The sequence below is a fragment of the Denticeps clupeoides genome, chromosome 6 (assembly GCF_900700375.1).
Source record: "Denticeps clupeoides chromosome 6, fDenClu1.1, whole genome shotgun sequence".
Lineage (NCBI taxonomy): Eukaryota > Metazoa > Chordata > Actinopteri > Clupeiformes > Denticipitidae > Denticeps > Denticeps clupeoides.
In genome coordinates, this window is record NC_041712.1 from 15,441,360 (window position 1) to 15,585,538 (window position 144,179).

The 144,179-nt window shown below is 42.2% G+C and overlaps 8 protein-coding genes across 10 annotated transcripts in view; 2 read left to right on the top strand and 6 right to left on the bottom strand.

Annotated features, from left to right (window-relative positions):
- Window positions 1-3,496: 3,496 nt before the first annotated feature.
- Window positions 3,497-13,858, bottom strand: LOC114793048 (uncharacterized). Its single transcript, XM_028984654.1, has 11 exons — window positions 13,301-13,858; window positions 12,721-12,841; window positions 12,238-12,336; window positions 12,008-12,044; window positions 10,144-11,912; window positions 10,018-10,048; window positions 8,156-9,921; window positions 8,019-8,067; window positions 5,913-7,708; window positions 5,746-5,782; window positions 3,497-5,650 (listed from the first exon to the last, which is right to left on the bottom strand). Exons 1-11 carry the CDS (start codon window positions 13,387-13,389, stop codon window positions 4,143-4,145), a joined length of 7,302 nt encoding a protein of 2,433 aa, XP_028840487.1. The 5' UTR covers window positions 13,390-13,858; the 3' UTR covers window positions 3,497-4,142.
- Window positions 13,859-14,067: 209 nt separating this feature from the next.
- Window positions 14,068-18,616, bottom strand: thap12a (THAP domain containing 12a). 2 transcript variants are annotated; one of them, XM_028983739.1, is made up of 6 exons: window positions 18,570-18,615; window positions 18,331-18,463; window positions 17,529-17,649; window positions 17,333-17,440; window positions 16,413-16,449; window positions 14,068-16,221 (listed from the first exon to the last, which is right to left on the bottom strand). In XM_028983739.1, exons 2-6 carry the CDS (start codon window positions 18,417-18,419, stop codon window positions 14,354-14,356), a joined length of 2,223 nt encoding a protein of 740 aa, XP_028839572.1. In that variant the 5' UTR covers window positions 18,420-18,463; window positions 18,570-18,615; the 3' UTR covers window positions 14,068-14,353. The 2 variants fall into 2 exon arrangements, with proteins under 2 accessions (XP_028839572.1, XP_028839571.1); XM_028983738.1 differs by having other exon boundaries at window positions 18,331-18,616.
- A 239-nt stretch (window positions 18,617-18,855) lies between these two features.
- On the bottom strand, window positions 18,856-22,183 carry LOC114792870 (cytoskeleton-associated protein 2). The gene is made up of 7 exons (XM_028984363.1): window positions 22,090-22,183; window positions 21,646-21,727; window positions 20,758-21,560; window positions 20,406-20,682; window positions 20,244-20,301; window positions 19,892-20,150; window positions 18,856-19,717 (listed from the first exon to the last, which is right to left on the bottom strand). The coding sequence occupies exons 2-7, from the start codon at window positions 21,661-21,663 to the stop codon at window positions 19,438-19,440; spliced, it is 1,695 nt and encodes a 564-aa protein (XP_028840196.1). The 5' UTR covers window positions 21,664-21,727; window positions 22,090-22,183; the 3' UTR covers window positions 18,856-19,437.
- Window positions 22,184-25,805: 3,622 nt separating this feature from the next.
- Window positions 25,806-49,390, bottom strand: lhfpl6 (LHFPL tetraspan subfamily member 6). Of its 2 annotated transcripts, none has more exons than XM_028984037.1 (4): window positions 49,143-49,390; window positions 48,202-48,712; window positions 26,531-26,629; window positions 25,806-26,433 (listed from the first exon to the last, which is right to left on the bottom strand). In XM_028984037.1, the coding sequence occupies exons 2-4, from the start codon at window positions 48,584-48,586 to the stop codon at window positions 26,315-26,317; spliced, it is 603 nt and encodes a 200-aa protein (XP_028839870.1). In that variant the 5' UTR covers window positions 48,587-48,712; window positions 49,143-49,390; the 3' UTR covers window positions 25,806-26,314. The 2 variants fall into 2 exon arrangements, with proteins under 2 accessions (XP_028839870.1, XP_028839871.1); XM_028984038.1 differs by having other exon boundaries at window positions 49,117-49,390.
- A 24,311-nt stretch (window positions 49,391-73,701) lies between these two features.
- On the bottom strand, window positions 73,702-97,511 carry foxo1b (forkhead box O1 b). Its single transcript, XM_028983092.1, has 3 exons — window positions 96,705-97,511; window positions 76,484-76,675; window positions 73,702-75,676 (listed from the first exon to the last, which is right to left on the bottom strand). Exons 1-3 carry the CDS (start codon window positions 97,236-97,238, stop codon window positions 74,477-74,479), a joined length of 1,926 nt encoding a protein of 641 aa, XP_028838925.1. The 5' UTR covers window positions 97,239-97,511; the 3' UTR covers window positions 73,702-74,476.
- Window positions 97,512-100,148: 2,637 nt separating this feature from the next.
- vps26bl (vacuolar protein sorting 26 homolog B, like) lies at window positions 100,149-104,291 on the top strand. The gene is made up of 6 exons (XM_028983093.1): window positions 100,149-100,371; window positions 100,770-100,926; window positions 101,046-101,210; window positions 101,758-101,933; window positions 102,028-102,170; window positions 102,377-104,291. The coding sequence occupies exons 1-6, from the start codon at window positions 100,149-100,151 to the stop codon at window positions 102,509-102,511; spliced, it is 999 nt and encodes a 332-aa protein (XP_028838926.1). The 3' UTR covers window positions 102,512-104,291.
- A 5,138-nt stretch (window positions 104,292-109,429) lies between these two features.
- Window positions 109,430-118,413, top strand: fez1 (fasciculation and elongation protein zeta 1 (zygin I)). Its single transcript, XM_028984712.1, has 10 exons — window positions 109,430-109,785; window positions 111,174-111,512; window positions 112,643-112,742; window positions 114,176-114,262; window positions 114,545-114,710; window positions 115,303-115,577; window positions 116,387-116,467; window positions 117,136-117,211; window positions 117,310-117,375; window positions 117,463-118,413. Exons 2-10 carry the CDS (start codon window positions 111,202-111,204, stop codon window positions 117,477-117,479), a joined length of 1,179 nt encoding a protein of 392 aa, XP_028840545.1. The 5' UTR covers window positions 109,430-109,785; window positions 111,174-111,201; the 3' UTR covers window positions 117,480-118,413.
- Window positions 118,414-120,824: 2,411 nt separating this feature from the next.
- esama (endothelial cell adhesion molecule a) overlaps window positions 120,825-144,179 on the bottom strand; it is a 32,162-nt gene continuing 8,807 nt past the window's right edge. The window contains exons 2-7 of the mRNA XM_028983886.1: window positions 125,295-125,443; window positions 124,995-125,193; window positions 124,059-124,214; window positions 123,784-123,906; window positions 123,269-123,398; window positions 120,825-123,187 (exon numbers count right to left, since the gene is read on the bottom strand). Coding sequence (XP_028839719.1) covers window positions 122,737-123,187; window positions 123,269-123,398; window positions 123,784-123,906; window positions 124,059-124,214; window positions 124,995-125,193; window positions 125,295-125,443 — 1,208 coding nt within the window. The 3' untranslated portion in view covers window positions 120,825-122,736. The remainder of the gene's footprint in view (window positions 123,188-123,268; window positions 123,399-123,783; window positions 123,907-124,058; window positions 124,215-124,994; window positions 125,194-125,294; window positions 125,444-144,179) is intronic.

A 144,179-nucleotide genomic window follows, 5' to 3' on the forward strand; every position in this document is an offset into this window, starting at 1 on the left:
TTCATTGGAATACGCGTCCATTCGTTTTACTGCTGTTTACTGTAGTCGGAGGGGAGAATGCAGGGCGCTTTTCTTCCCCCGTCTCCATTCGCATTTCTGCAATTCCCGCAACGTGCGCATTCTCAGGCCGCGGCCGTTCCCTTCCGAAGAAAGGACCCCGCCACTGCAGACTGGACGCCATTTGTCTCTGCGAGGAGTCCAGGTCCCTTTCATGTACCAGATGGGAGGTGCTTTTAAATAAACATGTCATGTGGTCTTCGGTGGACGCAGTAGAAACTATTGTTGGGCCATTACTGGTCCTTTTGAGTCACTGGTGATGCACTCCAGAGGCCTTGGCTAAACACAGAACAAATGCTGTCAGCTAGACTATTATCCTAATAAAAACACTGGGATTCGTTCAAATATATTTACTTCGACGTGGCTGGAACGTTAATGTAAATTTCGTCTGTGCTGCACTTATGTAATATGCAGTAAAAAAAAGAGAAGATATGAAGGCAGTCGGTGGTTTGTGCGTTTCATCTCTGCACTCTCCACAAAGAGGGCCTGTTCCGAGGCCAGTGCGAAACACAGGAGAAGAATCGAGAGCCCCGCCCGCGCCTCCACAGTCCGGACCCAGAACCGTCCTTATCCACTTCTGGGAAGCACTTGAGACGACTTTTTTCTCTCTTTTTTCCTCCCGCTAAAGAATAAAGATCAAAGTCACTGTTGATCCTCGAGCGAGACGGGAGCAAGTTAACCGTACAAATGAGAGCAGATGCTCCCGCCGCACCGACTCTGAGGCGGCGCCCTGATTAAAACCGAAAACGTTGCTTCGGGGGGTGACGGTGGACGGTGGCTGGAGAAAAGCTTGATCAGGTACGGCCTGCTCATGATTTAGGATCTGGGGGGAGATCATCAGAGTTGCAGCCACCAGGAAGCAGGTTGCTCACTGCAGGCCTACGTTTTATAGGAGCCCGGCCGTGCTCTCAATAATTAAGACAGATTCGAAGCAGGCTTGGATAACTGCATTCACCACCTGGCTCTGAGAGCATAAATGGATAAAAGGCCGGAATGCTGGAATCTCACCGTACACGAGCTTGAGTACATAAGAACTCAGTAGTGTTTCCGGGTATGATCGGCATTCCTGACGTCGTGGTAAGTAAAACCAAATGCTCTATTTGTTGGTGGTTCTGAATCCTGGCTGGGACCTGGCTGTTTTTTTCTTCCCCCCTGAATAGGAACCTTGAAATAAAATCCAGTTAAGCCCCTCCGCCTTTCCCTCAAGAGTGTAGTTAAACCCTGGCCGTGTATGGAGGTGATTACAGAGTGCCACGGGTCTTACATCAGTGCCGAACCCTGACTTCTCGCAGGAAATCAGCCCAAAAGTTCAATTAGGGCGGTTCATAGCCTTGCCAAGGGGACGGACGGACTCAGAGTGCAGCCAATTCACTGTCCCTAGAAAGACAGGGACAGCAAAGGCAAGGCCCTCAGAAACAAGAGACCATAAATACTCTATTATACTCTGACAGAAAGGATCCGGGCGATAAAAGCAACAAAGTGAGTATTGTACGTTTGGCATGATGGGGCAGTAACTGCAGAATTGATCATTGACTCCTGCACTTGTGTGAACCATTTGCAAGAATACAGCTGTGACGGTGTTCTATTCCCCAGCAGCTTCGGTTACTCTTGCCTTTTTTTAAAAATGATTTTTAATGATTTATTAATATTTCTAGAAGATGTTGCACAATATAGGTGGGATTTAAATGCACCATGTCACGGTTCAGGAGAAACCGCCGGTCTCCGGCAGTAATTCCATCTGCGAACAATCCCACTGTCAGGCCCATGTTGCAGACGGACCTGTTAGCTCAGGGCAGGACGGAGACGTGGTGATGCGCCTTTCACACCAAGCTGAACAACAACAATCCCACTCTTGTTCACGGCAAGGGAAAGCTGCGGTGCTTCGTCTCTCAGGGAGAATACGCGTTCCCAGGAACAGGTGAGATCATGGATTTGGGAGACAAGCTTGCTTCCCATCATGGGACTGGCGGCTCCTCCAGGATCGAGAGGTGCTCTAATCCCAATTAAATACACACAACACAATGGTTTAATAACCAGTGATGTCAGGGGAAAAAAAAAAAACACTTTTATAATATGAACAGAAAATCTGTGAAGTACCAAAAGAAAATGTCAAATAAATGTCACTATTACATTGCTGTAAAAATCTCTCTCTATATATAAATAAAAATATATGTGTGTGTGTGTGTATATATAAATAATACACATTTGTCCACGTTGCCGTAAGACTCTGTAAAATCTTTTCTAAAGGGGGGGATGACTGCATTACTTGAACTGGTCTGGCAGAGGCTGTGAACTTTAGTCCCAAAAAGCAGTTAGAAGCTGTGTCTGAATGTGAACACATGTTAAAGGATTTCACTAAAATGGAGCTCCCCTTAATCCTTTACACTAAGAAAAATGGAGTCAAGAAAGGTCTGGCCTGGAGCAGATGCATGGAACAGTAATTTATTGCTTGTGAAAAATGCATCCAGACTCAGCAGATATGGCTCTCGCAGCTCTCGAGAGCTGGACCAAAAAACGTGACACACACTGAACGATGACACGGGGGCCCGGGGATTGGCCTGAATCTGAAGAATCGTTCACCACCAGAACTGCAAAACACTCAAGCAAAACATTCAAGATGACAATCCACTGTCATTTCTTTAAAGGCCCCATTGGGACAACTTAATAATAAAAAAAACTTTTATGGTTATGCAAGTCTCCATTTGTCCTGTGATTTGTGTTGTGTAAGGCTTCCTCACTTTATGAAGATAATAATGCATATTTATTAGTAGACTGTTTAATTGCGCTTTACAAACGCAGAATTGACTGATTTGCGGCCAGTCATGAAATAAAAGTAACTGTTTTTTTACTGCCTCTTACAACAAATGAAGCCTTTTCAGTGCAAAGGTCAAGGCCCTAAACCCATTAGGGGTCCAAGGTTACAAAGAAGACAGAAGGCCACCATTCCTGAAGATCAGTGGATCTGAAAACAATATTCAGCAATATCCACACCATGGAATTATTTTTTTTTTGCCATCAAATAAACAGGAAAGAGGAGGTGATAAGACCAAGGTGATCTACTGAAAACATAACATAAAAAAAACCTGCAGCCCATGGACGTGCAGTGAACGGTCTTCTTCGAAGTGGCATCCAGGTGCTACAGACTGTAAAAGAAACGCTAATATCAGAAGAATCACCAACCTGTGAGTATACCATTATGTTTGGAAACTTGACAATGTTACAAAATGCATGATAAAAAATATTTAATAAGTGCTGTGAAACCTAACATAGCATAATAAAAAAACATAAAAAAATTCTAAACCTGAATATCAAAGTAGACGGAATGAACGGTCTTCGTGTTCTGCTTGCTGATTATAAAAAAAAAAAAAAAGAAAAAAAAAAAGAAAAAAGGTGGACAGCGCCCTCTAGCGTATTTCCGAAAAAAAGAATAAATACAAAATAATTCTTAACATCATTTATTTTTGACAAATATATGTTTACTTATTGAGGAGGTTTTGTTTATGTTCTTGATAGGTTTCCAGAAAACAAACCCCCCTAAATAAAACAATAAACCTATGATAAATCACACACCTACATGGTTGAACTAAAGCATTGAAACTTTGGGCCATGGGAGACAATTCTACAAAAGTATGATACAGCCTGCTCAGTTGGACAAAGTTGATGCATGTGAACCTAAGGAAATTTAACTCTGGGTAATACATTACAGTAACAAAACTTTTACAAAGTCCTGATAATGTTGGAGGAAAAAAACTGACAGCCATCCATCACCCAAGGGCTGGAGTAGGGATTTGCATAAAGGCACACAATCATTTATAGCCCTTGGAGGGCATTTTCATTATTTTGTTTAACTTCATTTTTGGCAATTTATTGGTCCTATTAGTCAGTTTATCCAATGGCATTAACAAAGCAAACAAAAATAGGGGGGGAAAAAAGTTGATGGAATTTAAAGTTTATAAGAGTTGAAGTTAAAAAGCAAATATCCAGCTGTGGGTGGAACGAAGAGTAAAGTACATCGCTGGGGTCATCAGGACAACTGTGTGTGTCTCCCTAATGCAAACCCAGCCATATGTGGAGGCAACTCAGACCTACAGATGGTGCAGCTCAGAACTTTTTGGCTGTTGCAGGAATTCCTCCAGGCTCCTCTTTCCTGGCCTGAAGCTGCTCTCTTTTCGTGAGAATGGCAGAACCACAAGGAGCCTGAGAAGCATCTCAATGTTGCAAAAGGACCTGATGTCTGATGCCTTCAGTGTGTCCAACACGGTGGCGGGGTGGTACATAGCGGTCATGGAATCCGCCCACTTTTTCCTCCAGTTCTCCATCTCAGAGGGAAGTGAGTCGATGTCTGGAATGTCGTCCTTGTACAGGCTGACCAGACCCACGTCCGTGCAGCTGATCTCGGTTTTGGACAAAACGTAAGGCACAACCTCCAGGCAGCGCATCGAATCAAGGACCCGGTCAGAAAAAAGCTCCATTATCTCAGAGGTGGCATGATCCAAAAGCACTCCGCTGACCACATCCCTGTAGTATTCGCTTAGAGAAGCCTGTAGCGCTGAGTGCAGCAATCGGACTTGGAGTCTGGATGAAAGTGCAACAGCCTCGTTGAACCACGCCCGGTGACAGGAGTCCAGGTCTCTTTTCATTTCGTTCAGTGCATTCAGCACAGTTGGAAGGCTGTTCACTGCATGGAGAACATCTATAGGCTTACCCTGAAGGCCCTCACTTAGGTTCTTGGTGACGCTTAAAATGTTCTTCATGGCGACAACTGAAAAGATGAACTCAAAATTTTGCAGTGTGCTGAAAAAATTAGTAGATTCTGAGCAACACTTCTGGTTTCTCCTCATCTCACTAAGACACAGAGTGAGGCTCTCCAGGATGTCCACCATCAGACCCAGCATGTCATGACTTCGCTCCCAGTGGCTACTGCTGAGCTGGTCTCGCAGGTCATTGGCCTTACCCTCATCTTGTCTGAAGACAAAAACAATGGTGTCTTCGAGCAAGGTCTGGCGCTGCATGTCCGAGCTGAAAAACAACAGCATCTTCTCCACCAGAGCGCAGCCGCTGGCCACAGCGGCCACGGGACAGGACCGGGCCAACCACATGTTCAGGGAGACCGCTGAGCTGAGAGAACGCAGGGCGCAGGGGTACTTCTGACAAATCAGCGCGGCCACCGCCCTCATCTGGATTCCCGCCGCACCCACGCTCAGCAGCGCCTGACCGCGACAGCGCCCCATGTTCAAGCCCCACTTCTCGGACACTGCTGTTTCCATGGCATCTGCAAAAACCTTAGACTCGCTGCCCAGGGGGATGAATGCTATGGTCTCTTCGCACTGCGTGTCCTGCTTGTCCAGGTACTTGATGCAGACAGGAATGTAGAGCTCGGACCCAATTTTCACCGCCTTCTCTGTGATGATGGTGAAGAACTGCGAATCCTGGAGTTCTTTCATCATTTCCTCTCGCTCCGTTGCACTATAGAAGGTGCTGGAACTTCCTAGACTTGTGCTCCCATCAGGACATTCTGACTTCAGTCCTGCATAGTCATCTTCATCATCTTCTCCTTGTTTACAGGAACCGTTGATTTGTCTAGGACAAATATCTGCAATAACACAAGGTAAATATAAAAAATACATTTACTGTTCACATTTGAAACACCACCGTTTAATAGTTTTTATAACATTCCCAACTACTTACCATTTTCTAGCTTAAGACTGTCAACTCTTTCTTTGACCTAATACAGAAGAAAAATAATTCATATTAGCTTGTATATATAAATAAATGTGTGTGTGTGTGTGTGTGTAATATATATATCTATATATATATATATATATAAAAATAAAAACTTCTCTCAAAGCTCTTACTTGAGTAAGAAATATTAAGCTTTCAGGATCACTGGCAATGCACTTCTCAATCACTTCATCCAATCTGTGGAGCATCTGCCTGTGGATGAGGAGCATCACAGTGGCTGTTCTACTGCCGCGGGATACGGTCATTCCGAGAAGTGCTCTCAGGGAACTCTTCATCAGGTCACACTCCATGCTCACACTTGGCAGAACCGCCACCAGCTTCAGCAGTGTGGTCACGTTGGGATTACTCCTGGACTCGGCGTGAAGCAATGTCTCGGAAATAGAGGCTGGGGGAGAGACGTCCTGATACTTCTCCCTCCAAGCAGTTGCCCAGGTATTCAGGTCCTGCTCAGCAGTGTCTGGTTCAGGCAGATCCCCCAGGAAGATGCTGTGGAGCTGATCAGGCGAGTCAGCGAGAACTGGCTGGGGATTGCAGGTGGGAAGAAGAGAGAGCACCTTCAAAGCATTCAAGTGGCCTTCAGAGAAGTAGTATCTCATTTCCTCAATCAGGCCTTTCAAAACCGGAACAGTGATTCCATCTCTGTAGTAAACTTCAGGTGATTCATGAAGGGCAACCGCATCAGGATAAACAACGGTGTCAGACACTTTGGAGATGAGCTGTGTCGCTTGCTCGAACCAAGGCGAGTGCAAGGCATTGACGTTCTCCAGCATGTTACTGAGGGACTCTATGATAGGTGTGATCTTCTCGAGCTCATCTATAATATCGGCTGGGTTACCACACCGAAAGACAGTGCTGCAGTTCTTGAGCGGGGCACAAGCGTTTTTCAGTATAACGAGCGCGACCACGAAATCGGCTCCGCTAATGGCTGCTGAAAGGAGCTGAGCATGCAGCACCGTGCTTGCGTTCCACATACCGCTGGCGTTCCTGCAAACCGACCGCAGGCAACCAAGGAGGCCCTCCAATGTGTCGGCCAAAATATCAAAAAAGTCCTCCCTCTTCTTCCATCTAGAGCAGAAGGTCTCTGGTATTTCTTCTAAGGCCTCTCGAGGGGTGTTCAGCAACCCATCCACAACCTCAGCAAGCTCACTTTCCAGCTTTGGCGACTGCTCAAAGAAGTGCACCAGGTCCTCGACAATGCCCAGCAGCGCAGAAACGCCCTCACACTTCAAGCAACCAGCCATCCACTGGGCCAGTCCACAGGTCTCGCTAGGTGTGTTTACTGCCAAGGGATAGGTCTCCAAGAAGTCCAGAGACATTCTCCTCAAGCTTTCACTCTCTGCGCCAACACGCATATATGCCTGGCCGCGGCAACTGCCCATCTGAAGGCCCCAGTCTTCTGTCAGCGTCTTTGAGAATGCCCTGGCTTGAGAATCAGTGTCACAGCTTTCACTGGAAGGCAGAAAACCTAGGAGTTCTACCTTTGGAGCACAATCCCTCACATACCTAGCAAAGACAGGTAGGTATCGTTTGCCAGCGAGTATGACCGCTTTGTCTATGATGACTGAGAAAAACGGGGACTCCTGGATCTCTGTGAGGATGGAGTCACGGATGGACATCGCAATAATGTCGATTAACGCCTCGTCGGTTATGCTAAATGAGCTTTTCCCATCTCCTTGAGCCCAATGGCATAAGCTCAGCTCCTCAGTAAGATGATCTTGGTCGTCTTTGGACAGTTCAGACAACGGACAGTTCTTCCTGGCCAGCCACACTGCCTGTCGGAAAACCCTCTCAGCACTCAGACGATTGTCTCCAGAGTGACCATTCTCATCTACAGGTCTCATGACATCTTCCTCCTTTACTTCTAAGCATGGCCGAGCGTCCAGATCCTCTCCATCCTCTTTGAAGTCAACTGCAAATGTAGTTGGATGAAATGGAAAATTATATTTAAATTTGCAAGGTAATGTGACTGTTTTGCAACGAGTTATAGTCACTTTCCTACAATATAGACCTGATATGTCTGAACGATTTCATAATGATTTTTTTTTTTAACTTGCAACAACCTTTACTAACACTTACATATTTAGAGCATAGCCGCCATATACCCACCACACCATTGTAGTTACATATTTTTTCTAAATACACAGTGATGGGAAAAGACTGAACAACAACAATATATATGTATTGTTGACTGGACAGACATGCAAGTCATACAGGTTTACCTTCCATACTGGTTTCAGAATTCTTCATTATACTTTTGGCTTCTTTGTCCTGCGGAAACACGCATTGAGAAAAAAAAAGTATAAAGAAAGCACGTTGGATTTACATCATTTAAAGCAAACGCCAAAACTCCTCTTACCAGACACAGACCCTCTAGAGCCTTAGGAGTAACAGTCAAGCACTTGGCAACCATTCTGTCCAGATCCCTTTTGAAGTTGGTCCCCACTTGCAGCATCGCCAAACAGGAGGACCGGTCCTTGGCAGGGGTGTTTCTCAGGTATTCCTGGAACGTCTGGTGGCATTTCGTCTCACCACAGAATTCCAATGCGGTGCTGGGCAACACACACATGATTCTCAGCAGGGTGCTGATGTTCCCAAAATATTGCATGAGTGGTAGGCGCAAGGTCTGGAAAATTGTGTTTGGTATGTTGATAGAAGCCACTTTGGTCTTCCACTTCACCCTCCAGCAGCAAAGCTCTGTGAAGAAGTTGTCTGGATCGGGAAGGTCACTACTGTATAGCGGAGGCTTCGATTTCAGGGTCTCAAACATGTAGCTCACGGTCACAGAGCATGGCACGAGGGACAGGAAGTTTAGTGCCTCCTTGTGGTCATCTGAAAAGTAATCTTTTACGGCATTAATCAGGTTGTCCACCAGGGGGTTGCTGAGCGTGTCTTTGTAGTAGGCGGCTGGCTTCACCATGCCGTCTCTGGCCGCGGCAGCGGCATCGTCTGGGAGTTTGATGGGTACTTTCAGAGACTGTGCAAATGCACACGCCTCATCAAACCAATTCTGGTGGAAGAGCTTAATGTTGGTTTTGACTCTGTTGAGGGTGGCCACTATGCCGCTTATCTGGCAAAGCTGAGAGGCAGCACTAAAGTGGTCTTTCTGCAGCCCGGCGCTCAGCTCCTTGGTAAACGAAGAAACATTCTTCAAGGCAACCATGGACACGATGAAGTCAAAGTCACAAATCAATTGCAAGACGGCACTAGCTCTGGTAGACACCGTTGTGCTCCACCTCTGTGGTTTGTTGCTCTGGATTTTCTCCAAACACTCGACCAAGGGCTCCAACATCTGCACAAAGACGTCGTAAGAGTCATGCTTCTCCAGCCAGGAGGAGCAGTATGTTCCCTGCAGTTCATGGATCTTCTCGAAGCTCTCTCTCAAGCCTATGCCAATAACCTGGTCAAGCTGCCTTTCCAAGGCAGGACTGCTGCTAAAAAACAAAATGACCTGTTCAAAAGTGTCAAGTGCTCTAGTTATTGACGGCACAGGGATGGACTTTGACCACCACACGTTGAAAGAATAGCAGGAGCTGTGGGTGCATATTGCAAGTGGATACTTTTCCTGGATTTTGCATGCAAATGCTTTGAGTTTATATGTGACGTCGCCAGATCCCAAGTAAGCCTGTCCCCTGCAGTAGCTCAAGTCAAGCTGCCACTCTTTAGTGATTATTTCAAAAAGCCGCTCACACAAGGATTCACAGTCCAGAGTGGTCTCCACAAAGCCCATCAGCTCCAATCTCATGACGTCAAAACTGTCCACAAACCTGAGAAACAGGGGAAGGTAGTCCTCCTCCCCCAACTGGACAACTCGATCAATGAAGAGGGAGAAGAAAGAGTTCCCGATCTCAGCCAGAATACCTTCCCTCACCGCATCTTCACACACCCTGAGGACTTCCTGCATCTCGGACTTGGACACGTACTCCACTTCAGTCTCCTCTCTAACTTGACTGTTGTGGCTGTTGCAGGCGGAAGTAACTGCTGCCTGTAGGGCCGACTTCAGAGCCTCTCTGTTAGTCTCTGCACACTCAGCTTGACTTTTCTTATCAACGTCCATCTCTAAAAGCACCGGCTGCTTTTCGTCCTCTTCCTCCTTTGCGTGGTGGTTTTCGTCATTTTCCACAGCTGTAAATTAGGTTGATAAAAAGAAAGGTTGAAGGACAGACGAATGAAAGACGACCCATAACACAGCAGCAGCAGAAATAAGGATTTAATGCCTACCCATGGCTTGAATATCCTTTACGTCCTCCTCCTGCAAAAGACAAACCATTTCAAAAGGTCTAATTTACGAACAGATGCTAGAGGTAAAAAATGTGAATAAAGAACATAAAAAACCAGGGTATTTACCATAGGCAACAACTGTAATATATCAGGATGTTTCTCCACATACGACTCCACCATATCTTCAACAGAGAAGTGGACGTCTTGATTGACATAGACAAAGGCCATGTTGCAGCGTCTCTGCTCTGCTGTTGTCTCTTTCAAGTAGTTATGATAGCGGTCCAGCACCATGTCATACTGCCCATACACATCGGCTTCAGCATTTACGCATGGAATGGTGCCCAGGACCCTGAGCAGGCTCTGAACGTTGGGGTAGAACCCGATGTCCGGGATTTTCAGCGTGGCGAAGACAGTGGTGGGCAGGATCCGGCGCTTGCTGGCGTGTTTCCATTTCACCTCCCAACATCCCAACTCGTCATAGAACGAGTCCGGCCGGGACAAGTTGTTCAAGTTGGCATCAGCCACTTTGTCTCGGCGGATGCTGAAGTTGTGGTCAGCCATGTAAGATGGCACCAGCGACAACCACCGCAATATTCTCACCATCTCGGTGCTGAAGACCCTTTTGACCTCGTCGACAAGGTACAGCAAGATGCTCCTGCTCAGTGTCTCTCGGTAGTAATCTTCGGGGGTCGCATGACCCATTTCAGACGCATCCTCCGGCAGAGTGACCCCGACTCCCAGCTTTACCGCGCGGGACAGCGCATCGCTGAACCACTTCCTGTGGAAGATGGCTACCTCTTGCAAATACTTGTGGAGCAATTTTAAGGCATTGGAGATGGTGTATTGCAAGGTGCTGCTGATGCTGATTGTTCCCCTGAGGCTAGGATTGAGGATGCTCACACAACACAGTGTGTTCTTCAACACAACTAAAATGATGATGAAATTAAAATCCTTCAGTGTCAGTTTGAGCTTGTTCAGCTGCTCTAAGGTGTCGGGGTCCAGCAGTGTCTGACTGCTCATGTTCAATTCTGCAATGCAGGCCAGGAGTGGCTCCAGGATATCCAGCATGGTCTGGAATGCATCTAAGCCATATTCCCAGTGTAGCTGACAGGCCTCCTTGACCCTTTCCACCTCTCCCTTGATGTTGCTGTATGAAACTGAAATCTGCCATTCCAGCTTTTCCCACAAGGCTGGAACCCGCCTCAGAAGGCCTGCGATCTCCTCGAGTGTGTTTATCACGTTCTGGATGGACAGCATAGGCATGGAGCGAATAAGCCACATGTTAAATGCATACGGGTCACTTGGTGCTAAAACCACCTGAGGGAAGTCCCTAAGCATTCTGCTGGAGAGCTCTTTCATTTTTTGGCAGATGGCCCCAGTTGTCAGGTACGTCAGGCCACGGCAGTGCTCCATCCGCAGACCCCACCTGTTGCGAATCTCAGACAGGAGCATGAAGAACAGGCTCTCAGAGTCTGCATCGCAGGGTAGAAACCCAATCAGGTGCTTCTGGGGAAACCCGGCACCGGTCACGGAACGGACAAAAATGGGGATCTGCTCCTTGCCATCGATGTTGGTCACATCCTGGAGGAGGATTGAGAAGAAACGCGCTGCCCGGATGCTGTTACGGATCTCCTCGCGCATAACATCCTCACTGAACTTCAGAACCTCTTTCTTATCAATCTTCTCAGCACAGACAGGATTTGCCGCACCCATCGGACTGGCAGCAGAGAGAGCAGCGCTGTTGCCAATGCTGAAACCAATGAAAGCTAATGTCTCCTTGAAATAGACCTTCAGGATCTCTTTAGCTTTGGAATGGGAAGAATTCTGTTTCTCCGGATCATCCTCTGGTGGGTCGATGGCTAAGCTCATTTCTCCAGGCTCAGGTGTCTGATCATCTACGTGAGGGGAAAAAAGGTCTCGTCAGCACTAAAGAAAAACACAACTTTCAATACAAATAAAGATGTTGTGGTAAAAAATGAAAAGTACTCACCTTTAGTTCGTTTCACTTCACCCGACTCTTCGTTGTTCTGCAAAAGAGCAATAAAAAATGTAACATTTCTCTAAATAATCTGCAACGACACACTATATAATTTGAAACCAGAGAGGCGGTTAATTGAAAAATTCACAGATCATACGAGAGGCAGCACATTAATTAATAAACAGCACTGCAATAATTTATTTTTATTTTTTTACTCTATAACGCTGCTCACGGATACTCACAGATTCCCCTGTGCGCTTTCTGCTCTGAGGGGCCTGCATATTGGTGAAGTCAAAAATTGTAGGAACCGCTCCATCCTTCAAAACGGTCTTCACAGCACCCTAAAATAAGAGGGAGTAGGTTTTAGACACAAACATGGTGCTTAACATCAAATCCTCGGAGGCCGATGCCTTTGTTCATAGACGCACATTTAATTTTCAACTCAAGATCCCCATCAAAAGTCTAAAAGTTGTACTTCACGGTGAACCCGATTCCAGCACAGTGAAAACAACCCCCTATTTTCCAGGAGTTTCCTCCAGACACAAATTTCATGAAACTCACACGCAATCAACATTACCAGAGCGTTTAAAGGAGTAAAGAACACTCTCGGCACAGTTGTGCAGCATATATCCAGAGGTTTGACTTGCTTACGTCAAACTACGGTCATCTGAAAACCTCCGGGAAGGAGGGAGTCACTTCTCAAGGAGAAAACAGAAAATACTCACGTCCTGGCATATCAGCGAGCCATCGAAGTGCTTTGCACAAAGCTTGTAGTCGTTGTGTAACTGCTCCGCAGTTTTGGTCTGGAGATCCGGCCTGTCACAGTTACTCAGCCACTGTTTACACCTGGCAAATCGCGGAGACACAACAGACGGGGAAGTCAAACCGCGATATCACGCTTTACTTCCATTTCTCCTTCCTTTCCTGCGAATGAATGGGCGGCGAACAACAAAGGTGGCAAAACGTTTAAAATGACAGGAATTAAACAAAACAAAAAAAAGTGCAGCCTTGCAACAGACTGATAATTCACGATGGGGGAAAATAAACCAAGACGACGATTTGAATTTGATCGGATAATCCGCGGCCAAACGAGGGTGCTCCACGCAGCTAGCGAACTAGCATTGCCGTCAAGTAGCCGCAGGCGGCTAGCACGCGGCTAGCTAGCGCCGCTCCACAGAAGCGGAGAGCGGTGCCAACTTTCGCCGAACTGGAAAAAGTATAGGGCGGCTCACCGCCGGGGAAATTGGTTCTTTAAAAAAAATATATATATATATATATATAAAATCCCCGCACGTTTTTACTTACCGTTCGGGGTCGAGGGGGAAACTGAAAAAGAGGACGCCGGACTGGTCCGGTTTCTGGTCACAGTTCGCTGCGGCACAGCAGTCGGGCATTTTGGACCTGCATGCGCTCACTGACACAGAAGGAAGGTTAGCATCGCGGTCGGTCGGTCGGTCGGTCGGTCTGACTGCCTGGGCGGCTCTGCTGCGGGCCCGGCTCGTTTTACGCGCGGCGCGCTGGAGAAGCTACTTGCGGCCGAGTTCCGGCCGCGGCGCTCATCCTGCGAAACTTGTTCTCCCTGCGAGACCTGGCTAGTTCCCTCGCAGCCCAGCGTCCATAACCAGGAAGGACACCGATACGGAGCGGAAATAGATCTTCTCGGCCCGCGCGGCAGGGGGGGGGAGCGGAGAGCCCGACTTCCCCGACTCTCCTCTCCGTCCGTCAGTCCGTCCGTGCGACGCGAGGTTCTCGGTGCCTCTCGATCCAGCCGCGTACTACGAGACGTCGCGCTGCAGACGACGTAAAGCGCGGCTCGCGAGCGTTTCGCGGACGACCACGAGGCAGGTCGGAGTGGGCTCCGCCAGTCACGTGGCCTGCTATGGACACGCCCACTACGTTTTTTCTCTCTCTCTGTTGTTGCAACGCACGGAACGGGTCCCTTCGATTCGTTTATAGAAATATAGTCGGCATTTCTTAAACGCTATATGAAATATTGCGGCAGAAAAAAAAAACACAACTGCGCATCTATTTGAGTTCACCATTTATTAAAAGCGGCAGCTGTTCCACAGCCGGCAAAAAAAAAACGAACAATCCTTTATTTGATCAAAATACAACCTTAAAAGTTTCTTAATCACGCTGCAATATGTGTACAAAATGTCAATAATCCGTTCACTGTAGGTCTAACACAACATCGCTGATACCGATCATATTTATTGAAGAAAGGAAACACATACGTACAAAATCAAGTTCAACTTACATTCTAGGACAGGTTTGAAATACACATTTCAACAAAAGTGTTGTTTTTATTGTTTCATATTTACAGACAGAACTTCCAAGTGTATTGTACTACAAAGTCCCTCAGCAACTTTCCGGATAAAGTTTCACATACATCTCAGCCATCTGGTCTAAATCGTGCCGTATGTCATTGTTAATGTTGAACAGCGCCAGGCTTTTGCACCTGGAATTCACAGGAGTGTCCTCCAGGTAGGCCCTCAGGCGTTTCCGTGCAGCCTTGCATTTGCCATCCTCCGGCGTCAGGACTGGCAAGGTGCAGAGCACCTTTAAGAACGCGTTGACGTTCGGAAAGAACTTGACGTCCGACAGCTGCAGAGTTTCGTACATGCTGACAGGAAGGGGGACTTCTTTGCTGCGATGCTTCCACTTGACCCTCCAGCAGTGGAGTTCCGCTGCAAGGATGTCTGGGTTTGGTAAGTCATCTTTGTAAATGTCGGCATTGGTCTCCTCGGCAGTGTTGAACTTCAGCTGCCCCATGACTGAAGGTACGAGCGACAAAGATTTCAGCGCTTTCAAGTGATTTTCTGAGAACAAGTCGTTTAGCTCGTCGATGACGTGTCTCACCACAGGGACGGTTAAATGCTCCTTGAAGTATGTTTCAGGTTGGATTTCAACGCCCAATTCTGGCCGCTGCTTTCTGAAGAAAAGCCTGGGGACCTTTACTGGGATCTCCAGGGCTGCAGCCATGTTTACTGCCTCCTCAAACCAGAATTCATGGTAGACTTCAATGTTATCCATGACTTCATTCAGCGAGTGCAAGACTGCCGTCAGACTGGTGGCGGCAAAGAAGACATCTATTATCCGGCCCTGGATGTTCTTGCCAAACGCCCTTGTGAAAGAGAGCGTGTTCTTCAGAACCACTAACGTCACCACAAATTCAAAGTCGGCCAGCGCTTCAGATATAACAAAGGCGTCTTGGGTGATCTGGTCGTTCCACTTCAAGTCCTCGTTGTCGTGAACACTGTCCATGCACAGCAGTAAGGATTCTAGAAAGTCCACGGCCAGTTCGAACGAGTCGTGCCGCTCCGTCCAGTTGGTGCAACATAATTCTTTGAGGTCATTCGCCTTCTCCTCGTTGCCTTGGTAGTAGATTGAAATCGCGTGTGTCAGCTCAGAGACGAGTGGGGGGGAATTGCTGAAGAACGCCTCAATCTTTTTTAAGGTTGTCATGACTAGCTGCGTTCCAGTCAGACCCATGCTGTTTGCCAAGAAAATGTTCAGAGGGGCGTTGGAACAGGGCGTGTGCACGGCTAACGGGTACTTCTCCACCAAACAGGTCGCGATGGCCTTGATTTTTCTTGCGTAAACTCCCGAGCTCAAGTAGGACTGTCCGCGGCAGTTTCCCATGTCCAGGCCCCACTTCTCACTGACTGTCGTGAGCAGCCTTTCTGTTACGGTTTCCTCGCTTCCATCAAACGAAAGGAAGCCCACGAACTCCTCCCGTGGGTTGTTCTCCTGGTCCACAAACCGGACGAGCAGAGGGAGATAGCTCTCTGTGCAAATTTGCACTACATCGTCAGCAATCAGCGAGAACAGGCGGCAATCTTTAACCTCCTGCAGGAGTTCCTCGCAGACGTACGCCTCACACACGTCTAGCATCTGGCCCAGCTGGGTCGTCGAGCAGTACTCGCTGTTAACGGCCGACCCGTCAAACTTCTTCCGCAGGATCTCGTCTCCTGTGTTAATTCGATACTCTAGCAACGCTTGGAAGTTACTTGGTATGAATGGCCCGTTGCCTTCCTCCTCGTCTGAGTGCCCATTCAGCGGTATGTTTTGTCTGCCCATCATAGTGAGTATTTCAAACAAGGATTTCAGGTATTCTCTGTGTTCCTTCTCTTCTTCGCTTAGCTCAGGGATGGGGGGTTCTGCATCTTCTTGATTCTCAATGATCTCTTCATCTTTGTTTTTTTTGCTTAGGTCAGAGGCCTCCACTGAAGAGGAAACAAAACAATCAATGTAATGTTTAAAAATTTTCAATGACAAGCACAAGAGGAACCAGAATCAACACTAGTAATGACTTATCAGCAGATCAAGTCCTCATATTATTTTGACTTATAATTTACATTTTTAACTAATACAAATTCACATTCTGAATGCATTTAGCAATGTGTGTGTAACTTACACCTCCGTTCTTTGATGTCCCTCACCTCTTCTTCTGTCTGTTGAAATGACAACATTGCAGAATTTTACATATGAAGTTAAAAACTATAACAGTCTAATATGTGAAAGTGAAGTGATTGTCATTGTAATACACAGCACAGCACACAGTAACACCAAAATGTGTCCTCTGCTTTTAACCACCGCCCTTAGTGAGCAGTGGGCAGCCATGTCAGGCCCCCGGGGACGGTGCTTTGCTCAGTGGCACCTTGGCGGATCTGGATTCGAACCGGCAACCTTCTGATTACCGCATCTTTAACCGCTATGCCACCACTGCACCAACATTAGCATCCCTTGTGTTTATATTCACATTACTTTTAAATGGAATCACACGACTGCCAGACATCCCAAGTCTACTGCACACTGATAGCAGCTCCCTGATGGCCACAAGAAGACAAGAGCACGTGAGATAGAACTTGAGAGAAGTGTGAACACGATGGAATGTCGTGTGCACATAACAAATTTCAGTGCCGACTGACTTTAATTTATCAAGGACAGAGTGTTATGATGTTATGAAGGCAGCGAAAAGTCACATGTTAAAAAACTGTTAATAAACTAATTATCTTTAGTTTCAATCTGGCAATTGATCTAAAAAAAATCTAATTTTTCAATATGGAAAAGTATTCAGAAAACAAATAGTCTTTAAAAAAAAAAAATTTCATATCACCCACCCCTAACTCACTTTTGCATCAATTGTTTTTCACTATTTCTACATATATTATTTAGATTTTTATTAGACTTGTTTTATTTTATATTGTTCTTATGTCCATGTGTCTTACGTCTCTGTGGCTTTGTGTGTTGAGGCAGTCATTACATAAGCAAGATCAGTTTTCTGATAAGAATTTAGCAAATTATGCATAAATGAAAAGGAACTGACTATCATACCAAAACTTTCACCCTCTTCCGATGCCTGGTAGGTGGGTTCTTGAGGTGACTGGTGAAGTCAAATATAGTTGGGATGGCATTTTCCCTCAGGACTGTCCTATACGGACTCTGGAAATCAGTACACAATACAAATATTGTCTTTACAGAAACGAAACAGCAGGTACATTGAGCCAAATCACCGGTAGGACGCACTTACGGTTTTACATATCATGCTGGGCTCGAAGTGGTTAGCACACAGTCGGTAATGCTTATTCAACTGGTCCGGAGTTTTGTCCACCAGATCTGCCCGGCGACAGTTTTCCACCCATATGTTGCATCTGTGGACCAAGGACAAAATGAATGGGCATGTAATCAACCTTCCCAATCCCGTTCCCGGAGAATCCCTGACCGGACTTTCATTCCGACCGTCGTTTTATTAGGATCGGGCGGTTGTGGTGTGAGGCGAACTGAGAGCACGGGACGATAAATGGAAAAACTCACTACGGACGTGCACACATTCATACATTTCAAACGTGGCTGGCTTCTTAAGGATATAAGGACATGCTACGAATCGGACGCATGTAAACATCGCATCCTGCGACAGCCCAGCAGGAGTAGTGGTCACATCGGCCACTTCACATGACGCTACAGTGCTAACAGCTAACCTGCCTGTCAGCAGCCCGCCATCGCAGTCACGCAAAAAGGAGGGAAATATAATTTCGAGGTCCCAACCAAACCTGCTCTGTTGGTTCTACTTTATATAATATTCGGGTTCGGCGTTGTTGTTTTTTTTTATTTTTCGCCTTTTTGAGGCGGGCAGAGTCTTTGGACACCATTAAGACCCAAAATTGACCACACGCTGCCCCCAACGCTAGCGCTGGCTAGCGGGCTTGCCGAAACCTACCCTGCTACGCGCTAAGCTAACAGGCAAGCGACGCGCGGAGGCCCCGAGTTCTAATTTTTAAAGAACTTTATTCGGGTGTTCACGTTCCACTGACGTGCGCTCAACGCCGTGCTACCTTTCAGTGTCCCGGGGAAACCTGAAAAAAGCCAGGTCAGACTGGGTGCTTCTCCGGGTGCAGTTCGGTGCAATACAAAAATTTGGCATCTTCGGAGGGCTGGCTGGAGAAGGACCGGTTTGTAAACGACCATCTGTGTAAAAAAAAAAAAAAAACCCGCTAGAATCTACATTAAAGCGCGTATGTTTTTAATTCGCACCGCTCGGTAATAATAATTAAGAAAAAAAAAGCGGCGCTACACTGCTTTGTGTGGCCTGGAGGAAACAACGCGCTCGGTCGCTCTCTCTCTCTCCCACAATGCCTTGCTGCAGCGCAACACCGTCTCGACCAATCAGAATTGGTCATGGCGGAATTTGGAAGATTAAATTCATATCCCGGATACAATACAGGGTCGATAAATACTATACACCACCTACTTCAAGAACAAATTTCTATATTTTTTTAAATAGCATTCTACTTTGCCACAAGCTTTTCTGTATAAGGATTTTTCATAAAATTAATAAAGGCGAAAAGGCATTTGGCACAATCGTTTAAAATATTAAGAATTTATTTAAATCAACATACCCATTACAAGTATTTGTGTGCTATCTAGTACAAGGATGCAGGTGATACATGCATGCAAGTACAAATGAATAAAATACATTCAGACTAGACAAGAATTTTTTTTAGTGGCTATTCGTTTTGGTCCACAGTGGATGCTGTGGACAACCATTAACATTTGGGGGTTCCAAAGAAGTGGTTTAGATGCAAACGTGAGAAGCTGACTACAAACGCTAAACTTACCAACAGAACACCTCATGGATTTCACCTTGCTGAGAGAATATATGCATGGGGTTGTTCAATTTGGAGTTAACTTGCTACAGTTTGTAAAACTACACACTTGGAATACCACCCTAAATTAGTGTATTTTACATGAACAATGAGCATTGCATATATATTTTTTTATTGGTAGAAGCTGACAGACCCAATCTGATGAGCAGAAAAAAGAAAACTCATCCGTATGGCTTTACCAGATTAATACCACGTCTATTCATAAAAGCAAAGTTACATAGAAAGTGACCTTTGATGTACATCCCATGTACATCAAATCTAAAATGCAAGCTGAACTCATAACCTTTCCAAGTCTCTGGGCTGGTCGGGCAGATCATCAAGCAAGGCAGGGTTCTTTCTATAGATATAGGCATTGGCTTCTTCATCCAGCTGCACCAGCTCAGCTAGTGAGGAGATGCAGGGATCATGGTCTGTCAGCATGTCGGGCAGGCGTGACAATTTGCGTTGGATGCGAGAAGAGCGTCTCACAGGTGTCAGGAACTTCAGATCCTTGATTGAGCTCTTGCGTCTTGAACCACTGCCTAGACCAACCTCACCCTCAATTCTTTTCTTTACACTGGTTTAAAAAAAAAAAAAAAAAAACATGAATATACTTTTCAACAGTACTAGAGTCTGTAAAGGGTATGCAACAAGCTTAAAATAACAAAAATGTGTGAACTAAAATTGTGACATTCATTCTTGAACTAGACCACTAATACCTGTGTAAGTGCACGTTTCTCTGTTAATTTACCTCTGGAGAAATGGAGTTGTCTTCACACTGTATTTCACCACTGAAGCACCTGCCCCTTCTACTGGTGAATGGCACATTTCATCAGCATAGTCACTTTCGTCTTCACTTTGCGTGTGGTCATCAAATTCAGTTTTGTTATTTTCATCAGCATCAGTCTCTGATTCAGAACACTCCTTTGGACCGTTTTCCATCTTTGTCATATCATCTTGACGGTAATCTTTATTTGCGGAATCCTCTTCTTCCTCACATATTGCTTGATCTTAAACATCAAATAGTTATTGTAAAACCAAAATTAGTTTCTTTATAAAGATCATATTTAACATATAAGCACACGTCAGATGTAAAAACCTACTGTTACAAGTTGAAGGAATCTCCATGGCTTCTAGTGCATTGCATAGATTCCGAACCACCTGTTTAAAAAAAAAAAAAAAAAAAAAAACTAATGAAGCCTTGCTTTCATAACCCTCAGAGACAGACACACACACACGCATCATATAATAAAGAAGTCTCTTACATCTTCCATTTCGTCTGACTCATCGTCGTGGCTAGTAGCCAAACTGGGTGTATGATTCGGACATGACAATTTCTCTCCCAAGGCCTGGTCATTTTCAGGCCGTCCTTCGGGTACATGCTGCACATCAGCACCATGAGCTGCAGTAGTCTTGGGAACTGATGCATGGTCTTGGTTAACTCTGGACTTCATGCTGCTTCTTTGGGTTGGGAGTTGTTCAGAAATTGGTGGTCTTTTCAGAACCTTACCCTTTGCTGCCAACCACTCTGCAAGCTTAGCTCTGTGGAGAAAAATAAATTATTAGACAAATAAATGAATCATTTGTGAAATGCATAAAAACTAAGATGTTCCATACCTTCTTTCATCAGCACTTTCCACAGAAACCCTGTATTGACTCTGGATGCTTGTAATAGGTTTAACTGACTTTTTCTCTCTTGCAGGGACAATTGGTTTTGGTTTGTTTCCATGAGTTGGCTCCTTGGTCCTTGCAGGAGCAGGAATTTTTCTGGTTATGGGACGAGCCACCGGTCCCATTTTGGGTTTAGAAAGTGGAGCTGAGGAGGTGGCTGAAAGCTGAAAGGTTACTGAATGCTTAACAGTCTTGGAACCACCTTGCTGAACGGTCTGGCCATGGACAGTCCTGATTGTATGACAAGGTGTTTCACTGACTGACTTGGGTCTATGTCCTTGATTCCTAGAAGGAACGTTTGAAGATTTAAAAGTTAAATCTGACATAGACTTGGACTTGTTAACATTATTCTTCAGGTTAGGTGGATTGGTGTTTATTTGAGTCATCAGAACGTCACTGGGCTTCCAGCAGCAGGCTATTTTGGACTGTATGATCCTACCCTTGTATGTGCCAGGAAGAGGTTTGGGGGGTGCTGTGGAAGTGGGCTTTGGAGCCTCTGCAACCAGCTTTGCATGCCTGGTGGATTGTTGGGTCCGGAAAGCTTGGGTTAACGTTTTACGCTCCTTGGGGACAACTTCCACACCTGGTCTTGCCACTTCCTGGCCACTTGGTTTCTTCTTTGGCAGGTCTGACTGCTTCTGCCCATTCTTTGGCTGCAACAGGTCAGTTTGAAGCCCATCTTTCTTTTTCCTCATCACACTGCTGACATTTTTTGGACCCGTTTTAGGGCATTTATTCTCTTTGTTGCCCTGCAAATGAAAAAGAAAACATGATCAGGGAACACAGACATATTACATGTTGCAAAAAAATTAACCAGAAAAATAGTAGTATTACCCTTTTTAAAGTATCCATTGATTGTTGTTGCAATACCTCTGGCACAAGAAACAGTGGTCTGGTGTTATTCACTGTCTGTACACTGGACAGAACAGAAAAGTCTTTATTGTCACTGTGGCAGGAGGGATGAAAACAGCTCTTCTTCACGGCAGCACGAGGTTATAATGCAGCTAAACGACGACAAACAGGGGAACACTTGAAAGGCAACTCGTTTCACCCAAACAGCAAGGATGGTTAGCGAAATAGCATTTTACACGACTGTCTGACTTAAAGACCAAATTTACGACCAACAGATTCATGACTATGCCGGCTCTAAATAACGTGCATTAACAAAACGGGACGCATGGCAACACCGCCAACTGCTAACACAAATAATCACGACGAACTACCAGCCAGTATGTCTTAAACTCATTTAAACACATTCTCTCAGTTCGTTTTACGTACCGACAAACAACTGGTCAACCGGCGAGCACGACGCAACCCGCAGCCGCAACCGAAAGCCCCTCAGCCCGTATTTTGACTTTGGCGCTACAGAAATTCAACGGAAAGGCCGCCGCCCATCGCTTGAACCGGCCAATCACAGGTGGCGACGGGCGACCACGTGATACACGGCCGCGTCGTGGAATAATGAGGCACTGTGACCGTCGAAAAATAATAAAATTCCAGACACCCCCCACCCCCCCCCACCACACACACACACACTCACACTCACAAACGTTTAAAAAAAATACATACGAGCTAGTGTGAACATTTTATATAAACATACTGTAAAAGATAGAACCGAAATCAGTAGGAACTTTAAATACTTTGGTAAATATTACATTATTTACAAGATTGGTATTGGCATGCTTTCCATTAGTGTGATAAAAGAAGTGCACATTTTCTCATCATGTATGGAATATGCATTTCATGCTTAGCTTGGCTAGATTTGCAACATACATCTGAACCTTCTAACAGTATTACCTCGTATTCGCCACAAGATGACGCACAAAAACTTTTTTTTTGTGGTAGGGTGGTAGGGTGGTGGCCTTACTCACACTTCCCCCCACACACACTCGCACTGTGGACTAATTTATATTTTGTATCTTATTTATTTATATATTGTATTTCATGTGACGCATCTGTTTTTTGTTGTCTACTTTAATGTTGCACTGTGTAAACTGGAGCCACGTCTTCTCGTCTCTCTGTATATCTGCACAATACATAGAAGAGATGACAATAAAGTTTACTTGAACTTGAACTAGTGGGTAACACACTCGCCTATGAACCAGAAGACCCAGGTTCAAACCCCACTTACTACCATTGTGTCCCTGAGCAAGACACCTAACCCTAAGTTGCTCCAGGGGGTACTGTCCCTATGGATAAGGGCATCTGATAAATGCTGTAAATGTAAATTTTAATCCAAGCACACACTAGACATCAGAAAAACCCTGATAGCATTCATACAGGTTCAAAAGTTTTGTACAAGATCACATGAAAATCATTTTATATGATATGCAAAAGCATGTATACTTTATTGTTGTCTGATGTATTTAGACGGTTATTATATTTATTATTATATTTGCATGAAGGTTCCTGTTTTGTGGGGGGTGTGGGGGTTATATTTAACTAAATGGTGTCCATTAGCAAAAGGTTGTAAAAATCTCTTTCAGTCCTTCAAATCTTCAATTTAGAGTGAGTGAACCGTTACTGTACCTTTTAAAGTATGAAGTGAATAATTTAAAGCACTGCTGCGCACAGTATCCCTTTTCTATCATTTCTCAAAACAGATTTAATTTTTTTCTTGTTGAGTCTCGCAGAATCTCTTGTACTGCACCAGATCCTTCAAAATAATAGATACAGAGCAGGAGGAAAATATTTTTTTTTATCAATTTGATCCTTATACTATTCAGTAAGTGATTAAATATTTTATTAATGAAGACTGTGTGATAATCTTTATTTCTGCTGGTTAATCACAATATACATTAAGCTGCCTAAAAAAACAAGAAGCATCTACACCCTCATTAAAACACAGTCTCTCTCTTGCTCACTCTCTTTCTCAACATTTACATTTACAGTATTTATCATCCCTTATCCAGAGCAACTTACAATCAGTAGTTACAGGGACAGTCCCCCCTGGAGCAATTTAGGGTTAAGTGTCTTGCTCAGGGACACAATGGTAGTAAGTGGGATTTGAACCTGAGTCTTCTGGTTCATAGGCAAGTGTGTTACCCACTAGGCTACTACCACCCCAACCCTGTTCACGTACCATTATTTCTCACAAATATCTCGCTTTTATAAAGAAGGCCATGTAAAACATTTTTGATCACACGTACATTCATACAAAGTCTATGCATGATAATCTGTGGATGATAATTCATCAGTAACAGAAACAAGGAACACAGGTCGGCTTCATGTTTTACTTCTAAACAGAAAGTTTACAAGATTTATGACAACATTGAAAACTGCAAAATGCAGTTTATTTATTCTCAGGCCATGGCATATTTCTGGTTTAAGAGACAACTCTCAGTGTCAGCCTCCACACGCTCCTTTAAATCGTGAGTGGAGACAGAGGCCATGCTGAGCTGTCTCTTCCTCCCTCCGTTTTACAGCTTGTGCCCGCGCCTGTCAGCCCTCATGAGCTGAAGGTGTGTCAAGAGAGGGATTTGGAGGAAAATCTGGTGCTCTCGGCTGCATCTCGGATCCTCTTTTCTTCCTCGAATGCCGATTATCACCATTGGACACCTTTTAACATGCACAGCCTATCATATGCCACCATTTGGTCCGATTTTTTCAATTTTTACTTTTTACTCCATTACAATATGACAATGTGACAATATGACTCTGTTCAGGAACTAATTAACTGAAATTAAAAAAAATATGGGACATAATTAAATGTACACAGTCATGTCATGCTGTGACCTTATTGTTCCAGTTATTAGACAGATAGTCAGATAGAACTGCTCATTTATAATTAACATTGCATGTTGCTGATTTAAACAAACTGATTTAGTTACTGGCAGGCAAATCAGTGGCTGCACACATAAAAGCAATTTTAGAACATATTCTCTTTTGCAGCAAGGCATACATATAGGCTTTACCTTTACACTACATTTTAATTGGCAAGCGATAACAGATGTTACAGCCTTGTCACTACACAACCACGATGACAGCTTGAGATCCCTAGTTACTGCTCTTTTTTTATCATTTTTTATCATTAAATGCTGCAGTTTGTCATTTTCTGATATGTATGAAAACATTCTCATATTCATTCCAGCTGCCCACTCACAATGGCTCTCTAGGGATTAACACTTTGGCTTTAGATGGCAGCCCGTGTGACCCTCCAGTTACAGCATATAATTGACTTTCTCACCTTCTGTCTCACTTTTCATCAACCAAGGTCTTTCATTGTCAAACTTGTTCTAATGTCATCTCCCTTAAAGCGTGAACATGAGCGGGGAAATTAGGTGCCTGGCGAGAAGGACTGAGGCCCGCGGATGACTTTCTCTTGTGGCCTGCGCTGGTGGACGTGCAAATGAGGCACCGATTAAAGATTCCAACAGCTGCATTTTCTGTCAGGTTTCATCTGAAGGCACCGCAAGTTCCTTGCTGTCATCTGTCACGCGGAATAATCACTGCGTGGTGATCATTTCACAGAGCGCGATATTGATTTCCTGTAGCCTTCTATTTTATTTGAGCAGTGCATCAGACGCTGGCCGTCTCTTGCAATGACAAGTTTCACTTGTTTGGGGTGCAACCAACCCAACACACTGTCTCTCTGCACAGAACGCGGCGCCCTCTGTAACCCGCCAGCAGTGGGATTTGTGATTATCTTTAAAGAGTTCATCTCCAATTGTCAAGTGAAACCCTGCACTTTGCGGATTTGATGAAAAAGGAAAATGGTGATTCCAGGCCAACCACAGCATCTGTTTAAAAAATGGACTCATATGGTTAATTACAAGGCATGATGGGATTTCAAAGTCTTCATTTACGATTCCTTTCAGGGTTGAAAGTCCAAAAATGAATGTGTAATGAATTTGAGAGATAAGTGTAGCTAAGCATTCAAATTCAGACTATTATGCAATATATAAAAAGTAATTGAACTAAATTGAACTAAACACATTGAATTAAATGTGTTTTAAACTCTGATCACTTTTATTAACGCAAAAAAAAACAACAACTGTTATTTATACTAATTTTTTATTATACAATATACATAAATCATACACAGGACATTACAGTACATTAGACAGACTCATAATACAATACAATACCTAACTATAACACCATAGTCATGAAATTGTTTGAAGCGTATCAGGTCTACAATCACCCCTTATTGAATGGTGGTGGGGTTGTGTCGTGTCTAACATTTCTTACGATCAAATGGTAATACAATGAATATGACATAAATAAGATATGAGGAATATGAAACACTAACAATTAAAGCTTACTCCACCACAACATAGCGGTTTATCCAATAATCATATGGGACGAAATGACATGTGCTTTTTTGAGAAATAGAATTGCTGGAAGTCATTGTAACAGTAACAGTCTCTTGGGTTTTCTTTTCAGAAAATGGGAGACCATGGAAAGGCAATGTGCTGCCTTATGGTGCAAAAAGTCCTTGTGACACAATGTCCCTATATCAGAAGTGATGGTGGTCCTTCTGGGTCACAGTCTTCCTGATGCCTCAGTAGGGGTAATGCTTCTGTTTCTTTCCGGCAAAACATGCAAGCCACGTACACAACAATATGGCTGTTGCAGCACCCGCCCCTGTGCAATAGTATGCCCATCCAATCCGACAGGAGCCTTTGAGAAAACAGTGAAAAAATGAGTTAAATGTTAAGATGCATTTGAATGTATGATTAAGAATGTGCATGTGTATCCATAAGTGTGTCAGAATTACCAAGATCAAACTGGTTGGATGTGTTGCTGCACGTTTGTCTGACCTCTTCACTGTCCCAGCCCAGAGGGTAGAGCGCACAACCAGAGCCAACCAACAGACCTGGACACAGAAAACAACAGAACAATAGTGTAAAATATGAGACTGAAGGTTACAAAGACAGAAGTGGCAGTCGCTCAGTTATTCTCTAACAGCTGGTTAAAACACAGTTAAATAAAAAAGATATGTTTTCAGAAAGAGCTTAAAATTGAAACATTAAAAAACCTGATATGAGTGTCAAATTGACTGAAAAATGATGGAAATAACCAATCACTGAAAAAAAAAAAAATCACAGTTTGGCAGAGACTCGTGTTGATTCTTGAGGCTATGTGCTTCCAACACCAATCTAACTTTCCTCTGTTAGGCTATTAGTTCAACCCAGCGGACATAATCAGAAACGTGCAGACACCAGATGTTGGGTAAACAGTCTTTCGACACGACACTACCGGAGAGTGCCAGGAAAAAGTGCAACTCTAAACATTTTTATTATTAACCACAAGACAAGAGAGGAAAAAAAATACACACATATGTGTTATAACGTACATACCAAGTGTAATTTGAAGGGACTTATGATGGGATGTCATGGTCGTAAAACTGATATACAAGACCACATTCTGCCAATCAGATGGTTGGTAAATTCAGCCAACAATGAAGCTCCCATCAACCGTATAACCAACCAGCTTGTAAACAGAAGAGAAGCAGATCTGTGCAACGTCCTGCCCTACTTTGTGCAGCTTCATCCAGTCTTCAGGGCTTAAACACTGGGGACTCTGGATGGTCCCGTGGTAGCTGGAGCTGACTCAGTGGTCGGTGTTAGATGAACCCTCTCATTTGCAGCTACGCCGTTGTGTGTATGCAAGGGGGATAATCACAGAGTGGATAACCATGGCTCAGGGCTCAGACGAAACGTGTCCATATTTCACTCCACATCTTCAAGTCGGTGTCTGACAGGCGCAAAAGGGTTACAATAAAAAAATGAGCCGTTTTGAGCATGGCAAATTATTCTTAAGCTAAACAAAGCAATTCCTCTGTACCTCAACTACCCAATTACAGCAAATGAAGAACACAACTGTCCCTGGATCGGGTGCATTGTTCCCAGGCTACTCAATCTCGAGTCAATGTGTCAGCGGCTATATTATTATCCAGGAAGTCGGAAAGGACTGGATTTCTTATTTACACTGCAGGATTCCCCTGTGCTTTTCCAATCCTTAGCACAGCACACTACCCGACATCCCATAAAAAAAAGAAACACTGTTTGCAACCATGCATCGGCCATTTGTGGCATTCCACAAATGTCTCAAGTGTCTCAATAGTTTTGAACGAAAAAGAAAGATGTCCATTTCAGCTTGGGTAATGGAATAAAAACAAGATCCAGGATTACATGGGTTGTTATCTTTGGTTACTGATGCCCTGGTCTTGTAGCTGATCTACTGTATAAGCTGTATACGGCAGGACAATTAAAGTAATTGTGCTGGGTGTCATATTTTGGTCACTTTGCTTATGTATGTGAAGGTGTGATGTCTGATCTCAGAAGCAGTGGGAGCTTCTAATTTAACCTCAAAGACAAGAAAGCCACACCCTGGGAAGTCTGCCCCATGACACTACTGCAGTCTGCATGCCCCCTTTGCTCAGCGCTGCTGCATACTGGGCTTTACCAAGCGGGGGTGGGTGTTGCTACCAAGAACACTGACAGAATGGTGAAATAAGTGCAAGAATGTGACGAGGGAAGAACAGAATCAAGAACACCACTGTTCAGAGTGTGAGAGAGGTCAAAAAAACTTAAAGGAGAAATCGGACCATAAGGACCGTGACCCCACAACCATAACACAGGGGAGCAAAAAGCCATCAGATCTTTAGCACAGAGAGGAGAACATTTTCCTTTCACCAGTCCAGAATAAATCAATTATACTGAGCTAAAATAGGACTCCATCACAGCCCAACTAGACCATGACTGTTGCAATACATTTTCATTTAAACGCTTTCCACAAAATACACATTTAACTAAACCAAGATATTAAAGAGGCTTAAATGAACGCATACATTAGAGTTCCATACATTTTAACAAGCATGCTTAACTATGTTGAACATACTGTGCATTTCTCTCATGGAGATCCACCACTGTGTTTTAGTGAACCAAAAAAATAAAATAAAGATGACATAAAAATAAAATGCTTTGAAGCTAAATACCACTTGCACTAAAGCACCAAATGATCACCATAATATCTGTATGGCAAACACATGTGGGACTTGGAGGGAGAGGCAGCACCACACACTTCTGATTCATGTGTGTTTAGGTATACACACAAACACTGCTATCTGCACACCACTCCTAATCCATTTTCCTGAGAGGCGTATTAGAGGGCCTGCAGTGAACAGCGCAAAGCTCGCCTGGGAGTTCACAGTTGGCTGCTCAGGACGAGGGAAGGGGAGCCATTCTTTCACGAGCGTAGATCAGGCCCAGCCCCTGAACTTTTAATCCTGTTTAATACTGCCATCTCAGAGCAGCACTCTCCTTTATATATATCTTTAAACTAAAAACGTCTCAAACTTCACACTGAGGGGTTTTGAATTAATGTAATGTACATTAGGATAAGCACAGTAACATTACATCCAAGTTCTGTAGTGCACAGTATCTGCAACCCCACTGCATCTTTTACCAACTAATCTTCTATATACGTATATTTATATATTTTACAGAAATCCTATATTTTTGGAATCAAGTGGTATGTCCTGACAACATCAACTCACGACCTTAAAGTTGGCTGAGACAGCTGGGACAACAGTCCCCCCACCAGATGCCATCTCCCAAGACTGGCCCATTTGTTAATGTCTCTTTCTCAGCACTGTCCACTATGCCGCAGGACTGGCCAAGGACGAAGCAAGCAGACGTGACCACATTACAGCATCTCAGATATGCCAGTGTCAGCGTTTTTCACGTCCGTCTTTATGAACTTTTTCCAAATCAACTTTTTATGAATGTGAAAACTGCTTTAAAAGCGGAGCAATGTCAAAGTTATTTCCCAGTCATGCTTTCAAAAGTGCCAGTAAGGTTAGAAATCATGAAGGACAGAATATTGACAAGAGACATTAAAGCCCTCAACGTGAGAGAACGCATACAAATCTGCTCTAAATCTGACAAAAATAAATTGATTACTTGCCAAATACTGCAGCAAATCTGCAAGTTAAAATAGGGAGACAGAAAGGAACATTTGCCATCTCATATACACAATGTGTTATTCAAGTAATATATATAAATGTAACACTTTGGTTTTGCTGCTACACAAGAAAAAGCCAACCTTGCATTAAATAAGGATTTATATTATCTTCCAGAATGTCCTCTTAAGGTGATACTGTAAATCATGCAATGAAAACTGACCCCAATCACAAAGATCAAGTGTCGCGACACCAAGGAAGGAGAGGACCCAGGCCCAGGTGGAATATAGAAAGATTTATTGAATTACACTGGACAAACAAACATATAGGTGCTCTAATTTGGGAAAGGGGAAGTGGGGAAGGGACATCAACACCATAAACACACACATCAAGTGCCCTGAGTTACCCAAACGGCCCAGCCCTGTGGCCACACAGCAGGAATTCATAGGGCAGCCCACTGACCATACACCATGCTCACACTCATACTCACTCTCACACACTCCACGCAGTGACGATGACAGACCAAGACCTGACCCAGAACACTGGTGCAAGCACTTCTTTAGTGAAAGTGATTATCATTATGATACACTGCAGCACAGCACACAGTGACACAACAAAATGTGTCCTCTGCTTTTAACCCATCACGCTTGGTGAGCAGTGAGCCATGACAGGCGCCCGGGGAGCAGTGTGCGGGGACGGTGCTGTTTGCTCAGTGGCACCTTGGCAGATCGGGATTCGAACCGGCAACCTTCTGATTATGGGGTCGCTTCCTTAACCGCTAGGTCACCACTTCCCCAAAGGAGGGAAAACAGGTATAGGAAACAGGGAAAGGTGGGGCAGGGGCGGGGCCTCCCCGGCGTCCACTGTGACATTATTACATTTATGGCATTTATCAGACGGCCTTATCCAGAGCAACTTACAATCAGTAGTTACAGGGACAGTCCCCCCTGCAGCAACTTATGGTTAAGTGTCTTGCTCAGGGACACAATGGTAATTCAAACCTGGGTCTTCAGGTTCATAGGCGAGTGTGTGACCTACTAGGCTACTACCACCTTACCACATCTTCAGTAGGACTATTAAATTATAAGGTGGCATATCCACAGTAGTTAGCATCACAACATATAGGAGCCAGGCACTCTGTGCATGGATTTTTCAAGCGTGTGATGAACCAGGGCTGATGCACAGTCCTGAAACATGTGAATCTAGCTCACCGCTTCTACTCACCCATGAATCTTAAGCAAAAAGGAGCACATCAAACGAGCACTCTAGTTCATTCACCTTCTCTCCAACTTTAACTGAGCTGCTGGAGATAATGGCGGATTTAGCCACACCATCTATTCCCAACCGCAGAACAGGCAATCACACTTCTAGGCACATCAAGCCGACTATGGATCGAACAAATGCAGCTGGGACTCAAACCATTCTCAGCGTGCATAAAGTAGGGCTGACAGGTCGTTGTGACGTGTAGTAAAACCTGTTGGGATTATTAATGCGCAATGTGATAACAGCCCCAAATGCACTGGGGGAAAACACAATATTTGAAAGGACAGCTCCGTGATGTGACCTGCCTGAAGCATTGAGGGTGTCCCTGTCCCAATCATACCAAAATTTATCCTCCCGTCACTAGACTTAAAAGGCACTTCTGACAAAACGCTGAAAAAAAAGCTGAATTATCAACAGCAGCACTGAAAGCATAAAAACTTTCATTGCATTAAAACAAGCCCATTACAGTACTAACTCCAAGCAAATGCTTTTGTACAGCTTATTTGACAGATAAGAAATCCGCACATGTAAATATTATGGAGAGGATAAACAATTCATGCACAGTGCCACAGGGAACACAACGGAATTAGTGGAATGCGCTAAGATTAAAATACCAAGCGCCATGATAAGACCAGATCTCCATATTAAGTATCTGACACAGACTCTTACAACAGTTATTTCGTGGCGCAGATATTTAGGCCTTTGCCTTGTTGAGAGCCAAGACATGAAACAGCCATCAAAGGAATATCTGAATTGTCAGGAGATTATGCTGACTCTATGGTAATTTCCTGCTAGAAGGCCGATCTCACTTCCCATGACCTTGCACTCCATAAATGGATGAAAAAAAGCATTTAAGACGAGAGTTTCCCAAGACTCTTTAAAATAGAACTGGTTACTCAGTATGGAAAGCCATGCTGACCAACCATGCGTCTCAAAAATACATTTGAGAAGAGCTAAACCACATTGTAAAACTAACTAACTAACTAAGATTGTGGTAAAAAGTATTAAATACAGTATTAATTATGTCATTATAAAAAAAAACATTATAAACGTGTATTTACGTTTACAGCATTTATCAGACGCCCTTATCCAGAGCAACTTACAGGGACATTCTCCCCCTGGAGACACTCAGGGTTAAGTGTCTTGCTCAGGGACACAATGGTAGTGAGTGGGATTTGAACCTGGGTCTTCTGGTTCATATGCGAGTGTGTTACCCAGTAGGCCACTACCACCCCAATGAATGTTCAGGCTGTAAAATTCACATTTGTAGTGATTCACATGATTTTCCATGAAAAAAAAACATGAAAAACAAGGGTTTGAATTGAATTGTCATTGACAAAATTTTAAATACTGATGTTGTCAAACCCACATCGGCTGATGCACTACTACTGTATTGTTTTCAGCCGTTCCAGGGTTTTCTAATAATCAATGAAGCCTTTAAGGTCATAGACTTCGGTAAACAAACACAGCATTGCATTGGAAACAAATCGCTATATATTTATGCAGATATTCCATCGTTAACAACCATTTCCAGCTACCAAGGTCATTTACAACATCGAAACCACAGACATTTATATATGACAAGGCATCAGAGAAAGTAGACCTCACTGATTGAGCTCAATACCATCTGTTTAGAATTTAAAATATAAAAAAAAGCTAATTTCCTCTCCCCTGACTGAAGGTCTGCACAGTGACATCGCTATATTTTATATTTTCCGAATTCATATCAGTCCGTTTATTATTAAGAAACTCAGGGGTCGCTCGTCCCAGATAGATCTCTTTCATCCTGCCTAGCTGCTTCTTAATCTGTCCCAGGTCTTTCTGAATGAAAGCAAAACCCCAAGGTGGAAGACAGAGGGTCGGATTACCGCAACCCAGAGAGGGGCCCGTGTGCAAGTGTGACAGGCAAGTCCCAGTGACACCGCAACTGGGAATTCTCTGAGCGAGCCTCCTCCTCCTTAACCAGGCAGTCAACCAGAAACAAGCTGTCCAAGATGAACACATAAAAACAAAACTGAAAAAGGCCATATTGGATAAGTTGTCTTTGGGACCCACAACAAACTTTCTGGATAAAATATACTGAACTATGAAAAATCGACTGTAATACATACACATTGCTTTCTAGTTGGAACTTCATCAATAATCCTATAAAATCACGATGCTCTGAAGTTGACAAGAAAAAAAATACATTTACAAATATCAATAATAGTCCTTTAAAGTCCTTTAAAATGGCATAGTCCTACATCAAGTTGTAGATCAATCTGACGTGAATGTGACCAGAAACAAAATATTCGTGTTTTCCCTTCTTATTTCAGCACTCATTCATTCTTACACTCGTTCCCTCCACACTCCACCTAAATCAGTTAATGAGTTGCCTGCGAGGCAAAAACATTTTGGGAAGAACTTAGTCCAAAACTGAAACATGAATGATTTCACTTGTTCAGGTAATTTAACATAAAGTATTTCACATCTGATACATAGCCTATAGTGGTTATAGTTTTCAAATAACATTATTAACCATTCTTCTACATTATTCTATCTGGTTATTAATATGATGAGAGGCTTCAGAACGAATGCTCTGAATGGAAAACATTTGCACAACAAGAAATAAACTCTATCAGAATCTCTAGCACAAAAGGACAGCATTTTTTCTATCGCTTTGAAGATGTCCGTGGATACCTGCTGTCTGAGATTACACACAGGACAGGGAAAAGCATCGGTGGCCCCTGAAAGACCTTGTTAAAGAGTCTGTGTTTGTGTGGTAAAGCAATTTGGTGTCACGTAACAGAGCGCAAACAACAGGTCAAGAGAATGAGTTCTGAATGAGGGAATGAATCTTCCTATACCCCTGGGTTCAACACAAATGTTCCAGTGCTTCCGAATAAAAAGTGATCATAACAGCTTCAAGTCTTTATAAGAGCCATATTTTCAGCTAAATTATTCATATTGTCCAGAATCTGTTCTGGAGTTGTGAAAGTCTGTGAGTTTATGTGCCACTCAGAGGTCATTATGGCCCATTGGAAGCAGCTGACAAAACAGTGCTACAAAGAGAAGATAAGAGGTGTAAAAGTTCATAGGTCAGAGGTCATTACAGGAAACGTAAGGTGAACACATTTGGTCCACTTTGTTGACCCATGTACAAGCCCTTCACTGGCTGGATCCAGGGTGTGCTCGGTTTTTACAAATATGACCACCATGTGCAATTGGAATGGGCCAAATGTCATTTTTGCCTCCAACAATTCTTGTGCATTAAGTATGATGCAACAATGGTGCAATGTTACATAAATTACAGGAAGCATGGGCATTAACCTGGAAAAGATCCTCTATTCCCTACATGCATACATGAATGTCCTCTGCTGACATTCACGGCATCATTTTTGTGCTTTTTCTCCTGTCGTTAACAGTAATGTGTCAGATCCTGGCAGGCAGACATAAACGCAGATGGATTCATTAAAACAGCACATTAAGCGAAAGACCCCTGAGACCAGCCAAAAAAAAAATGTCATTAAGAAACCAGGAGTAAAATACTAAACACACAAATGCACACAAAAATGGGAATACAATGTCATATCACAGTTCGCCCAGCTGATGGTTATAAATGCAACTGAAAAGGAGAGTGATTTGTTCCACTTGTTTTCAAATCCACATCTATTAATTAAGCCTCCAGTTGACGTCATAGGAACAACAAAATGAAACGAACAGAGACAAAGACATGAAAAGTCCTCACATTTCAATTAATCAAGATTTTACAAAGCCTTCGTGTACCGCAGCGGCAGGTCTAAGTTCAGAAAAAAAGAAGAATGCATCAAAGCCACATCAGAGGCAGCCGTTCCAGTATGAGCCCCTCTCATGTGCAGGTTTCTAACTACAGTGGCTTCCTGGTCAGTAATACTGTCCTCGTATGATTACGCAGTTACATACGATTCGGTTAAAGGCTGAAAATTAAGACGGGCTCAAGTTAAATGAAGGGGGTAACACAGCTTGTGTGAAGAAGACCAAAGCACTCTATTTACCTTAACACGCATAATAATGGGACTTATTTCATCCATTAACATCCTTTAACATGGTCCATCACAATGTACAAAAACTAGTATTTAAGTATCAACCTGTATTAGGGTAAAACGTTTTCATGATAGAGCCTCAATATAGATTTTTTGTTGCATTATTGCGAGTTTAATTAACATTAAAGTGGTTATACAGGTCCAAAAAGCGTAACCAAGAGCATAAATGTTTCCTGGCCCGTGGTTACTAATAAACTGGTTACTACTGAACTATTTCTGCTTTGCTCTGCAATTGTGAATATGGCCTTGAAATAGATTTTCTTCTCTCAGACCGGTGCAGAGATAAAGCAACAGTCAGCACATCCCTACCAGTTAAACCACAGTGAATCCTAATTAGCTTTTATATGAAATATGAAATGCCACAAGCCTTTTTTTCCAAAGTAGAACATTAGCATGCATGCCATATGAAACTATACCAAAAATTCAGAAATGGAGTTAACAGGAAAGTGTAATTTATACAATTTTCTTGCCGGTTTGTGTAAATGTTTGTCTCAGCGGTTGGGTGTTTGTTGCCGCAAATATGGCCCTGCTAGCTGCTAGCTACGTTTAACCACAGTTCGCAAAGGTGCAGTTAAAAAAAATTTAGCGGAGCCCCAGGGTCTCAACATCGCAGGATTTCTCTGACCGTCAGAGAACTCGCAGTTCGTCAGGGTAACATTCAAACTGAAGCCATGCTTCCCATCTGCATGTGTAAGTGTGTGTGTGTGTGTGTGTGTGTGTATGAATGTGGAAATTTCCAGAGCGAAACTGGGTGCAGGGAGACAGAGTGTGTGTGTTTTGATTAGTTTGTCTAAACTGTGTATTTATGGATTTATGTTTGGGGTTGTTTTTATTATCTGCTTTATTGATGATTATTTTGGAGTGTTTGGTTTAGCAGGGAAAGGGCCATCATAGTCTTAAGATGGGTGTAGATGATCCTAGGGGGGACGAACAGAGTAGCTGGCAAGTGGGTCACAGCTCCTGAATCTCTGAGCACAGACAGCCCATGTTTACTCCTATATACAGTACAGGCCAAAAGTTTGGACACACCTTCTCATTCAATGTGTTTTCTTTATTTTCAGGACCATTTACGTTGGTAGATTCTCACTGAAGGCATCGAAACTATGAATGAACACATGTGGAGTTATGTACTTAACAAAAAAAGGTGAAATAACTGAAAACATGTTTTATATTCTAGTTTCTTCAAAAACGCCACCCTTTGCTCTGATTACTGCTTTGTACACTCTTGGAATTCTCTCGATGAGCTTCAAGAGGTCGTCACCTGAAATGGTTTTCCAACAGTCTTGAAGGAGTTCCCAGAGGTGTTTAGCACTTGTTGGCCCCTTTGCCTTCACTCTGCGGTCCAGCTCACCCCAATCTCGATTGGGTTCAGGTCCGGTGACTGTGGAGGCCAGGTCTCCACTTTTCGTTAAGTACATAACTCCACATGTGTTCATTCATAGTTTTGATGCCTTAAGTGAGAATCTACCAATGTAACTGGTCATGAAAATAAAGAAAACACATTGAATGAGAAGGTGTGTCCAAACTTTTGCCCTGTACTGTATTTAGCATTTAGCTCATGTCAGTTTACTTACCATCTCATATACGTTTTTATATATATATATATGAGCAAGGTACCGTGCCCACAAACTGTTTCCCAGGCACCTTTCATGGCTGCCCACAGCTCACTGTGGGTGATGGGTTAAATGCAGAGGACACATTTCGATGTATGCGCTGTGTGCTGTGCATCACACTGACATCACACTGATGTTCTTAACAGCACTAATCTGGTCTGAAACCCAGTTAAAACCCACTGTGATATTTTCTGAAAAATATAGTCTGTCTGGCTCATGCTGAATCTCATTCTCTGCCTTGAAGGTGATCAGGAACTAAATGGAAATAGCAAGGTCACATTTAAAAGGAGGAAGGATCGCAAGGAGCAGAGTGTGAATTTGGACCTGAGGGGAAAGAATTCCAGCCAACAGGAAACAGACTGCAGTGAGAGTTGACTCAATTTAGACCGGGAACAGAGAGCCACGTCTCTTAACTCTACCCTCACCATCTTTAACCCCCATGGGAAGACATTTTTGGCTTCCTGGGAGCATGCTGGATGGTGGGTATGTAGGGTGGGTACAGTGATGTTTAACTCTCCTGCATGTCAAAATCAGGGCATTTCAATACCAACCCTGTCAAAAGCAGCCAACAGACGCCCAGACAAAACAAACAGGCCGGATCCAGGGCTTGAAGACACAAATAACAACTTCAAAGACTCACCAAAGGCAGCAAAAAAGACAAGGAGACAGAAAAGGGGAGATGAATATGTATGAGCAGTGGTGAAGGATGTCCAAAGGCAAATAATTAATAGTAGTTGTGGGATGGGAGGTGTGGTATCCAGATTAAACCAAAGAGCTTGAAAGTGGAGTCAGTGCTAAGGGGGATTGGTTGAGAACAAAAAAAATGACCTGACATGGTGGAGGACACTTTGGGTGGTTTATTTTAAGGGCTGTCAGATTAACACGTTAATTGTTATGATTGATTTAGAAACATTCAAATATGCATTTCTAGCAAGCCTTAGTCTTAAGAATGAATCATGATTAGTTCATTGCAAAATGTGTGGTGCATTGAATGCATTTTTGAAATCAACGTCCACACGCTTGGTTTAAGGCTTCTTCTCCTATAACTGCGCATCGTAAACTGCAGCATTTCTCTCAGTGTAAAAGTCGCTGTGCGGGAGTTCAGACTGCCTTGACCTAGTTTCCTCCGCTCAAACCGCTCTGAGCGACACCTACTCCTCGATCTTCCTCTCTCCACATACACTCGTCCTTTAACTGCATGCAGCTCGCAGTCAAACACTTTTTGTCATCCGCGACTGTGTAACTTCGCCTTATTCGCTCTCTCCTGACTGCCGAAATACAGCGCCTCTGCATACCCGGCATGCAGCGACGGAACCGTGACGTTTATTCCTCCTTCCATCGATTCGCCGGCCCGTTCCCTGATCCTGTTCCGGTGCTGGGAGGCAGCGAGCGTCCCTGCTTTGTCCTGTTTGATGTAGAGCAGTGTGTTTCCGTAGGCCAGATGGTAAAGCGTGCCTTCAGGAGTTGACGCTGGCCCCTCTGTGGGACCATATGGCCCAGCAGATTTCCTGCTGTCTCAAAAGCCCTATACCCTGAATGGAAAAAAACAGTCAACTTTGTTTCTTCTGATCATGTGTGTAGTTTTATAAAGTGCCAGGATGTAGGAGTGTGGGGGTATAATACAGCTTTAAATTCCCCACCAACAATGCTGCGGTTGAAAACTCACTGCTAAGGTATGAGGCATGAATAAAACAGTTCGAGACCTTTTTTGGTTCCCAGAACCCCTGTGGTGTGTGTGCTGCAATAAAGAGAAGCACAATGTTGAAACTCTGCCAGGTATTTTCACACACTGTGAGATTGGCATGAGGCTCTGTGGCGTAACACCGCGGCCTGTTATAAGCAAAGAACAACAAGGAAACCTGCTTGCTGCAAACATGAGGGGCGAGAGATCCCAGATGCCACGCTCTACACATGACCGCTGTCATGACGTGGCATCTGTGCGCTTGCACAATTGCTTGTTTCCATATTCTGGCTTGTGCCGCTGCCAAGAAGTCAGAGATTGAGAGGGATTTTTTTCTAAGCCTCCTTATCTATAGTGATAAGGTCCAATAAAAGCCTCTGTTAAGTTTGCTTTTAATGTAAAGACTGAAAGCAAATAAGACAGTGGCCATGGCAAACAGACAAACAGTCAGCACGAGTCCTAATTTGGTGTGTTTGCTGAGTTAACGGAGTCTCACAATGGGTTTCCCCACGTGTGAAAAGAGCCACCGCGTCTTACTAGGTAGTGTGATCACAAAACGAAGACCTGCGTGTCCCACTGGACCTATGGAGCGCCTTGTCACCTCTTTCTGCCCTAAGCCCAGTGGGAGGGCCTGGAGGGGCCTGGTGGGTGGTGAAATGCGCAGCAGCAGAATCACTCTACATTTATAGTGAAGAACAAAATGCTAAATTCACAGTCCTTTTTAAAACAATTCCTAATCAAGAACATGGACCTCATCAAGTCTATTTTTATATCCATTATAGCAGATTGCCACTGATATTAATGGCATTAGTCATGTAGTGTTGCAACTGCTGTGCAGTTAGACTTTCAACATATTAGACTGAAATAGACCTTTCTGCTAATATTAATGTACTGTTTTTGAATAATAATAGGCTAATTGTGGTCTATTGTGGTTGGTTGTGCTGCAGCCTATTCTGTCAGGTAGAATTACCGTCAGTTGTTCAAGCACTGGTTCAAAGACCAATATAGTTTGGGTGGTTTCATTAATGCCCGTTTTGTGTGGACAGTAAGTACGGGTTTTATAAGGTGAAAAATCTTATCAGCTGCCATTTATAACAATCTTTGCATTATTATTGATAATAATCGGTTTAAGGGTTATACACTGCTCTTTGTCCGTTTGTATTAGACAATATTTAATTATCAAATGATAAAAAGACCAAATATAGAAACTAATTATGTAATTAATGTGAGACAGATGTTAATTCATGTTCCGACATTATTGAAGTACACAGCAAAACTGCTCCTCAGTTGCCTGGTTATAAAAATGACTGGCAGCCCCATCCATGATATTGTTATCCAGTCTCAGTTATGTGACATGTCAGAACTCTTCTCTTATCAGTTCCCAGTATAGGTTTCTTCACCATGACAAAGCCTATAACTGTCACCAGAATGACTCCGTGACTCTAAGATGGAGGAGCTAGGAATGTATGACGGAAAGCATGTGGGTGTTTGAGTAGCAGCATGGGTGTGTTCAAGTTTGTAGCCTCTGTAGATGACGCTGCCAACAACTGACAAAAGGAGGGATTGATGAATGGGACAAAGCTTGATTATTGTCAGGGTCGGTGGCCTTTGTGGAAGTACAGAGAATGTGTCCGAAACATCTGCGGGAGCCACATTATCAACATTCAGACTGGTGTAGAGGACGCAAATGTCTAAGCCCATTAAATGTGAATGTACACTGCATCGTTTCAGGCTCCGGATTTCAGAATGTACGTGCCGGGGCTCCACTGGGCATTATAACACATCAGTGGTGGCCTGAGCTTTTACGCACAACCCACAGCAAAAAACCAAAGGGATTAGGAAACAGATTATGTTCACCTGCCATCATAAGCCAAGAAGCCATTTTGGAAAGGTCAAGTGGTATTTCATGCCATTCGTGGTAAAAGTGGGCTAACGTCTCCTGTGGGTGCCATTTCTCATCAACTTCACGGCGAAAAGCTATTTACCGAATGCCAGGCTAAATCTGCATAACATTAATTAAAGCTGCTTTTAGCCTGAAGTGCTGTATAAATAGAAGGTTCCTCTGAGGCGACCTATAATACGAAAGGCATGCATTCCAGAATTCTACAAGGGGGGGAGACTTTCCGGAGTGTTCCACTCAAACTCTCCAAATCTTTCCGAAGTGTTTCCCCAGACAGTTATGGAACTCTGCTGATCAGCCCGCTGGGAACTGTGCAGTGAGATCATAGCTGGAAAATTCACTGGGCTCAGAGCAGGACTTTTCAAAGGTCTAACACACAAACACTTCTTTGTTTCCCAACTGCATGCAACTTTATTTTCAGTGAGGGCCTGTGTCTTAATGAATGTTTAAATGGCAGTGTTCTTATTGCAAAACTTAAAGACTAGTTATCCGTGCACAGCTACTTTGCTGATTTAGTATTACAATACAGATACACTGAAGGCTGTACAGGGTTTTAATCTTACATATTGATATCCATAAGTGTATATAAATATAACATCTGATGCATTCTAAATATGCAGATGCTTGCTGTTGCATAATTAAGCCCTTTTCTCATCCTATTTTTCAAATGTGATGCTTCTGGGTTCATCCCTGCTCGCGGGAACGATGTAGTGCAGCGAATGCTATGTACACAAAGGCTGGCCTACTTTCACCTGTCTGTCTATGGTTCCTCATTAACTGCGGTGCGCACAACCTCAGAACAGGCCGTGTTAGCGGGTCCTCTTTAGGGATTTCCAAGATCCTCATCATATGGCAGAGGACACACATCCTATACGGGGAAAAATATATGCATCTTTTCAGAAAAATCCCTTTCTTGGCTCCTCTAAGCCGTCGTCTTTGAAATCCTCCTTCATCCCCACCCTCTCTGGCTCGCCGCCTCTATCAGTTTCTCGCTGCATTCTCGGCTCTCCCTCTAAAACTTATTCAGGTTGTTGTGGGTTGCAAAACCTCCCCTACAAAAGCTGAAATTATGCTGGAAAGCGAACATTTTTATGGCAAATTAAGCAATTATGAAATCTCACACTTTCTCTCCGTCTGTCTAAAGCAGGCAGACTGGGAAGACATTCCTGTAAAGTATCTTATAGAATGGCTGCACACGGCATGGATTATCGTCTCATGAACCAGTAAACATTCCATCAGTTTTTTAGCCAGCCGGCACATGGAGATGCAAGTTATGTCCTCTGAGACACGAGTGGTGTCCAGGACTGTAATCACAGCACCATGTGGTTGCAGAACATATCGGCATGCCTGCTGATCTCTCCCTGGCCGACTTGGAATCGCAGCCTGGAAACGGAGCAGAAGCAGAGATCACACCCCAGCTGCTTTCTGCTGTAAATTCCCATCTGTTTACAATTCTACTCCCTCCACCCCGAAAGCGCGTTTAAAAAAAAGAAAAGAAAAAGACAGTTCCAGTTTGCTGCGCTGCCAGAATGCAATGAGACTTCAGGAGAAACTATGCAGGTCAAAGAATTCGGGTTAGACCTCCTTGGCAACGCAAGGGTCATGTATATCCTGGGAAAACTGTTCAGCAGTAATTCAGGTAATGGCTGCAGCAAGGCAAACCAGACACTGTTAAAGGTACATAATAAAAGGGCCAATAATTTATCGGTATGTTCTTTATGGTACCAGACGTGCTCCTGAGATGATTATAACAGAGATCGCATTTGTTATATCGACTGATTACACAGTGAACCAGTTTTTTATGGGGACAGAAACCAGAGGTGACCAGATGAGAAGGGAGGAGCCTGGTCCACAGCATTGAACAAAATATAGGGCGATTTCAAAATTGGAATTTTGGGAGAAATTACTTCTGTTGTGGAAACTATTTCATATTGTTAGATAATTTAGAAGCTTAGCACTGTGTGATTTTGACCTTCAGTTGTCCAGTGCTGGAACAAAAAACAATATAGTTTAATTGGTTTCATTAATGCACGCTTTGTGTGGAGAGTAAGTACAAGTTTTATGATGAAGGTGAAAAATATTATCCACTGCCATTTGTAACAATCTATTATATTATTATTAATAATACACAGGGAAAAGGTTTAAACTGTCCTGAATGAGGAAGTAAGATAGTGAGAGCCACCAATCATTGCTTGGGTGACAAAAATAAATAGTTATTTCCCTTTTTATATTTATTTAGGTAAATCCTGAGGAGCCCTTCGACCTTACACTAGCGAACGTGCCCCACATCTGTTATAGCACTTTGAAATGAAGCCTCAGACAGGGAATTTAGTTTGTTCCGCGTGTAAGAATGATTTGTGCTCAGCCTTGAGACTCAAAAATTAATCTGCTTTTTCTTTGAATGTCAGGGGAATTTATCTGAATGTGGTGAACAATCGTACTGATTTATAGGGACCATTACACATGGTGAAGTTTCTGGAGTTGTTATTCCCGATTCGCTCCTTATTTACTTTGATTGAAGACAACCTGGAAAATGGCCAGAGTCAACCGACTCTCAATCACCCCTGAAATAAAGTCAACACAGAACCAGATCTAATCGGGAGGTCCATTTCTGTTTCGACCTGGATGAAAACAGAAATCATTCCGAGCGGAACTGTACACCCTACCATCCATTTGCTCTGCACACTCCAATGAACTCACAAGATTTACCATTAGATAGCTGAAATGAACTCCGCTGTCAAAAATGGCAGGTTTGACAAATAAACCCTGCTGAGCATTGCACACAATGGAACAGATAGAGGTTCCAAAGGACAATAAAAGGTGCTTCATAGCGCTCCAGTGGGATGTGGCTGGACAGGACTGGGGAAATAGAAGGGCCATTACTCTTCCTGACATTCCGTATGAATTCCAAAGCGTTCCCAGCATTCCTGAGGCAGATACAAAAGGGGCCCCTTGCACCACAGGCTGAGATATACATGGAATCCGTGATCCATGGAAGGGCTTGGATTATTCACATTCAGTCCACCAATTAATTAAAGATCCATTTTAAATGTTCCAATGGTGATTGTGTAAAAGAGTAAATCAATAATACAGCATTGATTTAACACTATAGATTAAATTAAGCGTATTATCTGTAGCTGAATCTACTTTCACATAGCTTTAAATTTGTGTCAAAGGTCACTAATAGAGTAACCCCATCCACAGACACTTTAGTAATATTCCTTATTTATTTGTTCATCATTAGCAGCACTTTAATCTTTTTAATATACATTTATTATATGCATTAATCATGCAGACATGATCTATGCATGAACACACACACGTGCACACACTCAACGCTGGAGCCACTGAGTCTCCTTATCCTGCTGCAGCTGTCTCCTTCTCCTACAGACTTCAGCACAAATCATTCCCACCCCACCCCACTCCCTCCCTCTCTCCTTCCATTCATTTCCATTCCATTCTCTCGCTCTCTCTCTCCACCAGCACGCCGAGGTCGCACAGGACCAACTTAAACGAGTCGAAAACCTCCCACCGCACCTCAAGTGGGAGAACACACACACACACACAGACAGAGAGCACCTCTCCCAACCCAGCATTGTTAATTACAGATAATGTTCCTCTGTGGCAAATTTAACATTGAACATCCTTATTTTAAAAAGAGAGCTCTTCAGAGTACACAATTCCAAAGGGCTTCCAATGACATTGGAATCTATCTTTTAAGGTTTGTATAATACCACTTTCACCCTCTTCATGCTTTGGTTCTCCTGTGAATGCAAACACCCAGTGTGTGGCCGTCATGAAAATGTCACTTCGTTGTTAAGGCTAAATAGACCAAAGCAGAATAAGAAGTTGAATCTAACACATTATGATGCTAGTCATGTTTAAAATCCTCTAAGGGCAATGGTGTTGTTCTCCAGTTGTAGTTGCCAGTGGTTACAAGAACAGCTACAGCAGGAGGTGATGACCTCCGGGTGATAACGTATCTCCAGTAATACGTACACATACACAATGGACGGACCACCGTCGATGAGGGAAACTGATTTGGCCGGAAATTCACTGGAAACAGTTATCAGCAGAAGTAATCAGCACTGGCTTGATGACTGCAAGTCTCCCTCCAAGAGGGTCAAAAGGAGAGGAAGCAGACGGAAAGCAAGTGGAATGCAGCTGCTTTGTTCGTACAAGAGTATATCTGATTAATATGAAATCTGACCATGATAACTGGTTACTAGTCATGTGCAGATTACACATCACCGTCTCACTAATGTCATTATTATCTATGTTGTGCCTGATATCAATGACTGAGTCTTTGCACAGAATGACACGACTTGATTCCTTCGTTACAGGATGACGGGAATATATGAGAGTCATAAAAATACAGAAACTCATTTTGATTTTGCTGGTATGCTTTGGGTCCACTTGACCCTTTAGAAGGATATTTCACTGCAAATCATCATTTTGCATCTTCTCTACCATGATTTGATATTATATTTTTATCCTGGTGAAATTGATTTCGGCAGTGATATATGAGGAACAATCACTAGTTTGTCAATAAAAATACTTGAATTAAAGTACAAGTGACATTATGGGACCAAGGGAAACAGAAGGAAACATTTGTTTCTCCTGTAAAGATACAGAAAGCAGTCATTCTTTTTAGTATCTGTTTATGTTTGTAAATCCTGAGAACATTAGAAATGCTCTTCGTGTGCTTGTACGGTGGGGGAGGATGGACGTTTAAATGAAGGTATCCAAGCTGCTATTCATTTTTTTCAGGTGTCAAGAACAAATTAATATTTAACATGCATTAAGAATACATGAATTATTTCTGGTGTTCTCCACACCCAAGAAAATACTGATGCACCTTCTGCTGATTAAAAGTAGGGCCCTATATCGCTGAGATGATAAAAACCCATTAGGGTGTAAATGGGAAAAAAGGGCCGAGCAGAAGCTATCTCCTCAAAGCCCAATGATCTCGCTAAGTAATATCGGCAGGCTTTTCAAGCAGACAGGCCTAATTTCACAGCTCTGAATTCACAAAGACACGTGGTCCTGACAGGAGCTGGCTGCCTTCCATAAGTCCTCAAAAAAACAAAAAAGACACTAGAGACACGCAACGCACATGGCAAGACCCTCTGCAGACACGCAAAAATGCTCCGGGGGTCAAACGGTGCGTGACGAGCATAAAGAGCCGTTTCCACTTTTTGAAAGTCCTCAGTCCTCAGGCTGAATGAGGAAAATACCGCTCAAAAAAACAGAATTAGGCTTGAATGGAGCAGGATTAACAGCCGGGTTTGTTTAGCAAAGACTCCTGCATCGACACCTGTGTTCCAGGTACACAGATCCTCTTTCCCGGCCGTCTCACTGAAAGGGCACACTCCCTGCCCAGCGGGAGTTCACCTGAGACCTTTTTTTTAGAATCCAACACCCCCCCCCCAGCGCCACAGTCCATCGCAGTCGCCGTACAGGCCGCATTTAGGCAGGTCTGACAGGAAACGGAGGGAGAGGGAGTACAGCCGGGCAACAACAAAACACAATCAGCAGATACATGTCTGCCATTGTCCAAGAACGGAGCGTTTGGAGAAAGTGAGGAGATGGAGTGATAGGGGAGGCGAGGGGACAATGAGATAAAGAGTCTGCAGGAGGCCCTTGCTGTGAGGTCATACTTAATCAACCCCCAGTCTTTCCCCCGGCTCGATGAAAGAGGGGAGCGGTCAAAGTCATTACTCGGGGTGGGGGGAGGCAATGATGAGAGACAAGGGTAAAATCTAGGGAGCCTGCAAGGGTTCTCATTTATGCTTGTCCTCCTTGGTGCTGCCCACACTCTCTTCATTAAGAAAGCACAATGGAGACCAGAAGACAATACGAAGACAATACGAAATTAAGACGTTGGCAATGTCGTGTTGAAGGAAGAGGAGAATGCAACAAATCAATGCAACAAATCAAATTTGTTGCATTCGTTATATTATATATATTATAGGTTTTTGCACCTATTTTCTAAGTGGCACTATTCAGTAAACAAAGGGCTTACCCATTAGTCTAAGGTCAACGGTGTCTGAGGCATTTACATAAGCAAATAAATGAGACAAGAAAAACGCATGATCTTTAACAATATGATGCAGCTTTAAATCGTCCAGTATGAGCAAGTAGCGTGAATGACAGCTGTCAATCATCAGGCAATCAACACTCTGTTCATAAAATCATTAAAGATCTAACTGAAATCATTACACGGCAACAAAAAGGATAGTTAGTTTCTCCTCTTCAAGACACAGATGAACACCAAGGTGTACTTTTTTGATTTGTGTAAATTCTGAGGATTCTTTTGACTTTACGGTAGCAAGAAATCCCCAAGCTTGGTGCCAGATTGAAATTAGTGCCTCACATCGCACCTCACATCCGTTCCATGTCTAGGGGCGTTTTTTTTTTTTTCAGTTTTAATCAATGCAGCGTTTTGTTTTTGTGTTGATAATTTTTAGTTTTATTTTACTGTGTTTTACTGTGTTTAATGTCAAGATGTGCCGATGAGTCCTCCCTGTCCCTGGCATAACAGACAGCAGAGGCTGGGACTGCCCCTGCCTGTTCGCACAGCTCAGGGCCATTTCCTCTTATCTGCCTGAGATGTGTGGAGGTGTTGAGGGATGTATGACGTGGGATGTGCAAGCTTGTTTTATAGCAATGCCCTCATGCTATACATCACTGCAGCAAAGGAAGTCTTTAAATTTGCCCTTTAACCCTCACAGTCGAAAGAGAACGGGAGAAAGAGAAGGGGAGCGTTCCTGCATTTCCCAGTTTGTTTACGAGGCTTTCTTAAACTGCTTGCCACCCGAGTGTCACTTGGTCACGTCCAATCAGATTCGGTCACGCTGACAACAGGGGTCAGGGGGGAAATTGCCCTCCAGTGTTGACTCAAGACAACGCACTGTCAAAACAAGCAGGAGAACACAAACCTGCCTGAGCAGGGAGAAGACTGAGTATACGGAGTGACCAGATTTGACAACGAAAAAGCATCAATGCCACAACAAGACTGCAAGGCATTTAATCTCACGCCAATCTACCAAGGACCTATATTGGTTTTCAGCTGGTTCTGTAAGATGGTCAGAACTGTAAAAGGTCTTTCAATTCCTAGGAACAATTGTTTTTCCTTTGAGAGGAATATAATTGAAGTAACAGAAATAGCAGTCATTCTATAATAACTACTTAATTTTTACTAAATGCAAAGCAAATTATTATCGTAAACCAGACATTCAATGTTCAGTTTATATATGCTATGTTGAATAGTGCAACGGGCTTATTTAAAATATTAATTCAATGCACCACATTTGAACTCTTAGTACTGGTTATGACATGTTAACCTTAACAGACCATTGACATTGTTGTCCCGTGCATCACACCATCTTGGCCATTTTAGTTGTCTATATTGGTATTGCATAAACATTATTTTGTTAAAGTGTTGCACAGTTTTGACACCCCTTAAACACTGAAAATATTTGGTGCGATAGTTTGAATTCTTATAGAGTTTTATAGAGCTATACAGAACTTTATTGTGCAAGTTTGTTTTAACAAATGAGACTAGGTTTCCGCGTCCCGTGCATCACATGGCAAGTTTTCAAACTGCTTGTATGGCTTTTGTAATGACTTTATGTTGAACTACCCAGTAGTAAGGCACGACGAGTACTATTTACATATGTTTGAGTGAAAATGGGTCTGGGTAAAAATTCGCCCACTTTCACCCACTTTTAGCCATGTCTGCCGGAGTCCAACCTGGAACATTTGGGCACAGGGCGGGGCACTACAACAGCATCAGCCCACCAGCACACACACACACACCAACACACATTTTAGAGTCACCATTTCGCCTAGTGTACGAATGGTAGAAGGAATCCGGAGAACCGCGGTCCAAATCCGCGGCCATAGAAGTATGTGACGGGTTCTATCTGTGTGTAAATAATTTCACCAAACGTCAAACTCACCTCCAACAAACTGCATCCCACCAGCCACGCGTCCGATGGTGCGGGAGATGAGGTCCGAGACACAGCATCCCATGAGCGCCGTCAGCGCCACCAGCAACAGCAGTCCGCAGCCCGTTCCGGTGATGATTGTGCAGATGCGCCACTCCAGGCTGGGGATTCCCTGGAATGTGGCGTAACGGCCACACTGCTCCAGCATGACCGTGCCGCCCCTGGCCTCATCCCTCACCGGGTACGAGCAGCGGCGGAATGTTCCGAATGACACAGGCTTGCCCATCTGAGAGCCCAGGAGCCAGTAAGGCATGAAAAAGCCCACGCAGGAAGCAATGGCGCACAGGAAGGACACCAGAGCCCACACCACGCCCGCACAAGTAAGACTGGACGCCATCGCGGATCCAAACTCAGATCTCTACTTTAAGGTCACAATAAATTTCCGTTCATCTAACACACCCACTCCACCTCTTGCAGTTGTATCCAGGTCTACCAGAGAACCTCCTGAGAAGCCTGGCGATCCCTAGAGAAATAACACAGGTGCAGAGTTAAAGAAATGAGACATGCACCACATTTCCCCATTTAAATTCATAAAATAAATATCTCCTGTGTATTTCCAAGCGACGTTACTGTAATTGGAGCCATTAATTAAGTCGCAGCGAGAGCAGTGATCGGTCTACATATAAGTTGTCGCCTATAGTAGTTACCATGGAATAAATGTGCCATTACATTCATTTGCGTCTTGATAAAAATATATTGCACCATAAGTCGAAAAAAAAAAACAATAGCAACGCATGTGACTTTTCACATAGCTTAAATATTAAACGATTTTTATTGGCCATGTCACGATTAGCCAAAGTACTTTCTGAGCCAAACATGCTCGTCTTTAATAAAGAAGCGTCAACGAAGAGAAAGAGATAAACCAACTTTGTTCGCCGTGTTGCGCTCCTTACATGTCTCCGTGCCGCAGAAAATCCACTTCAGAAGTTGAGCGTCCGAAGGCAGACGGGAGCCGCGGAGCCGACGACTGCGCCCTCGCAGCCGGGCGCCGAATTCATGACGAGCCGCCGCAGCTGCGTGACCTGCGTGGAGTCCTCCGCCGAGCGGGATCACATGCGCACACACACCTTCCACATTCCTACGGCTCTACCAGCCCGCCGAGCGAACGCGCTCTGCGCCGGGGAGGTCCGGCTCCGGTTCCCCCGCCCAGGCGCCGGGGCCCGCCCACGTGTGGAAGGCCGCGTGTACCAAAAGCCGCCGCAACCTGTACACGCCGGGCCGACGGGGTTTTCAAGTATTCATGCAACCGCAGTGTGTTAGATTTTTAGTTTTAGGAATGTTTTTGGAAATGTTTTTTAAATTCTTTTGATTGTAATAATTCTTGTTCATTTGTGTCTTGAACTTTAGATTAGAGTCTGGTTGCACGGGCACGCTGTAATATAAATTTGGTGATTGGGACTTGCATTCAACAAAATTTAATTTGATTATAATGTGAACCTTTAAAACAACCTCATCCTTTAAATCAGCCCAACCAGAGCTCAATCAACTTTATTCTTATTGTCTGATTCAGAGAAGTCTGACTTTTAACGTGCATGTTTCATTTGGGTTCTCTTTTTCAACTGGATGGAGTGTATCAACCTTCATGTGGGTTTGTCCACCCTAATTGTAATAAAATAGATATCGAGTAGCTCAGGGAAAAGGTGTAAATTCATTTTATCTTGAGGCTCAAGCCTTTTTTGTCCTCCACTATTCAGAAAAATGTGTCAGATTAGGTTAAATTCTACTGCTATTTCATAGAGTCAGAAGGCAATTCACTTACTATTGAGTACATGCCTTTCCCTGCTATTCTCATCACAGGGCCCAGAAATAATATGCTTCAGTAGGCACAGTGTTAAAGAAAATAACTACATAAAAACGTAATGACAGTGTAATCTGTCATTGCCTTGTGGTTGTGTTCATTTGTGCGTAAATCAGATTGCTTTTAAATTAAAGAACCACATTTCTCACCATGTAATTTAAATTTATTTAAAAAAAAAAAACAATGCATAAAATGGGGGAAGTGATGGACGATGAATGATTAAGTTGAACTACTGTTCTAAAATGGCCAAAATTTTAGGACTAAGGGTCACTAAGCCCATTTTTGTGTTTTTGCTATTTCATATGGATTCATGTCTTGTGGGTTTACAGAAACAGAAACAAACATGAAAGCACTACTTGCAAGATCTCATCCCACTGGTTATGGTCTATCAGGACATGCGTGTAATAACCTGTGTCAGGTCACATTTTAATCTGGTCACCCTGCATATATAGATGCAAAATACACACAATATAAAATGCCCTTGAACTTCCCTTTTCATTGGGATGTAAGGATTTTGCTGTTAACCTGTTCAGAAAATTACAGACTGTATTCTTGTAACCAGGGTATGTCCAGACACCAGGCTGTCTGTGTTGACATGTGACCGATGGACACCACTTGACATGAGCGAGATGGGAAATGTTCATTAAAATTCAGCAGAAACACAAAATACTGGAGGATTTGCGTTGTTTTTATGACTTTTGTCCTGATTCATTTTATGAAACTTGTGTTTTTGCAATTCCTTCTAAGAGACTGCGACAAAGTAGTGCAATGTTGTCAACATTACATCAAACTCTCGGACGTGATGTGATTGGCTGTAAATTGGCTTCCTTGTGACGTCCGCGAGCTGAAGGAAGCACTGAGATGGGATATTCTGGGAATGGGATTTTATTAATGGGATTTTATTAATAATAACACAACAATAGTAAAAAAAAAAACAGGCATGAGGGCCAAAAACAGTGGAAATAAAGGGGAGAACCATAAACAAACCCGCAGCTCCACAGTGCCTTTTATTATTTTATTATTTTATTTTTTGGAGTCGAGAAAAGCATTTGTGAATTTATTTGTATTTATTTGTAAGTCTTAAATTATTTTTGTGAATCTTATTATATTTATTGCTAAGTCAAGAAATATAATTGTGAATGGTGTAATATTTATTTGCGAATTTTGAAACTAAACCATCTCCATAAAGCATAAGCATGTCTACTCCCCTAAGACTTGCATCAAAAATAAGAAAAGAAGTGAAAATTACAAGCTGCTAAAGCAAGCTATGAACAGTGAGTATAACTTTTTCACTGAAATATCCAGGCCTGTGGCTACATGTCTGAAATAAAAAATATCATGTGATCATCATCTGATATTATCTTGGACAACTATGAAACATTCACTGCAGCTCAGGGGCTTTTACACATGAGTCAACAACTGTTTGGATAAGTATGTTGACTAGATATTGTTTTTGTTTTTAGTGATCTTTGGTGCCATTGTTTCTTACTGTAATGTTTCAATAAGACATCATCATTTCATAAACCCTATCATTTCATAAAATCTATCTGAGCTGGGATATAAGTGGTAACGATTACTTTTCTTTTACGTTTTCCCATTTTTATTCATTCCATGCATGGCTTCCAATTCCAGTAACTCTATCACACTATCCACATCAGTGCCATCAGACATATATAAAGTTTTATTATCATATACAAAGAACAATGCAATATTATTACCTATTATGAAATTCACTTTACTTAAAAATTAATAAAAATGTACTATAGAACAATTAACAGACACAAAACAAGGTAAATATAGGAACACACCAGAATATCATGACAGTTTTTGCTTTTCATTGCAAATAGATTCTTATTTTCAAGATTTAAAAACAGCTTTAAACAACCAATTGGTATGTGCAAAGAACTGTCTCATGAACTAAAAAGGTAATTAATGACCCATAGCTCTCAGATGTATAAACATGTTAAAAAACGGTATTATCCTTGTGTGTGCGTATGTGTGTGTCTTGGTTTGTGATTTCTTCCTCAACCCTCTGGATGTCAGCTACCATCAACATCCCAGAGAATCCCTGGTCACACCAAGGTGACTTTCACAGTCGTGCTCCCTGGCACTCACTGATGCTAATCTTGTCATGCAGCACTGCGCTGCCAAGATGGAGCTGGCCAGGGACTTCGCAGTGAAAATGAGCAAGTGCACATGGGAAGGGGGTGGGGGGCAGGAAACTCAGCGATACAGCTTCATTTGCAAGGACTGAGTGTTGACTGAATATACAGTTGTCTTGGTGTATTGCTGAACCCCTTAAGGGACCACCACTTTATTTTTTTATTTCTCAGCAGCAATTATTGTGGCAGCTGTTTTCATAATTTTATATAGCGTTCCTCAAAAATTATACGGCGTAGTGTTCTTTCCTTATGTGCAGTATTTGAAATGTGTAAATAGTATAGACAGTAGAGTCTTGCGGTTTGTTTACTTATCAAAGATGGATAGGTGAGGGGCATGCGGATGTCTTCCAAAAGGGTTCATTAAATAATACAGAGGTTTTGATTCATTCAACACCTTTGCTTAAAAACACAAGGATCGTACTCTGTAAATCTCTGCATACCAATACTGGTTTTGCGATTTGTATGCCATGGTTGTTTATACCAGAAGGGGTCATAAAGGCCTCTGCTGCCACGTGCTGGTTTATGGCTCCATGAATTTGTAATCTTGCTCAGGTGCAACACATATTGCGAGTGCAAGAGAAAGACAGTAGGAAGGGGCGATAAAGAAAAAGAGGTTTATTTTCAGAATTATGATTCCCTTCTGTGTTTGTGATACGTGAAATGACGCCTGTCTCCCAAGAAAGGAAACAATGTGACACACTACATTTACAAGTGAATGAAATTCAATTATCATGAGGCATAACAGAGTCGCTGCAGCAGCATGCAAAATGAGTTTGTGGTCGAGAGTGTCCATTCAGCCGCTTTAAACATTTATGACTTTTATATTCTGATATTCATCTAACATAATGAGATGAGCAGGCATTGACTTTGCATTAACTTTACATTACTGAGATAATAAAAGATCTTGTCAGCCCCAGTCTGTGGTTTAATGTCATTCATTAACAGACATTGAATAGAACTCAGGCTCTTGCTGGTGTTGTCATGGTGAATTATGATCATGTGACCAACACAGTTCCAGATACAGTATGGCTCCAGATCCTGGATACTGTGAAAAGGTAAAAGAGGTTTCAACCCAGTTTAACATTGAGGACTTCTTTCTTCTTTCAGAAGAACCATCCTCTCCAAAGTAAATCTGCAGAAAGCAAGTTACACAGGCATCAAAGACAGAACTGCATACCTTGTGAAAGAAGAGAAGTTGCAGAATAGTGCTTTTGATGCCCTCTGTGTATTGTGCTCTGCACAATTAAGACTTTTCCTGCATTTGCTCCTTTCTCTCTTTGTGCATCAAGTTCAAGGATCCCTCGCCTGTAATTATATTCTCAAGAGTGTCACTCAGCACATTGCCTCAGTGATATCTCTGCACATTCTCTACCACCCACACTTATCTGAATAGGGAATTTGACATATTCTTCAGCCGCTAATGATAATTTCTTGTGATGTCTCTGCAGGGTTTGTTCAGCTAAAGCTACATCTAGATGGCAGACACACAGCTTTCTAATCAAAGGAGCAGAAGGATGCCGGCATAAAGATGAGTTAGTGACGTGTTCCTTTTGTAATTGGTGGCTTCTGACTCCAGGTCATGTAGAAACCTCTATCTTCTTGTTTCTCCTTAATGAAGGGGTTGTAATGGTACAGGTGTCTCACAGATGAGGGATAGAACTGGGCGGTGCCTGACTTTCCTAATGATGGCGTGATGCATGGAAGCCCATGATGAATAAGGGAGGTCTTTGTTCGATGTCTGGAGATTGTCTGGCTGTGTGTGTGCTCATAAATAACCTGGATAACCAGCCCATTTTCACATAATATATGTATGTGTGTGTGTGTGTGTGTGTGTGTGTGTGTGTGTGTGTGTGTGTGTGTGTGTGTGTATATATATATATATATATATATATATATATTATATATTTTAAACAAGGAAAAAAATTATCTCTGGTAAGTGTTCATTTAAAAACAAGAATTATACATTTCTCAGTAGCTTTTCCTCCAGGCAATGATCCAGTTAATACTATCAAATTGAAGATGTCACTTCTTTGGTTAGTATCTCCAAACATCTAAAAAGCTTAATTACCCGCTTCATAATCCCCATGATTTATCTGCAAACCCTCTAATTGTGGTTTATCTTGTGTGATTTGAGCGATTTCCGTATTTCTTTCTTCATACTGCTTGGAGTGTTTCAGGGCACTGTTGATGCTGAAGATGTGAACGGATCAAACACAAAAAAATTGCACACACAAAAGCGACACTTTATTAATTTCATAATTGCTTCCACAAATTGAGGAGCCTGGATTCTTTGGACCAGTTTTCCCAGTCCAGGGAATAAAGCCCGTGGTTCGCCTGTTACTTAATCAACATCCTTAGCTCTCTGAGAACGCTAACAGGAAATAATGGAGTCCCCAAAGCATGCGGTATCTCACTAAGCAGGAAATAATTTGAGATGCCGCACCTCTCTTATGTAGAATAACACAATTAAAGAGGCACAGCATGGAGGAAACTGGTGTGGTGTGCAGACAGTGAACACTGTCTAAACTTAAAAAAATTGAAGTAATCTGTCATGCCTAATAATTTAACATTGACGTAATGTAAATAAACAGGTCACAGCAGGTTTGATTGGTTACGTCAATGCATTACATCAATGCTAAAATATTAGTTCTTTTTAAATATTAATTTGTTCTTTGAAACTACACTAGTATAATTTATGTTTATAAGTAAATAGGTTTTACTTTACTATAATGCTACTGACAGCAGGTTTGTTTGGTTTATTCACATTACGGCAAAGCTAATTAATTACATTTTTTAACTTTAGCTGGTGTTAACTTTTTTCAGTGCAGAAACCCACAACTCACATTTCAGTTCATACCATTTTATTTTATTTCTTGTTAAAGTGAAATATTAGAATAACACACAATCACACATGAACCATACAGAACCCAGCCACTGGGGACACAAGTGACTGTGTGTTTCTTGGAGCCAGTCCCCAGCCTGGGTAAATGAGGAGGGTTGAGTCAGGAAGGGCAGATCTTTTGCAAGAACTTTATACTTTTAACCAGACCAGTTGATTTACATTTACATTTACTCCATTTATCAGACGCCATTCTCTGGGTGAAGTGTCTTGCTTGAGGACACAAGTAAGTGGGTTTGGAACCTGTGACCTGTGTGTTACCCACTAGCCTCCAGCCAAATATTTGTGTTATGGAACAATCGTGACTTTGGATTTGGTCAGATTCCAAGTTTCTTGGAAATGGGATCTGTTTTGGTGACACAGACTCCAGATGAAATCTTTTGACGTCCTCCCAGCATATCTCAGAGTGATGTTCCACAGCTGGCTTTCATGTGAGTTTGTAGCCTGGGGAAACAAATAACAGCCAGGAAGTTGTCAAGACTCAACCGAATCACTTTCTCTTCATTGTTCATTGATGGACCTCATCCACTGGCAGGGATTTCAAAAAGCCCTTCAGGATTTCAGTCATGCACCTTCCTTAGAGTAACGGTTTCCAGACAGGGTCATTGGGTCAACAGAAAATAACTTTTTTTTTTTTAGAAAATGGAAGGCAAATCCACTTGGTAACTCACAAGACTGTAAGAGTGTTGTCAGTAAAAAAAAATCATCAAAAAATTTCACAGTGCCTATGGTTTAAATAGGATGTTTCAAACGACACCGGATTAGTAATGACATTGAATAAAAAAAAGTATTTTAAGGTTGATTTTCGGATGTTTTGGGAGAGATGTTGTCTAATAGTTGATTACAGAGTCGATTACAGGGGAGTAAGAAAGAAGGCCAAGATGGAGTGGATAGGTCAGGCTCTTACATCATATAATAGCCCGAGGGTCAGGGAAGAACAAAGCCCAAGACTTTGTTTGAACAAAGGGTGGAGAAGAAGAGATGAAGACCCGTCAACTATCTCCCTATTATTTACACCTCAGCAACCACAGTCACTGCAAACAATACAGCAACAACAATACCTGCACATGTAGACAACAGCATCAGTACTGCAAAATCCTCCAGATGGATTCAAAGTTTAAAGGTTCAAAGCTTTAACATCGTATCTATGAGTACAGTTTACAAGTTGTTGTGAAATTCTCACTTCATTGGACAAGTTGCAACATAAAGCGTTATCCTAACCTACCCTAAAGCTCCATAAAACCTGCATCCATGCTTGAACCACTTAACATCATTGTCAGTACGCTGTATACTATTTGACTCCTTGTTTAAAATGATCAAAGATGTCCACAGATCTTCATATCAATGTCTATTATTCAATAATGAGTGCACACTATACAAAAAAGCGGCATTGAGAGCTTCTTCGAGAAAAACACATGCCTCAGCCGAACCGATTAATCATGGGAGGAACAAAAGGGATGGAGGTAGCTGTATTTGCAGAGTGACGAATGAGCCACACTTGACAAGTCTCAGCTTGTTCTGAGGCTCAGGTCAGAATGGCCTGTTGAAGGTGACCCAGACGCCGCCGTCTGTGTGGAATTGCAACGGGACTTCACGGCGCTCACATCTCAATTTTCTTTCTCTCTGTCTTCCTCTTGAGGCTGAATGCCCCAGCATTCAAAACCCCCAGACCACTGCAGTACTGAAAAATTCACCTCACCTGCATGTCTTTAAATGATGTAAGCAAATCAAAAATTCAGACGCTGAACTACAAAATGGTTTTGGTGACTTAAGTGCAGTCCCATGTTGGATTTTCCTCAGAAGAAAAGGTATTTTTCTTGTGTGTATTTGGATTTGTTTGACCACCACCAGAGAAGAAGACACAAGAAGGACAGTTTTCAAATGATGATATTTTATAATGATGTAAGGAAACTAAAACTGTGAAAACTGCCACACAGGAGGAGCATGGACTTTCAAGCAGCACGCTCCCCACTGAAAGGTGAGCTTGGTTTGTACAGTTTAAATTAGGGTGTTACTTACATTACATAATTTGTGCCATTACCATGCCACCACCTTCAGAAGCTCTGCTCCATTGTAGATTTTCCTGGAACACCTCAGCTGTATGTCTGACACACTGTCTAATGTCTATGTCTAATTTTAGACGTGAAAGGCTTCTTTAACTGGTGAGTCAGTGGCACATCTAGCACCCAGTTTGCATTAGACAGATGCACCCTCAGTGAGTCCCTGGTGTGTCAGACTGCGGATGGATATTGGCAGGTGAGGAAATGTTGCTGTCAGAACGGGAACTGGGGAATAAGGAGTTCGCCAGGGAGTCCATGCTGCTTTTCTGTAGAGCTGTAACAGTTTGGAGAAAATCTTTCAGCTTGATTTAGACTTTACACATTATGGAACTCAAACATGGCCATAGGCTAAAATCTACACTACACATGCTGAGCACAGGCACAGAACTCCCTGATTCAAGAGATCACAAGTTTGCATGTATTATTCTTATTATTCATCACACCGTATGATCTCATTTTAGTTATGGAAAGTGGAATATGAAATAAAGTGGTGCCATCTAGTGTTTAGATAAAGCACTGCAGAATGGACCATTGGTGAAAAAACAATACGGACAAAAAGCATGATAATGTTTTGAAGCCTTGCTGTAATTGTGTGATTAATATTAGGGTTGGCCTGTAATTAGTGAACATTATTCCCGGTAAGTATCAGTGAAGAAAGTCAATTCTAATGAGAAACAATGTTGGTTTGCCTTTATCAGATTAGATGCATGTGAGTGATAGATGGGTTTGATGGGATAGATGGGTCTTTTTGACAATGAAAGGTGAAAGTGAAGTAATGGTCATTGTGATACACAGCTCAGCACACGGTGCACACAACAAATTGTGTCCTCTGCATTTAACCATACCCCTTGGTGGGCAGTGGGCAGCCATGACAGGCGCCCGTGGAGCAGTGTGTGGCGATGGTGCTTTGCTCGGTAGCACCTCAGTGACACCTTGGCGGATCTGTTCAGAGCATCAACGTGTTGTAAGTATTGTTATCAATTACTAAGAAATATCCACTCTATTCGGCTACACTTTCAAAAGTTTTCAGTTTTCTGCAATTTAATTTTCCTGCTGAAGGACAGAGAGGAAGAGAGAGTTGAAAATTCGTGTGAAATAAGTCAACTACAGCGACTAATATAAGTACATATTAATAATATACACATGGTACATAGTACAGATAGTTAAAAATTCATAATGATGATGGAGTTGGTATTTATTGCAGCCTAATTAACTAAGACACTACACTTTTTGTCCTGCAAAAGTTCCTCTTAGACCATAATGCTTTAAAGATCTCAAACACATATTTTACTATTTTTTTTAATATGCAGTTTGCCACTTTAATGATTGATATAATTAACTTTTGCTCTGATTGATATAATTAACACTATTATTTATGTCTGTACTGTTCTACTAAAAAAATTCTAATTAGTCTGTAGGTGGTGCTAAAGATTTCAAGATTGCTGGGCCTGGAACTATATAGAATAAAAACTATTCTGTCAGTATAAAGAAATCCGGGAACAATGAAGCCTCCTCCAGGACTGGATGCCATTTTACAAATGGGAGTCTGTACACAAGCAAAAACTTTATGGAAGCCACTTTTATTGAAGAGTCTTTTACTGAAGGCTTTAGTGCTGAAAAGTACTTATCAAAAACTTCTGCAGGTCTTGGGCAGCCAGGTCAGGAAGGGTCGTTCAAACGAATCTGATTAAATATATTACGAGATGACAGATTACACATGCTGGACATGTTTTAATAATTACAAACACTTTATTAACACTAATCAAAATACTACTGATGTCATGGTGGAAGAGAGAAAAGGCCCTGAGAAACATGGTCACCAGGTTGTCACTGAAGCAGAGATGCCAGAGAGTAATGGGAAAAGCATGTCCAACAAGCTTTTGTCATAGCTGCATGAAAAACACAGTGGATTAGAGCGGATATTTCACAAGCGCTCTCCAACAATAAAGAACTAGACACTCTTTTAGAATCCAACAATAGGCCTGTCTGCCTGTAATATTTTTACTTTTTGGGGGGGGGGGGGGGGGGGGGGGGGGCAAAATTATTCTTCTGGCCTATGATCTGTATTTCTGTTCTACTGCCCACTTTACTATTCACACTCCCTTGTTCTGGGTATCAACTTAGTTTCTTGTACAATGCTGTGCAAATGTGTGAGAGAGAAAGGTAAACTTATATAAAGCTTATATTATTATCTAATTATTGAAAATAAATAAAACAGTTTAGTTCAATGAGTTGCTTTCCAATTTGCAGTTCATTCAGCCACTGAGTATCTCTGTGCCTCTGTGTGTCAAGTCCGTGCCCCCGTGTCGTGATACGTGTCTCTGACGTTTTTGCTGGGGCTTTTTCTGGAGTTTCTTTACTACGAAACGACCATCAAAGACTTAAAGCAGCCCTTAAGTCTCTGAAGTCTGTTTAGTTTACTTAAGATGTCTGAGAAGCTCGCACTCAAGTATACACTGTATGTAAATATTCAATATCAATCATGTAATGACTTTTCACTGTTCAAGGATAACAAGATGATGTCATGCAAAAAAGGCCTCTTAATTGAGCTAATAAGAGCTGTAATATGATCATGGGACGGTTTTATTTTCTGTCTCAAAATGAAACACACTGTATCCATCTGAAATCATCTTTGGAGTCTCTCATAATCACATTTGAAGTGCAGCAAAGCAGCTAAATGTGTCCTGCTAATGGACAGCAGACATGAGAGAGTTGCAGGGGTCTCTGTGTCTCACTGGAGTGAAAACGTGGCCCAGTCTCATTCCATTAAGTACTTTTCTTTCCTTTCTGTAACTACTCAGTGCAGCAAATAAAAGTAGATTCTATTCATGTTTTATTCACAAAGGTAGGTCTTCTAACAAGAATACTGTAATTTGCTCTCAATGCATGCTGGTGACTCCTAAATTATGCTTCATCTCTTATTCTGCTGTCAGCAGCAAATGCAAAATGTGTTATATATTATACATATACATTGTACCAACTGGTACCAATTTCTCATGATACGTTAGGTTACCTCACATTTCCATGCTTAGTTGCATTGAATTCTATGATGCCACATGCCACAGTTGTAGCTCCGGCAGAATACTTCATATAAATTACTTGAAGACATGCTGAAAGAATTATTTAAAATACATCTAAACACACCCTACTGTAGCACAAAACATGGCTCAATGCTTACCTAAGTGTACTTTAAAAATGAATTTTCATACAAGGCTAAGAACTCAGCCATGAAGAAGTTGTTGTGGAACTGTCCTCCTTATCTCGTTTTCCTTATGTCATTTCCTGTGATTCAAATTCAGAGGTGTTGATGTTCATTCTGAGGCCTTGGCAGCAGTGGATAGTCACTCCGAAAGACACCAAGACTAGAAAAACATATAAACATGGCTAGGAAAAATTATGAAGGTGAATATGTGAATAACAGAATATGTGAAAATATAAAAATATGTCCTCATCCATTTTAAATATGAATAACAGTAACCCACTAAATCTGGCTTCCTAATCACACAGCCTTTGTACTTTTTTCAAAAGATGAAAATTGCACACATCATTAATTTCACGTTTCTATGAATTCTGAGCAGATTTTTGGTGCCTCACATTACACCCCATGCCACAATTCACTTCCTAATTCATTGACTTGTCTCTGAACAAGATCTAGAAATCGTACTGACAGCCAGCTGAGCCCCCGAGAGAGTGAATCCTTGATAGCCAAGATTTGATAGAGTAATGAATTAAACCCAAATTTGATTAGATGGGGTAATAATTGAATAAGAAGGAGCTCACAAGAGTGTGCCTTGCGTCACTGTTTCAACACAATTTCCTGGAAAGTTAAGGAAGGGCTGAATTTATCAGACAAATGACTGGCGCCTAAGCAACAGATAGTAAACGGAGGTGAGTCTGGGCCAACGGCTGGCTCTGGCTGCCTAAAATGGACAAATGCAAGTAAAACAGTTGAATTAAATCTATTACGTTATAGAAATAATTATTAACAAATTAGTGTAGATTAAATAAAAGCATTTTTTTCTCCCCTGAAAGCTTTTGTATAATGTAATTAGCTGACTATTGATGACTATTTGAAATGATTATAGACTCCCAAAAAATTGTCCAACACCAGCGAAAAATCACAAATGTAATTTGTGATTTTTGAAATGTGTCTCTAAACCCTACACTCCCCAAGAACAAAAATAATGTTTCAAATGGATATTATATTAACAAATTATTTTTATTCATGTGTTATGTGTTATGACCGATATGGTCAACTAATTTTTGAAGACTCTAGGGACTGTCCAAACCATCCAATATTGCATTATAAGTAATTTCAAATTCATGATTTGATTATAATCTGAATAAATGTGTTTATGAAATGTTCTTTTTGTACACTGTACGTTCTTTGCAATGTTTCCTAAAATCTTAATGTCTAAGAATCTTACAAAGTTAAAACTTCTCTTTTTTAATCTAATAATCTCTTCTCATAGAGCATCTCAATATTCTTCACCATATTCTGAAAAATACTGCACACAGGAATCAGTTTGCTCTTCACTGAGTCATTAGCAAAAGTGGCATTATAGTCATTAAAGTTGAATAATTCTTCTTGTTAGAGCCCACATATACCTTATTGTGAAGATACAATTGTCTGGGGAAAAAATGGCAGGTTTACTGTCTGCCCGAAGCTAAAAATGGCAAGCTAATTAAGGTTGACCTTTAAGATCACAGCTTTTTGGGTCTATTAAAAAAAGCACCTTATTATTCCTTTTATTCTATGGCCTACTTTCAATAGGACCCTCTTATCCTCCATGATTCTCACCTTGTGTCTCTTAACAGGCAGCTCAATAATGGACCCTTCCATTAAACTTTTGAAAGCAGCCTCAATTTAATTCAATCTCTGTTCAACTGTCCCTCTCTATTGATCCTGTTTTTATCCTCTCCCGTATGAATGCGTGAGTGGAGCTCGGCGAGCGAGCGCGTCTCTGAGCACCCATGGACGTGTGTCCCTGAGTGGGAGTAAGAAATCATCTAATCACAGTATCTAATCACGGTACAGATCCGCCACCCAACGCCCAGGAGGACGCAGGCACACACACGCGCTTGCACAACACATTTCCCGCGGGCGTGCTAGGACCCCATCCGTGACTGAATAGAGCCTGCCTGGGCTTGCCTGGGACGGGGGTGAGAGAGCCTGCAGCTCTGTGGGGGCCCATTCTTTGGGGCCTTATGCTGAGCTAAGTGGAGTAATTAATTAGATCTTACAGCTGGTGCCAAACCCCAGCACTCAGTGTGCCAACTGTAACTTTTCTGGCATGAGATCGGTGCCGCCACCCACCCAATTATAATTGTTATTCTTATTTAGTCAATTTAATCTCCCATGGGGGCGCCCGGGGTCCCTTTTCTCCTGGCTAGGAACCTTGAGAATGGCTCTGACTTACAGCTGAGCAGTTTCCGTTGCCCCTAATGTGACCACAGACATCTGGTTGTCGCCCCCAAAGATCCTGATGTAGAGAAACCTACAATGACATCTGATGCTCATGCAGATTCATTAGCAAAAGCATCTTCTGGAGGTTTGTCAGCATGATGACTGTGCTGTGACATTTTGTTATTTCAGGTGCCCACTCCAACATGTTTGGATGTGATTTGTATTTTTATCATTGGTCTTTATGATCTTGTTAAGTGCTCATTACTATAGAGAATATATTTAGTGTCATAGTTACTTTTACAGTCCAATCAGACACAACATTAAAACCAACAGGGAAGGTAAGTGTGTCAGATGGCGTGTTGCACATAATCTCGGCACATTTTAGAAACATTCAGGATCATGTCGCTCGTTTTGGACAGAAGCACCACAATATGTCTGGTGCATTGGGTTTAACTTTGTTTAAAACAAATAATTAAAGATGTATGAGAGTTTGTCACCCATTTTACATGAATTACATACATACAGGTCGACTGTTGCAGAACAGTGGTGCTTCCATTATAAAGGGATGTGCCATTATGGTGTGTTTATTACAAGTTACACCAAAAAACACCTTGCTATATAGCAAAATGGGTCATAAATGTCATTGTCACTTTACGCTTGCCACTTTGAATCAGTTCTTGAAGTCAATTTGTATTAAGTAGGAAAGGTTATGAGTCTGAATGTCTTCAACAAGGGCAAAATTGTTATTTCAGTCAGCTGGGTCAGAGCGTCCCAATGATGAACCCTGTCCACTGCAACAATCTAGGACAGACATTGCTTTAGAGCTTGAATGCACAGATTTTTAAAACAACTCAGAGAAAAGAGGAAAAAGCTCTAAAGACGACAAAGCTCTCAAAATCTTGGCCATTAGAGTAGAGTAGAGTAGAGTAGAGTGAAGAGAGCATTAAGAAATGGAGATGAGTGAAAAAAACAAGTAGTAAATGAGCATAGAGGGTTGTGTGTGTGTGTGTGTGTGTGTGTTGACGTGCACATGTTTGTAGCTCTGTTGGTGAACATGTGATCTCTTCATTCTTATCCCTCCTGCAAACCTAAATGCACGTGGATCCATAGACTTATATCCTAATACATAAATACGTGGGTGACATAATGGTGACTAAATTGTAATGAAAAACCATATGTGTTGTTGGGCCTTCAGAACATGTTTCCTTATTCCTTGTCATCAGTTTGCTAGCCTGGACACTATTCTTCTAGAAGATTCTTCCTCATTTGGTTTGTGAGGACCTTGACAACTATAGGTGCCCATTTCAGTTATAAGTGTATCATAACATTATGATGATGTCACGTCCGTGAGCTGACCGGGAAAGAACCGCAGAAATGGAACATTCCGGAAACAATGATTTATTAAACCAGGCTCGATGGCCAGAAACAGGGTAAACAAAAGGTGAGAACATAAACATGTACCAATCTGTGTACATAATTATCGGAGCATTGATTGAAAGGTGTGTATGTGTGACCCTGTTGTGGGCTGGCGCCCCTCCCTGGTTGAGTCCCCGCCCTGCACCCAGTGTCCCAGCATGGGCTGCATCAGCCGAAACCCTGAGTAACAGGACAAGTGTCATCCTGGAAACACAACTCCCATCAGCAAGGAATCCTTCCATTTTGGAATTGCAATGATCGTTCAGAATATAATCAAAATCGCATATGTACATAAATCTGTGGCCTTATGCATGACCTTGTAGACATATGACATCACAGACCAGGAAACATTTAAAAAGACCTAAACACTTTTTGCTGTAGAGCAACTTTTTGCTGTTTACGGGATGAAGAGGCACTTTATAAAGTTATCATTAATCTTTTTAACCTTTGTGGTACTTCTTGGCGTTTGCTGGTTCTTTGTGGACCTTTTAGAAACTTTTTTTTCTCACCCTATAGTGCACAGCTGTTCACAGACTTTACCACTGCAGATCTCCTAGAAGCCATTTATCCAGCACCCTCTCGGCCCTCCTGTCTCTCTATCTGTAACTCTATCCGCACGCCAACTCCTTCTGTCTTTAAACTTGCAGCCCGAGTCGCTCAGACTATTTACCAACGAAATCCTTTTGATTTTGGAGTGAGATTCTCTGAATGTGTTTTGTGAAAGAATTGCCGAATCCAGACTTAAAACAAACCTTAAAAATGTTTTGATTTTCACAGCCATTTTCAGTGATAGACGCAACATTTGGAAATGTTTTGTCTCAAAAATCATACGTTGACAGCTCTAAGAGCCATAAATATTTAACAGCCCGTCTGACATCACTGTCTGACCTGCACTGAGTGCTCAAATGCTCTTGAATAAATGAATGAAGCTCTTAACTAAGGGTTAATTGCTGTTGGCCAGTCCTATCAGAAGGGGTAAATATTTAATGCTGGCAGTAATGCAAACCCCAATGGTGCCTGCTGACGGTTTTGGAGTCTTCCAAATTACAGCTTTAAATGATGTTCCTTCTCTTTGATATGCCTTCTCACATCTTGGACCTAGTTGTCCAGATTTCTGTTTCAAGAACAAGATACACAATCTGAAAACTACCAGGGTGAGACTTTCTTCATTTTCATGTAGAAAAATAGGCCCTTAGCCACCACTTGCGCTCTGGCAGAATCTTTTGAGCCAGACAAAATGCCTTAGGAATATATAAAAGCTATTTAAAGTTCAAAGCTTTCTGCTGGTCCCCGCAGCAGTGCCAAACGCAGGATATTTTTTAAAAATCTGACTTTTATGGGTGTAAAAGAAGGACATTCACACTGTAAGGGATTTGACAGCTGTCACTTGCCGGATCACACGCTCCACACAGAGTCAGGGGTCCTTATGGTTCAGTCCAAGGTTCAACCAGTCGTGTTACAACCAAATGAGAAGCAGGTAAGTGCCTTCCTGTCCTTGTTCGAGCAGCATTTAAAAAGTGCCATGATGAAATTGCCCTCACAACTTCTCTCACGCCATTGTGTGTTGTCAGTGCTGCTTGTTTTTCTCCAAAAGGAATCTACTCTTGCCTTGCGCTGCTCTTAAATCAACTTCTCTTTGTTAGCAACAGGCCGCTGGGACAATGAGGCAGACATCCCTCACACAAGTGTGCTGTTGTGCTGTCACAATGTCCCCATTGAACCCACCAAATATTAGTCTGGATCGCCTTTTTTTCCAGAGTGCTATGGCAAGGTGACACGCTAGTGTACTTTTGCATGTTTACAAGTGAGACGGGAGTGGGTGGCTCCTCACGAACATGAACACACCCACACCATTGTTCGCCCTTTAATGGGAAGCATTTTTCCCCCATCGCAGAAGACGAGCATTGTTTTTTTTTTTCCAATTGCTGCCCTTCCAGACATCAGTTCGGGCTTGTAACGCGGAGCCGGGCAGGCATGCTTGCGCACACCACCACGCCCATTAGAGAAGACGCGGGGCCCCATAATTCCCCGGTGTTGTACCACAGCCTGATGGCTGCATTAGACCCAAGGCCCGACTGCGCAGCACAGTTCGCTGCGCTCTTCAATGGCTGGGAGTCAGCGGGGAGGCTGCCTGTTAGTGGGAGGCTCCTGATTGACCCGACAGGTCCACGCTTTCCATCAACACTGATCCATGCAGCGTCTTCGTGGGTAGCATTTAATACATGCTGCATGGGGTCAAGCCGAGAGGGGGAGGATGAGAGAAGGAGAGAGATGGGGCAGGAAATAGAAGTAGACAGAGGCCCCGGCTTGTCAGTCACATCTAACACATTTAACCATCCATGAGATAATGAAGGAACAACAAGCACAATGGTTCACCGTTCACATCTGGTTCCTACTAAGGCCCTCTTCTTAAGCTGAGCAAGTTCTGAATTGACGTATCAGGTGCCTGAACTGACAGTAGGAGACTTGTTTTTTTTTTTTTTTTCTTGCTAACCTTTTTTCCCCATTCCTTTCAGAAAGGACTCCGTCTTGTAATTGTTGGCCCTTGCTCTATTTTAACAGCTGCTGAGCTCCAAGTTTAAATCCTTCAGTCAAGTTCAAGTGAAGTCTACTTGTGGACGATGCCCTCTCTCATATGGCCTTAAATGTTACATTTCAGCATCACATTACGTACACTGCATCACACTACCTTAATGAGATTTTTCCTTTGTTCATAAAAATGTTTGGTTGGCCTTTTTCAGATACCTGTATCTTTTCAATAGTAAAAAGGAAGCGACTGAAAAGGTCTGCAGTCTCATGATGTATTTATTTTGCTTGTGGCACATGCTAAACTTAAGGTAAAATTTTAGTTTTGACAAATATTCCAAAAACTGTCAGTGCTGTGAATGTGTGTATTACACCATAACTTTTTTGAAGTTTTCTCAGACATACATTCAATAGCCAAAACAGCACAACACATGGAAAGTCACTGTAAAGGTTACTCGGGAGGATAAATGACATTTCTGGGTGCTATGACCTTGACAATTTGATGACACAAATAAGAATACACCACTGTACCGGTACTGGTAGAGAGACACCAAGTTGTAGGGTAGAAAGTTTGAGGACCAAACTTGTGCCTAAGTGTTTCTGAAAGGTTCCCTGACATGAAAATATTTTTTTTCTGGAAAAACGCTGACGCGACTTCCTGTCTATGCCAAACCTTGTGGTTGGTGAATGGTGTTGATGATGTAATTTCCACTAATTATAGGCCGCTTTTCTCCTCCTCCCGCCTCTCTACTCCTCATAAGCATTTAAAGCTACACATACCAAAACGGCGCGTCCTGGGGAAATTTCATTGTGGTACTGACTCAAAGTGGCTGTAATTCTGAATTTCAGAAAGAGACTTCAGATGCAGTATTAGAGGATCAGAGACCGATATAAAAGCAAAAAACATAATATCAGGTGACCTTTAATATTCTTATTCAGTTGTATGTTAGTGTAATGAATGAAACTAAATGAGGAAGAGCAGAAAAGTGTATTCTGAGAGGGTCGACTGTGGCGCATTAGTTCATTTGAGCCAGAATTTACATTGTGGATTACTTTGTTGGGTTTGTTGGAAAGAATCAATGTCCGTTTATCATGTGATCACGGTATCAAATTCGATTTCATGACTTTTTGCCCACTGGGACGTTTTGCCGGTCACAAATCAAAGATTAACGCAACCAGCTCCCCTTAACACCGCCGCCACTCTGCTCATTCACGCATCAGTAGCAACCCTAGCGTGAGACACAGCCTTAGCCGGTCCTCCCAGGCACCCCTGTGTGCATGGCAAATGTGACCACAAAGATCAGCCATCAAACAATATAATAAACTCTGTAGCTGATGTGTCACGCACACATGTGCATATACATTCATGCACACACACAGACGTATTCCTGACCGGGCCACCCAAGCAGTCGGCCAATCGCAGTGCAAGAGTGCCTCCCTGGGCGCCAGGATCTCTGAGAACAACAACCAATTAAGGGCTTTTATTGTCGAGGGCCTCCCCGCTGCTAAATGGCTCTCCGTCCACTCGGCTGATCAATCGGAGCGTGTCTAATTGAGTGTGAAACGGGCAGCATCTGCTAATCTGCAGATTAGGCGGAGCGAGAGAGCCAAGACGCGGGCGAGGGACCGAGATGATGGGATGGGTAAGTGGGAGTAAGCAAGTGAGCGGCAAGCGTGCGTTCGCAAGGCGCTCGTATCTTTTTTTTAGTTTTTTTTATTTCTCTTCCCTTTTCTCCCGGTGCATTTCCTCGCATTCGTTTGCTTGTTTGGTCATGCCCTCAGTGCTCCCGGAGCACACAGGGATAATTTACTTGTTGCCTCTGTCTCATTTTAATGCTTGCGGAGTGGATCAGGCAACAGAGGCAGCTCTGTTACTGCAGAGTCGTGATTTTGAAGACGGCCGGTGTCCGTCTTTCGGAACTCTGTCCCATTTTCCTCAGTATTATTGCGGCTTTTTAATTAACAGCAGTGCAACATCTTTGAATCTGACGTCCATGATGGGCTAGCTCTAGGCCATCTTCAGTCACCAGGGTTACACCACACACACACACACACACACACCACATTTAAGAGCAGACTTTAGCCCTGTTTCAACAGCCTGCCACTTTCCATTACATCACTGCTAATGGTCCACTATCTTTGAGCATGCCTGGACCGCTCTCCAAAGCCATTTTCACTGCCCTGCACCGTCACAAATGACCAACCTTTTCTTCGGCAGTACACTGAAGAAGTCCAGTGGAATATTACTAGAACCCAAATGACCCATAGGAGAGTTTTGATTCTCAATCTAAAAACATATATTTGCGTAGTTACAGTTGTTCTAAATACAATAGATGCAGTAAATTACAAGGTTCTTTTGTGTCGTTTGTGGTCAGGGAGGGTCAGGCCATGAGGTGATCATGATCCAATGGAGCGATACATGATTAGTTGGGACTTTTACTCCTAACTGCCTTCTAACCAAGAAGGATTTCATATATGGCATGCTGTAATCGTATTTGTGTTTCTAATTAGTTAACTCTCATCCTCTGGCTTCCACTCTAGCATTGATCAAGGACAAGACCAAACGGCACAGAGGGAATTGCGGTTTGGCTTTCATGCTTTTCTTTAATTATGTGGGTTTTTTTTTTCTTTTTAAATTAAAATATATTTATTGTTTCACTAGAAACAAAGTTCTGACTTGTGACTGCAGCTGAATGGAAAAGCATAATTGGCAAGAAACACATTTTTTGCTTCAACACTTTTCAGCACAGATTTTATTTTCATGCAACATGGCATGCACAACAGCTTGGAACAATAAAGAAGGACCAGACACAGAGAAATCCAGTTTTATATGCCATATGAAAGCTGTAAACAATACTGGATAATGTTAAATGCGTTCGGTAAAATGGACACATGCAGAAGGGTAGATCACACACAGTTTTCATGAAAGCGGCTTGCTTTATTTCAATGCCAAGCCAAAAAAAAAGCCCATGGCTCCACTCAAGGACAGAGTGTTGACATCCATTAAAATAATTTACTATTTAATACAACTGCAACATATGACTGAAAAAAACTACCCTGAAACCCAGAGTGAGATGAGATGATTAGGTGGTTTTCAAGATTTTCTGCTTTTGCATTTTGCAACTTGAATTCATAGACGATCAAACAAACCAAACATCTGTGCATTTTGCTCCAGACTGCATACAGGACACCTCAGCTCTAGCTCTTGCAGCAAACAAAAGCACCAAAGGGTGTTCCTGGCAGGTGAAACAGAAACACACTTTCACTTCCTTAATGAACGTGGCCTGGCCATGTTCAGAAACTCTCTGGGGTGGGTTTCAAAACAGACGAGACCAAATTATCTACCACTCCCAAACGTACATGACTGGGTCTGTCTTTGTCAAAATGTGAGTGTAGCATATCTGCAGTATCTTAGGCGAGATGCCTGAACAGCAGATATGCTGTCCTGTTTGCTTTCTCATGTTCATGCACAGCGCCACGCTGTTCACATGGGCAACGCCATCTATAAGCCATTGTAAGACATTTATTATTATCGGATATCGGCTTTTTGCTCATGAAAAACAAATTATTCATTGATGTGTGGATTTTTTGTCATTCAGCTTTTCAATTTTATATTTTTTCTCTCCCCTTTTATGCTTCCAAGAAAATTTAAACCAGAAAATTTTAATCAGAAAAACAAACATGATGACATTTTTTCTTTTTTTTCCAACTGCAGCCATCAGCGTTATTGTATGCATGGCAATTTCTTCAGCAATGTGAAACAAGATAATTAGTCTCACATTTTGCAGTTTCTGTATTCAAATTTCACGGTATGTGCAGATTATTCTACTGGTATTGAGAAACTGCAGCGTTTCTTCATATTTTCAAAAACTTTAAGCTTTTAAAATGAAAATATCAACTTAAGAGGCCAGTCTTGAACAGAGGTGTTCTTTTGATTGGAACAGGTTGGGGAAAAGTGTCTTTGGAGGCACCTCAGTTGCACTGACCCGGGTGCCGTACTCCAGCCTTGAACTACGATGTCCTCGCATGACCTCTGGCTCCGCCCGCTCTGCAGTTACACAGGAGAGAACATATGGGGAGCATGTGTGCTTGGCAGTGGTGAGTGTCCTGCACAGCCTGCATTCTTCAACACCCTGACCCACCAGGGAGGCCTGTTCTGGGGATAGAGAGTTCTGCCACACTTGGAAATAAACCTAATTCTCTGTCTGTTTCTGTTTTACCCAAAGCAGTTTTTTTCCCCTGCCAAGTAAGCAAAAATTGACAGCCTGTGCTTAGTCCCACCTATGCTACATCAAATGACATTTCCTTCAAAGTCTTGTGAACTGCAGATCATCGCTAGGACCCCAATTCCAAAGTAAATGTGCATTTGTCTTTTAGCACAGTTTCAGATGTTGGGTACAAATATTTGTTTGAATGCTTGAATCAGATCATCTGATCATGGTTGATGAATAGTTGTTAAGATTAAACAGAAAGAAAAATGCCACACACAAAAAAAAGACATTTATGTCCTGCTTTAGGTAACTGCGACCTAGATAAAGAAAAAATGCCGCTTTTGAACTGGCATCCACCTCAAAAGTCTATTAGACATTCAAGCTCATTGTGGAACTTACTTCCCAGTGAAGAATTATTTGAAGAATACTAATACAGCATATCTGCTCTGCAGGTATTCTGCTCAAGGTGGTATTCTCTATGGTTAAATATTTTGTTAAACATTTATTGTGCAGATAAACTGAGTTCTGCTAGAATTAATGCTCAACACTAATGACCTAATGACTAATGACCTAATCAAACCCATCTTCTGTCTATAACATATTAAACCCATTCAGTGGTGCTTCCCAGTGACTCGTCCCCCACACCAAGGTCGTGAAGTCACAAAAGGGTTAAAGAAAACCAATAAAGGACAATAAATAAGGCAGAGTTTTTACATCACCATAGTTTATGTACACGTATGGCTTCACAACATAAAATCGACAGGCTGATCTGGTTGTATATTTACAAGACAAGTTTGCAAAACACAGATATAAGAAGATCTTGGTGTTTGTTTTATATGTCAACTTCCTCTTATGCAGTCATTTACTACAGTACAGTAATCACTTTTTCATCTCCCAGGACAACAGCATGTTTTTACATGACATCTACAGGAATATTGTACACTATCCAATGAAAACAATTATAAGTTAGAATAAAATAAAATTTGATAACATTTAGATATAAATCTGAACATTTAGAGTGTACATCTCTTAACATGAACATTTAAAGGTAATGATTCTGTATTATTTCCACAGTGAAGTTCTCGTGCTACTCTTTCGTGGAAAAATTAGTACTTTGCATGAAAACAGGATGGAATTGAGTGTTTTCCCTGCTCTCATGCGTAGCAATTGTAAAGACATTAGGCTAACAAAAAGGCAGAACTTGTGCACTGAAAATAAATGCACACATTATAAAAACTCTTGGTTAACATAAAGGAATGAACTGAAGCATTAATGATCTGTATCAACGTATAATTTAGGAATTTAAGCTGTATTTTATTTAACAAAAAAATAGCACTTTATGTCCAAAATGTCAAATGGCAGAACTGCAACTCCAAAAACGCTGCATCTCTGCATACATTGTGGCATGGGCAAGCATTACACTAACAACTAGTACTGTTTGTAGGAACAAGATTTAACACAACATTGTAGAGACCTCAAAAGACTAAAATACACAACATGTATATACTATTGCAAAGAGAGCATATTATACAGGAACCACACATGCTGCACAGACAAAACATCTTTAAATATACATGACTATTTATATAGGCCACCCTGTTATATTGTAATTAACAGCAAACCACTAAGAACTCTGTGGGTCATTTTCAAATATACATATTTCTGGGTTATTTAAAGTTTTTTTTGTTGTTTAAATATCAATAAACCTTCATTAAGTCACAGCATAAAATGTACAGAACATTCAAGAACCATATATCAACAGAGCATTTACAAATCTTACAAAATTTTCATATGGTCACAATGAAGCTGCATGAAAATGGTAGGATGAATCCACCAATAAGACAATGGTTGTACTGAGCACTGAGGGCCACAGCCTAAAGCGATGTTTATCTCTTATGTGCGGTCTAAATATTTTCCAGCTAATTATGGCTAGAGAATGAGATATAGGACATGTAGCTTCTAGACCGTAATACAGCAGACTTATTTGTGAGGGAATACACCATCATTATTAACAATTTCTTTGCAAAAAGTATAAGACAAATGTTACTCACAGCAAACCATGCCATTAAACCCAAAACCATTGTATGGCTGTTTCATGAGAAAAGCCAAAAAAAAAGTTTTAGGAGTAAAACGCATGAATGAGAGAATAAAATGCAGAGGATGACAAAAGAAAATGGAATGGAGATGAAATTAGAAAAAAGGTTTATTTAAATAAAAATCTGAAGGACTGGAATAGGTTGTTGCTCTTCTGATACATTTCTGTCACACTATAGAGTAAAAAAAAACACAGAAACATCCAAGCAACTGTGTGCAGTTATAGCTTCATTATAATATTCAATATATTAATTCCAGTCCATGTATGAATTACAGAAAAATACAGTTGTACACGTTTAGGTGAAATTGGACTTCACTAGAAATACCCAAAATTGAAAAATGAAGACTGGAAAAATGCCCCAAGAGGTGCCCTGACTATAATCTGTTACGATTCAACACAGTGGGTCAAGAATTTTTAAGGCAACCTTTAATTAAGGATAAAATACAGTTATGTCTCCTCACAAAGAGATGTTTTACACTCAATTAATGCCATGCACACCCCTGTCTATTTCCGAGAGATATAAGGCTATGGGTGGTGAAATTAGAAGGTTCCTGGGCATCAAAACAAACAGTTCTCCTGAGAAACACAACACGGGATTCTCCTGTGTAATTTCTGCCTTTCTAAATACACACCAAACCATACCAGCTCGTGTCCCTCTCTATCCCAATCACAGACCCATCATTGAACAAAGGTAGATTAAAACACTATGGCTTAATAAAAACGTTTTTCTTATCTAAAATAAGTTATTATCTGTGATAACTAGGGTGTTAGTAGCCTAGTGGGTAACATACTCACCTACGAACCAGAAGACCCAGGTTCAAACCCCACTTACTACCATTGTGTCCCTGAGCAAGACACTTAAGCCTAAGTGTCTCCAGGGGGGGGGGGGGACTGTCCCTGTAACTACTGATTGTAAGTCGCTTTGGATAAGGGCGTCTGATAAATGCCGTAAATTTAAATGTGAAAGTGGATTACCAGACAAGTTGAACATTTTCAAAAATACACTACAAAGGGCACTTAAAAATGTCCTATATCCAAATTGAAAAGTTTTCTTTATTGATCTGGTTTGTGAATTACTTTTGCATTCCCATATTCGCAGTGATCAACTATTTTAATAGTTCTAAAATCAACAATCGGCAGTCAAATGACTGTATTCTTCTTCATGCTTGAGTTGAAAATGGCAAAACTGTTAAAACATCAGCTTGTGGTATTTTGAAACATTCCTGGGTTAATAGGCACTTTTGAGATAAGAAGAGGGATGGGGGTTACATTTGACTCTTTGCCAACTGTGTATAAACCTTTGATACTGATGGGGACATCAAATATAGGGTACAGAGTCCAGAGGAGATATATTATATAAAAATATAAGGCCCCCTTTCCACAGTAAGAGCATTTGCATTTCATGGATGCTAGTTATAGCACTTGTAGAACAAGAAAAAATCAAGAGTAAAGGGTTTCTTCAGCTTCACTTCATGAGGGTAGTTCTCCAGGCTGCTTACTTAAAAATGATATAGGACAGGGCAGTCCAGAAAACATTCATAATCATTTTAAGATGGTGAAATAATATCCCAGATGTCTATTTGAAAAAGAATGAGCATAAAAACACCTTCATTTGATCACAGGTGCCTTCACTTGTCCAATGCACTAACTGAGTTACCCTGACACCCAACTATGTGTGGTGGTCTTGACCCCATGAACGAACCCCTGTGATGGCCCCACAGGGTCAAAGTTGAAATCCAGCGAGTCTCCATCCATGAGTGTCTCATGCAGTACTGACTCCATATCGCACTCTAAGCGCTCAATAGACATGTCGTCCAGGTCACTGGGCAGTCTCTCGGTGTGGTGGTGGATATGTTGGGGGTGTCCAATTCGGATGAAGCCATTACCGTTGGGGCAGTATGCTTGTGAAGCACCCCCAAGGTGTGCAGATGGCTGGCTGTGGCCCAGCTGGATGTGTGCCTTCAGGCTACTGAGGGACCTAGGGAGAACGGTGTGTCCAAGAGGTGGGAGCAGACAGCCGTTCATGCCAGTCGAGGGGTGGATCTGACGCGGGTGTGAGTGTGGGTGGGAAGAATGTGCATGAGAATGAGGACTCATGATTTTGGCCCCAACTTGCCCTGGTCCACTATAGTTAGGCAACAGTCGTCCTCTTACCCCTCCAGCCTGGGTCACCACTGTCTCAACTGAGGCCAAACCCGAGTGGGAGTCCGCATCTGACGAGAGGAGCTCTTTCAGGAGCCCCGGTGGGCAGTTATACTGGCCAAAGAAGGGCCCAAAACCAGCAGGCCCAGGCTTCGTGTCTGACAGTGACTGCATAGGGATGGGAGACAGGCTGCTCAAACCTGCCTGAGGATACAGGCACTTTCGGTAGTCCTGCTGAGGTTGGGCCTGGGAACCCATGCTGGGAGAGGGGTAGGGAGAGTATGCAGGGCTACTTTGCATCATGGGCGAGGTCTGAGCAGAATGTGAGGAGTCCTGGCAGCTTTGAGGCTGGTTTTTGGGGGAGATGAGGTTGAGGTTGTCCAGAAGGCTCTCCATCATCACATTCTCAGAACCATGGTGCCCAAGTGAACCGGTAACCTCTGACAAACTGGGCAGTGGCGCGTTCATTTTTGGGCCTGCTGGGGTGGTATAACCCAGGTGGAGATCTCCACCCTCACTGAGGTCATCCTGCTCAGGGAGGAAGGGAGAGCGCCGCCCACTTAGAGTGCTGGCATCAGAACTGGCACGGGTGCGAAATGTGGTCCAGGTCTCGAAGTCGTCGTTGCTGTGTGAGTTTGGGCTTCCCATCCATTTGGAATACTGAGAGCTGGGACTGTCTGCTGCCATTTCTGCAGTTCCCTGCAGGGATACCTAAAGCGAAGAGCAAGGTATGTCATCTTGTCATCATGCTTACACCAATAATAATGTGTATATGAAATATTGATTACTATAAATACTTAACTGGGACATAGAACACATCATTAAGGTGTAAATTGCATATTACCATAAATATTAAACATGTGGAGTGTTAGAAACCCATTCCATAATAGTGAACCTTGCATGTGCAGCCGTAGAGATAATGTATTAGATAACATCATCAAAAATTGTGGTTTGAGTGACAAATAATTACACACCAACAAGAAAGTGTAGTACATTTATCTTCTAGATACATATACAGTTTTCTATTAAGATATTAAGTTAACTGTCATGTTTAATTATTTATTTGCGTAAATCCTGAAGACCCCTTTGATCTTACACTAGGCCCAACTATACAAATACTGTCTTTTTTAGGCCCTACATTAGGTTGTGATATTGAATCCCACTTCCACCTCAGTGTCACTGTAAGTACTGTTTCATAATGGTGTACATGAACAATCTATATAGAATCGTAATTTATCAATTTATCGTGAAGACTTTCAACAGAAGACATGGACACATCCTTATATGGTGTTGTAGAACTACGCCCATCTGGACCTAATTTCCTTAAAAAGATACATGTTTTAAAAAGAAGCGCCATGTGTCTTGTGATTCACTAAAACCCTATGAAACTCTGGATGGACTCTGGCTGTACATGACCCTTACAAAGTAACCTCAAGTAAACCCCTTCAGCTGCGGGCTTTTGCAACCCTTGGGTGATCAAAAGCACGTGGGGGACGAGTGAGCTGCAGCCCCTCTGACCTTTTTCTTTGCGGCTCGCCCACGGCTCTTTGCAAACTTGCTGTTGTTGTCCATAGAGGCGGCTCTCCGGCGGGGGGACTTCCCGCTCCGGCCCCCCTCGGGGTTGAGCATCCACCACGAGCTCTTCCCCGTCCCCTCGTTCTGCATGCGAACAAAGCGGCTGTGCAAGGAGAGGTTGTGTCTGATTGAGTTCTGTGGAATCCAAGGAGACAGGGAGAGAGAGAGAGAGAGAGAGAGAGACATTTTTTTCAATATTTTTCACCACACAAGCATGCAGTGGAATTACAGAGTTAAACACAGCTAAACATTGGAGACACGGCCTATTTGCTTTCATGGGGAAAAAGTCATTTGTCACTTTTTTTTGTTGTTGATGGGGAGGCACTCAACAGAACTTAAATAAACAGACGAGACACACAGAGAACTCTGTGTATATGCACACATCCTCCCCTAATGATATTTTGTCTGCCATGCTTTTTCCACTCCCACCCTGACCACCTCTGTACTGGCAGAAAAGCAAAACCACTGGGAAGGGCAGAGAAAGTGAGAAAGCATGGAGGCACGTCAAAATACTAAATAATTACACAAGAAACCCTCTAAAACGCTATTTTTAGTTGGATTGTTTTTCTTACAAGACTTGTTAAGAGTGTGTGCATGAACACTGGCCAAAAAAAAGCAATATACATTGCAACATACATGAAAACACAAAGAAGATGACATCCACATCACCAAAAGGCCACCCCTAACTGCATGAGGACAAAACAGAAAACCTCTCGCAAACAGAACACAGAGAGGGTAGCCTCAGTACATGGAGAAAAAAAGAAGAAACGACCGTTGCTTTCAACAGCCAGATTGAAAAACCTAATCGTACGCCTAAACCCTCCTCACAATAGAACTTAATCCCATTTCCTGTGTTACACCACCCAGTTTCACCTGCACAGCCCTTTCCCGCCTACTGAATCATTAGCTTTCCACTTACACAACACCGAACCTGTGGTGAAATAGCTCCTGTATGCACATTTACTTATAATCAGTGTTGCGCATGGACATGTTCAATAAACGGCATTAATTAAATATGTTGATTCACAATTTCTTTGAAAGCTGAACTCAATTGTCACAAATTATGAGACTGTAACTGTGAGTTTTATGGCACGCCACAGGACACCGGCATACTGATCCACCCAATATGTTCTGCACACACGCCTAATTGCACAATCCAAAAATATCGGGAACAGATCAGCAATCGAGGCCAGATGTGAATGGATTCTGTGAAAGAGCTGAATTCTGATTATGGACAGTAAGTACAAATTGTGCACCGAGACCCATCTTGTTTGAGCACTTAAATAAAGTTTATGAACAATAAGCTGTCAACTCAGATAAAAAAAGGTTCACCTATTTATTCCAAAACAATGAAAAAATGAACTTAATGAAAAAAGAGTCTTTTCCATATGTTTTATTGTGAACTGGCACAACACAAATTATGATAATTCCCATGTAAATAGACAGATCATATACAAGGGTGGTGGACAGATCATTACAAGGGTGGTAGTAACACACTCGCCTATGAACCAGAAGACTCAGGTTCAAATCCCGCTTACTACCATGGTGTCCCTGAGCAAGACACTTAACCCTAAATTGCTCCAGGGAGACTGTCCCTGTAACTACTCATTGTAAGTTGCTCTGTAATATATATTTGATTATTCTTTATATTAAAGAATAAAATCCATGAAATGCTTATTAAGTGCATAAAATGATACAAAAACTACGTGCTAAAATCCTTGAGAAGCTGTCTGCAAAAAAGATGAGATCTTCAAGATGAGATTCCCCAGTGGTGGGAACGGTAAAGGTAATCACATCCTCCACCACCCCACAGTGCTTTGCAAGCCTAGCCAAGCCTGTGGCGCTGCAGACCTGATTAACCGCCCCACAGTTAAAGTATCATTCTCTGTTTGACTGGCTTCTGCCCACGGTGTCTGGACTCTTGCACGCATCCTTGTGGCTGATGCCAAAATTCAAGAAGCATGTGTCCCCAATTCCTCGCCAACATTTGCTAGGTATTTAGCCAATTGCAATAAAAACAGATAGTGAAATGGTTAGCTCGAGACATATCATCTCATTGGCTCATTGGAGTCACATTAAAGATGCATGAAATATTAATGTATTGGTTTGCATTGCTGTTGTCACTATTTGATGGAAGCAAATCTTGAGACTGTCCATTACACTGACAAGTTTGGTGAATTGTGCTTCATGGCACAACAATGTGTCTTAACAATGATAAAACCTCTGTAACCCATGGCCCACGGCTTATTGCTTTAATGTTCTACAGCAAAACAGCACAGCATGCTTCAGACGAGGCAGCAGAATTAAATGCAGTCCTATTATTGGAGCGCGTAATGTCCAGGCCTTACCGAATAAGAGAGCTGATGTCAGTTTCCTTGTGAAATGGATGCTAAGCGAGAAAAAAAGGATCTCAACAAAACAGAGGATAGATAGAAAAGTACCCACCCGGGACTTTCCCTAACAAGCATGTGGACAGAACTACAGCTCCCTCCAGTCAGAAACCCCAAACCACAGGATTCTTCAATTTATCCTCGCCGAGCTTTTTAGCAGATAAGCCATGTGGTCAGGAGTCTCTCAGGATATGGGCGTGAGGATCATTGAACTTTTATGACATTGGACGCGGGTCCAAGCTGGAATGGGGATCCACTTGGCTGAAATATGTTTTACATTGAGGGCTGATCGCTGGCAGGAAAGCCGACTCGAGCCACAACTATTTCTGTGGGCTCCTCCAGAACACAATGTAGTTGTGGTGTTTCTTTTCCGTAATTGTCTTAATGCACGCATGCCTGTCCAGTGCTCCATAAAAATGTCACCGTAGCACACAGTACATGGGGAGCCCAGCAAATCTGGGCTGTCACACCCAAAAAGCCTGGTGCTGAAATGCAAGGTATCCTAGCGTTATTCAGTCATCTGACAGGCACTGCAGTCACCACTAATCATATGCCAGGCGTTTGGGGAAAGACAGTTTTTCACTTGAAACCATCAGGATTTCTGTCAAGACCAACCTTGCTGCAGAAAATTGGGTTGAGACGGTCATGCAACTTAAGTCACGGTAATTAGTTGCCTCGGTAATTGTCTGTTTCTGTTACTGTCCTCCCTATGTAATTTCATATAGAAGAAGATCCAACTAGGTCTCTGTGCTGTGACAGGGACGATCGGCATCATAAACTAAATATACATTATCCTGCCGATGGCAGCAGATTTCAACTAGCATGATTCATTTTAGGGCCATATCCATGATCCATCTATAACAGAAATGTCCTTTCAAGAGGAAGATCAAACCTATGCCAAGTTTGACATAGTGGTTGCAAGTTGTTCTCTTTGTCACCCCCCGATTTGGGCCAAAAATGTTGATCCTAGCTGACTCACATTCAGTTGTTTTGTTATAATCTAGGCCTAGTGTAACGATAAGTGAGGCTGAAACGGCCCAATTTGTCCTTTTAAGTCCTTAATTAAATTGTTCCTACAGAGAATGAAGGCCATTGTCATACTGCAGTCATTTTTTTTAAATCCTTCTCTACCAAATCAAAATTCAATTGCTCTGATATATTTCCTGTGTCAGCAATGATCTGTGAGGGTTTTCGCTATTCTCTGCTGAGAAATCCTACAACCAGAACTCTTGGCACTGCAAGCGTGAGGAGGTCCTAAACTTCAGCCAACGAACAGGAACTGACCACATGAAAAGGGATTATGGGAAGTACAATGGGAAGTAGCCAGGAGGATTGGAGGACAGAGAGCAGATCACTGTGGAGCACGAGGTGCACAGCACTGTCAGCTTCAGGTCACATCTAAATGTTATATGCCAGGGGTCATGACCTCAGACTCACTCATTTCTTATAACCACTATCTTGGGCCACTGGATTTTGAGATTGATGATGAAAAAGAAGATGAAATGGCCAATCATAGTAAATATGTTGTAGAAGCAACATGTTTTCATAAAAGTTCTCCCTTTTGTGGAAAAAGGGCACATTTTTTTTCTCTTCCGTAAACAGCAGCATTCTTAAATCAGTTAAGAGAGTAGAAGATGAACTGATCTTTGCACAGCTGAAGAACCAAAATGTGGGGACATGTGAGAACTCAGGTAACTTTTACCAGACCTTTATCAGGAAAGACGAGGCGATAGGTTCTAACAGTGTGTCCTCCATTCATAAAGCATGGCACTGAAGACAATAAAACAAACAGTTCTTTATGTTTTTCCGTCTCTTCTGTACCGTTCCTGTTCTTCTGACCAAAGCCTCGAGTATAAGGCATCATGAAGTCAACAGTGAAGTGAAATTAACGTACAGGAGAGAGTCAAATGCCAATCCTGCCAACAGTTTCGACACAGCTGGAACAGATAAAGCTTACAGTCGAGAAGCTAGAGTCTTAGATGTTGATGTCTGCTGTGAAATATTTTATTGGCTGTATGCGAGGTGATGAGAATCTGTCGGTTTTATTCACTAAACGAGTTTTATTCACTCTTGAGCATTTGAACCTAATTTTGTAATGATGTTATCTTATTTATTCTCAATTAGGTTCAATGAAAATAAAATGACCTGAGGAATCTTAGTCAGTGGGATTGGTGCTTAGACAGGACAATTAGCCCTAACAGAAACATCTCATTTGAGTTACTATGGGCCAGATGCACCACACTTACTGTATTGATACTATGGATGATTGAAAGAAATGTGTCTTAGACATGTATCATGGTTTGATTTGCAAATAACGTAAAGCAAAAACCAGTGTATGTGTGTTTATGTGTGTGCGTGGCAGAGTGAATGAGAACACAGCAGGGAGGAGTCAGTGTGAGCAACAGGAGTTGTGTTACAGGGAGGCAGACGCCAGACGGCCCCATCGCGTCACGTCTATACCCCCCCACCCCCGCAGGCCCCCTCCACTGCTGGAAGAGCCTGTCCTGTGCTGAACACTGCACAGCGAACCCATCGACCCCATCCCACACGCCCGGAAAAACACCCCCTTTCCCTGGTAACCTCCCTTTCCACACCTCCTTTTCCACACCTCAAACCCTACAACCTTTCTCCCTCACATACAGACTAGCAACCTTTACCTCTGTGCAAAGAGACACGTTGAGGACGGAAAGGAAATATGAGGACAAAAAACACCCCCCCAAAAAAAAACAAAGAGAAAGAGACCTAAGAAAGACGGACCTGGGGGGGGTTTGCGTTGGTTTGTACAGAGTAAAAGAGTTTTAATAGGGCTGTGATTTTCAGCTTCATGCTGCAGAGAATTGTTGAACATGCCATTTTGGGATTTGCTTTTTCAATAAAGGCCACAAAACTCAGCCGAGACGACTGAGAAAAGGCAAAAGCATATACTGGCTTTAAAAACATTTATATTCTAATTGGGAATTTTCAGGTTCTCTGAAACTTTTACATGATTAATGGCATTTTTAATAACACAGCACAACTTTGTTAATGTAATTAAACAAATGAAAATGTTGAACAAATGACAGCTAGACAATTTCCATAGTTAATGAAACATTGTCCAGTGATGTCTTGGTGTCTCTTCTAAAACAGGTATAAATGCTTTCAGGCATAGGGCTGGCCAATGAAAATGCCCTCTGTGTGAGAGAAACAAGTCAGTAAAATTAATGAATAAATCTAATTTACTAAATGATTAGGTGTTTACATCATAATGAATGTTGCTGTCACCTCATTTTCAGTAAATGGCATATTTTAGTCTGAAAGGGCTACTGAATATTGATTCAAAAACTTTAAAAGATTAATTAATTATTGAAGTTTCATTACTACCCGACAGGGCCAAGTCCTCATCTCACGTGTGAAGCACTGTGGCCTATTTTTCTGTTACTTTCAAAGCAGATTACTATCACTACTGCAAAAATAGGGGAAAACAATCGCTCTCTCTTCATGGTTAAAAGCACAAAAACAGCAGGAAATGAACGTTCTGTGTTTCTTTGAAACCAGGGGAGAACACCAAATTAACAGAAAAGTGACAGCATCATCATTTCCATGTCCTACATGCAACCTAGCGTCACCTTTATCATTAGACTGAACAAAGTCAATTGAGGTATGAGGTCAATTCCAAGAAAATATTTGAAACATGTATCAAGGCTGAGTGCTTAGAAGAAGAACACAATGGCTAATGAGACCAATGGCTGACTAAAAAGAACCGCAGGGGTCAATAATATGCAAAATACACAATCATTGGTGCTGTGTGTGTAAGGTTTTCAGCTGTGTGTCTCCAAAAAATGTATAAACACAAGCGCCGACTTTGTCCTTGGAGCCGTGCCATGGAAGATGATGGCACAGTGTTCTCTTTCATCCCCTTTTGTCTATTTCTAGATGCCTACAGGCGCCTTTGTAGGGCTCACTGTGGTAAATTTACCTCACCTCCCCTCCTTGCTGTCAACACATATGATCACCCAGCCCCCATCTGTATACTTTCTGAGTGTCTTTCAGCCTCGAGAAACCCATCTGTGTGGCTGGAAGAAAACCAAATAACAAACCAACCAACAATCCAATGTACCAGTCATCAAGGAAGACACACTGCATCCTTTGCCACGCCCATTTTCGTTCACCAGCGCTTTTCCCAATTATTTATTTCAGCTGAAAGGGAACAACAAAATTCAGAAAATGGGTACTTAATTAATAAATAAATACATAAATATATCAACTAACAATTAATTAATTACACTTTCCATTCAATGTCTTGGCAAAATACAAGGTAAATTACAGTTTGGATCTATTTTCCAACAAATCCCCATCCGGCTCATTTTCATATAATTTACGGATAAACACAGTTTAGTGAGTGAACATATTCATATTTAATAAGTTCACTATTACATCCATATTACAATTGACACAACTACCACAATTTTCTGTGAACTTGAACTACAAGAAACTTGTACCAGTGTTTCAAACACACCAACAAAGTTTCTCTTCTCTTCTTTTATGTAAATCCCGACGATGTACTTGACCTATTGCTACCAAACATGCCACGTACACTACGTCTAGTACTCTCCTTGAGAAAAAGGTATATTTTTCTTCTAAACGTCTGTGCACCAGGCACAGCTGTTTCACCACAACTAGTGAAGCATAGAGCACAAGGCAACGGTCACAGGTCACAATAAACAAAACCAGACTTCTTGTGGGCCAGCTGCACCTTGACTGACTTTGGTCGGTCTTCTCAATGGCTTCACTAAGCCACCCCACATTTTGGTTCAACCTCCTGTTCAGTACTTATTTTGTTCATATATTTAGTCAGGTGGGCAGCAAACCATCACGTCCTATTGTGATTGTCATTATCCACTAAGCCTCTGAGGCCAAGATGAAGCAACAGACGCACGGACAAGTTATCCAGCTTCCTGCCCATCGCAGCTGTGTCATGTTTGTCTGGAAATGCTGTAAAAATATGAAACACTGATTTAGATGTTAGATTGTTTAGATTAGCTTTATCATTTTTCACCTGCGTTTTTGTGTTGAACTTGTGTATCCTGTCTGTGTCTGTCCACTCTCTTTTTCTATGCTGTCAAATGCGGCGCATGTTTCTTCAATGTTGAATGGAAATTAGTTTTGTGCTATGTAGGCCATTATGGCTGTTATTACTTAGCTCTGATCCTGGGTTTTGCTTGGCTCAGACAACAGTGGCAGAGCCAGAAAAATTTCAGTGGGGTGGCCAGGATGGATCTGTGATCATTTTAGGGTGGCATACATGTTTCACAAAAAAAATACAGGGTTATATAACCAATTAATGTGACCCATTGCATTACCATGAGATATAAACTTTGCATAAAACTCTTTTGTATACCATTTGATGCTTGTCTTACACACATACAGTATAAACGGAGATTTAGGCAGATTTTTTCTGTATGCTATATACATTGGACTTTCATACATTAGTCCACAATATAGTATTTTGATGGGTCAATTAAACAATTTACAGATTGAAATGAGATATTTATCACAAACAATTAGACTCAGAATTCATAAATATCTATGCAATGGCTAATCAATAGATGGATGTTCACTTGGTTGATGGCAATTTAAGAGAGCCTTGTAGAGACAGATGATGAAGTGGAAGATAGGGATTGGTTTTCCATTCTGTTAAAGGACCTAATAAAGACTAACGACCTCACACAATAGAGTAATAATTTTTGATATATAGCTTGCCAGTGTTCATGCTCTGGTAGTGCCAAAAAATAACTATAATAAGAAATAAATATTTTTTCCCCATTGACATTTTTTTTTCAAATTGGTACATAAGGGAAATATCACAATGTTGGTCTTGATAAGATCTACGACTCAAACTTGTCTTTGTACAACTAACTGTCTTGCCGCAAAGTTACTTATTCTTTAAGTAAGAATAATATAGACATTATGAAAACTTTTTGGGGACCCCAGCCATATGTCACACCGTGTGGAAAGTGTCCGAAAGTGCCATTGCAGTGCAGGAATGGTTCCACACAGGGAAAAAAAGCGACAGCTGTGATGCAGAGCTTGGGGTTGTCAAGATTAAGCGTGAGGCACCTCACAGCTCCGCCACTGTCAAACAGGTACTGGCCCTAAAACATTTGGAGCCCTAGGCAAGATTTTAGTGCCCACTGAACATTACAGGGATGCGGTGTAGTTAACATTGACTTTACGCTGTTTTCTTGCAACAAACGTGGACTTGGAGATTATTGGCCCTGTGTGATCATTCCATCGCATTGTAAAGTGCCACGGTTTTTCTTAGCTGGATCACAAAAAAATGCAGTCTACATTAGTCCAGCAATTGTGTTGTTTAAATGAAGTGGTGCAGTTGGAGAAATCCTCATATCATTATATGTTGAGTTATTTAGGGGTTAAGCTGCAGAGATTCAGGAAAGAGAATGTCGGTTTCTTTTGTGTGAATGATAAGACGGAATGTGAAGGGAGGGGAGGGGGTTGGTTTAGAAAAAAACTTGCAAAGATAAGCTCACAATGACAGCTTCAATGGGTTCACCACTTCCTGCTGCGCCCCCCACTTCCTGTAACCCCCGTCATCTCCGCACATACATTAGCATTTGTGACTGAAAAAATAAGGCTAAAGGTGTTTCCCAGTGAAAAATTAGAAGCTAAAGTCCAACAATGGAAATACGTTAAACTCTTTCTCTACATCTATTTCACACTTTCATGGTGTGCGAGGTTCAGATCCAGCTGATCAGACTGCAAATACTGATGCACAAAAGGCCCCCTGTGCCACATGCTGACGTCAACTCCCAACCATTTACAGTAGAATATGTGTGGCTCCCATGGACCACAAGGACAAAAAAAGGAACAAAGATTAAACTTAAATGTTGTTTTCAGTCCCAAATAATTTTTGCAAGTGTAACTTTAGCAAATTTAAATTTAGCTATGTTGCTGTGAACTTTCTGAGATGCATTCGGATGTTGTTCTGATTCTACAGACATATTCTGCATGATCCTGATTTGTAATCTCTGGGATAATTTACATTTTTCTATATTCTTAAAGACTAAAAGGGCAAAAAGTATTAAGGGAATTAAGTTTTGATTTCGGCATTTGTATGCTTTAAGAGATTTCTCTTTAAATCTCCAGATAGAGTAGTAGTAGAGGAAGACGTGGAGGAAAAGTCACTTGAGTTTTCTATAATTGCCTGTATGGAAGAAGTTATCATATCAACCATTTTTGTCTCTATTTCTGTCTCCCAAGAACACAGCCTGAAATGATGTTTATACAAATTGAGTTTAAAATTGGTGGAGCCTGATGATTGGCAGCTCTCACATGCTACCTCCTCATTCTGGATGGTTTAACCTCCATCTGTCAATAGGTCTCATGCTCAAACATCATAAAAATGTGAATTTCCTTAATGTTTTATCTTTATGTGATCATGTAAATCCCGAGGACCCATTACTTTACCCCAGTGAACAAGCCCCACATTTAACTGCAAAAATCAGGAACACAACTAAACAGGGACAAGGCTGCCGAAGTCAGAACGTAGTAGAAGACAGAATTAAGAAATGCTCAGTGAAGGTTGTACGGCATCCAAAAATGTGGCTGAGAAATGACGCAGTGCATTGAACTGATATGCAAAGAACAAAACAAAAACTTAAGGGCACATGAGATGAATCAGTAATCAGTTAAATTAGTGCCCTCATTAGAGGTCTTTATCAGTTGTGTGGTCATTAGCAATTATATGACAACATAGGATGCAATAAGAGGTTGGTCATTTTCTGTAAATTCCTCTAGGTTTTTTTATTCAACTTTAAATAAAATAATGGGCAGTGGTGGCCTAGCGGTTAAGGAAGCGGCCCCATAATCACAAGGTTGCTGGTTCGCATCCCGATCTGCCAAGGTGCCACTGAGGCGCCACTGAGCAAAGCACCGTCCCCACACACTGCTCCCCGGGTGTTTAAAAGAAGAGGACACATTTTGTTGTGTCACCGTGTGCTGTGCTGCAGTGTATCACAATGACAATCACTTCACTTTCACTTAATTCATAAATATTGCTGGGTAAATTAATGTATAATAACAGCAGTACCCCAAATTGTGCTTGTGAGATGAAAACAAAGAGAGAAAAGCACTCCCACTGGTCTTGTTTGAGACGGACCCATCAGCAGACTTCCTCTATCCGTTCCATTCGTACAGGAAGCGCTGGCCACTGCTGATACAGTCACCTAATCTGGCCTGCCTCTCCCAGTCTGGCGGAGGACACGCACACGGCCAGGTGCAAAGGGAAGCGGAGCACTAAGGTGGGAGGCAAATTGGGGTCTTCACCACTAAAGGAGCTCCAGTGGCATTCAGACAAAATCAAAGTCAGGCACAGTGAGCATGCACAGGAAGGAAGGGAAAGGAACGGACCCGCTGATTCATTCGCCAGCAGCAGGAAAACCACAGATTTCTCTGGCCATTCAAGAAGTTTGCGATGTGTACAAGGGGACTGAATGCCCACATTCCGCATAGCATGGCTGTGAGTTGAAAAAAATTAATTATAAAAAGATAGAGAAAGAGGTGGTGGCAGAATCATTGACGGATTTCTTTTTCATGCTGAAAGCTTGCGTTCAGCAACATGCTCTACCTTGATGTGAAACCTGCAGTCTTCTACTCCAAAGAGCAGGGACAGGAAATAGAGAAAATGTCCTCCACTCGATACATGGCAAACCGCAGAATAGAGACGTGCACGCTGAGAAACGTGCACCTCTTTGCGGTCAAAGAACCAAGCAAGACAGCTCTGCACAGGAACGTAAAGGGCTTGAAATAATGTGAGCGGAAATGTGACTGGGACTTGCCACAGCACTACATGGGAGTGTGTACCAGTGTTCTTACTGTCATTTCTAAAGAATAAGTACCTCCTAGCGGCCATCAGGACCAGGATGTATCCCGGGAAATAATATTTAAAACGTTATTGTGTCTTATAATTAATTCAAAACAATTATGGAGAAACGGTGTTAAGGTGGACCCGCTACACATGTACTGAGGGATGTCCGAATTTGTAACCCATCAAATGTTCCCTCTGTACGAGGTGGCTTCATTCTGTTGCAATCTGCTGTTCTTTGTCACTTTGTTCTGTGCTTGGGGCAGTGCACAGCCTGAATTAGAAATTGTGAACCTTCGCAGCACTACAGGACAAGATCAAAGCTGTTTTTTTTGTTTTTAATTCAGAGGGTCGAGGGATAAGAAACACAGGTTTTGTGCCGTGCTCAGACTCCAACGCTATGAGAGACACAGCATTGACCCCATGAAATTAATGAACAATTAAAGCTGACGGCAATTAGGAATGTGAGATATGAGGTTTTTCTGCTTTGTCTGGCAGCCAGAAGGATAACATGACAGTAAACTGGGGGGTGTGTGTGTGTTATAGCAACTAATTCATTTAGCATTAATGGTCACGGGGACACAGCTTCTATTATCTCTTTATGACTATGTCATTCATATGGCAATCATAGGCAGCAACAGGCAAAAGTTTAAGGTGGTCCGTTCATTTCCTCTGTAATATTAAGATCTAAATGAGAAATCTCCTCTGGAGACACCCTTAAAGGGTGGAGGGTGGAGGAAGGAGGGATTCCAGTCCCACTGTGACTGGGTATATTCTTTACTCGGCAAAAAGTTTTGAAAGTGGGCTTCCTCTGAAACCAACCACGAGGGGTGGAGAATTTGTTTCCCCCCCCTTCATCTTTTCTTTCTGTTTCATAAGAGAGTTGCCTCTTGTGAACTCTCGCTCTCAATGTTTCCCCTCCCTCTGTAGTTAACAGACTGTGTTTGCAGATACTTGCAACACATACGTTGACCTGATCCAGTCATGCTGTAATGACCGTCGCAGCCTCATACACAGCAAGAAACACCACCTTGTAACAGCCATTATCGGCTCATCTGGTCCTCCGTTTCTCGCTCTTTCAGCAGGCTCTGCAGCGAGTGTGTGGTCTGAAAGCCCAGCTGGGGACTGGGGAGGAATGATTTCCCCACAGCCGGACTTTAACACAATACAGCGGCTCCGGCGTGCCTTGCATTCCATAGTCTTACGCACAGGCCCCTGGCATCGGGCTGAGCTCGGAGTCAAAGCTGCGCACACGCACACACACACACACACACACACACGCACACACACACACACACACACACACACAGAGAGCCGCATTCAGTCAGCTGACGGGTACAGCATGATCACCCGTCAACCTCACCACCTTCTGACCCATATTTCTCATGTGCTCGCTCAATGGAGCATCTTTATGGTCAACTGTTGTTTTAGGATACTTCATACCATCTATATATAAGATCTATATAGTTTTTTTTTTAATCATTAAGCCTGTAATTAACATTCTCTGTCTAATCCTCAGCGGGAAAATTAAAAAAATGTAAGGCAACTGGCTGTGAAGCACTTTTAAGTTTCTCTCCACTTCGTGCCCATGTAGTTGTGGCATAGGCGTGAAGTTCAGAGAACGTAAAAATTAGATTTGTAAGTTTTCCTAACTTACAGCTGTACAGTAGGTTTCTACATGAAAGGTTCCTCCGAGGCCAAGAGTTTTCGGTCTAATGAGTCAAGTCTGCTAGGTGAACTGTGCCATTACATGTATCGCAGAAATCCAAGCTCATCTTATCTCGCCTCTTAGCTTTCGTCCTTCAAGACAGCGTGTTATGTCTCAGGAACTGAAGTGAACCCTTCCTCATCAAACTAGCGAACCCATTCAATGCACATTCAATGCACAGAACACTGCTATGACATCTATCTTCAATTTCTTACATTTTATGATTCTTTCTGAGCTTAGTGTTTTTAACCAGGTGTTGCCCTTTTGGCAGTTGGCACGCTGCACGTGTGGCAACGGTCCGAGTCGCAGGCCACTGACATAAACAGCCTGACTCCGGTAAGCGGCCGTGCTCCAGGGAACACGCCTTCCTCAGTGCCGTGGGTTTGGCAGTTTCCCTTGGGGAGACAGGCCCCCAGAGGGCCCTGCAAAGAGCCATAGGAGGAAAACACTGGAAGACCCACTTGGCCCAGGCAACAATGGCAGCACAGTTTCAGGGTGGAGAGGGCAGGAAGTTGGGCCCCCTGCACCCAAGGGGATTGCAATGGTGATAAAGTGTTAAGAAAAACATAACTCCTGACCCCTCCCTTGTTATTCAGCTGTTACTATATTATTATCAACTTCATATTAGCACTTCATATTATTACTATTATTCTTCTCAGCAGGGGTCAGATATGCAATGGTATTTTTTTGTTCCATGCCACCATCAATCACTGTTATTGCACTGAAACAGAATATGTCATATCTGATGGAATTCCCTGACATTCTTTATATCACACAGTAAATTGTTGATTAATATAATTCCTATTTTTTTGTTGCAACAATTTGTTCAGTGATTATTATTTATATTATTTATTGTTTATAATATTTCATACTTGCGAATGTCCACCATCAACACAAACTGGCAAATATATATAGTATATAATACATATACAGAATTAAAAATATATGTGTGGCAAAAATTCACATCCAGTAAGTTCAGAATGCTCACAGTCCCAAACCAAAAAATGTTGAATAAATTGGTTGATTCTCGTAAGTCATTAGTCTGCTGTATTAATGGAATATTATTATGAATTGTATGAGTTGATGGCTGTGTGCAGTATGCTGAATGATTTTATCTTGGTAAGTATACATTATTACTGCTATAAAACCAGGATTAATAAATGTATGGTCGACGTGTTGTCTGTGTCATAGCATGTATCTTTTATACTGCCAAAATGTGAATGGTATTCTTTTGTGGACAATAAGGTTCCATTCCATTCTGTGGATGTGTGTGTGTGTGCGTGTGTGTTTTCAGGGAGGAGATGTTAACGCATGGCGCTATTTTCCAGCCACTCAGCAGGAAATGCATCATCGCTCATTGTAAGGGACATGGCGGCTGTTTTTACAGGAAAGTGTAAAAATAGCCCAGAGCCAAAGGTTCCACCATGGCCAGCAGAACATGTCATGAAAGAAAATGTGTATATGTGTTATTTTTCTCAACTTTTATTGGGCACATAATCAACTTTATTGGCAACTTAAATTTAATTAAGAATTTTTCTTTTGCCATGATTTTGTAATTCACATAACAAAAATTACTCATTGGACTGAGAAATATCTGAAAAATAAATCAAATTTTATATCTATAAATGAGTACCATGTTTTAGAAATTATTAATAACTTTAAATGAGTAATTTATGAATTTATTGTGCATTTATTTTACATTCGCTACATTTTCTTTTATACTGTGTGTGCGAAATTGAAAAAACAAAAAAAAACAAACACACATATTGGCTAAAAATGAGGTCTGTCAAGATATCAGGTGTTATAAAAATCTGGTCTATAATATATTATGTAGTTTTTCATCACTGCGTTTACTGTATAATACACCTGACCAACTAGTGTCCCTATCAGACCTTTGTTCTTAAGTTTAGTTATATCTGTCATGTGTCGCTGAACCCTCAGGCACTAAACTTCCTGCTAAAGCAGTGGCGTTCACAGCCACCAAAGTCACGAAGGCCAACCAAAACAAACAGAATGCTGGAGATGCCACAGCTTCCCTCCACACAGTCACCAGATCTGGGGGATCAGAGGCTTTGCGGGAGGGGGGCACATGACAACGTCCGCTGCGGAAAGGACAGGGAAGTGAACACATGGTCCAGGAATGAAGGATGTTTGATGCTTTTCCCTACTTAAACCATCGTCCACTAACACACACACACACACACACACACACACTCCCTTGCATTCTTTTGTCATGCATTGCCTCCTGTTATTGTCAAGGAGAACATTTCATGGGCTTAGAGTCAAGCCAAAAAAACAGAGCTGCCACTGGAAGACATTTTTTCACCATGTTGAGAGGCGCTATCTGAGCACTGTGGGTTTGTGGGAAAAGTGTGTGAGACCACCTGCAGGAGCAGCAGCCCAGCTAGTGTGTTTCTGTGCTCCAACAAGTCAGGGAGCTCCGCAGACTCACCAGCAGCAGCCGCTGCAGACTTTGGCCCACGGCTGCTCTCATTCCAGTAAGCGCATGCTTGCATAACTCTTACAATTGGTTACCTTATCTTACCACACACCCCCACCCCCCACACACACCCCAACCCAAACACACACACACACACACACACAAAATGTATATGACCGAAAAACCCTAACGTTACTACACTTTTATTTACTTTTTTTATTGTCAGTGTGACTCTAAAGGTGTAGTTCCTCCCACTAAAGGTGTAGTCCCTCCCACTCACAGTTAACGTTTTTGTATCTGTGTCATCGCAGGCACAAGTACACAAGATGTACATGGCCATGCACTCACCCGCGCACAATTTTACAAGTGCACTGTTTAAACACAGTTTAACTTACCACAATTGTCCATAGTGCACCAAAATAGCAGTTAGTAGTAATGTTAGTAACCTCTATCAAGTTAAAGTGCAAGCAGTTCAGGTGAGAAATTCCTCACAGACGTTCATTTTACCAGATTTTGTCTTCTATGGAACTGAGGCTCGTTCTTGTGATTGCACCGGGGAAAAATGTACTCATGGCTCAAACGAGCTTTATGACACTTTTTGCAAGCAGGAACTAGTTATTAAGGAATGCCTTTGGAAAGCTCCAGTGAGAATTCCTCACTGAGAGGAAAACCCAAATTCCCATCTCGTTACTACAAAAGCCATTGGGCCGGCCTCCAGTGCATGTGATGCATCCCCATTGTTCTACCTCTCTCCAGCGCCAACATATTGAGCCTGCCATTCTCTGCAGCCGTCCTCTAACCCTGAGCTAAAGGGGCTTCACAATGCAGCGAGAGTGACGACTTGCTGCACCACAACATTGTGTTTTTAATGCCAATGGTGCATTTTGTATAACTTCTACTAAAGCTGCATCATGGGAGAGAAGTGTATATTTAATTTAATTTTTTTATACACACATTTTACTCAGCTTTTGTACGTTTTACAATGTATTACAATTTGTACAGATGCTGTACAACTATCTGACTGTGAACCACTTCATACTGACATTGTATCTGTTGTGCAAGTCTTGCATGCGTGTGCGAAACAAAATGCAGCTATTCTGCATACTGCACGGTGCAGACGAGAGTAGCAGCTCACCTCCCACCTGTAATCTGCTCCACGTTTCTTTTTCGTGGTACAGCATAATAAGTGCGTCTCCCATGCTCGCCGCGTTCAAGAGCTCTGTAGAAAATACCCATGTTCCACTGCACCCACCAGCCCATGAGATTCTTCCATGAAACAGATTTGCTGTTTGCACTGGGCTAACCTTGCACGCGGTCAACCTATGTGTTCTGAGGCTCAGAGAGCCGTTTTGTTATTGGTGTGTGTGTGTACGTAAAAAAGAGACAGTATGTGTAGTCTATTCTGGTCTTCAAAGCTCCACCGGGGTAACGAGGTTCATCTGCTGAAACCAAGGCTGTAGTTAAACATTTGCACAGCAACTAAAAGTCCTTCCCTGGAGGAGATTAGAGAGCACTCTATAACAAATCTAACGCTAGCCTGACTTAGAGAGTGAGTATGTGAGAACACGGACAGAGCGTCAGATGGAGAGACTGCTATTCATTAGGGCAGGGTCACTCATGCACACGCACTTTTAGCCTTGGAACATGTAACGCCCAAGAAGAATTTCAGAGATTAGCTTTGTTAAATGTAACATCCCATTTCAAATCCTGAGATTAATATTAGTGCCTAAGATTGGTTCATTGGTTCCACTTTTATTAGTGTACACACCGCAGCATGCAAATATGGGATCATGAAGTTTGGACAGGGACACAAATTGTCATGCCTAATAAAAAAAAAAACCCTTCCTCGGTCACATTTAATTTTCTGAACCCTCATTATTATATTTTTTTTCAAGATCAAAATGCAGAAGCGGCCGATGAGCTGAAGGCCATGAATAGTGTATTCATCGCTAGGGTACAATGAACAGACTGTAAAGTCAGCCAGCCTGTAACCACATCTGTAAGCACTTCAGAAGAAGCTTAAGAGTCTGAGTACCAACTATGTGGCGCGCTGCCTGGCCGAGTGCAGCTGAATCTGCAGGGGTTTTCATCCGGCCCGAGGCGTCGAGCACAGTTGTCAGTGGCGCTCCGAAACCAATTCCAATTAAATTCATGTGTTTCCACTGCCGTCCCGCGCACAGCCTCAGGCTCAGGTGTCAAACCTGCGAAACGTCTGAAGCATCCCGTGAGTGGGAGGAATGCCTGGGCAGTGACGTCACGGCGGTTGTGGATCAGACGATATTTTGTCATGGCATGCACAGACTGTGACGGTTAAGTTGGGCAACATACCTTTCGAGTACCTGCGTCTACGCATAATGACAGGTAATCCTCAAGATATTTTTAGCCTTTTGTGTAGGGAGGTGGTATTGACGTCTGTGCTGCCTCAGTCTGGCCTACTTTTTTTCACTTCAAGGGCGTATTTCACCAAGTTTCATCGCCACTCTTCAGCAGCATTGTCTATGTGCCGTCGTATTTCATAATCCTGACATTACCTCCGGTGCTCCAACAAACCTTCATCAATAACATGGACAGGACTTGCTTGCCGACAATTTGCATTGAGACCTGAACACTGTAACGTACAGCAATGAACGCTTTAGGTAGATGCTCTTCTTACCTTCTTCTGTAGTTTTGAGACCACTTGCTTAGGAGGAATACGCCCTCTTCTTCATAATAATAATACAAATAACAATACATTTGAAAAAGTAATATCACTTTGACTCCATGATTGGTGTTGAGCGGTCTTGTGTGTGTAGTTCAGGCTTCATTTGCTTCATTTACGGGAAATAGCACGACACTGTAGGCTACAGCACTTTCCATTGGAGCAGTGATGGCCAGAGTTGGTCACCAGACACCTCAAAGCCCCACATGTCTTTCAACTTTATCTTTACATCACAAGACAAATTGCATACCACTGTGTGAACAGGGAAGCTGAGGGTGTCAGGTGACTTTCCCACTGACACATTTCACAACCCAAAATTATATATATATCAGAATCAGAATCCTATTTATTGGCCAAGTAAGTGCAAGCACATACAAGGAGATTGATTCCGGTAGATGGTGTCTCTCAAGTACAGTGTAGAAAAACAACAACAAACAACAACAATGTGCAAGGGTGTGTGTAAGTATTATTGTACAAGTTGTGGGATTTGTTTGTGCTGTTTATAAATAACTATATCTACTGAAATAAATAGGCAAAAAAACTAAATCCTATATACAAAGTGTATATGTAAATGGTGACAAAAGTGCAAAACATCTGTAAGAGAAAGCAAGTGTGGACTATATTAAACCAACTACCATATGTGTTTGGCTCTGGTCAATAACGTGTGTGCAATCCATTATTTGATGACATATTTGGTATAGATCGGTACAGATCTATTATATTCTTCCTTACAATCTTGATGAGCGATGAAAAAAAAATCCCCTAGAGTCAATGACCAGGCATATGATCAGAAACCTCATCTTTCCTCAATCGCCATTTTAGCACTTGTTCATGATTTACATGATTTCTCTTATTGACATATTCATGGGCTGTAACATTGTTGGGACGATCAGACACTGATACAGTTTTACAGTTTTGAATAATAGATAGACAGCTGCCCTCTTGTGCATGCAGGGGTGCTTATGTCGGCAAATTGTGGCAGATACACTACCATTCAGAAATGTCCTTATTTGGATGGGAAACTATTGTTTGGTGCATTAAACAGACATCAAAGGGGACAAAACTCCAGACATTGTTCATGCTGTAAATGAAATATCAATATCTTGAGTTCCAACGGAACGCTGAGTTTGTTAACTCAAGTATGTCACTTTAAAAGCTTCTATGGTTATTAGAATTACTGATATTTTCAATTATTAGCTGAAAACAGTTGCGCTGATTAAACTAACAATAAAACTGACCTTCGTCACACTAGTACAGTATCCAGTACACCACCATTATCATTGCATCATTATTACAAACGTTGCCAATGGTTGATATTCCTTCTGAATTGTTCCTTTCAAGCCATTTTAATGTACACAAAAGAAAATCAGGAGATTTTGAAACAGCAGTGAACTTTTAAACAGTACTGTACGTAAGGATCATGAAACAAACGACCTCAACGACACACACACACACACACACACACACACACACACATTCACGTGCGTGCTTTTGCGTAACGTGTAGACAGGTTACACAAGCCGAGAGGAGGCGAGATTTGCCCCAATCCCACTCGCTCATGAAATTCCAAAACAAAGTCGGCGACTTCACACACACGTACACACACATGCACACAGACACACACACACACACACAGACAGACGAACATATACACACAAGCACACACACACACACAGACACAAGGCACACTCACAAACACACACACACAGAAAAACTGGCGTAGGTACACTTCTGGTACATCCTGTGTTTGTACTTATGACTCATTATGAATCACTATTGCATAATTAGATGACAAATATATATATATATATATATATAAAATGAATAAAAAAACTAAAACAAGACAAAACATGTTTGATCTGGCATAGCGAGTGGTTTGTTTACTACGTTTAATTGCATGTCCAGTTCCTCATACAGGAATAATGTCTGTTAATTTAACAAAAATAAATTATATCTATTCACTTCTCGCATATGTGTGTGTGTGTGTGTATATATTTAGACACGAGTAATTGCATGAAAGGAGTAATTGTGTGGCTCCCCGTTGCTCTCGCGAGATCTGGCCGCCTACCTTCCAGCCGGCGGAGCTGTTGCTGTCGCCCTTGTCCTTGAAGTACGGCACGCTCTTCACCATCCAGTCGTAGATCTGCGACAGCGTGAGCCGCTTCTCCGGGGAGCTCTCGATCGCCTTGGTGATGAGGTCGGCGTAGGACATATTCCCCCAGGCGTTGCGGCGGGACGAGCTGCCTTTGCGCTGCGCGGCCGCCGCCGGAGAGGAGAGCGGGGCCACCTGTTGCTGGTGCGGCAGCTGGGGGTTCGGCTGCGGATGGTGATGCTGCTGCGGGAGCCGGTGGCCGCACTTCTCCTGGCAGAGGGAGATTGGCCGCTCTTCGGCGTAGTCGTCGGCTTCTTCTAGTAAACTCAGGTTATTGATGAAGTCGACGTTGCTTCCTTGCTCCTGTTTGACCGAGGGCGCCGGGGAGGATGTGCTCGAGCTGCCCGGCTCTGTGAACTCAGGTCGGGGCAGCGGCCAGGTGCAGGAGCGCGGCCGGGGGAGAGGCTCGAAATCCGGGTCGGTCTCTACCAAATGCGGCGGCTCTGCCATGTTGCAAAGAAAATGCGCGGCAAGTAAAGTCCCAAATAAAGTCCGGACAAACTGTACGAAACGAAATAAAAGCAAATGTGAACGTATACCGGCCTCCGCGCGAAATAAAACCGGAGAGCGGAGAGTGTCACTCTGGCTCGCGGTAAATCTGGCAGTTTTTATCCGCGTCAAGTCGTACCACAGCCTGTCTGTCACAGGTCTGAGGAGAGAAACTGGACGCCACGCACCAGGGCTGCGGGGACACGCCCACCTCGTGACTGACAGGCCGAACGGACCAATGGCGAGCGTGCGTCGGAAAGGTAAACAGTGAGCAGCTTTGCATAACTAAAGCACATTTGACGGTGCGGTAGCAAAGGGGAAAAACACACACACACATTATCAAAAGTTAGCGTACGAGGGTCCACGTGTATTCTGTTGAATAAAAGCGCACATCCAAAAGCACTACATGGGATGAATCGCTTTACCTAACTTCACTAATTACTGCTGTGAGTTAGTTTCTTCTGAGTGACATCAACACCTAAGTACTCGTTTATTTTAGACAATAAAAATGCTCCTTGTCTATGTGTACGCTACTCTTCAAATGTTGAAAATAATACAAAATAATAATGATTAATCAGTGACAAAGTTTGAAATAATGATGTAGTACTATGATGTAGACACTGTACTTGTGTGAATGTCAAGAATGTAGTTAATACTTTAATTGGTGCAAATGTTTGCAGCGCTGGTAAAATAATTAAAAGGGTGGTTCTTATCATGAATTCATCTTTTAAAGTGGCAGACTTGGGTTAATGAACACAGCATTATGGATAAAGTTCCTTTCTACATACAGGGTGGTAGTAGCGTAGTAGGTAACACACTCGCCTCAAAACCACAGGTTCAAACTGCACCTACTAACATTGTGTCCCTGAGCAAGACACTTAACCCTTAGTTGCTCCTGTAACTACAGATTGTAAGTAGCTCTGGATAAGGGTGTCTGCTAGATGCCATAATTGTAAATATACATGCAATATAGGCCAACATTTTGGACAGACCTTCTCATTCAATGTGTTTTCTTTATTTTCATGACCATTTACATTGGTAGATTGAACACATGTGGAGTTGTGTAATTAACAAAAAGTGGAGACCTGGTCTCCACAGTCACCGGACCTGAACCCAATCGAGATGGTTTGGGGTGAGCTGGACCGCAGAGTGAAGGCAAAGGGGCCAACAAGTGCTAAACACCTCTGGGAACTCCTTCAAGACTGTTGGAAAACCATTTCAGGTGACGACCTCTTGAAGATCATCCAGAGAATGGCAACAGTGTACAAAGCAGTAATCAGAGCAAAGGGCGGCTATAATGAAGAAACTAGAATATAAAACAAGTCTTCAGTTATTTCACCTTTTTTTGTTAAGTACATAACTCCACATGTGTTCATTCATAGTTTTGATACCTTCAGTGAGAATCTACAAATGTAAATGGTCATGAAAATAAAGAAAACACATTGAATGAGAAGGTGTGTCCAAACTTTTCGCCTGTACTGTATATTCAGATATCCCATCTTTAAAAAGGCATTTCCAGCAACCAGAGTCTTTTACTTATGAGCAACGTCTGGACTGGAGTTTTGACCATATATATATATATATATATTGCTCTTTCTCTCTCGAAATGTCCCTACTTGTGTGTACTCGAATATTGAACCACTAGAGGGGGACCAATATCATAGTAGCTTTGTAGCTCATTCCGCCACTGGGTGGCTCCAATCTCGCCTCTGACGAAGAGGCAAAACAATAAACACTTTAGGAAAGATCTGGAGATGTGATGAGCACATCCTCATTGTCCAAACATTGCCAAGTAAATGGATAAAGAGAGTAAGGAGAGTTCTGGAGTTTCCTAAGTGTTTCCATGCCATAATAATCAATGTTTCCACAGTTCAGCGTTAACCAGCAGACATTTTATAGCTCTATTTAGCCAATATGAATAATACACATTATAAATACCCACAGTAATCACATAAACACAATAAGATTTTTTTGTTTAGCGTCACCATTTTCAACCTCAGGTTTTGTGATGGCTGGTGATGCTGATAGCCTCTGTAATTGTCTTCTCAGATTATGAAAAAAAGACGAGAAAACAGAGAGCTAGATTGAGAATTTATCTGTTTAGTTTGTCCTATGTGTGATTTTTTTATTTAGTGGTTAACACACTCGCCTATGAACCAGAAGACCCAGGTTCAAACCCCACTTACTACCATTGTGTCCCTGAACAAGACACTTAACCCTGAGTGTCTCCAGGGGGGACTGTCCCTGTAACTACTGATTGTAAGTCGCTCTGGATAAGAGAGTCTGATAAATGCCGTAAGTGTTGATGAAGTGAATGAACGTGGGCAGCTCAGTGTCATTGTCTGTGGATTTAGGGCGACACCTAGCGGACACATGCCGCCGGTGCCTCATTCTTCATCTGGGCTAGCGACAAAATGACATCTGCAAACATGGTGAATATGTAAATGCAGAACAGGATAGTCTATTTTTGCGTTTCATTGTATTTTGTTCACGTGAAGTTACCACTATTAGTCGAAACGGGCAACGAGAAAACACAACTTTGACCGGTTTGGTGCCACGTTTTTTTTTTGTGCGCACGGAGAAATAAACTATTATTAAATTTGCCGCGTACACGCTGCCACTGCAGAAACATCCAGGCGTGGAACACCGAGGGACGAGAGCGCCTCGTCGTCGACCTCTTATTTTGAAGCGCCGTCCCGGAAGTAGTCGCTCGGCCCGCCGTCCGTCGCCTATGCCTCCGCGGCGCCCAGGAAAGCCGCCACACGGAGCTGTCGCCGCGGCGCCTTTCGCAGCAGGGGGGGCGTCTCGATGCGCGCAGGGCCGAGTCCGGCTTCGTAGCGGAGGATCCGAGCCCGAGACGCGGCCGCCGCGATGAGCTTCTTCAGCTTCGGCCAGAGCGCCGAGATCGACGTGGTCCTGAACGACGCCGAGACGAGGAAGAAAGTGGAGCACAAGAGCGAGGACGGCAAGAAGGACAAATACTTCCTCTTCTACGACGGCGAGACGGTGTCGGGCAAGGTGAACGTGACGCTCAAGAGCCCCGGGAAGCGACTCGAGCACCAAGGCATCAAAATCGAGTTCATCGGCCAGATCGGTGAGTGGGTTTCACCACGACGGGCGGCGTCCCGTGACATTTCCGTGAAAGTGTCGCCGTCAAGTGCCACAGACGAACGCTGCCGTTGTTGTGCTTTTTAAAAACATCTCCGAATCTTGCTGGAATAAAAAAAAAAATAATAAAAAACGACCTTGATGTCGCCGTAAAACGGAAACTCTGCTGTTTTCTGTTTTATTGTGACGCGTTACGTGCGTGACCTGTCGTTAACCCTTCAAATGCTTCCACCCCACTGTCGCATTTCAGCACGACCGTAGCGTTCGTCCTTACATTTCGCATGACTTTGAAATGAAATGAATATTTTCTTGCCCTTTCTCGTTTGGATGACACATTCTGTATTATTATTAATATTATTTATTTTTTTTTTTGGTTCCTGATAGAACTTTACTACGACAGGGGAAACCATCACGAGTTTGTGTCCCTGGTGAAGGACTTGGCACGTCCTGGCGAGCTCACACAGTCCCAGACCTTCGATTTTGAGTTCACGCACGTGGAGAAACCGTACGAGTCGTACACCGGACAGAACGTCAAGCTGCGGTAGGGCCTGCGCGCGTCTGCACTTGTTTTTTTTTTTTTTAAGACAGAGGCCGCCATGTGGTTCACTGTTCCTCTGTCTGCCAGGATGCGAGACGACCAACTTCAATCTCTCGTTTCAGGTACTTCCTGAGAGCAACGGTCAGTCGGAGACTGAACGACATCAGCAAAGAAATGGACATCGTGGTTCATACGCTGAGCACGTACCCAGAAATGAACTCGTCCATTAAGATGGAGGTGGGCATTGAAGACTGTCTGCACATTGAGTTTGAGTACAACAAGTCCAAGTAAGTGTTTGCCAATATTGATGTTGATTAGGGTGCTCATAATTGACCCTATAAGTCTATGCGCCTAAAAGTCTTTAGTACTACAGTAACAAATATATGCAGTAGAACACTGTCTAACTCAAGTAATTAAGTATTTGCTTTGTAGATGTGTTCTACCATTCAGAAGTTTAGGGCCATTTAGCCATTTTGAATAGAGAAAATAAATAAATAATAAAAAAAGTCCTTGACAAAGTTTGAAACAATGAAGTTTGACTCCACATCTGTGCACTAAATACTTTTTGAGTGTGAATCTGGACAGTTTTTCATCCAGTCGGTGGTTTTGATCGCCACTAAGATTTTTTTTCATAATAACACAATTAGCCTAACAAACACACCATTGGACTAATTGTTGCTGATCAAGTTCCTCACTACTACCAGAGTCACAATATGATCAATTCTGATCAATTTGCAATGAATGCAAATGTTTTCCATTTCTAGGGACTTTTCTAAATGAGCCTGAACTTGTGAACGTTTTTGTACATAATTAATATATATTTGTGGGATGCAGGTACCACCTTAAAGACGTCATTGTAGGAAAGATCTACTTCCTTTTGGTGCGGATCAAAATTAAACACATGGAGATAGACATAATTAAACGGGAGACAACAGGCACCGGCCCAAATGTGTACCATGAGAACGACACCATTGCCAAGTACGAGATCATGGATGGCGCTCCAGTTAGAGGTATAGTTCATGCATTCATTAGTCCGGTCAGTAATTTATTAAGAGATTTTTCAGTATAAAACACTTAATTGTTTTGTTTTTTGTTTGATTTAAGGCGAATCCATTCCAATTCGTCTGTTCTTGGCTGGGTATGAAATGACTCCCACTATGAGGGACATAAATAAGAAGTTCTCTGTTCGTTACTACCTCAATCTCGTTCTCATTGATGAGGAGGAGCGGCGCTACTTCAAACAACAGGTATGTGCCGAGCACAGACACGCACTACAAGGAACTAGAAAAGTGTCTTTTAGGCTTTGATTTAGGTTATTGTCTTTGAATGTGAGGGATGTACATACATTTGTGAATTTGAATTGTCTGTAGATCTGTAGAATTGAGTCTTCGCTGTATGAATGACCGTCTATGTGCTTGCGCTGACTGAACACGTGTAAAAATCCTGTTCCCAGGAGATCACTCTGTGGAGGAAGGGTGACATAGTGAGGAAAAGCATGTCTCACCAAGCCTCGATTGCTGCTCAGCGCTTTGAGGGCTCTGCCAGTGCCGAGAAAGCCCTCGCCCAAGCCAAGGAGGAGAACAGCTAAAATTGCCCAGTCATTTGGTTGCCTTGGAGATCATGGTCAAATGAAATATGTGTGTGTGTGTGTGTGTGTGTATGAGACGATATGTTTTTGAGAGTTGGACAGGCAGCTAATGCTTTCTGTGCAACATCAAAACAGACTAAAAAAATGACGTTTTCAATGTGGGATGAAGTTATATTAAAACATTAATTGAATAGTTGCATTTTTGAAAGAAAGAAAAAAAAAGACACTTTTATTGTTCTCATTGAGGTCTGCGGTATTATTTTTCATGGAATACTGTAGATACTTGTATTTACGTAAACGACAGAGCAATCCGTGCTATACTCTTACCAGGTTCGTCTGTATATTGACACAGCCATTCCATTCTAGATGCTTTTCATCACGGCATACTCTGCATATATTGTTTAATGGCATTCAGTCCCAGATGCAGTTTTAGGGGGGAAAAAAAATATATATTTTTACTTTAACATCATTCCATGCTTTCCTTTTATGTAGAAACTGTAGATACACGCTGCCATATTTTGACCAGTTTGGTGATGTTTGAAATATGCACTTAATCAAGTCATAATTTGTGCCCATTTACCTTTGCCACATCTACCCAGCATCCTGTGACAAGGGTGTTCTGGCTACGAATGTACCCACGTCATGATGCTTCTCTCCAGCCATTACTCGACCATGCCACCATGTCACCTGATACTGTCGTAAGACAATTGCATTCAGACCTCTTTATGAAACGCCTGATGTCCTTAAGGATGCGGCCAAACCTGAATTCCCCAGAGATCTAATTGGGTAGAAATCAGATGTGCGGTGCTAGGGCAGCACACTGGATTTTCCCTCCCCACCCCCGCTCCTGCAGTTTTAACATTAACACATCCTTGTGTAGCGTATTGTGTAGTGTCAATTACAGGTCCAAGGTCTTCTGGGAGAAGTTTCCAACCTTCTTTTCTTTTTTTTTTTTTTTTTTTTTTAAAGTGCCTAAATAATTAATAGCCAAATGTTTGTGGTGCAGTCGCTGCTGAAAATATGGCCACGTTTATCCCCCAAACCAATCCACTCATAAGTGCATAATAGAAAAATAATTTATAATAATCTAGTTTGTCAGAGTTAATTTTTCTAAATAATGCACAGTGAGGTGCTTAAATGAACAGAGTGTTATGAAATCAACCGCACAGTACTTGTTAAAGATAAAGTCAGTATTGCCTTGTTCAGTGGCATTTCAGAATTCTTCACTTTAGTTAGATTGGCATTATAATGTTAACCGTCTCTTTCGATGATTGACCCATTGTTTGGTTATAGACGTGGTAGTGTGTGTGTGTGTGTGTGTGTGTGTGTGTGTGTGTGTGTGTGTGTGTGTGTGTGTGTGTGTGTGTGTGTTACTAAAATGTGCCGAGCTGACTGGGCTACACTTCTACATTCTAATCACATAACCTTACATTCCACAGGATTTTTTTTTAAAGTTTACATCACCCTGGCTAGTATGTACAGTACATTAACCCACATATGTAGCTATAATGACACCAAATCTTTTCCAGATTATTGTTATAATAAAGACCATTCTATGATTTTAATATTTTCTCATTTCCAGCTTGTTCATAGACCTAACATGTACAACTGTGCTAAGATACGGCTTTAAATGACTCAACATTGTGTTGCTGTGTTAATATTATGTAATTACATACTATATCTATATATAAAACAAAGTATTTAAAGATCTTTGTTAGACCAGCAAAGTTACAAAAGGGATTTTTAGGCCAGCTATATTGAACGATCAGTGATCGGCTTTTGCTTCTATGAATTTAGTGCAACTTTTCTGTCATATATTGAGTAGTTGTGTCTTTTTTTTTTTTTTTTTTTCCTCCACTGTGTCTTTCAGTTCATTTGCAAACCTATTTTTCTGATTAAATGAATCATCTCAAATCCAGAATATTGTTTTGATTTGAGCACCCAGGATTTGAGGAGTGTAACTAGCTGTTAAACGTTATGGTGTGTATTTACATTAATAACTAGGAAACACTGTTTGGCAGGAGAACGATGACTCTTTCAGCTTTTATTTTTTTATTTAAAAAGCCTCATCAGCCATTTTGCCACTGGGTGCCTATTGTGGTCATACCCTTCTCTTGCGACTGAAACAATGTGCTAGTGTGCTGATCCTGTTTATCCGAAGGCAGGGTGGGAACAAAGATTGGTATCATGGGAATCTAATTTGTATGCTGTTTTAGTCACCATGGTAATTAGGAGGGATTGTTGGATTCTGCAGTTCTCAATTTGAATACATGCACATACATTATTTACCATTATAAATATAACTCCAGTATAATTTTTTTGTTTTTTAGATATAGTTGTTATTTCTTCTGGAATAGGCGAATATAATACTGCTTTCTTTTTAGGACTCATTTAGGCTACATTGATCCATTTTTTCCTCTCAATAAATCGGGCTGTGATGCAACGCTGTGGCCACTAGAGTGCGCGCATGCGCCCCTAATGCAGGGTGAGAGGAGCAGTTTCTGATCAAAATGTTCTGTACACCGTGTGGTGGAACTGGCCCTAGTTTTATTTCTAGGTCTAGGCGTTTAATCAAGGCTGGAGGAAATAACAAGTTCTAAATTATTTTTTAAATTAGATTTTAGAGGTGAACAATTGGTTGCTGCACTCACTGTTTAGCCACAACATTAAAACCTCTAGCAGGTGACGGGAATAACATCTCAGGTCTTGAAATTGGAACATGTAGGAACACTAAGAGCCCGACTGGCTCAGACAATGTGAGGCTACACAGCTGGGTGAGAGAATCTCTAAAACAGTATGGGGAGTGTTCCCGGCGCTTCGTGATAAGCCACTATCAAACGAGCCTCAAGGAAGGAGAACCGATGAACTGGTAACAGGGCCATGGGTGTCCACGGAGCCCACGTGATCTGATCACAAAAGATCTACTGAAGACCATGTATAGCTGACATCTTTAAAGCTTTATATGAATACAGGACCCATACTGATCCATGTTCATGCCAGGTTCTGCAGTGGGCAGGTGAACAAGAGAAGGTTGGAATAAGGTGGAGAGGAGAGACTTATCACGTTTCCACTTTAGATCACATCAAATGCCATATGTCGTCTGCCAAAATGCCGTAAATGTAAATGTAGATCATGTGGGTGAACAAATGGCAGTAGGATGTACTTTTCTATGAGCCAGACACACTCGCCTATGAACCAGAAGACCCAGGTTCAAGTCCCGATTACTACCATTGTGTCAAGACACTTAACCCTAAGTTGCTCCAGGGGGGACTGTTCCTGTAACTACTGATTGTAAGTCGCTCTGGATAAGGGCGTCTGATAAATGCTGTAAATGAAACCTCGCAGTCATGTGTCATTTTAACATGCGGCATCTACTTAGGGGTTGCTGGAGGTCACTCACACCCCTTCACAGGAATACTGTACTCCCTGATGGAAGTGGCCTCTTTCGCAGGTACACTGTCAGGAATGGTGACGGACAGGAGAAAAAAAATGTCCAATCAAGCTTCCGAGGAAAATAATTTGGTCCACTGATGGCATAAATGACGTAATGCTAACATCTCCACAGAGCCGTTTTTGAACAGTGTTGTTGTGTCTAATGCCTTCTTGTGAGAATCCTTGGTACAGACAATTTTCTTCAATATGATATTTGTGATATAATATGATATAAGTGTATGTTTGCAGAGGACATTTTACAGGTTTAAATACCTTGAAAAATGTATTGGCAATCTTAAGAAAGAACAACCAGACCGAGACCAGGGTGATTATTAAAGCCAACAGATTGGACTGAAGGAGGTGATGGAAAATGAATCAATGCTTAACATTTCAAATGAGGCTGAAGACCAGACGCTTGCTGATGTCAGTTCAGCGTGCAGATCCATTTCAGCTGAAGGGGGCGGAGCGGTGGGATTGGCCCAAATCTTTCAATGATAACCACGGCAACCAATTCAAGTGCAATGCTCAGCTGGCCAACCTGGGTTCCCATGGCAACGGGGGCCTCGTCGCCATTCGAGATCTTTTCTGACCGTCGTGCCGGGGTGCGGAAGAGGGGGGCGCTTGGAAAAGGGGGCGGGTGGAGAAAGTGTACTGAGCAAGAACCAGGTCACTGCAGTTTGTCGGAACTGTGCGGACGCGTCATGCCAGGAAGACTGATAAAAATCCTTATGTACAAGCAGACACAAACACAGGACAGGGTATCTGGGAGGCCGCATGAATGTTAATGAGGTATGGAAGCGGCTGGAATTCTCCACCAAGCTTCACAATTGGTTAAACATCATGCCGCAGAAATAAATACTCATTTTCAGAGCAAAGCAGCCCTTTTTAGGACATTTACCAGATTGTGTGGGGTTTTTTTTTTTTGGCGGCGTGAAGATCATTAGCAAGTGCGGCTGTCTGTCCTCAAGGAAATGACATCACGGTTGCTTTGGAGAGTGGTGAAGAAAAAGAGCGAGCGGGAGAGAGGGAAGGGGGTGGGGGGAATAAAAGAACCAGCGCGCCTCCTCCCACATCAGACTGCAAACACATCCCTGCTTCTCTGCACTGTCTGCCCGGGACGTCTGCTCTTCCACTCACATTAACCATTAATGCTTTCCTGTCCATATCAGCCTCCGAGCAATAACATCACATGGCACGATGCTGACGCAACCTGATGTAGCCTATTATGGTCTGTCTGCCATAGCCTATATATTTACATTTGATAACGTTCCGCCAAGTAAAATCCGAGCATTGTTGAATTCCCAGTGTAAGGTTTCAACACTGATGCTTAACACACATTTTATACCAAAGGTGTAGAATATGAACATATAAACCAACAGTAGTCTCCATACTGCTGTCAAATTCTGTTTTTTTCTGTTATCCATGTGCTTTTTTGCTTAATAACAGCTGAAAAATGTCTTTGCCTTTTAGCATTCTGTCAGAATATTGGACAAAACACAGGAACTCAAAAGAGAAACTATGGGCAGATTGTTCAGACACAGGCTGTGAATAGTAATCAGCAATATTAATCATAGATGTTTTTTCTTAGACAGTATCTGTCTGTCATTTATGTCCGTTATTTCAGTTGTATCAATTATCATGCATAGTAGTTCTTATATACTACAATAAAACTTTCAGAAATATTTGATGAGAACGTCTGTGTCAAGATGGCTGGATATGGTGAAGAAGGAGGACACATTCGCATGTCATCAGAAATGGGATTTATTGCAATAAGACATCACAGGCGGAAAACATAACTCAACAACGATCCAACAGAAAAAGGTGAAAACAGACAGGAAACATAATAACACTGGACGAACACGAAACTCTGGCCCGAACCCCAGATCCAGAGTAGCCCCTTCCGAACAGGATCCTGGCCGCGTCCACCCTTTCTTCAATGCAAAGCATCCATCCATCCATCCATACCTTAAATCTAACAGTATGGAATTTTTGTTTTTAACAGATTACTTCAGGGTTAAAAATAATTGTGTTTAAGTTTTATTGTTCTCATGAAAGTGTATTGTAATTTCGGGTAAGACAGTACATGATGAAATGAAACACATACATGTAACATTTATAGAAAGTTACATACTGACGTACAAGTGAAGTACATGTGTGAGAGGCAGCGCAAGAATAATGTTTAAGGAAAACAAAACCTGCGTGAAATATGTGTATAAAAATATATTATTGTCTATTATCTATTATCTAAGTAATAAAAAGCTTAATATGACCATATATAGATATAGTAAATGTGACATTTTAGAGAAAACATCCATAACAGAACCCACCCATTTGTTGTGCATTAAGCAATAAAAATAATAATTAGTAATATAATTGTGGTCGATGACATCTTACCGACATTTATAGAGGAATAACGCACAGCGCTGGGCCTGGCAGCGTGTGACGTGAGCTGCCATGTTCCAGGCTTTTTTTAAAAAGGGCTTTAAATCTGCGCCACGGATTAATCCCGTGGCCGGGGATTAGGGACACCGGATGTGGCCAGACCCAGGGGCTGAATCAGAGGGACAGCGAGTGACGTGGCGCGTCAACGCGCAAGTAGGCGGCGCATACTTCTGTCCAGCCTGAGCTCTTCTGTGAGTGAAACACACTTCTCCAACTCCCTAATTAATCCTTCTTTTCTATCCTTTCTTTGACACCTGTATTTATAGCAGTCCCCATCCCCGGCATTGGCACTAACCTGAGAGGTGAAAGCAGGACTAAATATTTCAGATGCAGTTTTTAATATACACAGATATAACTACAATAATACTGTTCAAATATAGCAACATAATTGCAACATGCAGTTTAACTGTTGGTATGATAATAGCAGTGATACAATTTTCACATTAATATTATTGTTGTTGTTGTTTTTAAAAAGCTGAGAACAACCATACCCCTGAACTTTGACCTTGATTGCAACCTTAACTCTTAACCCATGATTTTATTATTTATAGAATAGTTATGAGCTAAATTTGGTATTATGTATTAGTATAGTTTAACTGAACTACACCCCAGCTGTAAGGTGGTGTTAGTAGCCTAGTGTGTAACACACTCGCCTATGAACCAGGAGACCACAAAATCACAGGTTCTAGCCACACTTACTAACCTGAGTGAGACACTAACCCAGTGTTGTTCCAGGGGACTGTCCCTGTAACTCCCTGTATATCTCTCTCTGGATAAGGGTGTCTGCTAAATGCCATAAATGTAAAGGTTGTTGTTGTATCCCATCATTTATCATGGGAAGGTGGTGGTTCCACAGGGGCTGAGGAACAGACACCATTGCCCTTGTAAGAGGTGTAGGAGGGCATCCGTAGAGCTGGTGAACTCGCAATGCAGACCGTGTGCCCAGCTGCGGGCTTTTCATCCTCCCCTCGGTTGCGTCACAAATAGCCATGGCAGGCAGCAGAGGAGGAGAGGAGGAGGCGGGGACAAAGGGAGCGAGGGAGGGGGGAAGAATGATTCTGTCGGTTGCTGGAGCGATGCACGGGCTTGCTAAATAGAAGCTGGCTGCTTATTGATTGGAAAACAAGAATCTTTTGGGCTCAGCAAGAAAGGGCAGAGGAGGATTCTGTGGAATAGACAGAGTGGCGAGGAAGCAGAGGGAGAACAGCACAGCCTTTGTGTGTGTGTGTGTGTGTGTGTGTGTCTGTGCGTATGTGTGTTAGCCTCTCGTTCCCCCTATGTGCAAGGAGTAAGCGTGGATCCTGTTGTTCCATCTCTGCTGGGATTTGCAGATGAAGGAGGCATAGCTCCGACCTGCTCTGCCTAATAAGCTAAACGACTGGAAGGCCATTACACTGCAGGTAATGGGCTCCTTCTCTTCTCTTGCTTCCTTCCAGCATCCTCTCCCTCCATTCCTCTTTCTCCTTCCACATCCGATCTATTGTCTTACGTTTCTGTTAGTATGCAAAAATGGTCTCCACACCTCCTGCATCCCCACCTTCATCCATTTCCTCTCTGCTTTCCCTCTCATTTGCTATTGTGTGTGTATATGATAATTAAAAAGCCTTAAAATCTAGATTTTTTTTTTGCACCAGTGATGGACTATGCAGGTGATGGAATTGGAATTACAGTTTTTTTGTTGTTGTTGGAGACAAAGCATGTGGAAAAAAAAACGTCCATTTATCTTTATCTGGTTCTCTCCCTCCCTCCTTCCCTCCCTCTCGCCGCCATATCTCCCACAACAGCTGAGGCCAAGCGGCAGCGTGTTATCTCTTGTGACAATGATGGACGTAAACATATTCAGGTTTCACAAGAGAGGTCACTCCAGACATATGGGGCCATGGCCATTAACAGCCTGTGACGATCTTTTGCTGAGAAAAACGCAGCTTTATGTTTTCTTTTGGAGCATGAAAACTCGTCCATTATAGAAGGCTGCTGGTGTTATTATGGTGAGGAGCTCTAATTATCACATGGTAGCGAAAATGAACCGGGCTAGCGCTGACCCGGTTCAGGTGAAGGGTCACGGACGCGTACACTGCTGCTACTGGTATGGGCAATTAGTGATGCCGCTGTTGTGGCTTCGCTCTTGGTAACATGATTGCGAGGGAAAGGATAATGCCAGTCTGATTTAAAGGGATTTCAGTCTGTCCACTGTCATTCTATCTCCTGGCGAGAGCAGGAGTTCATTCATGGATTCGGCCTTAGGACATTCTAACCTGCAACCTAATTAGGTTCTGAACGTCCCCTGAATAGTTTTACAGCAATCGAATCTTCTTTATATCTGAGGATTAAACGTGTGTTGTGGAATAAATGACTATTTTCCCAGAATTCAACAGTGAAATCTAACAGCATCTTCTTGAATTGCAATTAAACATAGTTGATTATATTGTGAATAGAATTCAAATTGATCATATTTTGTATTGTGTGACATTTTCTGTAAGGTTCATTTTGGTGAACGTATTGTCATGTATTTTTAATAATTTAGACAACTATAATAATGACTTGCTTCTGAGGTAACATCAATACAATTTTTGAGTAGATTCTGAAGCTTGATTTGCTCTTGGAAGTTTCCCGATAGTTACATGAAATGTCCTCTGCAGCGCGTAATCAGACAAAACTATGCATGACAGCACATGCACCCAAGAGCAAAAAACAAATCTGGCAATAATGACTAAACTAAAACTGCCCCTGTGAGTAACGGCTGATCTGAACCACTTTGTCTTCTGAGTTTCTCTTCTCTCGTCCCCAGGGCTATTTTCTGTGCGCTGTCAGGCAGGATGGAGGCTCCACTGGTGTGTCTGGACGAGGAGTTTGAGGACCTGAGGCCGTGCAGGGTGGAGGACCTGGAACTCGGCCCGAGAAGGCCTTACGGCAGCGTCCCCTTGGTGCCCCTGACCCGTGAGGACTTCTCAGAGCTGGAGAACTTCTCAGAGATGATGAGCTTCAAGTCCATGGAAGACTTGGTCAACGAGTTCGACGAGAAGCTTAACGTCTGCTTCCACAACTACAACACAAAGACAGAGGGCCTTGCACCCGTCCGCAACCAGGCCCATGCTGAGGAAGATGAGGAGAGGCTGCAGGACGAAGAGTAAGTGCTGTGTTCCTTCTCCTAATTTTGCTTGTAAACGGATCATTTCCGTTTCTGATCATTTCCGTGCATTTCAGGGATATTCATTGTGGCTTTAGATCTTCAGTGCTCAAAGGCCACAGTGCTATGATGTCTGAGGGCGGAGCTCTAGTCCCACCTCCGCGTGGTCCTCCACTGCACTCATGCTTGCCTTTAAATTATTTACCATATTTCTGCACGCCTCAGTTCTTCTGACTCCATCACTTACTGCTACGCCGTCGCCCATCCATCTCTGCATTAGACTCCATTCAGCAATAATCTCCCCTTTAGTCTTTTAAAAAGTTAATGTCCGCCTAATAATAGATCTGACGTAAATGCCCTTGGGTGACTTCATCGATTTGGTCTCATTGTGACCAAACATCAGAAATCAATAGTACAGTATGTTGTGAATGCAAGTTCTTCTGATGTAACGTTATTTTCGAATTCCCTTGTTCTGAAAACGGATAACTTACGTCACATTGTCAAAAATAGAAGTCATGTAGAAAAACCTGAGCATGGAGGGTTGTGGCAGGAAACATGCTCAGGGCAGAATGTTGTTGTTGTTTTCCACCAGACGCCCCGCTGTGATTTGTACCTGCTCTCCGCGGTTTTCTTGGCTGCGAGGGAACTGTGCTACAAATGCGTCCCAGTATCTGATTCCAGACAAGAGTCCAACACAAGACGGTCCCAGCTCATGTGCTCGGGACGCTTCAGTACCAGTTTGTTCTCGCTGCAGTGAGAGACTGGAGGCTGGCGTACTGTACCACGCCATGCAGACATTAGATGAAGTCAGGACAGGCATGAATGTCCCCTTGTTCCTCGGGTTACTGGACGAAGAAAAACTCAAAGCAAAAACTCAAAGCAAAAATTCGGTGATGTAAATAATTGAAATAATTTCAATTAAGTATCCCTTTCCTTTGTACGTGAAATGATTAGACATATGGATGCTTGGTGAAACGTCAGGCATGAATAAATGATGAATAAAAATGATGCAAGCTGGCATGTTTCCATGGCAGAAATGCCTGTCCTTTCTAACAAAATCCTCTCTCGCCAATATTAACCCATTAGAAACTAAAGTGAATTAACGGTGGTGTTGTGTGCTGTGCCCGCAGTGTTTGGGACGCTCTGACTGATAACTACATGCCCTCATCCGTCTCCAGCTGGGATGACCCAAACTCAGAAGGAATCAACGGCAACCTCTCTGATCAGGAGGTAACAGCTTTTTAATTCTTTTTATAATTTTTTTTTACATTGAAGGCAAGTTTGTGTATTTATGTATGTAGCACCTTCCATTCAAAGTCCTTTACAAATATGTAAAATGCTAAATTAAAATCACAACGATGTAAAAGGGTGGATATTAATGTATAATTAATAATAACTATACTAAAGGAATTTAACATTTACCAGCTTTCAGAAATATACCCCTAAGAAGCAATGTTGTAAAAGGCATTTGTACGTGTGATTGCCTTCAGTACTTCTGGACCTTGGTGTCCTCTACTCTTCTCTGGAAGGAGTTGCCTTCCAGCAAATTATGAAGGCGTCTCAGCACATGACGGGTGACTTGACAGCAATTCCCATTTGAACCTGCCTGTGCGTTTCACGCACATACTGTGTGAGGGTACGAGCGAGCCCAGCGGTGGAATGCACGCGGCGCCCAGTCGCACCGATCCAATAAGAAGCATCAAATAAACAAGGGCCGTGCCAAGCTCTCCCCGCATCGCTTCCTCCATCCACTCTGGCTTCTCCTCTCCCCTCCCTCACTCCGCATCACGCCCTCCGCCCTGCTCCTTTCCTCTCTTTCAGCGCCAACACCCTCCGCTTCCAATGTTCTGTGCTCATGCGGCCAGGCAGGCTACCAGAATCAGGGCCGAGTCCTGAGACGAGACGCAGGCGAGACACTAGTCAGCAAATAAATACATTTGGCATAATCAATCGCTGGCCAGTGGTTTCTGAGCGACCACATTAGGGGTTCAGTGCATGTTTGTCTGTGCCTGAGTCTTCTCGGTGTTTAAGGACAAGTAGCTGGAGAAAAGAAACAGATTTGGATGCTTCGAAAACCTTCCACCATTATGTTCTCATTTTGTTTGAACGAGCCTCTTTGCCACTTCATGTCATGTCTGCGATCTCATCATTGCTGCTTTTGAAACTCTCACAGACAGAACAGCAGGAAATGACTTTCTGCATCAGCGAATTATGAGAGCTGCTCAAGCAGATATGCTAAGCGGCTAGCGCCGATAGCGATTCATCATACTTACAGCAGCCTAATGAGCACAGGGACCCTGAAGAAACCCAGAGGCGCTTTTCTCAGGCCATGAATAGAATGGCGGGACAAGTGACATTAAGTGAATAATGCCGAGGACTCTCCTGTGTGCAGTGACTTGGACAGAGCTTGGTGGACGCCATGTACGCTTGACACTTTGGACACTTTGAACTACATTATTTTTAATTTCTTATGGAAGCTTGATGATGATTAAAGAACACTAACCAATAACCAATAACCATATATATATATATATATAATAAACAAGAGGCAGTGCTATATCATGTTAAAAAGGCAGAATATGTTCATATGAAATCAGGTTTGTGTGTCAACTGTGGCAAGTTAACTGTGCCGTAAATGTTTTCTAATGTCTCAATTCACAAAGATTCGCGAGAAAGAGGAGGAGGAGATGAATGAAAAGAACGAAAATGTCAGCCGCCTGCATGAAGAGCCCCTCATCACTGCTGATCAGGTCTGCAATGATCCTTTTTTAAACGGATCGACAGTTTAAATCACACCTCAAATATTGTACTCTATATTGTTTAAACCATGAAAGCAGATAACTGCGAATAATAACATATTAAGACCAGTAACAAGCACAGAGATATTGAGGTTTGGTAGAGTAAGAGCCAAAATATCATCATTAATGTTCCATTTCCTTTCATGGAAATGCAATTCTTATTAGCATTCTAAGTAAGTATTGCCTGAATGCAGAGCCCAAGGGTTAGTGTGACGTAGGATCAATTTCTTACAGGTCATTGAGGAGATCGTTGAAATGATGGAGAACTCTCCAGATCCTTGCGAGACAGAAGAGGAGGATGACGAGGACACCAACCTGTCCTCCTCCAAACCTAGCCCTTCTCTGCTTGAGGAGATCAAAATGTTGTCCCAGGCGTCCAACAACAACTGCTCTTATGAAGGTAAATTTGTCTTTCTGCAGACGCCGACAACAGAGGTCAATGACAGGCCAAGTCCGTCCTGAGTAGGTTGAATGATTATTTTTGCACAAATGAAGACTGCGTGTATTGATTCATCATTACAATGCTTTGCCCCATATGGATTGTGCCACACATAATTTATACAAAATTTTCAAGGATATCTTGAATTTTCAGGGCTTTGGTACTCTTTGTCCATGAAGACAGACATGAAGACAAATTTCCCACCTTTGATTGCGTTTAAAGGTCAAAATTCTGTTTCTGTGAAGTGGTCTATTAGGAGAGGGTAATTGGCTTCACTCATATGGGGGAATTGTAGAAATTGAAATGTGGGTCATCGTAATGAGATATCTATGGAGCTTTATGAAATTATGAAATTTACCCTGACACTCCCTGCTGATAACATACAGAAATGATGAGCTACATTTATGATAGCTGTTGGCACAAATGTTGACCTCCTTTTCTCATATTTTCATTTTCACCAAAGCTATAAAATGTCAGGTTTGAAAAAAAAAGTTCAAGTAATTTCAATGATTAGATATTAATGTTATGTATGTTTGGTTCTGCTCTTTCCTAGGCCTGAGCCTCATGCCGAGCTCAGCTCTGATGGAGCTGTTGTGCCGGGTGGAGGCAGCCATCAGGGAGTACTCAGAGGAGCTCGTGGCACAGCTGGCCCGGCGGGATGAGCTGGAGTTTGAGAAGGAGGTGAAGAACAGCTTCATCACGGCCCTGATGGAGGTGCAGAACCGGCAGAAGGAGCAGAGGGACTTGAGCAAGCGCCGCCGCCGTGACAAGGGCCTCAGCCTGCAGGGCACTTCCCGCTCAGAGAAGACAGGCACAATGCCAGTCAAGGTAAAAAGAAAGGAGAATTCTGTCAGGACAGTGGATACGGTTTGTGTGTGCATGCAAAATCTCAAAAAGAGACCCAGCAACATTTTCACTTGTCTGAGTAAAATATAATTAATTATAATTCAAATCCAAATTACAATAGAAAAACAGAATAATGCTAAACAACTAATTAAACAAGTTTATACCCAATATTAAATAATATAATAATAAAGCTTCAACAGTCAAAACAGGACAGAATAATGGGTCTCAAACCTTTTATTGTTTGGTAAGACTTGTTTGAGCTGATCATCCAAAGAAGTTGTGCCTGTGCTGAAATCCGTGTGAGTTATGGAATCTCTACCATCGAAATAGAAAGTGGTCTCTTACCTAGTTCTTCCGGAGCTGTATGTGTCTGTGCGTGTTTCTGCACGTTCCGGTAAACAGGAAGAGTACGTGGTGTTGAATATGGTGCAGGTTACTTCTCGGAGATGGACAGCTCTCTCTGTGCGGATAATGGTCTCAAAGTCCATTAGCATTCAGCTCCACTTACCGGAAAAGGAGGGAGTGGTGGTCAACACTCAGCCCATCCAGGAGAAGACCATGACTACGACATGATTTTATATTCACATCTCTCTCTATTCTTCTTGTTGATCAACATATAATTAAAATATAATTCAAACTTTTTTTTAGGTATATAGATGCACTTCAGCCCGGGGCTGTCACTGTCATTTTCACCAAAGGAGTAGCAGTTCTGAACAATTCAGATGACCTTCTCTCAGGGGCTCTGCTCTTTAACTACTGTACATTTGCTTTTTTTGCTCCCCGTTACTCAGCGCTTTAGCATGGAAGGACTGTCCAACATTCTGCAGACAGGGATCCGACAGACTTTTGGGAACTCAGGGACAGACAAACAGGTGAGATTTAGCATAAAGACATTTCAAAATACCCAAGAAATTATGCTCCATAATAATTTGTAAAGACTGACATAGGTTGTTTTATGTGTGTTCATGCAGTACAGGCCAAAAGTTTGGACACACCTTCTCATTCAATGTGTTTTCTTTATTTTCATGACCATTTACATTTGTAGATTCTCACTGAAGGCATCAAAACTATGAATGAACACATGTGGAATTATGTACTTAACAAAAAAAGGTGAAATAACTGAGAACATGTTTTATATTCTATTTCTTCAAAATATCCACCCTTTGTTCTGATTACTGCTTTCCACACTCTTGGCATTCTCTCGATGAGCTTCAAGAGGTCGTCACCTGAAATGTTTTTCCAACAGTCTTGAAGGAGTTCCCAGAGGTGTTTAGCACTCGTTGGACCCTTTACCTTCACTCTGCGGTCCAGCTCACCCCAAACCATCTTGACTGGGTTCAAGTCTGGTGACTGTGGAGGTCAGGTCTCCACTTTTTGTTAAGTACATAACTCCACATGTGTTCATTCATAGTTTTGATGCCTTCAGTGAGAAAATAAAGAAAACACAATGAATGAGAAGGTGTGTCCAAACGTTTGGCCTGTACTGTATATTCAATAAATGTGAAAATAAATGTGTCCTTAAGCACAAATGTTTTTTTAGTATCTAAATACAGTTATTCCATATGAGAAGAAAAGCAGCCCTCCCTCGGTGGATGACCTCCAGATGCTCACCAAAAGTAAGGCTAAAAAGAATAGGTGCAACTGAATGGTTGCTCTAGTCATATTACAGAATAAATCACATGCTGAACCATTCCCTGTTTGTTCTGAATTTCAGTTCTTTATGCCATGAAGGAAGACAGTGACAAGGTCCCTACACTGCTTACTGACTACATATTAAAAGGTAAACGCTGAATAATTACTCTGCCGTGTTGTGCTGTGTTCTAACTGACAGCGTTTGCTCCCTCTTTCTCTATCTCTTACTCTTTAGTGCTGTGTCCCACCTAAAGCTCAGACACATGGTTTTGAGATGAGGTTGAAGCAGGAGGGGACGTGACCAATCCTGAACCCACCCCTCCTGTCTCCCACCAAGCTCCACCCGTAGCTGCATGAGCTCCCCCATCTCATATTCAATGCTGGCTCGTTAACATCGAAACATTCTACCTTGCTTATCTATTAGAACCTTGCCTTTGCTCATTTCACCTCATACCTTTTGCACACGAAAACACACGCACACACACACACACACACACACACACACACACACACACTCACACATACACACGTAGCCATAGGGCCTCTGCAACAGAGCCTGGTGCTTGACATTAATCTTGCCATATATATAATACTGGGCTGAAGGGTGTACAGACAACAACAGGGTGTAAACATATTCTGCAATCAGGTATTTTTCCAAAAAAAAAAACTAAAAAAAAAAAACTAAATAAAATCAATGATGTGTTTCTTTATACCCAAGCCCAAACAGGGAAGTACCACACTCGTCAATCAATAATTCAGGAGTTCCTTTTTCCTCTCTTTCTCTCCAACAGCACACATCTCACATATTAAAATGTATAACCATACATTATTAGAGGCCGTCTGCTTTTTGCTGTTTTTAGTACTGTGCTTTCATCTATGCGACATTAACTTAAAGGTGCAGCATGTGTGTTAGCATTCATCTTGTTTGCCAATTGTTAAAATATGTGACTTCTGCCATTAAAGTATCAAATTACTTTCCTTTTTTTTTTTTTTTTTACATGGTATGGTGTAAAATATGTTACACATCAAATTTGATTGATGAATTCTGTAATTTTTTTTTCATTGTTTTATGTTAACCTTCTGTCATGGGATAAGCTCATATCATTCATGTGTATATTTCTTACTTGCTAAGAGGCATGGAGGAGAGAATCGAGTTTATTGCTAAAAATAAACCCTGTGAAATGTCCATCACTGCCTCTGCCTGTTTCCAGATTTTTCATCATCTTTTTTTTTCAGATGTCAAATTGGCCATTGCTCCATCATTATTGTAGATAATGTGACTGTTTCGATCGATTTTAAACAGCCGATTTCTTTTGGCAATGACTTAACTGCCACTAGAGGTCACATTGTACATGTTTTAATGAGCTCTTTTTCATGAACGTTTATTTTCATGTTGTCTAATGGCTTTCTTTGTAGGTAGCTCTGACATAAGTTTTTACCAGAAATTGCATAATGTAAGCGTTACATTTAAGGGGCGTTGCAATAAATGCACTCTCATAAAGATTAAGAGAAAATTGACCAGAAAAATGTACGTGCTGAACTGTGAGTGTTAAAATTTAAGAAAGCATCACAAATAGCTGAGCATTTTCGTCAGAGTTTGTATTAAGACACAAATATCCAGATGAAATGAGTAAATCATCAAGAACAGTAGCTCAAAACAAATTAAGCTCCTTATTTTAGAATAGACAAGTGAGATTCCTGACCTCAATCCACAGCATGTCAAACAGAAAAAAATATGGCATGGACCTGCATCCTACCTAAATTCCACTGAGGTCTGAGCAAAAAACTAAATATAAATTTGCAAAGAACATAAATGTACAGGATTAATAAATTGTTAATTTCTTTTAGCATGTGTAAATATTTGATGTCCTAGCATTTTTGTACCCCCCCCCCCCTCCTTAATTGCATTCAAAATAACACATATGGAAACACATATAGCAAATGGAAATTTCAGCAGACCTGCGGCTGGGTCATGCGTGGTGTTCTACTGCCCCCTGGAGGTCGCACTGAAAAGCGCAACACGAGAATGCAGCATTTCCAGCTCGACAGTTTGACCAGCTTTTAATATAGGACACCCTGGGTGCTGCGAAGTAACATAAATCATGAGAAGGCCTGTTCGCGTGTTGCGAGAGTTACAGTTTTAATGCTATGCAGTAGAATGAATTGGAGTAAAGAAATGATGCAACAATTTAGCACGTACATGTACACCATAAGCGAGCATAACACGACGTAACAAGAACACAATACAAAACACTTTTAGGAAAAAGACATATAAAGTGCGCTGTGGCGGCCTGGCCACTAGAGGGAGAATGTCACCAGGGCTGGAATGTTATTGTGCAGAAATGATGTTAATGTCATCATCTCGTCGTCTATAACAGCAAAGACTCTGAACAGGATTGAAAGAAACAATGTTTTATTATCATTGCATTGCACATCTGCAACGGACTATTTTGCAATGGAATTGGCAAAATGCACAATATTGCATCATAACAGTTGCAATGTCTAAAGTTATCGTTGACATGGTGTGATTTAATAAAATAGTCAAATACCCATCTGACTATCTCATTCTATTAAATGTATTAAACACATTTCTGGTTTGGAGTACAATATCTACATGGGTGGATATTTTTGTGACATGCCACAGATGTAGCATGTTGGAATGTTCCACTAGTTTTACTATTTTTATTAAATTGCTTGTAAAACATAATTAAAGTGAATTTTCTTGGTGTCAAAAGTTAGCTACTCCTATTCAAGATACAGTTAACTAGCAGTGTTTTTCTTATCCGCGCGTGTGTGTGTGTGTGTGTGGCAATACAGTACAAAAGTTTGGCCACATTTTCTCATTCAATGTGTTTTCTTTATTTTCATGACCATTTACATGGTAGATTCTCACTGAAGGCATCAAAACTATGAATGAACACATGTGGAGTTATGTACTTAACAAAAAAAGGTGAAATAACTGAAAACATGTTTTATATTCTAGTTCCTTCAAAATAGCCACCCTTTGCTCTGATTACTGCTTTGCACACTCTTGGCATTCTCTCAATGAACTTCAAGAGGTCGTAACCTGAAATGGTTTTCCAACAGTCTTGAAGGAGTTCCCAGAGGTGTTTAGCACTTGTTGGCCCCTTTGCCTTCACTCTGTGGTCCAGCTCACCCCAAACCCTCTCGATTGGGTTCAGGTCCGGTGACTGTGGAGACCAGGTCTCCACTTTTTGTTAAGTACATAACTCCACATGTGTTCATTCATAGTTTTGATGCCTTCAGTGAGAATCTACAAATGCAAATGGTCATGAAAATAAAGAAAACCCATTGAATGAGAAGGTGTCCAAACTTTTGGCCTGTACTGTATATATACACACACACAAATCCTGATGACATACTTGCTGTGACATTAGAAAATTGTGCAATGTTTTAAAAATATTGCCTATAAGGGTCTAAAATAGGGCCTAAATAGGGCCTATAATATTTTTTATATTTAAAAAATGGCGGGGCAGTGGTGGCCTGGTGGTTAAGGAAGCGGCCCCGTAATCAGAAGGTTGCCAGTTTGAATCCCCATCCGCCAAGGTCCCACTGAGCAAAGCACACTGACCCCCCAGAAGCCTGTCATGGCTTCCCACTGCTCACTAACGGTGATGGTTAAAAGCAGAGGACACATTTCATTGTGTGCACTGTGTGCTTTGGTGCAGTGTTTCACAATAACAATCACTTCACTTTCACTATGGCAGTAGTGGCCTAACGGGCAAGGAAATGGACAAGTTTGATTCCCAAACTGCCAAGGTGCCACTGAGCAAAGCACCGTACCAACATGATGACAATCAATTCCCTTTCACTTTTCACTTTCAGACTTATCCTTATCTAGTGTGACTTGCAATCAGTAGTTACAGGGCCTTTGTAGTCTTCTGGTTCATAGGCGAGTGTTTTACCCACTCGGCTACTTTAATGGCGTTCACTTCTATCTTTGAAAGGTCAGTGTGGATTAATGAGTGTGGATCAGTTGTTAAAACAGTTAAGAAGACTCATCAGATTAAACATTGTAAATTTTAGGGACTCATAAAGGCTACATTACAGCTCATCCTTCAATACCCCACATATTGAAGGATGAGCTGCAATTACAAAATGGTAATTTCGTAGGCATTTACATTTAACATCTACTTTGGCTTGGCCAAATGAAAAAAAAAAGTATTTCATGAAATGGTACTGATAATTCCAGCAATTTTTCCTTTAAGTTACATATGAATAAAAATGTGCAACTATATACATACAAATTGAAGAATCCTTTTAACACTGCATTTTGAACATAAGTGAGAAAAAAACAGCAGTTTTGTACATAATAAAGTACATTTAACTTAAACACTGATTCACACATTTCCTATGCTCAAATATGGTCTTCTAAAGACAAATAACTAACAGACACTCAACCCTTTCATAAATTCCACTTTCTAAAGAATTAATCTACTGTTGCATTGCCAAAACAATACATTGATATGATATAATAAATAGAATGGTCTTTTCAAATTTCTAATTATTACTACTAAGCAAAAGGCAAAAAGGCATTAATGACAGCATTTTAAATAAAAAAAAAAACAAAAAAACAAACAAAAAAAACAATGCCAGCATATTCCAGTGGAGAATTGTTTTTGGCATATACTCAAACACTGTTGGTCCTGATTGGCCTCAAATGTACCAAATGTCCAACAGTAGCCTGAATTCAGAAGTTTCACTCAAGCAAAAGGTGACTTAAAGTTGAGAAACAGCGTTGGAAATATAGTGAACAAATGAAAAAGTAAAGTACTGTAAAGTGTCTTTTGGCTACAGGAACCAGTTTTCAACCAGTTTTAACAATACTATACATAAGAATAAAATCCTGTATAACTAGTCTAGAATAAAATAGATTAATTGTGTGTAAGATTCTGCCTGATTTCTTCTTTCTCTCTCATCACTATATGCTACTGAAAGTTTACCACTGTTTTATTATGTCTGGTAACTACTTGAAGGTATTATTTACCAGTACTGAATCTCCTACTGCACGACATATAATTGCACTAAATATACTTTTATTTTTGAAATGAGAGTTATGTTTCACAAAGCAAAGGCATTCAGAATGTAGAACTATGACTTACATAAAACAAAGGCTACAAAGACAGTAGACGAGCCCTTCACAATCTGTTAACCTGTGTTTAAATCTGTGAGGCAATATTACACAGAAGCTATGCCACTAGATAAATACATAAATGAGCCATAAGACATATGCCAATTTTTAAGGGCAGATGGAAACCTTTAAAAAAACAGTATAAAACAATTTGGATCTTTGGAGAGTTTGCTTAAATTTTACAATGAACAAATAAGAAATAAAGCATATGAAAGCAATAAGAAAATAAACCCCCGTCAGGTAACACATTCTCTGAACTGGTGTTTGTTCAAAGCAAAACAGAATAATTTTTTTGACAGTATAATATGCTGGAACTCATTGGCAACAGACCAGTTCAAGACCAGCTCAGTGTGGGCTCTAGACCAGTGAGCCAGCCTGGTTTTGAGCAGGCACCATGATGGGAACTCCTCCCATGCGGGATATGTTAGCGGCTGTTATGCCGGTGGGAAGAGGGGGTGGCCGCGGTGTCTGCGGCTGAGCATGGTCTGTTCTTTGCTGGGATGCGCCGTTTGCAGTGGGCGGCCGTATGGAGGAGTGGGGCAGGGTGGAGCTGGTGTTGTAGCCTGGTAAAGTGCGCTCTGGGGTAGTGTCGGCTAGAGGGCGGGGCCGGTAGCCTGCGGTGCTGCCAGTGGCTGTGACTATGGAGGCAGTGTCAGAACCAGGACGGTGCACATAGAGATTGTTATGGTGACCGTCCCTAACATGGGGGCTTGTGTGAACTGATGACAGTGTGCCGTTTTTGGAGACAATGTCAGATCCGCTGCCACTCTTTGCCCATGACACACGCTTGGGTGCCTGAGCATCTTCCCTGTTGAAATGAACAAACCAGGTTCATTTTTAACTCAAATCTTAGTCTACATGCAGCACATTATAAAGCAACGATTCTCACTTGATTTCATTGGCCAGGTCATCTTCTGTGTCTTTCTTCCTTGTCCACAAGAATATGATTATTAGGATGATGAGGATTAACCCGATCACAGCAGCAACTGTGGCCCCAGCAATCACCCCTGCATTGGTAGCTGCATGGCAAAAAAAAAAAAACACACATCATTAAAGTGTATGCCTTGAACACCTTTTCATGTGTCTGTTCAGGATATCTTTACTACTCAATGCATGCTCCTGTGTGTTAACATCTGGGAATGTTGCAACAGAGAAAGACATGCACGGAGATTAAAGTGTGATTGGACGGAGATATTCTGGCTTTTCAGACCGTGCAAGAGCAACAATATCCAAAAAGACCTGTGCAAACGCAGAGGAGCCTTAACACAGTGTAACAGTGGGATGCACTGTAACAATGTTACATGACATTTTACATTCATGGCATTGGACTACAACACACACACACACACACACACACACACACACACACACACACACGGAAGACACAAATAAAGCTCTACACACCAGTGATGACTTCTAGGTTGATGTAGCAAGACTCTGTGCCAGCTGTGTTGGAGGCATTGCACACATACTTCCCGGACATCCTGCTGGTGAGATTGGCGAGCTTCAAAGTTCCGGTATTCACATCTGAGAGGAGAAAAAATATATGTACAACAGTTTAATTAAAATACCAGCACTATTTTTGTTGTTATTTTGATATTGTCAGTTACCACACAGACATGCAAAACTGTTATATGCTACATGTAGGTACTGGAATATAACAGCCAGTTGCTACTTACTCATATGAGGCGCAAAAAACACATTGGTGTCTGGGCTCACTTTCGCCCAACTGTAAAGAGGAGGGGGCTTTCCAGACTGAGAATTGCAGCTGAGTGTTACACTCCCGTTCAGCACTGGTTTCCCAATGAGGCTGCACACTGGCACCGAGGGAGGGACTGGAGACAAAAACAGAACCATGACTTTTATGATCGGTGTGTGTGTGGAGCTTGTTATATTTCCTTTTTTATTATGTTGTCCGTTGTGATTTTCAGACACACGTGACAATATCACATTCAACTTTAATGTCACAGTAATATGTAGATCTATTGATTTGTGAAACTTTGACCTTAAGATGTACATACACTGTATTCTTTTTAGTCATTTGGTAAATACTCAGCTCAAACCGTAAAACTAAATGGCATGCACTGAAAATGTTAAGATTTATGGATGGTAAATGTACACTGTACGGACATGATAAGTTGGCAAGGCTGCGTCAAAAAGGCGTGTGTGTGTTGTTGGCACAGCTCTACGAGCCTAGCCTCCACGTGCTGCTTCCAAAACACATGCTATTTGGCCAGGTTTGTACTTCAGTTCTGTGTTCGCACGTGTGCAACGAGGACAAACCCACTCAGGTTCAAGTCGACTTGTGGCTCTGCATTTATAATGCACATTCGTGTGCATTTTTTCAAACAGGTTTTCAAACAGGATCATCAGATTGGTGGTTCGGACCTGCTCGGGAGGGGTGACTATATGACACACTACACATGATCAAGCTGAGATTTGGCCAGAGTCCAGGAATTACCGCATGAGTGAAAAATCATCTCAAATTGGGCCAAAATTGCAGAGTGTATGCACAGCTTTAGGCATGAATCAACCATGTCTGTCTATCAGATGCATGTTAATATATACATCAATGTGTAAGCGTGATTTTATTTGCATATTCACATGCAGGTTACCTTTGACAGTGAGGATGAGGCTATCACTGGAACTTTCTCCATTGATGAAGACCTGACAGGCATAGCGTCCCGAGTCGGGCTCCTGCGTATTGTTGATGTAGATGGACAGGTTGGAGGACGGCATGGCATGCATGAAGCCCACTCGATTCTTCAGCTGGGAATCACCCAAAATTGTGGTTCCACCCATGAAAGAGATCACCTTCAGCGTAACACAGAAAAGTCACAGTTGAAATGAACAGTGAAGACACCATTACATGAAAGGAATGGCAGGGGAACACAAGCCTTTCTAAACACTCTTACCTGTTTGAAGGAGCTGTTTTCTACAAGGTTCCAAATGACATTGTTGTTTTTGTTTGCACTTGATGTGTACCAAGCCTGGAGAACAACCATCTGGCCTTGGATGACCTCGACAGACTTCTGGGGCATCTGGAGCGTCAGCTGCGCATCCACTGGAGAAAGATGTTATTGGGAAAAATGTGACTTTCCTGCAATAAACTGCTTTACTGAACACAGGAACCAATCATGGACTTTAGGGACTTATGCAAAAAAATATAGAGTAAATATAATACATGCTGCTTCAATATTTACAGGCTGATTAAGAGAGAAAAGAAGATGAGTTATCTTAAACAAGTAGGCCATGTAACATTTGCTGTCTAGGCTGAAGTTAATCCTTCTTCAGCCCGCCTCCATCTGTGCTCTGGGGATGTGTGACGGATAAAGGGGTGGGGTAGTAAGGGTCAGTGAGCAAGGGAAATTCGGCGTTGTCTGACCTTGTCTCACCTTGTTGGCTCATAAGCCTCTAATCTCAATATAAAAATTGTGAACATGATAACTTATGGTACATCAGTTGAATGGACAAAATCTGACTTAACAAAATCAGCACAATATAAGCCTTCCGTATCCATAAATCCATTCAAACTTGCATATCCAGTTTGGATCATGCAGGTTCAACAAGCCAACAAGGCAAAATTAAACATGAGTGCATCTTACTCTAGTTGCGTGCAATGAACATCTGTCTCCTCATGGGGGCAGCACGAATATATTTGTATGCATAAATAAAAATATTCCTTTTCAGCTGTAATAGTGGGTACATATGCATAAATACGTTTGTATAGCATACATATATAAAACCCATTATTAAAATCCCCAATGAACACACTGAAGACACACTAGCTGTATTATCTGAAGTCTCCTTGCATCCACGGTTTGACCGTCAGCTGCCCAATTTAGGAAATAAGCCCGCATCTGATGCGCAGCAGGGGAACCTGTGTCAACATCAGCCAGAAACTCTCTTGCCTTTTTAATCTGGTCTCCTCCTCACATAGCCTCTTCCCACAAGGGTCTTAGCAGCCGTTAATGTCGCTTTCCTCAGACAATTTACACTCTGTGCACACTTCGCCCTACTGCAGCAGGCATGTGAGCTTTCAATAATATGCCTATTCATATGCAGAGATAAAAAGAAATGGTACAGAATTCTTGTTCGCATTGTGCTATAAGACAGAAGTAGAAATTGTCACTCAAGCTGGGAAGACATGCTGAAATAATGACAAAAAGTCAACTGATGGACAGCTAATGGTTGTCGTGTGTCATGGACACAGCGTGCGATGCTCTTAGCGTGCTGTTCTTTTTCGACTAAATTAATGTGATTGATTGCTCTGGTAAAGTTGGGGCTCTAATGAGAAAAGCCATCATCATTTGTGTGTTTCCCACTTTTCTATAGCCAATCCCTACACCATCACACCCACATTGTCATTAGCCCTCCAACTTCATTATCCTTCAGCTCTAATGACCCACAAATGATGCCCTGAGAAGCCTGACCACCCTCCTGTGAAACTAACAAACATGTATATATAAGTTTCTACTCTTAATTAAATTTACCTAGTGGGTTAGACACTCACCTAAAAACCATGAGACCGCAGTCACAGGTTCAAACCGTACTAACTACCATTGTGTCCATGAGCAAGACACTTCACCTTGAGTGGCTCAAGGGGGACTGTCCATGTCACTACTGATTGTAAGTTATTCTGGAGAAGAGAGCCTGATAAATGCCATAAAATGTTTTTAACCATCTGAAGAGAAACAAGACTTGCTTTGGAAGTGTTTAGTTGATTCAGAAGGAATTGTGTTCTTTGCTATAACAAGACGAGAAACATTAAGTCACTTGCATTGGCATAGTACAGAATTTTCATTCCTAGCCGATCCCTAAACTGCGTAGTACCTTCATTACCTGAAGCCATTTTTAGAAAGTGTAAATCCAGTCACTACATGATGGGTCTATTTCTGGATATGCATTCAATTAAAGAACAAAAAAAAGAGAAAACAAAACTATATCAAAATATGATAGGCTTGATGTCACAGACTGAAATATAACTATCTCTTATAGTTTTCATTGTGTAATATATAAGGCATGGCATTCAAACTAAATGACACTATTATTGATATAATAATAAAATTATATTTATATGTTGTGAATAAATTAAGGGTTTAAAATAAGTTTCTATTTCTACCTATGCTATTTCTTCAGAACATGTCCAGCAGGCAATATATGATAATAAACTGGTGCCTTGGGAGAGTGAAAGAGTGATACAGAAACCATCTGATACTACATGTACCTTCGCAATAATTTGTCATATAATGGTCCAAGAGGCTCTTTATTCACCACCGAAATTAATATATTAATCCAGTCACACCTGTAGTTGAATCAGATTTGAATAATTCATAAAAGAAAAGGGCAGAAAGACCTGTACCTGCCATGTTACCTACATCTCACCAGCTTCTGAAATATTCATCCTCATTTACTTTTTTTAATCATCCATCAATTGTCCCTACCCTCAGACGTAAAACCTCCATCTGGTGCCACCTATAGGAGAATTTTATCAGAATCCCAGACCATCAGTCTAAATCACATCTTAATCTTCATGTAAAAGAAAACCAGGTGAGCTTTTGTTGAAGTTGTGGTGACATTAAGATTCCACTTGCAGGATAATTCGGAGGAACGGGAAGCCAAGGACTGTCACAACGGCTATGTAAGTCACACAGCTGCAAACGTCATGCTAATGACCCTAATTACAGGAAATCTGCAGATTGGCCTGTTATCATCCCTTCAGGACTACTCAGATAAAGTTGTCGAGTCTTTGATGGCATTTGTGGTTTATGGGTAGGGTGGGGTGGTTTGTCTTTTCCTCTCCAATGTCGTCAACCATTTAAAAAAGAAATGAAAGCGAATCCTGGATTCATGTACTCATCGATGAACAGATTACTACACAGAGAGAAAATCATAAGCAACTTATCTCGCCGAGATGTGGAACAGAACAAAAATGCGAAAAAGATCAATGTGTTTGTGATAGGGCCGGGTGGACAACAGATCACAGGCGGATGGCTGTTTCTGAAGTCACTTCCGCAGGAAGGAATCACTCTATTACCACTGCAGTAGGTGGCAGAATGCTGCAGAGAGCAGGGCTCTGTTTCTCACAGGAGATAAAGTGAGCACGGCGTGGAGGCAGCCAGCATCCATCAAGCATGCCCGCAAAAAGAGGGCTCATGCGCTGATAAGGACTGAAGCCCCCTCTCCCCGCTCCAGTGGAAGCGTAATTACAGGAGACGGAGGATATGAGGTGGAGAGTGGTGAGCACTATCATCCTCGGGAAAAAAAAGCCCTCTCTCTCTCTCTCTCTCTCTCTCCCCAGCTTCATTTTGCTCCTTGAGTGGAGAAATATTTATAAGTCATTAGTTTAATTGCAGGGTGACGACCCCCCCCCACATCATGCTGGATCTGTCTCGAAACTCGTTTATACAGAGGGCTGATAACAGAGTTCTCAGCATGGCTCCAGGGTCTGCTGGTCCAAGGTTAATTGAAGCTGTAACGACAATTTAGGATTTCATTTGGTTCTGTCAGAGTGATATTATGTGGACTTGTGGGTAAACATGCTAAGACAGGTACCTGGCCATCATAAAAGCTGAAAATTAGCTAATGCGAGGAACAAGTGTGAACCACACTGCAAACTTTCTGAGTAGAACATGGTAAAATGACAGGTTGTGACAGTAATAACTCTAAAAACAAAGTCTCAGACTTTTAAACTACATGTTATCAGGGTTGGCTGACACAGATCATATTTATCTGGATCAGGGTCCAAGCCACTGTCTCTTTGAGGGTTTCACATAGGCTAATACTTGTGCCAGTAAGAACTGAATTTGAATTGAATATATTTGAATTTGAATTGCACAAACAGAATTTGAATTGTTCAGACCAAAATAAAAAAAGTACACAAACAATTGTTTTGCGTTATTTGACAGTCATCCAGTGCAAGTCACCAGTTGATCTGTTACACCGGTGGCACACTTCCATAGGAAGTTCCACTTTACCGCGACCTGCACAGCTGTCGTAAACGCTCCATTGCTTTTTCTCAAGGACACAGACTGTGCGTTGCTGTCATGGGCTGACTCCGGAGGGGGTGCTTTGGGCAGGATTTTCGTTGTTCTTGTGTTTCCTATTTCCCTGATTATGTGCAGCTGCTCTATGCCTTTATAAATGTTTAACATTTGTGCCTTGTCTTCGTCGGGTCCTTAACATGTATGTTGTGTATTGCTGCATGCTCCTGTAATGTATAATAAACCCCCGGTTGTTGTATGCCGTGCGAGTGTGTCCAACTGTTCACCCCGGTGCCACGACAGAAGGACCCGACAATTCCATGGACACCGATGACTGACTTCTTGGCTTCTTGACTCACCAGGAGGCACCGCCTGTTGCCCAGCCAAGGTATGGCCTCATGTCCAGTATGGTCCTGACGCGCTAACATGTTCGCCGGGCGGTCCAGGATGCCTGCACTACGCTCCCAAGCTGGCGGTGTGTGAAGGTGAGGAGAAGCGGCTTGTTTGGGTAGGACGAGAGAGGGGCAGACTGTGGATGATCGACACCACGCCCGTGGTGCTAAAGGGGTTTGGCAAGCTGGGAATACGTGCCAGGAGTCTCGGCTAGGACCGGGTGCTGAATGTGGAGTGGGAAACTTGTTGTGTTTGTATTTACTATTTCCCTAATTGTGTGCAACTGCTCTAGTCTGTATAATTGTTCGCCTTTTGTGCCTTGTCCTCGTCACATCCTTAACACATGTAACACATGTCTGTGTATTGCTGTGTAATCCTGTTCAGTGTAATAAACCCCTGTTTGTTGTATGCCGTGTGTGTATGTCCATCTGTTCACCCCCGACAACATGACAGTGAATTTGCGTTACATTTTATGGATGTAGGAAAAATGAATGAAATGCAATTGATATCATATTCAAACGAATACATTCAGATGCAGTTTGAACAATTCATATTTAGTTTGTGCAATTTAGATTCAAATATATTCAGTTCAAATTCAGTTTCTACTGCCACAAATCTCAGCTCATAGTTTCAGGCCTTCTAAAGCTGTAAGACAATGACCCTTTTTTTAGAGGAAGAAGAAAAAAGCTAAACAAATAAAACCAAACCAAATGTAGAATAATTATTGTCTATTGCATGGCTTAAAGGAATTTTAATAGAACTAACATTGTATAGAATTACTGTCAGTTCTAATATAGATTATAATTCATAGTGCATTTTAAAAAGTAGTATACTGGTAAGATAGAACATTTTGTTCTGCTTAAAAGCCACATTCACTTCTAATTAGTAAGTAAGCTGTTGACTGAACCTATTGTGAAACGGGCAGCTTTCCTTTTCCGCCTCCTTGCAGGGAGCTTCCTTCACATTGTGGTGACCAACAGGAACAGGAAAGACCTGGGCCTGCTGATAATATTCAGCTTGGAATGAACTTCAAAATAGCACGCACGGGCGTGCAGGTCAGAAGTGACGCCGGGAACTCAGGAACCCAGCGAGACAGCGGGCGGACACGTGTGCACACCTGCTTTTACCAAACTACGGTGGGTACTGTGAAGCCCCCTCAACATCCTGCCTTGGCAACTTATTACAGCTACAAACAGCAATTACTAGAGAGTTACCAAAAAATCTCATGCTTTCATTGTTAAAATTGTTCAGCTGTAGCCACATGGATATACTGAACTGTATTGAAGAGACAATACATGTACTAACAATGACAATGAATGCATTGATTAACTCCCTAGGTCCATCATGCAACTGGGAAACTGTTACGTCCCTGGACTTATGCTCCCACGTGTTCTGTGTCTGGCTGTGTTTTTGCGTCCTGTCTCTTTTAGGTTGACTTCAGGGGAGGAGTTGAAGCCTTCCAGCTCCACCTACCATCTGCCATTGGTCACCACCACCTATATGAAGAGACTTCAGATGGTGTTCGGGAGGTCCCCAGGGTCTGCTAGGCCCTTATGCTTTCGGGAGGTCCCCAGGGTCCACGGAGATCTGCAAGAAGTTCCGCAAGGAGCTCTGTTGGGGATCTCATTCGTGTGTCTTATTGCTTTGTGTGATAGATCCCTTTTTTGTTAGCCTGTGTTAGCCTGTTAGCTTTATGAGCCTGTTTTGTTAACTTGTGTGTGTGTGTGTGTGTTTGAGTTATCCCTGCTGGACCATCCAGGCTGTTTTGATGTTGGTTAGCTGTCCTGAGTCTGCTGTCTTATTGAACCTGTTAGCACACTGTGAATAAAAGCACTGTTTGTATGGTTTGTTTGGTTGCATGTGTAACAGTGGACCTCCTCCTCTCCACGCCCTTGTCGCGTTTCTGAGACCCCTAGACTTAGGAACATGACAGAAACAAAACCATATCCTGATGAAAATGCCAAGGTGGACATTTGATATTCTCATTCATGACATCTGGGAGCCCAATCTACACCCAATGTCATCACAACAACTCGTAGTTGTAGTATTTAAATCAAGTGACTTAATACTATGTAGTTGTAGTATTTAAATCAGTAAATGTAGTATTTAAGTCTGGCTGCCACTGTAGCAGCTGCCACTTGATTGCACTAATCTGTAATATCTGTAAAATGGTCACACATTAAGGCATATAAGTTATATGAATAAAAGGGATATTAATAAAATGTTGTGGTAGGTGTCAGATGTGACTAGACATGAGGCACCGATAGTGGATTAGTGGGACAGTACTGTTAGCTCACAAAGCCAAATCAGGACATTTACAGCACTGAGAATATGTAACTCTAAGGTAGGGCTGCACAACTAATCAATTAATTAAGATAATATTTACATTTAAATAACCAACCACCAGGGGCAAACAAAAGTGTAGACTGAGCTGCAACCTCAGATTGTGACAGTGTCAGACGTGCGCGTGCACCTGCAAGAAAGTTTGGGGTTGAAAAAGTTGCCAACCCTAATAGATATATACATCATCGATATAAACATTAGATGTCTCATTCAGCCTCTTAGCATGTGTCAATACCACCATCATATTTGACGGCATCATTCAATCATGCTTCTCTGACAGCAAAAATGCTGGACTTGCGCCACATACAGCTATGGTAACAAGCAAACAAAGAATCAGTGCATATCAATTCATCTTGTATGATGATAAAATCATACAAGATGTTTGACAAATAATGTTATTCATGTTACAGACCAGAGCATCTGTGTTCCCATCTATGCAAATCTATGCAAAATGCCTCTGTGTATGGACCTGCCCTGTCTATAAATAAGCAGGTAAATGGATGTTCAGCTTTCATATTAAATATATAAAAACTTAAGTCTTTTCATGGTGACCTGCCTTCAGTTACCTCTTAAGCCAGAAAATGTTAATGGGCTGGATTTTATTGCCAAAAATATGAAAGCCTTGTTCACTTGCTGTTTGTTTCAAATAGAAAATGCAATAAAAATAACGACATTTTGGCTACAATCTTGCAGCCCTACTCTAAGGGCACATTTTTCAAACTTGCGCTAACCAACTTGCTATGCGCTAACATGTGGCTTGTTCCCTTCTATAAGATCAAAGGTGTTCGTAGGTTTTATATAAATATATAAAATAACAAAGAACCAGTTGTTTGCATGGATCAAAAACTAGATGTAGTTAATGTCATTACTAACCCCTCCATTCCATCACATTTATAACTATAGTGAAGAGAAAGTATTATGCAGCTCAACATACAGCGTACAGTGTCCTCTGAATTTAACCCATCACCCTTGGTGAGCAGTTAGCAGCCATGAAAAGCACCTGGGGAACAGTGTGTGGGGATGGTGTGTTGCTCAAACGGACCTCGGTGGCACCTGAACACTTTGAGATTTGAACCCACAACCTTCCGATTATGAGTCCACTTCCTCATTATTTCAGTAAACAAACTGAAAAGTAGGTCTATAGATTCCATGATATTTCTATAAAAGCAACAACAAGAAATGTTCACTGTCAAAATACAGTGGTTCAGAAGAGACACCGTGATGGACTGCTGGCTGCTGATCATTTTAATTAACCTTTTTTCTTTTTTAATGAATTCTACCATTGACATCATTTTAATATTACTTGAATTTCATTATATAATTGAGTTTAAGCAATAATAATTTATTGAAATGTTAAGAATTTAATGTTTTTTTTATTCAGACATTTAAATTAGAATTTATATATTGCTATAGTAGTCAATTAATTTTTGCCCAGCCATAGTAGAAAAATGATACAGTTGACATATCACAACTTATAATCACTGCAATAATGAATCTCCCCTCCATCTTGGTTTGAGAGTTAATGTTTGTGCGTTAATGCAAAGTGCAGAGGTCAAAGTTCAACAGTATTCTACTCTGACTGTGGAGTCTGCAGTGGCTCCAATAAAAAACAAAGGGATTCAGAGTGCAGCTCCATGCTGGACATTTGTTTTGTGAAGGCCTATAAAGGCACTCAGTTCACAGAAATCCATCATAGTGGTGGAAATCTTTATTCATTGAGATAGTTAGCTGCATGTATAAGAAGACAAAAGAGGAGACTGATTACTGACAGCTCTCAAGCATGCTACTTCCCTGATTTGCATTATTTAAACCCACAACAGTCAATAAATCCCATGAATCACGTGTTTCTTCTCGTTTCATCGGTTTACATAAATCACGAGAATGCCTTTGACCTCACACTAATGAATAAGCCCCAGGCTTAGGGCACTCAGTATTAGAGGTGTGAACAATGCATCACAATGCATCCCATATTTTTTCTACACGGTCACATGATGTTTTAAAATACAAGCGTTAAGATCTTGTATACTTGTGTGGACACTTTGATTTGCTACAATGAGTAGAAAAAATGGTCTGTGTTCAGTCCGCGCTCACCTGACGCCACTAACTCCAGAAAAGCACCTGGTTCAGTCGTCGGTGGCGTCAGGTGAGTGTGGACAGAACACAGACCGCTTTTCTGCTTGTTGGAGAAAATCTAAAGCCCCTTTCAGAACAAACAGAACAGAACAAACACGCGCAAAGATGATAATGTCGTGTTGTAGATCACTGAACACTGAGAGAAAGATCAGCCTTTTCTCCATTGCTGCTTTGTGTGTGTGTTTCTCAAGTGGCAGAAAGTACACACGCCCGCTTAGATTCTATTGGCCTTGCGAAAATACGTCATAGCGGTCAAAGTTCAAAGTTCAACAAATGACCGTGGTGTGAGAAAAAAAGCCATCATGAAACCGCTGTACTAAGATCAGGCCACCACAGTCACTACCGGCACTACATTTTAATGACAATTTTTATACCGCCACAAGTGAATCACCAAGCAATATCAACATGATGTAATCGAATCGTCCAATACACCTCTACTCAATATGTATGTTTATATGGTGATATTCATTTGGAATTTTGAATGGGTAAGAGAAATATCACTTTCCAACTAAACTGGGTCATGGAATTTGAGGTTGACTGCAGCTACATATGCTTTGTAGACTAAGGGCCTGTCCGAAACCCTGTTCAATATCTGAGTCACACAATGCATTTCAATGAGGCACATTAAATTCCTGCCGCTCGCCTTACATTCCCGATAAGGAAACGAGAAAGTAGATAAGAGAAACGCATCATCCATCTCAATTTGACAAGAGAACGTGTAACAATCAGATACCTGCAAAGAGTCACGATTTACTTACACCTAAGAAAACCACAGCCACTTGGCCAGTCCATGAAATGTAAACTGTACTTACACAGTGAACAAACAAACTATGATCAGAAACACCAAAAACTATGAACTATGCAGTTGGAGTTGCATTAAAATTAGAAACATCACTTGTCAGGCCTGGAAGGACCGTAATGGATTACATTACACTCTCCAAGGACTTAGCCGTTCCCACATCCTGTCACATCAGTTTAGTGACGCTAGTGAACACTTTTCAGTATAACCCTGTGGAGAAGCCTATTTTAGCATGTGAGGGCAAACCACACCCACCAAAAGGCAGACATTGTAGAAATGAATGCTGGACTGAATGCTCTTTTCCAATGTGATGAAACTGTAACACCACAGTCCTGCGTCTTCCATTAAACAATAATGTTTGCTCAACTTTGAAGCTACCACTGCAGCTCAGAGGTGCCCTGAGGGTCAAACAGAAACAAACAGAAGCTGTCCGGAAACAGGTCCAGCGGCACGTTCCCCTCCCTTTCCCTGGACATGTCCAGATGAGGTCATACCAGAGATCTGGAGCTCGCAAGGCTGCTTGACAAATGCTCTGTCGCAGCGGGCATTGTCTTTGGTGGCCTTACAGTATGAAGAAAACAAAACAACAAATCAAACCAGAAATCCAGCTGTGGAGGATAAATTCTGATAGCATGGGACCTCAGCCAAATTTAAACCAACTCTGGACTGTTTATGGAAAAAATACCATTTTTTTTGGCCGAATTCCTAGTGACAACAAGATCCAAGATAGAATTCCCTAACATTTGGACAAGTTAAAAGGAGGGACATAAATAACAGCAGCTGTAATATTAGATTTTGCTAGTAAGTGCTGTGGTATTATAATAGCTTTAGAATAGATTTGCGTGAATTACCAAATCCGTCCCAGTGATTTTCAGCCTTAAAATGTAAAGGAATAAAATAAACAACACGGTATGCATTGAAACATCAGAACATTCCATTAGGCTGTTAGACTGTTCTCTATAATACTGATAAATTTATCAGGAAGAACTATGAATTGGTCCTCGTAAAACTAAATCCTAACATCACAATTGCAAAGATTCTTAGATGTTCTTAGATGTAATGATATAGAATGGCTAATAAAACCATTCAACACCGTACTGGTCTAGGATTCGTACCACCTTGACCTAAACATTTCTCACATGATGCTGGTGAGGTCTGGTGGGGCAGCATTCCCTCCGAAGTCATTTTGCGGCGTAATGGACGTCTGACCTTGAGCCGTAGCCACTCAGAGCCACACAGGCTCATGCCGCCATGGGAACAGGAGAAACATTTACTCTGCTTCTGCCACAGGACCTCAGTTAGCCTTTTATACAAAACACGTCTGAACATAGCGGTCGCAGAGATTACCGAGAGCGAATTGATGTGAGATTGCTTCAGGCTCTCTGCAGCTGTAAACAGGTGTTTGGTCAAAAGGTGAGCCAGTCACAGCCCAAATCAGCTTTCTTTAGAGCAACGGTGGTGAATGGTGCATGTGAGAACGACGCACACTCTCTGTTCAAATACAGAAAGAGGAAGTATATAGGTGAGCCGAAAATAGATTAAAAAATCAGACTTTATGTAAATGGGTGCACAGCATGTCTGCTAAATGCCAGCTGCTGTGTGACACCAGTGCATTTTGTTGCTTGTTGGGGAGGCAGGGGAGAGAAAGCCTGCGCCAGGTCTGTAAACCCCTGTGGGGAAGGTCCGTCTTAGCCTCTCCACTCCACACACACACACACACACACACACACACACACACGTGCAAACACACGCACAGACAGCATCTGGGGTCTCTCCAGGTGTCTCTAAAACGCCTGCCTGCAAACCTACCAGCAATTTAGGCCTTTTGTGATACCGGACACATAAGACCTGTACACTATACATTTTATAAGAAATGAAAAACTTCTGCAGACGTCAGGTGTTCCACAACCCAACAGTCAAATTATATCATCATTATAACATCATTTAGATATTCACTGCCCAAGCATGATATGTAACTTTGTACATAACTTTAACAATGTACATAAACTGCCATTATGGTTAATTCCTTACACATTTTAATACTCAGGCATTAAAATTTCATATCATATTTATAGATAATCATTCTCATGAATTATAACAATCTATTACATTACATCATGTTCTTTCTATAAATTTTGTCTCACCCCGTACATGAAGCACCACCCCCTAATATCGAGCACTAACATACAGCCTCTCTAAAGCTGTATTTGTATTTACCTGTAAATAATTCCATTCTGCATTAACTTTATTTTAATGGGTCATTACACCAGTCACTTGCTTCACTTTCATCATTATGAATTGAAATTAAAATTTTATTTGTCACGTACACAGTCATACATGGTATGATATGCAGTAAAATGCTTGTGGTACTGCTGTTGACCTCAATATTACAAAAAATTACAAATATTCAAATATTACAGATATGCAAATTTTGCAGATATAAACAAAGATTACAAATTTATGTTCTAAACATAAATTATATTATATATGACGAGTTGGAAAATATTTTTGGTAAAATATCTGTTGTAAAGTGAAGATAGGCAAATGTTCCATATATTGAGTCCAGAAGTTGTTTGAAAGTGCAGGAGTGTATTTGTCCTATGTAGTGTTGTGTTTGGACTTCAGGGAGAGGAAGCGCTTCCCTCATCGCAGCAGAGAGAACAGTTCATTGTTGGGGTGGCTGAGGTCACTATCTTCCTGGCCCTGGTCCCTTGGCCCCTGTAGATTGATTGAAGGTCAGGGAGCTTGGTACAGATGATGCGTTCAGCTGAGATGTTTCCCATCAGGAGGCTCTCTATGGTGCAGGAGTAGAAGTTCCTAAGCACCTTGGAGGGCAGTCTAAAGTCACTCAGGCGTCTGAAGGTGGTAGGGACGCTGCCGGACCTTTTTCACCACGGTGTTGATGTGACAGGACCATGACAGGTCCTGCGTGATGTGAACACCGAGGTATCAGAAGCTGTCCACTCTCTCCACTGGGCTCCTGTTGATGACAGGGGTCTGGTAGGTCCTCTCCTTTAAGTACTAAAGACCATTATCAACTCCTTCGTCGTTCTGACGTTCAGGTGGAGATTGTTCCTATGGAACCAGTTCTCCAGATTTCCAACCTCCTCCAGGTAGGCCGTCTCGTTGTTGTCAGAGATCAGGCCCACCACCACAGTGTCATCAGCAAACTTAATGAAGGTGGTGGAGTTACAGAGAGTACAGGGGCTCAAAACACAGCCCTGGGGGGCTCCAGAGCTGAGAGTGATGGTGGCTGAGACATGTACCCCCATTCTTACTGCCTGTGGTCTGCCTGACAGAGAGATGAGCTGAATCCCAGGTGCACCAGCTTGGTGATGAGTGTGGAAGGGATTATCATGTTAAATGCTGAACTGTAGTCAATGAAGATCATTTCAACATAATTTCCCTTCCGAGTGTACAGATGGGTGAGTGCTGTGTGGAGGAGATGAGATGAGTTAAGTGGGTCCAGTAGTGAAGAAATGATGAAGTCTCTGACCAGGCGTTCAAAGCACTTCATCACTACTGAGGTGAGGGCTACAGGGCGGTCAGGATGGCAAGATGGGGTTTCTTTGGGACCGGAACAATGATGGACTCCTTGAAGCATGTGGGGATCACCGACTGAGATAAAGAGAGGTTGAATATCTCTGTGAACACAGGTGTGAGCTGGTCTGAGGAGGCTCTGAGGATTCTCCCCAAGATGCCGTCTGGTCCTGCTACTTTCTGGTGTTCACTCTCTTGAAGGATCTCCTCACATCATGCTGATGAACGCATTTTCGGTGCTGGCAGTGTCCTCCTGTCCGCAGCTGTTGGCATGGAATGTGTTCAGCTCGTCTGCCAGAGACACGTCCACGTTCGACATACAGGATGTTGGTGCTTTACAGTCCGTTATTGTCCTTAGTCCCTTAGACCCACAGGCTCCTAGGGTCACTCTGTTCGAGTTGTGAATCTAGTTTCTTCCCGTAGCGCTGCTTCGCCTCCTTCACCGCTTTCCTGACGTTGTAATCATCTTGATCATCATGTTCCGCTCACATTGACTTATACCTGAATTTCATAATACATGCATACTGTGATAAGTACTCTAATTATTGCATATTATAAATAAAGCTTAGCTGACAGAATAGGGCTGTATATGAAATATTTAATACATTTCTGCTCCTCAACAAAATCTTCACAGAATGTGATGGTGTCTGACACACATTTACCATAAAGCAAAATATTCTGTCATTCCAGCTCAGTACAGAGGAGTTGCTGAGCCATAACATGAAAGGCCTTGAGCCGGGGTGAACACTTGTCACTTTCCCATGCACAGCTTCCTAAACGGGTCACAGTCATGCCTGGGAAAAGGGACAGACTAAGAGACCCAATCGCCATCATTCTGTCAGAACAACCTTTTGGAAACACAAATAATTCCATCGCATGCAGCATGCATATTAGTGTTTATCCTGCCTGAAGGAGCCTGGAGTCTCAAACTTGTCATAATAGGGACTTTTGTGTGCATGCGTTCAAGTACAAACACACAACAGATAATATTGCCCTAGTAAGTGTGCAGTCACTCACTAAAATACTTTATGAATGTGGTTATGTGGCTCAAAGTACACAGATTTATTCCACAATTAACTATCAAGATTAAGTATTTAAGGATTTCACTCAGGTATTGATCATCCAATGACAGATTCAAGAAAGTTGGACGCATGACAGATGACAACTACAAATTGTGTGGTGACTTGAGGAAAGCAGTCACACAAGAATACAGTCAGTGAGCAATCAGCCGGCAAACTGGATTTTCACACACAAACACAAACACAAACACAAACACATACACACACACACACACACACACACACACACACACACACACACACACACACACACAATGGAAGACCAAAAACTGGAGAATTCTGTATTTAAGGATATCAATTTTTAATTCACAATGAAACTGAATGCATTAGCATAGAAGTACAGTAAGGGTCTTTGGTCTGAGGTGTAATTCAGTGAAACGTGCACAATGTCAGTATACGAAACACAGACACATAGCCCAAAATGTACTGTAACTGGCATTTTAATTGATAGTGAGCCTGTCAGCTTGACTTTTTCCTCAGTATGAGAAGAAATCCTATTTATCACCAGCTGATTTGCAGTGTGAGATTCCCCCAGCGAACACAGATTATACTGTCCATCACAAACTTTTAAAGCTATGGGAGGACAACCTCAGCCCAGGGGATCTGTGAGAAGCTCCTGTTTAAATACTAAAGGCGGTTTAATAGGCACTAGATGCTCTAATAGACACTAAAAGCTAATGAGTGTATTTTTGATTCAATGAAACAAACCCCTTTAACCAGTTCTGCTTCTGCCCATTAATTTGCAAAAAATCTTAAAGACTTAACCAATTTGCAGCAATAATGATTAGCAAGATTAATTTAATGGCCTATATATCTGTAAATGGGTGGATCAAGAGTATTTCTTGATTTATGCACACAAATCTCCTAAGGCGTACCTGCACTGAAATTTAAGCAAGCCAATTAAACTGGGCTTCCATCAGTTCAGCTTCTCTGTAAATGAGACCATTGTCCACAATCCCTGAGTCTCTTTGCCTTTATACTACTATTATGTGACAAGCATGGTTAGTTTCTATATCACTCGGACTCCCAGGGGACAATAGACAATACCCACCCAGTCTCTCGTCTCTTTCTCTCAGACCTTTCTCTCTCTTGCACTCAAACACTCTATCCAAAAAGGCTTAGGAGAAAGGTTCCCCCTCTTTCTTCTGCTGGCCACAGTTATCCAGTTGCAAGAAGGATGGGCGGAGACCATATACAAGGTCATATTTCAGTTGAACTCAGTACAGATTAAAAGCGTTACTATGGTAACGCCGTTTCTATGCACACTTTAGTCAAACTACGGTAAAGCTAGTCTTAACTGGGATTAATTTAGTTTAACATTGCCATTTAATCTGACTACTATGCTATAATACATGTCAATAGTAGTAAAGTGGACAGCTTTGTTGCAACTGAGATGCACGTTAGCCCTTCCGGGTTAAAGCCAGGAGAGGAAATTGTGGAGTGGAGCATGAGAACAGCACCTAGTCCAGTTGAACGTAACAATTAAGGAGTTTCTCAACTAACAATGACGTTATCTGGCTGAGTTAGTGCAAATTTGAGAAGCTCAATGTAGTTTTTTAGATGGACTACCACAAAAAAATTATTTTTCATGTAAATGCTAGAAAAATCCATGTAAATGCTACAGAAATCAACTAATTCAAAGACTGAGAGCCACAAAGTACAACATAAATCTAAAACACAAATCTATAATCATCTCTGTGGCCTTTTTAATTACTGCTGCACAACCAAACCCAAACCACATAGTTCCTGCAGATTGCATGTTTGCTCTGCAGACGTTGAGACGCAGGGTTGGGAGATGCACTTATTTATTTGGGTGCCGTTATCATAAGGAATCAGTGTGTGCTGCAATTGCTGCTTGATGAAATGTGCGCCTTATCTGGGAGTGCCAGGCATCCAGGAGAGGAAGTGGGATGTCAGGCAAAGGAAACACATGGACGCAGAGGCTTCCTGTAGATAGACGGCCACTGGGGATCCGTTGCGGGATTTAACCATTCTGTTCCTGTCTTTATTTGTTCACTCTCTTTCTCTCTTTTTTCTAAAATTTGGCGGAAAATGTGTAGCGGTCCCACATTTCTCCAGGCTTATATTGTTCTGTCTTTTTTACGGACGTGAAAAGTAAATTTGACATTGATTGCAGTGGAACTCGAGTCACAGTGAGTCACACAGTGACTGAATGTACACAAGTTTCATGTAAAAATGGATCACCCTTCTGGAAAGGGGATCGCCACGTCATGGCTAGAACACAGTGGCTCTGGGACGAAGGAGTGTGGATTGAGTGTGATGATGAAATTCGGCATCCAGCTTCTTATTCACTGACCTTTCCTTGACCTTTTCCTCCCCATATCTTCCTACCTCAGGATTTCAAGAGTAAATGTACGATAAAGCAGACTGGGCACAAAGGGAAGATATTTTTTCATAGGCGAATCCAATAGAAAACTTTGACATGTTATTATGCAATGTACTGTCAGAAAGAAATGTGATGAAACAGAAGCCTGGATGGTTAAGGGCCAAGCAAATCAAATAAACACAACAATGTTACAAATTCAATGTCAGAACCCTGAGGCACCATCTGTACAAAACTCAACTTTACATTCGTTGAGCCTGCGGGGAACATACTTGCCATATTCCCGGCATGATAAAATGTTGAGGTAATGTTAATGCAATTCGCCTACATTTTTGTATGGCAAATTAGGAAGCCTTAATGACGTAGCACTGCTAATGAAATTGATAATAGCCCTGCCAATGCCTCAAGGATAAACTGTAATAGCTTTGGAGTATCACAAACAAATGTGTTGCTTGGCGTTGCTTGAGTTTTCCTGATTTCATCTCTAACAAAGTAAGCAACCGGTCCACCATGGCAATGTACGACTTTGATGACGAGATGAGTAATTATGATATCTCGTCTCTTCTCTCCTTCTGAGGAACACCCCAGACCAGTTGTGTGTCCCCTTGGGACTGCTGTCCTGCCCTTAACCTGGGAACCACCCCAAACAAACAGCACCCCCACCCACCCGGCACACACTTAGCATTGCATTCATGACTTTAAATATCATGTTCTGGGGCTGTACAGTATGCTGATGAAAAAAACTGAAACTGCGGTCATGACCAATTTGAATGACCTTGCTTAATTAGCAATTAATTGAAACACATCAATGATTAAAATACTATTCTTTCCCTGGGATTAAGAGAAACTAAAAACCAGTCTACTTACAACAAGATGTCTTGTTCTATTGTTTCTGCATGTTAATTTCCTGGCATAGATACATAGTGATGCAGTCATTTCATTTTTAGGCCACATCTCCCAATGTGACTGAACAGTCAAGGGCAAGGCACCCCTCCTTTGCCGAATCGTGTCAGTCTGTGTGGAAAAGCAAAAGAAAGAGACAAACCCCGACACGACACCCTTAAACAACTTGGGTAAGCAACTTCCCGGTAGGGCTTAGTCCCTGTTAATAAATAATGTCTTTCTCTCTAGACTTTCTCTCTATCTGCAGAATTGTTCAGTCTTGCGCAATGAGTGGCACGAGATTTACCTTTAATTCTGCCGGCGGAAATAGAAAGCGTGCGAGGGGAAAGAAGGCAGTCCCATGCAACCCCTATAAAAGCGAGACTTATCACCTCGAAACAGGTTTCATAGTACTGCGCCGCGGCTCATGTTACTGGAACTATCGCTGTCAGCCAAAAATCCCAGAACTGCAAATGGAAAATGAGAGAGCTCGACGTTCAAGGATATGTATGCAATGGCACACATGCCCTAAACTGAAACCTCCAGTGGAACGGAAGCCTATGCATAACGGTGGAATTAAAGTTAAGGGAGACACAATAAGCAAAATATTCCACCGAAGGGAGCATCAGAATCCATGTCTGAATGCAGTCTGTCAGAACACATGATGGCGTCTGTGTCATCAAAATGTTGCCAGTCTGCAGCATGTCAGAAAGACGTAGAAAGGCCAGTGTGGATTTCTTTCTTTCTTTTTTTTTTGACACAGTTTGTCTGTCAATTTAATGTGTCTGGGGATTAGATTACAGTCCAGAATGCTTCACTGATCAAAGACAGGGGGGAGGGGTCAGTAGGGAAATCTGTCTGTCACCAGTGTTATATTAAGACCACCCCCACTCCAAAAAAAAAAACCCTAGTTACAACACAGCCCACTGAAGTCACACTGCTTTGTGTGTTTCTCAGATTAAAGCCCACAAGCTAATTTGCTGATACTTTGCAATGCTTGAATAATCCCACGTAATCCTCCCAGGCTCGATTAAACTTCGTCTCAGATCGTCTTTCACAGACACCTCTCCTCAACATCTTTCTTTCTGAGTCTCTGTGTCCTTGAAAGCTCCTTTCTGCCCTCACTCAAGCCTCAGAACATACACTCCAGATTCATCAATGTCCTGCCACAGTCCCCAAGAGCATCTGAAAAGAATTAATAACACCATCATTGTACCCATTTCGCAGCATTTCAATTTCCTTGCCTTTAGTATGTATCCGTCCGTTCAAACGATTTCGGACATCGACTGAAGCAAAGACCGGCC

What these genes read in the sequence shown, in the direction of transcription:
- LOC114793048 (XM_028984654.1), bottom strand. Translation starts at nt 13,389, where the DNA reads ATGCCCGACTGCTGTGCCGCAGCGAACTGTGACCAGAAACCGGACCAG. An exon ending in TTCCCCCTCGACCCCGAACG is followed by an intron (nt 12,842 to 13,300) that starts GTAAGTAAAAAC and finishes GCGATTTGCCAG; the next exon opens with GTGTAAACAGTGGCTGAGTA. An exon ending in GAAAGCGCACAGGGGAATCT is followed by an intron (nt 12,045 to 12,237) that starts GTGAGTATCCGT and finishes GCTCTTTTGCAG; the next exon opens with AACAACGAAGAGTCGGGTGA.
- thap12a (XM_028983738.1), bottom strand. Translation starts at nt 18,419, where the DNA reads ATGCCAAATTTTTGTATTGCACCGAACTGCACCCGGAGAAGCACCCAG. An exon ending in TTTCCCCGGGACACTGAAAG is followed by an intron (nt 17,650 to 18,330) that starts GTAGCACGGCGT and finishes CTTGGTCCACAG; the next exon opens with ATGCAACATATGGGTGGAAA. An exon ending in GGACATCAAAGAACGGAGGT is followed by an intron (nt 16,222 to 16,412) that starts GTAAGTTACACA and finishes TTTCCTCTTCAG; the next exon opens with TGGAGGCCTCTGACCTAAGC.
- LOC114792870 (XM_028984363.1), bottom strand. An exon ending in AGTCAGACGAAATGGAAGAT is followed by an intron (nt 20,302 to 20,405) that starts GTAAGAGACTTC and finishes TTTTTTAAACAG; the next exon opens with GTGGTTCGGAATCTATGCAA. An exon ending in GATTCCTTCAACTTGTAACA is followed by an intron (nt 20,151 to 20,243) that starts GTAGGTTTTTAC and finishes TTGATGTTTAAG; the next exon opens with ATCAAGCAATATGTGAGGAA.
- lhfpl6 (XM_028984037.1), bottom strand. Translation starts at nt 48,586, where the DNA reads ATGGCGTCCAGTCTTACTTGTGCGGGCGTGGTGTGGGCTCTGGTGTCC. An exon ending in TGGGATGCAGTTTGTTGGAG is followed by an intron (nt 26,630 to 48,201) that starts GTGAGTTTGACG and finishes TTCTGTGTCCAG; the next exon opens with GTCTGTTGGTTGGCTCTGGT. An exon ending in ATCCAACCAGTTTGATCTTG is followed by an intron (nt 26,434 to 26,530) that starts GTAATTCTGACA and finishes GTTTTCTCAAAG; the next exon opens with GCTCCTGTCGGATTGGATGG.
- foxo1b (XM_028983092.1), bottom strand. Translation starts at nt 97,238, where the DNA reads ATGGCAGAGCCGCCGCATTTGGTAGAGACCGACCCGGATTTCGAGCCT. An exon ending in ACAGCTCCGCCGGCTGGAAG is followed by an intron (nt 76,676 to 96,704) that starts GTAGGCGGCCAG and finishes TGGATTCCACAG; the next exon opens with AACTCAATCAGACACAACCT. An exon ending in GGCGAGCCGCAAAGAAAAAG is followed by an intron (nt 75,677 to 76,483) that starts GTCAGAGGGGCT and finishes TCTTCGCTTTAG; the next exon opens with GTATCCCTGCAGGGAACTGC.
- vps26bl (XM_028983093.1), top strand. Translation starts at nt 100,149, where the DNA reads ATGAGCTTCTTCAGCTTCGGCCAGAGCGCCGAGATCGACGTGGTCCTG. An exon ending in TTTGAGTACAACAAGTCCAA is followed by an intron (nt 101,211 to 101,757) that starts GTAAGTGTTTGC and finishes TGTGGGATGCAG; the next exon opens with GTACCACCTTAAAGACGTCA. An exon ending in GGATGGCGCTCCAGTTAGAG is followed by an intron (nt 101,934 to 102,027) that starts GTATAGTTCATG and finishes GTTTGATTTAAG; the next exon opens with GCGAATCCATTCCAATTCGT.
- fez1 (XM_028984712.1), top strand. Translation starts at nt 111,202, where the DNA reads ATGGAGGCTCCACTGGTGTGTCTGGACGAGGAGTTTGAGGACCTGAGG. An exon ending in GCAACCTCTCTGATCAGGAG is followed by an intron (nt 112,743 to 114,175) that starts GTAACAGCTTTT and finishes CAATTCACAAAG; the next exon opens with ATTCGCGAGAAAGAGGAGGA. An exon ending in CCTCCAGATGCTCACCAAAA is followed by an intron (nt 117,212 to 117,309) that starts GTAAGGCTAAAA and finishes TCTGAATTTCAG; the next exon opens with TTCTTTATGCCATGAAGGAA.